The sequence below is a fragment of the Cornus florida genome, unplaced genomic scaffold, assembly GCF_030987335.1.
Source record: "Cornus florida cultivar Cherokee Brave unplaced genomic scaffold, ASM3098733v1 CherokeeBrave_3.0.0_Hap2_Chr01, whole genome shotgun sequence".
NCBI classification, from domain to species: domain Eukaryota; kingdom Viridiplantae; phylum Streptophyta; class Magnoliopsida; order Cornales; family Cornaceae; genus Cornus; species Cornus florida.
The window spans coordinates 97688653-97822588 of NW_026775571.1; the positions used below are offsets into that span (position 1 = coordinate 97688653).

At 35.2% G+C, this 133936-nt stretch overlaps 7 protein-coding genes and 1 pseudogene across 12 annotated transcripts in view; 5 read left to right on the plus strand and 3 right to left on the minus strand.

The window, feature by feature from the left end:
* The window catches only part of LOC132308508 (calcium permeable stress-gated cation channel 1-like), a 21339-nt gene extending 18964 nt beyond the window's left edge, over nt 1–2375 (minus strand). Inside the window, exons 1-2 of the mRNA XM_059806606.1 lie at nt 1877–2375; nt 828–1173 (exon numbers count right to left, since the gene is read on the minus strand). Coding sequence (XP_059662589.1) covers nt 828–1141 — 314 coding nt within the window. The 5' untranslated portion in view covers nt 1142–1173; nt 1877–2375. The remainder of the gene's footprint in view (nt 1–827; nt 1174–1876) is intronic.
* A 24520-nt stretch (nt 2376–26895) lies between these two features.
* Nucleotides 26896–34418, plus strand: LOC132308518 (uncharacterized). Of its 2 annotated transcripts, XM_059806627.1 has the most exons (13): nt 26896–27062; nt 27633–27863; nt 27957–28286; nt 28377–28834; nt 29612–29733; nt 29824–29867; nt 30094–30225; nt 30319–30396; nt 30548–30630; nt 30715–30837; nt 30986–31046; nt 31128–31212; nt 32962–34418. In XM_059806627.1, exons 1-13 carry the CDS (start codon nt 27060–27062, stop codon nt 32973–32975), a joined length of 1764 nt encoding a protein of 587 aa, XP_059662610.1. In that variant the 5' UTR covers nt 26896–27059; the 3' UTR covers nt 32976–34418. The 2 variants fall into 2 exon arrangements, with proteins under 2 accessions (XP_059662610.1, XP_059662601.1); XM_059806618.1 differs by having other exon boundaries at nt 31128–34409.
* A 1387-nt stretch (nt 34419–35805) lies between these two features.
* LOC132308530 (putative F-box/FBD/LRR-repeat protein At5g62970) lies at nt 35806–41175 on the plus strand. 4 transcript variants are annotated; one of them, XM_059806653.1, is made up of 7 exons: nt 35806–36028; nt 36116–36214; nt 36317–36442; nt 36866–37804; nt 37900–38046; nt 40630–40656; nt 40748–41175. In XM_059806653.1, exons 3-7 carry the CDS (start codon nt 36377–36379, stop codon nt 41033–41035), a joined length of 1467 nt encoding a protein of 488 aa, XP_059662636.1. In that variant the 5' UTR covers nt 35806–36028; nt 36116–36214; nt 36317–36376; the 3' UTR covers nt 41036–41175. The 4 variants fall into 4 exon arrangements, with proteins under 4 accessions (XP_059662636.1, XP_059662643.1, XP_059662620.1 ...); XM_059806660.1 differs by having other exon boundaries at nt 35806–36022; XM_059806637.1 differs by having other exon boundaries at nt 35807–36028; nt 36116–36217.
* A 6533-nt stretch (nt 41176–47708) lies between these two features.
* LOC132308556 (chitin elicitor receptor kinase 1-like) lies at nt 47709–56681 on the minus strand. The gene is made up of 12 exons (XM_059806673.1): nt 55997–56681; nt 52856–52889; nt 52759–52763; nt 52476–52631; nt 51628–51830; nt 51030–51119; nt 50338–50431; nt 50108–50259; nt 49930–50021; nt 48487–48625; nt 48292–48390; nt 47709–48210 (listed from the first exon to the last, which is right to left on the minus strand). The coding sequence occupies exons 1-12, from the start codon at nt 56631–56633 to the stop codon at nt 48046–48048; spliced, it is 1866 nt and encodes a 621-aa protein (XP_059662656.1). The 5' UTR covers nt 56634–56681; the 3' UTR covers nt 47709–48045.
* Nucleotides 56682–60607: 3926 nt separating this feature from the next.
* On the minus strand, nt 60608–75171 carry LOC132308565 (derlin-2.2-like). 2 transcript variants are annotated; one of them, XM_059806684.1, is made up of 4 exons: nt 74442–75171; nt 69164–69262; nt 61594–61647; nt 60608–61017 (listed from the first exon to the last, which is right to left on the minus strand). In XM_059806684.1, exons 2-4 carry the CDS (start codon nt 69236–69238, stop codon nt 60844–60846), a joined length of 303 nt encoding a protein of 100 aa, XP_059662667.1. In that variant the 5' UTR covers nt 69239–69262; nt 74442–75171; the 3' UTR covers nt 60608–60843. The 2 variants fall into 2 exon arrangements, with proteins under 2 accessions (XP_059662667.1, XP_059662675.1); XM_059806692.1 differs by lacking the exons at nt 69164–69262; nt 74442–75171 and adding an exon at nt 62562–66077.
* LOC132284573 (small nucleolar RNA snoR100) lies at nt 72832–72938 on the plus strand (annotated as a pseudogene).
* Nucleotides 74950–88434, plus strand: LOC132278431 (uncharacterized). Its single transcript, XM_059780221.1, has 10 exons — nt 74950–75048; nt 81357–81956; nt 82403–82549; nt 82660–82698; nt 85660–85794; nt 86191–86391; nt 87158–87181; nt 87273–87563; nt 88062–88085; nt 88177–88434. The coding sequence occupies exons 1-10, from the start codon at nt 74950–74952 to the stop codon at nt 88432–88434; spliced, it is 1818 nt and encodes a 605-aa protein (XP_059636204.1).
* A 12143-nt stretch (nt 88435–100577) lies between these two features.
* Nucleotides 100578–108079, plus strand: LOC132308956 (uncharacterized). The gene is made up of 4 exons (XM_059807300.1): nt 100578–101166; nt 101267–101413; nt 107487–107513; nt 107605–108079. Exons 1-4 carry the CDS (start codon nt 100615–100617, stop codon nt 107914–107916), a joined length of 1038 nt encoding a protein of 345 aa, XP_059663283.1. The 5' UTR covers nt 100578–100614; the 3' UTR covers nt 107917–108079.
* Nucleotides 108080–133936: the final 25857 nt, after the last annotated feature.

Below are 133936 nucleotides of genomic sequence, written 5' to 3' on the forward strand. Positions count from 1 at the left end.
CGTTTGTGAAGACAGAACATCAGCTTGCAGATTTTTTGACAAAGGGAGTGTCAAGTATGACTTTCAATTTGGCACTTGACAAGCTGGGCATTCAAGACATCTATACTCCAGCTTGAGGGGGAGTGTTGGAAGATCTATATTATTTCCCTTAATTTTAGGGATTTGATTCAGATTAATTGTAGTAAATTAGGATAGATTGATTGTTTTAAATTAGGAAAGATTTGTAGGAATATTTTTTATTCTTTTCCTTGTATAGCTTTCCCTCTTTCCCATATATACTTGTACAAGATGTTAATGTTAATATATGAGGCCGAATATTTTACACAGAGAATTTCTACATCTTTAGTTAATGCAGCCACATTCCTCTTGTACAATTATATTCACTTAGAGTAGTAAAAATTTGGACAGAAACGGATAGCTTGTGACATAAGGTTAATTCAAAAGGCTGTCTGCAACTGATTCAAGGAATAATTTGTAAGCACAAAAGTTGAATTGCTTTTCAGGAAATATTTAACTTTGCTTCTTCATATATTACTACTCATATCTCAAACTTTCATTAACCAGTACCTTATTTGTTATGCTTCAATTAATTATTGAGTAAACAAAAGAAAGGAAAAGGAAGTTTCAGACCATACAATTGATTGTAGCAAGCATCTCAAATGGATTTCTCTCTTTTCTTTTCTTTCTTTTTTTCCTCCCTATTTGTTTGCAACAATGGAGAATTCAGAAAATCATTTACTCATTGCAGGTAGCAAATGGCATTTTGGCATATAAGCTACTAAGCAAATAATTTAAATAAAGAAATGTTAAGAATTATGATAGCATACCCTAGCAAGTAAATTCGCAAATAAACAGCAGAGTCCAGTCCTGCGTGATCAATAAGCTCAAGTTCTGGCATCTTCAGTGCAGCTGGCATCCAATTCAGAAACTTCGCATACGACTTGAAGTCCAAATTGATAAACTTGCTTACAAAGGTTCCAGAGCGTGACGGACTGCTTCGTAAACCCTTAAGATACCATTTTGGGAAATATACCCTGTCGTTGAAAGGTTGAAGCCGCAGTATGGCAAATGCCACTAAGAAAATTATTGCAGTGAGAATATTAATAACAGCTGAAAGCCCTATATCTCCCAGTGTGGCCATTTAGCCACTTTAAATAAAAACCGTCAAATTCCCTGTCAAAAGAGCAAAGTTTCATGCAGAGGTGAGATGGTATGCACACAAGGACATTTATATAAAGAAGCTAAAGATGCTCAGTCCATCCAACCAAAGAAAAACACAGACTGCTCAACATCTTCTCAAAAACGAAACTTCAAATTCATATATGATATGAACCACGTGAATCAGATCACTATCCCAAAATGAAAGCTCAAACTTAACTTTACATTTGTGTCTTTTTTTCACAAACACCCACATATCATCACGAAATCCTCAGAAGCGTATGGAAAATTTTTCTAATTTTGAACAATAATCAATATATCAAAACCCTTGACAAATATTCAAAATTAATCAATATATCAAAACCTTTAACAAATCAATCAAAATTCTTTAACAAACAACCAAAAGAAACAATTAGATAAAATACTATTACACAAAAACTAAACAATACCATAATTTACTAATTTTGTCCATTCCCCAACAAAGTTTGCCTCTTCCTCTAAGATATGCGTTCAACAACTCTCAAAAATAATAATAATAATAATAATAATAATAATAAAAGTAAATAAAAAAATAATAATAAAAAAAAAATTAATGTTATGGTACGAAACTCAGAGAAAATTTAACAGGCCTCTTCAGTTACATTCATAAAAGTAGAAATTTTCCTAAACTGAAGAACATGGAAGGACATCAAAAACGAGAAATTGAAGAACTTCATACTCTCTATGTTATTTCGCTGATGAGCTCTGATCAACTGTGGACGTCCGAAACCCCAAAAGAAGTGAAAACGCGAAATTGAAGAGAGAGAAGAAACAGAGTTGCAGATCTGAGAGTGTTTGGATTGCTTCAAGGTTTAATCAAAGCCAAGAACATTCCCGAACGGTATTGCGAGGTAAAGCGAAACACACACTGTCACGTGCCTTATGTTATAAGAATCAAAGATCTTTTGCGTAGCCAGAAAAACGAACAGTGGGTCTCTTTTGGAAAGAGAATAAGAAATTTTCGGAAGTCTGGATTTGGTATAATGTTTAAGATCTTTCGCGTAACCAGAAAACGAACCGTAATCACTTTTGGAGAGAGAGAATAATTAAAGTTGTTTGGATGAAAAGAAAACTTAAAAAGAAAATTTGGAGAGTCTCGATTTGGTATGATGTTTACGTTCCGGCTTTGTATCAAATACTCTCTCTATAAGAGTGTGCGTGTGTGTGGGGGAGAGAGATCAGTGTGATTAATTAGACTGGTAAGACATGAGGTGTCGGCAAAAGGGCACGAGGAGGTTACACAACGGCTACTTTTTTTGTTTTTCACGCTCTATGTGAGGCGCGTGTTGTAACGTGCGATATAATTGGGTATCTTTGATGTGTGGGGTGTTTGATGATGTCTAGGGTTTAGATGACGATAGTGTGGAGCGAGTGGTGGTGTTGTGCCGCAAAAAAAGACGTCGCGAGCCGCGTGGGTGTAGCGTTGGATGCGTGGCCTTGCCTGTGTGAAACTGTTGACAGCGTTTATTCGGGGCACACTAATTTTATAACCAATTGAGACAGTCCAATTTTATATGTGGACCGACCTCCTCCGCCTACCACTATTATTATTTTGTTTGGGGTAAAACTCACTTTATTAAAAATACGCATTTTATTTTTTGACACTAAAAATATGCATATACCCTCCACAAACAATCAAATAACTCTCTCTTAACCCAATATGTTACCCTATATATTTATATTGTTTATATATGTGTTAACTCGAATATAAAATGATAAAATTAATTTTATTATTTAATATTAAATTAAAAATATTTATAATTATTATTTTAAAATTACAAATTTAATTTTCTTGGAGTTGATTCCAATTGAAAACAAGCATAAATTAAGAAACACACTAAATTTCAATTAGAATGCACCCCATAAAAGTAAATTTGTAATTTTAAAATAATACTTAGTAACACTTTAATTTAACATTAAATAATAAAATCAACTTTAACATTTTATAACCACTGGGCACGAACATATACGAGATAACATGATGAGTTTTGTTAATTCGAAATTATTTGATTCTATCAATGTTATATATCCATTTTTAATGGTATAATGGCTTTTTATAATTGGTGGCTATCACGAACCCGTCTCATAATTTATTACTAGGCATACGAGTCTTTTGTTACATGAAAGTTCTTAACTTACAAAGGATAGGATATAAAAGATCTCGGCTTATAAGGGCATGTATACTGTACACATTATCTTCCAACACCTTAAGAAGATTTTAGGCCATAAATTTTTATCCAGTATACCAAATAGTCCAAGTCTTGCACTTAGAAGTGCCCACGTGGATGGCTCGAGCCATGAAATTATAAACATAAATTTTTTGATTGAATGACAAGTGCCCATTATATGTGTCTGACATCTATCAAGATAGCCAAAAGAAAATTTCATAGGTCTATTATTATTTATTTACGAAGAGATTTTCTATTTCGGCCAAGCGAGAGAAAAAAATAAAAAATATTGAGTCCAGATAAAAGATTTAATTCATTCCTAAGAGTGTGCATTAATGCAATACCTATCATGGTCAATGTGGTTCTATTTGTGAGTGCGGTTGGCCCAAGTTGTGGACCTTGTGATGTGAAACAATTGATTGGTGTTGCACTATTCAATTTTTTTTTAATATTTGTTTCAATGTCACATTTTGAATTGATTGATAACTAAGATTATAAGCAAAGTACAAAAATTGCCCTTGATTTGTAATCTTTTTCAATAATTTTTTCTTATTTAATTTTTTACCAAATAATCTCCCTCGACTTATAATCATTTTTAATAAATCTCCTTGTCTAATTCTTTACCGAAAAACCCACTTAACTATTTAGGGGGTAAAAAAATTGATATTTGAATCAAAATGCCCTTTTATTTAAATCTTAAGTTTTCCGAACTTAACAAAATTTCATAACCAGAGAAAAATAGACAATCTAAAAATTTACTATAACAATTTTATTTTATTTATTTATTTAATAAAATATTCGGGTTATTTACAAAAAAAAAATTCAGAATTATTCATTTTCATATGGAGCATAACATATGAAAAAAAATTAGCTCCAATAGAAACCGAATATTCACTTTTATTTTATTTTTTAAATGGTGAATCTATAAAAGAATGAAAATACTTTGACGCAATATATAATATCTCATGAAATCAATCTCTATTGGGACTAAATTTTTTTATATATTTGGCTCTATATATAAATGAATAATTCTGAAAATTTTCTTGCAAATATCTCGAGCATTTTATATTTAAATATTATTGGAGTAAATTTTTAGATTTTTCATTTCTCTCTAGTTATGAAGGTTTGTTGTAAAAATCTTATATTTCTGGAATCTTTATTTCATAAACTTTCAGTAGTTTGTGAGATATGAAATTTTGAAGTTCAAAAGAATTAAGATTTAAATAAAAGGTCATTTTAGTCCAAATATTAACTCTTTTATTAAAAGACTACAAATTAAGAGATTTTTTGTACTTTGCCGTTCATTCAATACTAGTGAGTCGGAGGTTTTTTTTCCTTCAAAAAAAAATTAATAAATAATCTATTCACATTTTTGTCCATGGCCCTTGGGATCCGCTTTCGACACACAACTCAAATCCCTAGTGGCTTAAGCAAGTGTTGTGGGTCCTACCACCTTATCTTGATAGTACAGTAGATGAGAATGAGATGGCTGGAGTGATACTGAGCAAAAATTCTACAAGGTAATGTTAAATAATTAGTTGATTTTTTTTTTTTTTTTCATGTTCACACAATTTTTTTTTTTTTTTTTTGTCTCTCGTCACAATGATTTAGATGTTCACACTTGGTGCAATGTAGTGGAGAAGTTGAAAAAAAAATTAATATACAATTAACATTAAATATAGAAAAATTATACATACTAATATAATTGGAAGTCGATTAAAAAAAGGAAGAGTTGTAATTAGAGTTTATATAATACAATTGGAAGTAATTTTGAAATACAAAAAACAAATGGGTGGAGTTAAGTTTGGATGGAAATAAATTGTGTGGCGCAGCTGTGAACGATTTTCCTTCATAGATTCAATTTTCCTGACCTTTGCCTACTTCACCTTCATTAAGGTCCTGTTTAGAAGTTTGGTTATTTAAGTTATTTTCTATAATTCTCTTGCAAATTTCTTGCTAACCAAATAGAATAATACTCACATAGTATTTTCGCAAAATGCAACTAACTCTTTTTGAAATTTTTTAACTTTCTATCTTTTTAAATTGAAATGCGAGATAATATCAGTAGTCACATACTCACGTACCTTGATATTACTATTTTTCCTCACATAGTGTTTTCGCAAAATGCAACTAACTCCTTTTGAAATTTTTTAACTTTCTATCTTTTTAAATTGAAATGCGAGATAATATCAGTAGTCACATACTCACGTACCTTGATATTACTATTTTATAATCAATTTTTTTGATAATTAATTTGAGTAAAACTTATTTGACTCATTTAACATTCATACGACATTACATATAAATGAAAGAAAAAATGTAATCTTGTGAAGTGCAATGTGTGACAAATGACAACCACATATATAAAAAGACTACAAATTAATGTGAACTAAGAAATTCAACGAAATAATGAATGGGTGTGGGCAAGCATAATAATTATGGTGGGAATTTTTTTTTTTGATGATAAACCTTGTTGACCAATGAAATGTGAGAAGGGTTGATTAGTTCAACCGCCCTTTTAATTGGTTTAGAGTCTCTCTCTCTCACTCTCTCTCTAAAGGTCAGTTAAATTGTCGGGTTTGGATATTTATAAGTTTGCCTATTCGAAAATGCCAAATGAACTTAACACTGCACACATGGCATCAATTATAGTGTTGCTACAGAGGGACAAGAGACTTTTGTATGTTCTGTTTTATAATATAATTCACTAAAATAGAACATAACAAAAGAAATAAATAGTTTTGCTTAGCAAAATGGCATAAATACGGAAAACATTCAAAACAATATGGTCCCCCGTGTCAACTTAGCTTTCTCTTTCTTATTTTTTTAGTAGCTGAACAATCAATCACTTTTTTTGTAGGGCTCACTTAGACCATAAAGAGACAGAATTGAAAAAGAAACTTTATTTGTTGATACTTGATCCGGATTTTTTGTTTTTTTTCCACCAAGCAACCATTCATAATATTAAACACAAGAAAAATAACATTTAGGAAGAATAATGTTTAACTATTACGGGGCAAACTCGCCCAACATGAGTTCCCGAAATGCTTGGAGTTTCTGTCGAAAGTCACCATTTAGGGTATTGTGTGACCTTTTAACAGTATTCTGGACCTCAACGTCCTCCGACTCCAGCTCATCCATGCGCTGGTGAGCATTCTTAAGCTGTCCCTTCACGTTGACTCCTCCATGTTTGTCAAGCGTGCCTCTAAGTCCGCAACGATGTCCTTCGACTTAGCCCTCATCCTCGATCCAATTGGAGAGCGATTTTCCTCCCTTCCATGCAGCTCTTCCTCCTGGACGTTAGTCATGTTCGAGTGTTCCGCCATAGCTTGCTTTACACAAGGTGTGACGACTCATGACCTTAACTCTGATACCAACTGTCACGGACCACATTAGATGAGAGATTGCCCAAAAAGGAAGACCATCAATGTCATGACGAGCCATTATGAAGAGCAACAATACGAGAAGGCACACCGGGTAAGGGGCTAATGTTCGTGGATTCAAGCATCAATGGGACACCCACACATGCTCTGGTCCCGTAACTTTGTGAGCATTGATGAGACCAAGAGGTTGAGCCTTAAGTATAGCAAAGAAGGGAGCTCCACAAAGGCAATTAACTCGACAGCAAAGGGTATACATGGCATGGCACACAACGTAAAGGCATGCATCGGCATGAACAGATACGAGGTAAAATAATAATTAGTAGCACTTGAATTTAACATTAAATAATAAAATCAATTTTATCATTTTATAATCACTGGGCACCACAGATACGAGGTAATATGATAAGTTTTGTTAATTTATGATTATTTAATTCTATCAAGGTTATATATCCATTTTTAATGGTAGAATGAGTTTTTATAATTGGTGGCTATCCCAAGCACATCTCATAATTTATTACCAGGCGTATGGAGTCCTTTGTTACATGGAAGTTCTTATCTTACATAGGATGGGATATAAAAGATCTTGGCTTAAAAGGGACATGCATACTGTATACATTATCATCCAACAACTTAAGAAGATTTTAGGCCATAGTTTTTTATCCGGTATACCAAATAGTCCAAGTCTTGCACTGTAAGTGCCCACGTGAATGGCTCGAGCCTTGAAATTATAAACATAAATTTTTTGATTGAATGACTAGTACCCATTATATGTGTCTGACATCTATTAAGATAGCCAAAAGAAAAATTCATAGGTTTATTATTATTATTTATTTACGAAGAGTTTTTCTATTTCGGCCAAGCGAGAAAAAATAAAAAAATAAAAAAAAATAATGAGTCCAGATAAAAGATTTAATTTATTCCTAAGAGTGTGCATCAATGCAATATCTATGATGATCAATGTGGTTCTATTTGTGAGTGCGGTTGGCCCAAGTTGTGGACCTTATGATGTGAAACAATTGATTGGTGTTGCACTATTCAATCTTTTTTAATATTTGTTTCGATGTCACATTTTGAATTGATTGATAACAAAGATTATAATTCATTTAAGGGTAAAGTACAGAAAATCTCTTTGTAATTTTTTTCAATAAATTTTTTTATTTAATTTTTTATCAAAAAATTCCCCTCGACTTGTAACCTTTTCCAATAAATCTCCTTATCTAATTCTTTACCAAAGAGCCCCCTCAACTATATAGGGGCTAAAAGAGTTGATATTTGAACCAAAATGTCCTTTTATTCAAATCTTAAGTTTTTGATATTCAAAAATTCATATCTCACAAATCGTACATTCAAATATTACTAATAATATATGAACGGAAAGCTTATAAAATAAGGATTATAAAAATATAAAATTTATTTAACAAAACTTCATAACCAAAGAGAAATAGACAACTTAGAGAGAAATAGACAACTTAAAAATTTATCGTAACAATTTTATTTTATTTTATTTTTTATAAAATATTCCAGTTATTTACAAAAAAAAAAAAAAAAGAGAGGGTTCAATCAAAGCCAAGAACATTCCCGAACCGTATTGCGAGGTAAAGTGAAACACACACTGTCACGTGCCTTCAAATTATAAGAATCAAAGATCTTCTGCGTAGCCAGAAAACGAACAGTGGGTATCTTTTGGAAAGAGAATAAGAATTTTTCGGAAGTCTGGATTTGGTTTAATGTTTAAGATCTTTCGCGTAACCAGAAAACGAACCGTGATCACTTTTCGAGAGAGAGAATAATTAAACTTGTTTGGATGAAATGAAAACTTAAAAAGAAAATTTGGAGAGTCTCGATTTGGTATGATGTTTACGTTCCGGCTTTGTATTAAATACTCTCTATGAGTGTGTGTGTGTGTGTGTGTGTGTGTGTGTGTGTGTCTGTGAGAGATCAGTTTGATAAATTAGACTGGTAAGACATGAGGTGTCGCAAAAGGCCAGGAGGAGGTCACACAACGGCTACTTTTTTTGTTTTTCACTCTCTATGTACGGCGCGTGTTTGTAACGTGCGATATAATTGGCCATCTTTGATGAGTGGGGTGTTTGATGAATGATGATGGCTAGGGTATAAGATGACGATAGTGTGGAGCGAGTGGTGGTGTTGTGCCGCAAAAAAAGAGTCGCGAGCCGCGTGGGTGCAGTAGCGTTGGATGCGTGGCCTTGCCTGCGTGACTTGAACTGTGACAGCGTTTATTCTGGGTGTTCGTGTAGGGACCACACCAATTTTATAGCCGATTAGGACTGTCCAAATTTATTGGTGGACCGACCGACTCCATCTACTACTATTATTATTTTGTTTTGGGGTAAAATTCCCTGTATTAAAAATATGCAAATTTTTTTTTTTAATACTAAAAATATGCATATATCCTCCACAAACAGTCAAATAACTCTCTTAACACATCATGTTACCCTATGTGTTGACTCGAATATAAAATAATAAAATTAATCTTATTATTTAATATTTAATTAAAATATTTATAATTATTATTTTAAAATTATAATTCTAATTTTCATGAAATTCATTCCAATGAAAAATAAAGCACTTAAGGCTCTTTAGTAATAGAAATTAATTCCTATTTTTTTGTCAATTTTTAAAATAAAGAATCAAAAATAGAAATTATGTTTCAATTTCAATTTTCAACTTTAAAAAAAGTACTTCTTCTTACGAAAAAAAGAAATAGTAACAATTTGATACTTTCTTTAATTTCTATACTTTAGACAGAAATTAGCGCTACTTATCCCACCAAAACCCTCTTTCTTCCTCTAACCCATCATCCCTGGTGAGACTCGTATCACCAAGACCCAGAAGACCGACGCCACAACCACTACAATTTTGGTTTCTGGCGATCGGTGACGGAGGGGACACCAACTCCTCTATCTTCTTCTCTCTACCACCACAAACTGCTACCAAACGCCGTCGATCATCCATTGAAGACTGAAACCCCTTCCTCCTCCTGCTGTTGACCCATCATCTCAACACGCCGTCTCACACCACTATAAGTTTGGAATCGGCCAACGACAAGCGGTGACCGGGGACAGAGAGGACGTCGGAGTCATAACGCAAGAGAGAGTTCACAATAACCCCGTCAAAGTAGTAGCATAGAATCATACTACTTGATTTCAACGTCATCATTACCGGCGAAGAAGAGAGCTTACAACAACCCCAAGAAGTCTTCACGGCGGCGGGATCACAGTTTTTTTTTTTTTTTTTTTTTTTTTTTTTGACACTGTGATTAGAGAAATTGCAATTATAGTGAGTTCTAGAAGACATTTAATTTTGTGTTGACCGAAATTGGTTTGTGGTGACATTGTTGATGTTTGAAAGCTATGATGGGAGGTGGTGGTGGATGCGAACCTGAATATGAACCTGGGATGGTGGGATTGGAAGATGATAGAACTGGGTAGGCAGGTGATGATAAAAAACAAAAGTAAAATCATAATTATTAAACTTGATTTTGTTATTTTGCTTTCAAAATTTTAATGAATATGAGGTATTAACGCCCGGTTTTGTTTTTTTGCTAAAACATAAATAAAAAATTGCGTTTTGTTTTTGGCCCGTGTTGCGCTACTGTTATGATTTTGGGCTATGAACTCTTGTCAAAATAAGAAAAAATAACTTTTTCGTATTTTGGTTTTGAGCCATTATTCACAAAGTGTTTTAGTACTGTGTAAAATAAAATAAAGTCGCACCAAATCAGATTTATTTGTTTAATTAAATCAAATTTATTTGTTTGTTTAAATAAATAGTTTGTTTATTTCTGATTTATTTATTTAAGGGCCAACTACTTAATAAGTATTTGAATACTAAAGCTCTTTAGATTTACCAACTTACACTTGAATTAATATATGACTAATATATTATCTTACGCCTTCAAAAGATAAAACAAGTTTGTGTGAATTAATAAGTAAAGTCAAAACTTAAGCGAAAAGTAGGAATCGACCTATTCACCCTTTTTAGGTCCTATCTCAAGATCCTAATTGTTGCGTTCTTGTTTGTGACTGGTTACACTTTCAGTTAAGATCTCTTCAGTTAGACTCACTCCTTAGCTAATCTGATATAACCTAAATCACAAAGTTTTCTTGCCAAAAATTAAAGTAAATGAGGGTTTTGTGCAATTTGCCCTATATCTAACATGAAAACCAAAGAACTTGGCTTCAAGAAATTCTCAAATACGTCACCGGCACCCAAGCTCCATCGATAAGGAACCAGCGGCACACCGATGTCGATGGCGAAGCATTAGGTGATCATTTTGTTTTTTGGTTTTTTTTTTTTTTTTTTTTTTTTTTTTTTTTTTTTGTTTACAGAGGAGGTATCCCCACACCTTACAGGTGAGCTAATCCACCTCAGGGCATTCGCAACATCTCATAAGCCAAGTGCATTAGGCAACACCGGACAAGTCGATGGCTCAATCTGACTACAACTCATGCCGTGTAACCCTACGAAAATTGTTTACCTAGAGACTCGAACCTGAGGCACCAAGGCCAGTTGTCACATGTTAGGCCAATACCGTGGGACAACACATGGAGCAATACGATCAAACGTATAAAAGCCGAATCAATCTTAACCAGGTGGTTGCAGATTTCCACATGCTTGGATATTCATAGAACCTCAATATTTGTTAGTTGATTGAATCAAAACCTACAAAATTAGAGGGAATTAGGGTTTAGAAGGAGCAAAATAGATTAAATTTATCAATTGGGTTTGAGTGGCACATAAGAACTCCAAAATTCAGGATTATTTTGAAATAAAAACCAACGAATTATTGTATCGGATAGAAGAAAATTAGGATCATCAGCATAAAATTTTGACTAATGATACTCTGTCCGATCAAATTGGCCTACTCATAATCCGAACCCTACGTGTAACTGTCACGTAATTATTTAAATCGTTGATATTTTATTTGTGCGCTAAAGATACCAAAAATAAATATGGAAAGAAGCTAAAGAGGTTTTGACGACTCCTCTCTATCTCTCTCCATTCCTCTTCTTCTTTGTTCTACTGCTTCCTTGATTATTTCTCTCTCTGACTCACGGTTCTCTCTTTTTCACTTTGCAAAACTACAATCAATATGCCTATTATTTAATCATTATGTCTATTATTTAATCAATGGCAAAAAGGCATAATGTTTAAAAGTTCAAGACTTTTGAAAATTAAAAATTAAGAAATCTTCTTAAAAACAAAGAACGAAATACTTTTGAAAATTAAAAGTTAAGAAATGTTCTTAAAAACGAAGAACGATATACTTTTAAACAAAACTACAATCAATATGCCTATTATAACTTCAATCTTATTAGGATTTGTTTTTTTCTTTTCAAGCAAACATATACGTTTATAAGTATTTTCCCCTTTGATTTTATGAATCAACTTAGACTTCTCAATGCTTTGTTTTTCCTTCAATTTTGCAAGTGAAAAAGAGAGAACTGTGAGTTAGAGACAGAAAAAGAGGAGTGGAGAAATTAATTAGAGAGATAAAGAGAAGTCGTCAAAACCTTTTCAACTCTTTCCATATTTATTTTTGGTATTTTTAGCGCGCAAATAAAATATCAACAATTTAAGTAAGTATGTGGCAATTACACGTAAGATTCGGACTAGGAGTAGGACAATTTAATTAGACTGAGTATCGTTACTCTAAAATTTTATACGGGATTCAATTATTGGGTTCCCTTACGGGTTTGGTATCGCTAGACCACTGCCCGTTGGTGTAGGGAATAGAGTTTTGCAAGTGATTTTAGGAAATTTGCCGATAGATTCAGCAAAGTGAAAGATGGATAATATGGAAGGGAAGATGAGGGAGACTGAAAAGAGAGAATTGTGTAAAAGAGTGAGAGAGGGTCATGCGATGTCGATAGGTACACGTGGTGAGTTGGTTTTTTCTCTGTTAACAATTGTTGTTCAATATATATATTTTCCCAAATCCTAAAGTGTTTTTTTTATTATTTTATTTTATTTTATTTTATTTATTTATCTTTTTTCCCAAATCCTAAAGTATTTTTATTTTTATTTTTCTAAAATCATTTCTTTTCTTTTTTGTTATTCTATATTGTAGCTCCTAAATTTTATGGGGTGTCTACATAAATATGTATGTTGTTTTAATTTTCCTTATTTTCAAATATTTTTACTATTATTAAATTATAATTTGATATTTAAAGAGAATATTTATTAAAAAAGGTTAAAGATGATATATCTATCTATATCTATAATATGTGAATTGAGTATTTCACATTTTATTAAATATATTTATTTAAATTATAGTATATTATTATTTATTATTTTTAATCGTAAAAGATATTATTTATATAATTTTTGAATTGCATGCATAATTTTTTGCTGGTATAATAAAACGAGCATACAAGAAATTATATACAGTATATATATATATATATATATATATATATATATATATATTACAGTATAATCCAGTTACATGGTCTTGCAAAAAAAAAAAAAGAAGAAGAAGCAAAGCATTCTCTCACAAACCCTCTCTTTGGGCTTTGTTTGGATGCATAGAAGAGAAAAAAAACGAAATGGTAGTATAAGTTATGAGATAAAATAAAATAAAATAAAATAAAGGATAATAATAATCTCTATTTATGAAATGATAGTATTTTTGTTTAGATGTAATATATGGAAAAAAATAAGAGAAATGATAACATACAAATTACTATCACGTCCTTTAAAATAGATGGGATATGAGTGGAATAATAATTTTTTTCTTTTAATTGTTGAGGGCAGTTTCGAAATTATTAAAATATTACTTAAACAGTATTCTTTCTCTCCATATCTTCTCATTTTTTGAGAGATAGAAAATGAGGGACAAGGAGGGATCCTATCTCTCTCCGTTCTTTCTTTTCTCTCATTTTAACCAACCCAAATACAATTTTTATTCGTTTACTTAACCGTGTCGGGTTAGGGTTGAGGGGTCAACTCGTATAACCCGTTTATGACCCATTTAACTCAACATGTTATAATCGTTAATATCACCTATGTAATATGTTACTTGTTTAAACCTAATTATTATGGATAGGTAAGTCATTTCTACATAAACCTTGTCTATGTCTTATGATTTTTTCTTTTTATTTTGAATATTTGGGTTAACTATGACAACATTTTTCTATTATTTAAAATTTGATTAAATATTAAATGTTTCGTTTTAATAAATAGGTCATTAAATGGGCTAACACGTTTACCTATTTAATAAATGGGTTGGATTAGTGTTGAGAATTCTCGACACGATTATTAAATGGGTTAGATTTACATATTTAGTATAATGCACTTACATCGACACTACGACACAAACATAACTCACGAACATGAATTACCACCCCGAGTATCTCTCCCAATCCTCTCTTTTCTTTGCACTTAACTTACTCAAACAGAATGGATCCGAATCTGCTCCGGTGCACCTCTCACTGGAGCAAGTCCATCGAGAATCCAAGAGCTGAAATCAAACCACCTCAGCCTTTTTTGCCACATCAGCGTATGACACATGATAACTCAGCACCCAGTCAACAACACAGTCAACAAAGTTACAGATGTATTCTTTTTTTACCACATGTACTAATACAGTAGCCAAATAAAAAGTACGATCTTTTTTTCCTGAATGATAAAAAGTACGATCTCCAACATATACTTATATATTGTATATATATACAAAAATATATATACAAATATTATACAGATCTTATATACAAAAATATTTTATTCCATTCCTTTTCAGTAACATTACTGAGGAGGCTCGATAGGACATGGGCCGGATATGACTTGCAAACGCGGCATTTAGTCCGTACAGGTGGGTCAGGCCCATAAAAAGGCACTACCATATGGGCCGAACGCTCATAAGCCCATCAAAGAGGACCGGGACTCATAGAGGAACGGGCCTAGATCCAGCAGTCCATCGACATTTGTAAATCTCTATAAATAGGAGGAGTAAGGTAAAGAAAAGGGGATCTTTTTGGTTGAGATATAGGAATTCTAGAGAGAGAGTGGGGGAAGGAATTTCTTGTATCTTCAATTGGCGCCGTCTGTGGGAATTGATCAATGAGGAATATCGCGTGGATTCAGACCAATTCGGTTGATCGAGACTCGATCTTTAGGAGTTGGATCCAGATCTGAGCGATTGTGACCTACTCTGGAGGAATTTCAGTTCCTGAAGCTTTGGCAGAAGTGGCTTCAGATCTACGCAACAACGAGTTGTTCGATTGTGGCAGGATCTGACGGATTTAGAATTCGGACAATTCAGATCTCGTCAACGGTGAGCATAATTCGGAGAATTCGAAACTAGATCTGAAAAATTCCCACTCACGAAGCTCGGATCTACTCGCGAACTTGAGATTAATGCCTTTACTCCGTTCAGGAATAATGATAGGTGAAAGCTCTAATCCGATGGAGGCTGTCCAGCAAACAAAGCTTGAGGAGTTGATGAACTTGATCGAAGCTCTCAAAAAAGAGAATGCAGAATTAAAAGCTGGAATGCAACATCAGCAAATACCTACGGTTTCGCATCCACTTCTGGTCGGTGAAGGAGGTGTTCAATCTAATATCGCGCGTCAAGGCGAGCAGGACGAGAACAATCAGTCAGCTCACCACCGTGATGAAAGGATGATAGACAATTTGCCGCCAAATGTTCGTCGAGTTGAGGATCACGAAGGATCGACTCACGTTGATCCGCGACATGAGCAGATTAGACAGAATGAAGCCATAACCTTCGATCCGCATCGGGAAAGGTTCGACCGAGAGGAAGTGATAGAGGTTGATCGCCGCCGAGTAGCGTCGCCTTGGCAAAGAGAGTTCATAGAGGAACGGTCGTTCGATCCGTCTTACCGGCCCTCCATGGCTACAATCACTCATCGCGGTTCGGAGGGCAGAACCGTAACTCACAGAGCTACCGCTGGACTCTAGAGAGAGAATGAAGCTCTCCGATCCGCAGCTTGGACGGTTGATTCACCATTCACCGACGAGATCCTGAATGCCCCGCATCCAAGGAAGTTTGCTATGCCAGTCTTTATTCTGTTTGACGGAACAACCGATCCGATCGATCATGTGTACCATATCCAGTTGAAAATGGCCCTGAATACGGAAAACGACTCTTTAATGTGCAAATGTTTCCCTACAAGCCTAGCTGGACCGGCGCTCAGCTGGTTCAAAAACTTGCCTAGGAGCTCCATTGGTAGCTTCAGAAACCTGTGCGATCGGTTCATAAGCCAGTACTATGGGAACAAGCGTCTGCCGAAGGACATATCGAGCCTATTCACAATGAGACAGCACAAAGATGAACGTCTCCAGGCTTTTCTCACCAGGTTTAATCTCACTAAGAGTATGGTGATCGAATGCCACCCTTCTACAGCAGTTCAAGCCTTCAAGTTAGCCATGACACGTGGAACTCCGTTTCACACCAGTCTGGCAGTGAATACGCCGACGACTATGGATGAACTCAATGAAAGAGCCGATGGCTTTGTGCGCCTAGAAGAAGAGGAGGCAGCCAATACTCGGACAGCGTCGCTCGTGTCGACCGAGGAAAAGTCCAAGGCAAAGATCAGGCAGAAGCAGGCTCAGCCGCAACGTCAGACCTCCTGGAAGGCAGAAAAAAGGTCCAGGGAGGAAGAGCTGATTACTCCGCTGAAGGTCACTCTGGCGAGGCTATATCAGGAGAACAAAGATAAGTTTCATCTACCACTGCCAATTAGGCAACCCCTCGAACAGAGGGATCAGACTAAACATTGTGCTTTCCATTCCGATTTCGGTCATCAGACTAACGAATGCAGGAATTTGAGGAGGCAAGTGGAGATGTTGATAGCTAGAAGGGAGTTCGCGAGTTATGTTCAAGGCTCGGCGATAGAGCAGAATCGACCGGTGGAACAAATAAAAATCAGTCATAAACAAAGCTCCCACAATTCACAACCAGTTCGTATAATCAATGCTATCCACGGTCGACCCGAGCCTAGCGAAGAGTCAGATGAGCTACTCCGAGCGCGCCTACGGCAGGCGCAGATGAAGAAAAGGGTCAGCAGTGTGAATACTCTACACCAGCAGATCCCGTCGATGCAGATAAAGTTCGACAGGACAGACCTGCAGCGTGTTCAACTCCCCCATGAAGACCCGTTGGTAGTCAGTTTGACAGTGGCGGACTGCTTGGTGCGCAGAGTTCTGATCGATCCCGGGAGCAGTGCGAATGTCATGCCGAGGGACACATTTGATCGGCTCGAGATTAAACCAGAGAGGCTCAAGCCCACTGGAAATCCCCTGTTAGGTGGCAAGAGGGTGGAGCCCGTCGGAATGGTGGAAGTAGAAGTTCAAGCTGCAGAATGGGCTCTTATGGAAACTTTTGTGGTTGTAGAAATTCACCCCTCGTATAATCTCCTGATGGGAAGAGGATGGATTCACAGAGTCCAAGGTGTACCCTCAACTCTGCATCAGGTCATGAGGTGCCTCGGACCCGATGGAGATAAAGTGATAGACATTCGGGGGGATCAGGTTGCAGCCAAAGAGTGTTATTCCGTCACACTAAAGTATGCTGGGAAAGGGAAGGCGTCCGTCCGACCGGCAAGCCCCAGATAGCAATTACAGGAACCTCCGCCCAAGCAGAACAGGGTGGAGGAGTCAGTTGACTTGACCGAAGAGCCCCTTCTGGATGTGCAGATCGATCAGTCCAGGCCAGAACGAACTACCAGAGTAGGAATAAGACTGACCAGAGAAGAGCAGCAAGAGCTAGTGGACTTCTTGTCCCACAATGCCGACGTATTTGCATGGAGTCACCTAGACATGCCTGGAATTAATCCCTCTGTATCCTGTCATTCCCTGAATGTCAATCCCAATTTCAAACCAGTGAAACAGAAGCAACGAAGATTTGCTCCAGAACGCAATCAAATCATAGCGGAAGAAGTTGATAGGCTGCTTGATGCGGGATTTATCAGAGAAGTACACTACCCTGATTGGTTGTCCAACGTCGTTGTCGTGCAGAAGAAGAATGGGAAATGGCGAGTATGCATTGATTTCACCAATTTGAACAAAGCCTGTCCGAAGGACAGCTTCCCGCTGCCTAAGATTGATCAAATGGTGGATGCCACCACCGGGTATGAGCGTTTAACCTTTCTGAACGCTTATTCAGGTTATAATCAGATCCCTATGGACCCCGCAGATGAAGAAAAAACTTCTTTTGTAACCAAGCGAGGAACATACTGCTACAAAGTTATGCCTTTCGGACTAAAGAATGCGGGAGCAACTTATCAAAGACTTGTTAGCAAAATTTTCAAGAATCAAATAGGAAAGATTGTGGAAGCCTATATTGATGATATGGTGGTAAAGAGTAGGAAGAAGGATGATCATCTGAAACATCTGCAAGATGTATTTGATGTACTGAAGCGATATGGGATGAGGCTCAATCCAACCAAGTGCTCGTTTGGTGTGAGTTCCGGTCAGTTTTTGGGACACGTGGTCAACCGCAGAGGCATCGAAGTTAGCCCCGCTCAAACAGAGGCTTTGATTAAGAATGCCGAGCCAAAGACGATTAGAGAGGTGCAAGCCCTCACAGGACGAATAGCTGCATTAAGTCGATTCATTTCAAAATTGTCAGATCGCTGCAAGCCGTTCTTTGACACGATTCGAAATCATGGAAGACAGGTCTGGGGGGATGAGCAATGACAAGCATTGACCCATTTGAAGGAATATATGCAGAATCCACCAGTCCTGTCAGCCCCGGATCCAGAAGAAAAGTTATTTCTATATCTTGGAGTATCTGGTGTCGCGACAAGTGCCGTTCTGATTCGTTGCAAGGAAGGGGTGCAACACCCGGTATTTTATGTAAGCAAAATAATGACAGAGGCAGAACAAAGATACTCAAAGGCCGAACGGGTGATACTTGCACTTGTAAATGCAAAAAGAAAGTTGAGGCATTATTTCGAATCCCACCCTATAGCTGTTCTAACAACTTTTCCAATTAGAACGCTTATGCACAAGCCAGAGCTCTCGGGCAGAATGACAAAGTGGGCCATAAAGTTAAGTTCATTTGACATAACGTATGAGCCAAGAACAGCTGTCAAAGGGCAAGCAGTAGCCGATCTCCTGCTAGAATGTGATTTCGAGGATACGGAAGAAGACCTTAGATGCGGCTCTTGGAAACTTTTTGTGGATGGCTCCTCTAACCAGATGGGGGCTGGAATTGGGGTCAAACTGTAAACCCCAGAGGGTACTTTTTTGAGTCAAGCACTCAGACTTGAGTTCTAAGCCACCAATAATGAAGCGGAATACGAGGCGTTGCTGAATGGGTTAAAGTTGGCCAGAGAGCTACAGGTCAAAAGTTTGACTGTTTATAGTGACTCGCAGTTGATTGTTCGGCAGGTAAATGGTGAGTACGCGATCAAGGATGACACGATGAGGGCATATCGTTCTGCCGTTCTGCATAAAGCCAAGGACTTTGCAAAGATTGAATTCATACAGTTACCGAGGGAACAGAATGCAGATGCGGACCGGTTAGCATGTAGTGCTTCGAGTTCCGGTGAAACATTGGCGAGGGTGATTCCAGTAGGAATATTGACCCAGCCATCTATTTTCGAAGAACCCTTGGACTCTGACCCTTGGCAAGTCAACGTCATACCGTATGAACCGAGTTGGATTGACCCCATCATTACTTATATTCGAGATGGCGTTTTGCCTATGCAAAGGGATGAAGCTAGGAAACTCAAAAAGAATGCTGCAAAGTACGCCATCGTGCATAACCAGCTGTACAGAAGATCCTACTCTGGCCCATACTTGAAGTGTGTCACCCCCGCGGAGTCGCAGCAGGTATTGCGAGCTATTTATGAGGGTGTGTGTGGCAATCATTCTGGGGGAAGATCGTTAGCGCATAAAGCAATGACACAAGGGTATTTCTGGCCAAACATGTCAAGAGATGCGGAGGAGTTCTCTCGAAGGTGCGATAAATGCCAACGATATGGACCATTGATCCACCAACCACCTGAGGAATTGCACGTAATGGCCTCGCCATGGCCTTTCGCGCAATGGGGGATGGATGTGGTCGGTCCTCTGCCAACTGCAAGAGCTCAGAGCAAGTATGTGTTACTGGCCACGGATTACTTCACTAAGTGGGTGAAAGCAGAACCATATCCTAGCGTGACTCAGACTCATGTGAGACGATTTATTTGGAACAATATTATCTGCCGTTTCGGCGTTCCAAGATCAATAGTCATGGATAATGGCACGAACCTCGACAGCAGACAAGTAAAAGAGCTGCTGGAGGAGTATGGAATCAACCAGAAGTTGGCTGCAGTAAGTCATCCTCAGGCCAACGGACAAGCAGAAATCACAAACAGAACCATTTTCGCCTGCATTAAGAAGAAGCTGGAAGACCATAAAGGGAAGTGGTTGGATGAGCTCCCGAACGTCCTATGGGCTTACAGAACCACCCCAAGGCGGCTGACTGGGGAGAGCCCGTTTGCAATGGCATATGGTACCGAGGCAGTTATACCGGTTGAGCACTTGGTCCCCACTATCAGAAGCTTAGCATGGAGTCGAGATCAGAACGACAAGATGTTAAGATTGAACCTCGATATGATAGACGAAAGGAGGGACGTTGCAGCTATAAGGTTAGCATCATATCAGCAAGTATTGGCTAATAGTCACAACAAAAGAGTGAAACACAGGGATTTTGCCCCTGGCGATCTGGTTCTGAAAAGAAAGGTGGGGATAGTCAAAAAAATGATGCCACACTGGGAAGGTCCATACAGAATTGCAGAAGTCATAGGCAAGGGAGCATATACGTTGGAAACCATGGCGGGAAGGTTGGTCAGCAAGCCCTGGAATGCCACGTCTCTGAAGAGGTACTACCAATAAAAGCTAAGTTTCGGCTTTAATTGGATGTTGTTTGTTGTCAATCAAGTACGTATGAATGTGCAAATTACTGAAGTTTACAAAAATAACTTTCCTCTTCAATGGGTTGCTAAAAATAAAAAATAATAAAATAATAAAAGAATTTTTTTTAAAAGCCAAGTGGCAAGTGGCATTCTAGCCGAGCGCCAGACACTTAAGTAAGATAAGTGGCAGCTGGCACCATAAGCCGAACGCCAGACACTTGCTAAAAATTTAAAGCCAAGTGGCAAGTGGCATTCTAGCCGAGCGCCAGGCACTTAAGCAAGATAAGTGGCAGCTGGCACCATAAGCCGAACGCCAGACACTTGCTAAAAATTTAAAGCCAAGTGGCAAGTGGCATTCTAGCCGAGCGCCAGGCACTTAAGCAAGACAAGTGGCAGCTGGCACCAAAAGCCGAATGCCAGACACTTGCTAAAAATTTTAAGCCAAATGGCAAGTGGCATTCTAGCCGAGCGCTAGGCACTTAAGAAAGATAAGTGGCAGCTGGCACCATAAGCCGAACGCCAGACACTTGCTAAAAATTTAAAGCCAAGTGGCAAGTGGCATTCTAGCCGAGCGCCAGGCACTTAAGCAAGATAAGTGGCAGCTGGCACCACAAGCCGAACGCCAGACACTTGCTAAAAATTTAAAGCCAAGTGGCAAGTGGCATTCTAACCGAGCGCCAGGCACTTAAGCAAGACAAGTGGCAGCTGGCACCATAAGCCGAACGCCAGACACTTGATATAAAATGAAAAGCCAAGTGGCAAGTGGCATTCTAGCCGAGCGCCAGGCACTTGAGCAAGAAGAGTGACAGCTGGCACCGTAAGCCGAACGCCAAGCACTTGCCATAAACAAGCACACGACAAAGTTAATATAAAAGAAAAAAGAGAAAAGGTATATATGTATTGAGAATAGGTTGAACAGAGCACAACACAAAGGAAAAAGGGAAAAAGAGTTCTGTCATTTCATTCATAATAAGCATTGAGTTTACAAAAAATGAGATATTCAAGTCACATTGTTACAAAAAAGTATGGAATCGAAGAGTCCGGAGGAGTCCTAGCTAGCTGCCTCAGTACCGACAGCATCCTGGTTGTGCCGACCCGCCTCCTCGGTCCCATCAGCTGTCTCACCCTCACGAGGTGGGGAATCAAGATGAATAACAGAATCATTCTGCTGGGGGTCAACGTCAGCAGTGGCTATGGGAGGTACCACAGTTGACGATTGAGGAGCGGTTAGAGGCAGAGCGGTAGGAGGAGCTGTAATGATCCTTGAGGAAGCAATGTCCTGGCACTCATCAAATATGCGCTCCGCTTCGGTGGGTTCTGGGTCAACATAGACCCCCAGAGGGTCGATCCCTAAATCCTTGTTGACCTCATCTGGAGTGGAGCTGGTCTGTCCCTCATCCGGAACTCGGTCGGAGAAACCTTCTCGGAATCCTTGAGCATATCTAAGAGCGCTGGCCCTTGAGAACCGAGCATGAAGAGCCAGCATCCCACCGTTCACTCTGCTGATTGTATCAATCAGAGCAGTACGCTCGTCCAGAGCTCTTTTCTCAAAAGCCATCCGAGCAGACTGTTCATCAGCCAGAAGGCGCTGGAGCTCTGCCTTTTCATCTCTGATTGAATCACGCTCAGTCTGCCAGACGCTCTTTTTAAGCTGGAGGGCATCCTTCTCATCCTGAAGAGAGTCGTTCTCCTTCTTCAACACATCTCTTTCTTGTTCAGTTTTTTCAAGCCGAGCCAGTACCTTGGTATTCTTGCTGGCGAGAAGGTCGTTTTCTTTATTGGCTACCTCCAGGCTATCAGAAAACTTACGAGCCCTGGCGTTCCCCATCTCTACCTGCTTCTGCATAGCCATCATTCCGAACAAAGTCTGCATAGATGTACATTAATAACGGTTAAACCAATAGTCTAGTTGGGCGAAGGCAAGACCAAATAATATGAGAGAATTCATGAGTTGGAAAATAAAAGTCACCTCCATGGCAGATTGGGGAAAGCGGCTGAACACATCCTTCTGGGATAGGCCTTTCGCCGCCTCAAGGTCTTTCGGAGTCCACATGCTCCTATAGTACGCCATGGCGGTCTGGCTATCCTTCAGCATGGTCTCATTCGGTTTCACGAACGTCCCATCCGTTCGGGTGTACCGAGGGGCCCATGGTGGTAAAGTGGGAAGAGAAGGGGAGCCTGAAGCAGAAGCAGAGGCACCAGCTGCAATAGGCCCGGAGGGGGCAGGAGCTCTGACCGGGCGATGCAAGAAAGCACCCGGCCCGGAGACCCGGGTCCTTCTTATGAGAGGTTCCTCCTCAGGATCGACTCCACTATTAGGATGAGGCCTTTTGCCTCGTTCTTTGTCCCGAGCGCCCCCCGCGGCAGCAGGGGCTGTGGTAATTTGGGGAGACGCGCTCGAGTTGGCAGCAGGGGTGCTGACAACAGAGTCAATAGCCACCGTGCTAGGGATAGTGTCAGAGATGGTGGCTGAGGAAGAGGCTGATGCAGGAGAGGAGGTTGCCCCAGCAGCAGAAGTGGCTGGGGGAGTATTTTTCTTCCTGCCAAAAGAAGGAATCTGAAGCCTGCTCATGTTGTAGCTGAGGGATGAGAGCGCTAGGAGGTTGTCTGAAGTGAGGAGGTCTGAGCAGGAAGGAATATCGTTCAGAACGTATTTCTTCAAGTAATTACTCCTATCCCTGCAAACACTATAGCTCAAGTCATCACAAGGTATTCCTAAGGAGCGGCATAAGAAAGTACAAAAGCGGGGAACGCATGTTTCGCAGGGGCAATCATGTTTATGAGATTTGAATTTCTTATATGAGGAAACAGAACAGACGCCAAAGGCGCTCGGGATTGGGTAACCCTCTGCAGCCGGCGAAGACCAAGCCCCACTAATGCCCACGATGTTATCCCTCCAACCCTTTTCAGATTTGATTGTGTCCGTACATATGGACATCTTCTCGAACGGGTAGAGGTGGTAGAAGGGCTCGTTAGTTCGGATCTTACTGACCTTATAACACAGAAGAAGATCTATGAGGTCAAGGTCCAGACTTCTGTCACGAATCAACAAGAGCATAACGGATATGATTCTAAAGAAATTGGGGTTTACCTGCAGGGGGGATATCCCCAGTCTATTGAAGACATAACTAAAGAAGGGGTGCAGAGGGAACCTAACGACATTCAGTTGAAGGTTTGTAAATAAAACTTCGTCGGGCAGGAGGCCGGCACCGGTCATAATATTAACATCCTTAGGGCAAACCCTAACTTCGATGTTGTCAGGAAGTCTAAGTCTCATACGAAGAACATCTAGATCTACAACCATGGTGGAAGTGTTTGAAGGATCTAAAAGGGGTAAAAAAAAGCCTGCCGAAAGTAAAAAGGAACAAAACTAACCTCTGAGGTAGAAAGCAACAAAGAGCACTGCAAGACCGCTGGAAGAACGACTCTTGAAGGATTTCACCGGAAAAAGCTTAGCGCTGTTCTAAAAAGAGAGAGATTTGACTGATGATGAAGACGGTAAAAAGGCATGGAGTGGTATTCTAGAGCCTTATAAAGGCGAGGGGGACCCGAGGGCCGAAGCGTCGGGAAGGTGAGAAATTCATCGAGCCCCGGAACATTGATTCTGGATCTGACCGTTCGTTCCCCCATGTGGGTTTCTCGAGCCGTCAACGTCATGATGAGACGCCTTCAATAATTACCCCCTTATTAAACAAGGGGTAATTATGGGGGCAGTTGAGGAGGCCCGATAGGACATGGGCCGGATATGACTTGCAAACGCGGCATTTAGTCCGTACAGGTGGGTCAGGCCCATAAAAAGGCACTACCATATGGGCCGAACGCGCATAAGCCCATCAAAGAGGACCGGGACTCATGGAGGAACGGGCCTAGATCCAGCAGTCCATCGACATTTGTAAATCTCTATAAATAGGAGGAGTAAGGTAAAGAAAAGGGGATCTTTTTGGTTGAGATATAGGAATTCTAGAGAGAGAGTGGGGGAAGGAATTTCTTGTATCTTCAATTACAAATCTCAAAACAACATACACTTATACAAAAATATATATACAAATCTTAAATACAAAATTATATCATAGTTTAGTATTCAAATATATGTATAACAATATATTATATACAAAAAAAATTTATTCCATTCCTTTTCAGAAAAATTGCAAATCTCCATACAACATACAATTATACATTATATATATATATACAAATTACAGTTCAGTATCCAAATATATGTATAACAATATATTATATACAAAAATATTTTATTCCATTCCTTTTCAGTAAAATTACAAATCTTAAATATCGATTATGTATCAGTACAATTCAATATCCAAATATAAATTTATTTGAGATTTTAGGGTTTTGAAATAATTGACTAATTATATAGATTTTAGAGTTGTGAAAGTTAATTTTTTTTAACATGTTAGGAAAATATGTTGATGCTATATACAATTCATACGTGATACATGTTTTAAAAAGTTGTGAGAATAATAATTTGATCTCTCCAACTTTTGTATTGTATGCTGTTACAAAAAGTAAGTGATGGAATATGCAAATCTTCCTACATATATGTTGAAAGTATTTGTGATTCTTATTATTAATTTAGGAATTGTGAAATTGAATTGTGGAAGTTAATTTTTTTTAACGTGTTAGGAAAATATGTTGATGCTAGATGCAATTTATACATGATACATGTTTTAAAAAGTTGTAAGCATAATAATTTGACGCGCAAGTTAATTTTTTTTTTAACATGTTAGGAAAATATGTTGATCCTATATACAATTCATACATGATACACGTTAAAAAAAAGTTGTGATAATAATAATTTGATCTCTCCAACTTTTGTATTGTATGTTGTTACAAAAAATAGGTGATGTAATATGCAAATCTTCTTACATATATATTGAAAGTATTTGTGATTCTTATTATTAATTTAGTAATTGTGAAATTGAGTCGTGGAAGTTAATTTTTTTTAACGTGTTAGGAAAATATGTTGATGCAATATTCAATTCATACATGATACATGTTTTGATAAGTTGTGAGCATAATAAATTGATCTGTATGTTGTTACAAAAAGTAGGTGATGAACCCTGCCTTCAAATTTTTTGATTGCCAATAATCACTATTGGATTGCCGCCATATACGATAAACTTTGATATATCATTATGAATAAAGTTACAAGAAATTCAAAATAATAACTTAATACCTATAATGATCGGAGCTTCAGCTTCGGACTGTCAGAAATATTTTGGGGGATCCTTTTCGAAAATTTTAGCTTATCGCTGGAATATATGGTGATTTTTCTGACTAGATGTCATTTTGTTTGTTATGCCTCTTCGACCTTCACCAAGTGAGTTTTTTACACATAAACATAAATAACAGAGTTTTGGGTAAAGTTTTTTCATTGGATTTCAAATTTCAGAGAGAGATTTCCTATTTGATATTTCAGACATAGTATATATAGCAAACTTTTGGGGCATGTCAACTTTCCTTTTGGGGAGAAATTTAAAATTTAAAATTGAAATTCAAATACGATTTTGGAAAAATGCAATAATACGGTGCATAAAGAAGATGTATAAATTACGCCGGACTGGATGATCGGAGCTTCAGCTTTTCACCGGAATGGATGATCGGAGCTTCAACTTCTCACCGGAATGGATTATCGCAGCTTCAACTTCTCATCGGAAGGGGTGATAAGAACTTTAGCTTCTCGCCGAAATGTTTAGTGATTTTTCCGAACGGAGTTTCTGTACAAGAACCTTTTGTTCAAAAATCTTTATCTTTATGTGTCTAATATCTTGATTGCCTTCTTTCTAGTTTTCCTTTTCCCTTGGAATTCAGTTTGGATGTTTGAGAAGAGAGTTCTCGTTTGAACTTTACAGAGCCATTTTTCAGAATCTGTATATATATATCAGTATCAGTTTTAGGGGCAACTTTAATTTTGATTTTGGGGGAATTTGAAATTGAAAATTAAATACCGTATTATGTATAGAAAAGGTAGGAATGGTATATGAAAAACTACACTAACTACCCTTTTTATCCGCCCCATTTGCCACATCAGTCGAGTGGCCCACCACTGCACACTTTTGAGTGAGAAGCGAATGGAGTGAATTTCTTTCCAAACGGAATTGACCCGCCCCCATTTGCCACATCAGTCGAGTGGCCCACCACTGCACACTTTTGAGTGAGAAGCGAAAGGAGTGGATTTCTTTCCAAACAGAATTGACCCGAACCTTTTCTTTTCATTTCTTTTCATTTCAACCCACACGTCGAAACGGACACCCTTATAGCGACTAAACTTCGGGAGCAAGCCATTTTGTTGCCGCACCCAACTCTGGTGCGTATAGATTTCCAAGTGCCTCTCTCCAACCATCCATATCGATCTCTTCGTCGCAGACTTTTCTCTCAAGGCGTATCGATTGCAATCGCAAATGGTAAGTTAAACGTTAATTCCATTTTAGTAGACTGTGTAATTGCAAGTTAATAAATGTTCCATAAATTTGATGATTTTAAACTTGATTGGTGTATTTACTGTTGCACGAATTTTAGGGTTAGTTTAGTTAAGAAACCTTTATCGATAGATTTCTTGCAAATAAATCGCAAATGGTAAGTTAAATGTTAACTCCAGATTTCAGTACTTCTACTGTTTAATTGGACGTTAATAAATATTCGTTTAATTGGACGTTAATAAATATTCTATGAATTTGATGCTTTTAAAACTTCATTCGTGTATTATAAATTGTTTATCGATAGATTTCTTGCAAATAAATCGCAAATGGTAAGTTAAATGTTAACTCCAGATTTCAGTACTTCTACTGCTTAATTGCACGTTAATAAATATTAGTTTAATTGGACGTTATAAATATTCTATGAATTTGATGCTTTTAAAACTTCATTCGTGTATTATAAATTGTTTGAATCAATTTTAGGGTTTGTAGAGTTAAGAAACACTTATAATTGGTATGTTGTTTTTTTTTTTTTTATAATTGATTATTTGATTGCAGAATCTGGTATTTCAACTGCCAAATAGGGCCAAAGTGGTTCTTCCTGTTGGTTCTGAGAGCATTGATAGTATTAAGAGGGTGTTAACAAAAAAACAGGCAATACCTTTTGAGTCACAAGTACTCATCTACAATGGATTTCGTCTCGAAGGCCAACGAGATTTTGCGTCCTATGGACTTGTGGAGGAAGGATTTTGCGTCCTGGTTGATGTTGTTGATATGCGATTCAACGAGGTAGTTTTACTGGACTAGTTTTTGTTTGTTTGTTTGTTTGTTTGTTTCTATACATAATGTATGTGTGTTTATATATTTTATATGTTTTTATAGTGCATTGCCGTTGTAGTAGAAATTTCTAGACAGGGTCCTGTGTATATCCCAATACGCGATGAGTCTGTGTTGGATCTAAAGAAGAGGATTGAAGAACTATCTGTCGCACCTCTGTCGAGTTCCTCTCAGGTCCTATTTTTGAATGATATTCAGCTGAAAGATGATCAAAAGCTTTCGTCTTATAGAATTACCCATGGGTCCGTCATTGAAGTGTATGACTTAGAATTACTGGCAGATCCTTTTGAACCATTGTCTACAGGCAGTGATGGGCTTTCAACACAATTAGGTATAGTACCCGCAGCTGAATCAGCCCCTTCGACGGATCATGAGGTAAGTGGACTACAATAAACTGAATAAAGTATATTTATTTGTAGGTTTTTTTTTTCCCTATATATAATGTATGTATCTATATTTTTACAGAGAGTGAGAGTGACAATATTAATCCGGGGGGAGGTTTCTCCACTTAGACTCGTAATAGGCTGCAATGAGAGCGTTTTTGAATTGAAGAAGAAGATCGAACGGTCCTGTAGTTCACATATGCCCAGTTGTTCGCAAGTTTTATTATTCGAAGGTGTTGTGTTGAATGATGGAAGTACTATTTCTTCTTATAGAATAAGCGAAGATTCGTACATTCGCGCCTCTAATTCGGCAGTCCCTCCGAGCAGTGCTGGACAAATATCAGCAGCACAACATTCAGTATTCGGCTCTGCTGAATCAACTCAATCTGCAAACAGATTAGACGCGTTCCTCCAAAGCAACGAGCAATCAATAAAGCATATTGAGACCATGGGGGTTAGAATATATCGGTTCAGAGAACGTGATGGAGCTCGAACTGAGTTTTCATGGGACAATATGGGCGGATATGCTGACCTAAAACGGTGTTCCTTTTATCTTTATCTTTATGATTTCCTAGTTTTTTTTTTTTTTTTTTTTCTTTGATTAAACTGTCTCTTTGCTTTTATCTTTTATCTTTATAGAATAGTATATACATGATTTTACATAGACATTCACACTCATCTTTGCATATATATACACGCACACGATTAAGAACATTTATATACTTTTGCACAACATAGCATGTTTATTTATTCACATGCACAATTTACACACGCGCACACACACATACATATACCTACACGAGTAATATAATAATGATTTTGGGGCACATAGATTGAGTTGGCACAAGCCTTGAAAAGTATTTTTGGCTAAAAATGCCGTAGCTTGAAAAGAGAGGGAGAGAGAGAGAGTTGACTTACAAGAGATTTGACTTGAGATGTATCAGGACTAACTAAGGTAAACCTAACTGAAATTGCAAGTGTTGCAAACCTATGGCTACTTGGATGCTTTGAATATGGCCTAAAGGATACATGAGATGATGTGAATAGGTCTAGCTAAGGTAGACTTAGTTGTCATGCTAAGGATGTGTATGTCTAAACACTAAGGGCTTAAAGCTAAGTTTGAGAAATGTACCCGGGTTCCTAGAGGAACTAGGGTTTCAACTTGAATGACTTAACTTATCTGAAAATATGGTTTTCTAATTTGATTGGCATAGCTTATATAGAAACCAGCCTACTTTGGAATATATTCTTCTGTTATTATTATCGTTCTTGTAGTTATGCACTACTTATGCCTATTTTTGATTCTTTATCGTGTAGAGAAATAGAATTTATAATGTTGACTCTGCAAAGTCACGAGGTGTATGATGCTATTTCTCGTGAGACCAGGAATAAATTTGAAAGAAACCGACCACTAGCAGTCCTTTTTGAAGGGCCACCGGGTATGCTTCTCTCCACAATAACTTGAACAACCACTATTTTTTGTCATTCATGTCCTGAATACTAATTTCAACTCACATATTTAATTTCAGGTACTGGGAAGAGTTTGTGTTCTTCCATGATAGCCAATCAAGCGGTTAGTTGTTGCCATAAATTTCCACCTACGTAGTGATATTTTAACCTTTCTACCTCCCACCATGTCATCGTCTCATGGATGCAGAATGGTCATGTATTGGTGCTTAATGATTAAATTGTTTACTTGAAATTTGTGTTCTATTTTCCTGATATAGATCAAATGCATAATTCTGAAATGTAACATTTCAGTGGATATATAAATTGAATGTTCTAATATGCCATGGCAGGTTGTGCCAGTGCTCGAAGTACCGAGAGGCATTCTCATGCCAAGCTTTAATGATCACAGTACTCACTTGTTACGGGAAGTGTTTTCACTTGCCAATGAGCATCCCAATGGTGCCATCATTCTCCTAGATGGGGTAATTGATTAAACTAAGGCCTATGGTTTCCTTATAATTTATGCTGGTTATGTTTCTTAAAATGTAATTTTCCATGTTCTTTTGTTATTACAGTTTGATGCCTATACTGTCGCTCGTGATAGTGAAACACGTGAAGCTACAATAATAATTGCATCAGAGTTATCAAGACTGGTTATTGAGACATCTTAATATTTTTTTTTTTTGTTTTTTTGTTTTTTTTTTCTGATATGCAGATAATTTTTGTACTATCATTTTTGGAGTTTTCTGGATACCTAATAGATATATTTTCTTTTAACTTGAGTTGTTTTGTTTTCTGCTGTAGATTAAAAGTATCGAGCAGGATAAAAAAGTGGTGGTTATTGCGGCCACCAATAGAAAACAAGATATCGTTCCTGATATTTTAATGTATTTAAGTGTCGTTTCTTCTTCATACAGTGATTATTCCCTGAAGTAAAGATTGTTTTTAACTTTTTTTATATGATTCTGCAGTCTGTTTGATAGGTGCATTTCATTTAAGCTACCTGATAATCAAAGCCGCCAGGAAATAGTAGCTTTATTTGCGAAGCACTTAAAAGAAGCTGATTTAGTAAATTTTGCTGCAAATACTGAAGGGTAAGTTTGACCCAACATCACTGATTCAAAATTTTTGCCTCTTTTCTTTGTTTTTCTTTTCCCTTTTGCCTCTTTTCTTTGTTTTTCTTTTCCCTTTGAAATATGTCTTGTCTGTTTTTACTCTAACGTTGGAATTTACCGAAATCAGCATGTCTGGACGCGAAATTAAAGATCTGTGTCGGGAAATAGACATGGATTGGGCAACAAAGGTACTAAACCCCTATTTAGCTCTTACTATACTTTTAAAAGAACTAACTCTTGTTATTTTGTTTGTGAATGAATGCTTATAGATCATTCAACACCAAGGACCAGTGGTTGGGTCTCTTCCGCCTCTCCGAGAGTACCTTCAGGCGATCAGACAAAGAAACCCCAATGGTATGATATTTTGGTATGGTCTTTTGACTACACTATTTAAAGTAGGAAGTTATATTGTATGTAGAAGACAGTAAAATGAAGGACGTGTCATGGTTGATAATGAAGGCGACTTTGTCTATAGGGAATATTAGACATTCTGAGAAAGAGGGAGGAAAGGGGGTTTACACGGTCAAGTTGGCACTAATAGGAACATGTGTGAGGTCACTTGGTTCTTCTGTATATGGATCCATCATAGCTGCAGAGGACAGGTGCCATATGTCTTTAGTTAGTGTTTATGTAGGCCACCAATGCAAGATCCTTAGTTCATCTGAATTGTCTTGTCTATGCTGAGATCCACAATTGAAAAGGCGCACATTGACAATCACCGAGCTTCATGAAGCTCCCTTTGTTCTGCTGTCAACTATGGTTATGATTTAAGTGCCACTATTGCATATTGTCATATAGTATGCTTGTGACCAAGAATTTTAAAGCCAATCTGAGTTGCCTCTTATCAACCTAAATTATAATCCTGTATCTTTTGCACTGTTCTTGTCAGGGTCAGCACTGAAATGGTCCATGTAACAGAGGGTCCCACTGAGTGATGTTCCCAGATTGCTAAAACAGTGTTTCCCACATTGTAAATGCTGACTATATATATATATATATATATATATATATATATTTATTGATAAGTAAAATTTTGCAAAAGATGACTGCACAACTGTAGCAGAGTTGTTGCTTCCCAAGTAGACAGGATGAAGGCATGTTGAGTTGAGCTGAGATATGACCATTTGGCTTACATGGTTGCTAAGAATTGTCATCAAGGAATCTGAATAACTCTGGGTGATTGGGGAAGAAACGCTTCAGGTAGGGTGGCAATATGTTACAATCTGCTAATAGGTGTCCCAGGTTTGCCATTCAGGTATGTGGGCTGATTTCAGCATTGGTTCTGGTCTTTGAATTATTGGGGCTTATAGATTGAAATGCTATCACTTAAAAGAAATAGTTTCTCATTCATAATACAATCAAATATTCACTGCATGCATTATCACTTTTAATTTACACAAGTAACACAACTACTGTACCCAGGGACATTAATTACCAAATACTATTTGGAAATGGGCCTAAATGATTTTCCTCTCCCCTCAATTGCACTATACAGTGTGTAATATTTTCCCTTCATGTGCCAAATACCCCTCCCTCATCCTCATATAAATACAAAGGAACTTGTAGGGCTGCAAATTAAGTGAACTAAGCCAAGCTTTGCATTGTTTGGAGTCTGCTCACCAAACTTGCAGGCTTTCTGAAGATTGGATTGTGTTTGGATCGTGGTTGTTAAAACTGCGACCCAACTCGTAGGATCGTACTAACTAGCAAGTTAGATGGTCAAGTTTGTACAACTGTCTTTACTTGGAAATGAGAGTTTGGAAGTGGTTCAAGTTTACTTGGAACTGAGAGTTTGGAAGTGGTTAAAGACTTCAAGTGGCTGTTGAGCTTAGACACTTGTTCTGATGATAAACAGAGAGGGGGATGATAGCTTTTTTAAACAACAAGATAATACTGATTTGATTCATTTTAAATAATTATCAATATCAAATTAGATTTCATTTTCTTTGTAAGGAATATTATGATGTTATTTATTCAATTTATCGTGGAGACATAAGTATATTTCAATCGTTGTCTAATGCTGCAATATAGTTTCTCTCGGAGAACTTCATTCTGCATCATGAATGAATTATAATTCTGTATCTTTTGCACTGTCCTTGTCAGGGTCTGAGTGCTGAGAGAAGACAGGTCAGCATGAATGGGCTTTTCCTAAATTTGAGTAATGAGCTGAAGCTGCACCAAGGAAAATTTTCAACTAGTTTCTAATATGGTAGCATTTTACTCCCTACTCCGAGATTATGCACTGCGGTTGTTTGGTAATGTTTACCTTCCTGGTAAAACTCTTTTGTCAGGCATGACAGTAATTCAGTGCTAGCATCAGAAATAATGATAATAACTTTTGTGGACCTCAGCTCAGTCGCATTTTTTTTCGAGTGATCCACAAATTTTATATGCTGATAATTAGCAGCTTTGAAACAGAAGGATTTGGTAGTAGAATTTGGTGTCAAGAGTTTGTATGAAAACATATAAAGGTAATGGAGGAATGTTGTCAAATTCTTTTACTTAGTTGTTAAACTTAGAAATAATAAGCATCAAATTATTTTACTTTTGGACCTTGAAATAACTTCCTTAGTTGCAGGGACTTAGAACCTTTGGAACCTTGCTTCGACATTTGCCATAAAAAAAACCCATACAATAGACAGCCCTTAATGGATCAGGTAAGTTGTCAAAGTTAGAACAGGAAAGGAAAAAGTATTTTTTCCTTAGGACAGGTCTTGATTCAGGGTAAAAGGAAAAAGCATGTTCCTATCGAGCTGGACCAGTCTTGATTGATGACTTGTTATTGTATGGACTTGGTGATATAGGATGCTTCAGGTGGTGCTAACAAAACATCAAGCACCACAGATAACCCCATGGCTTAAAGCACACAGATAGCATCATTGTTGTCAACTCCATTTACATGGAGAAATTGTTAGATGGTCCCAATCTGTGACACAACCAAATGTGTCAGCTTTATTAGCTTTTTGGTTGCGTGGCAACTTGTGATTGGCCGGGAATATTTCTCATTTACAAGAGAGATAACAAAAAAATTACGTAAATTATTATTATTATAAATTTTTAGGAGAATATGCTTGTGATTCGCATCTCTTATTTACTTTGTTAGTAATTGCTACTCTATTGTGCCTCTGGAATCGCTGGTGGTATTCTCCAAGTTCTTCCTAAATTGACATTCTGCTCAATTAAGCCTTTAGCAAATTACTATTGCTTGTGCCAACTTTGTCATGGCAAATGATTTGTATTGTATCCTAATTCATGCGGAAATATTGGCTTATACTCACTCAGTCACGAAGAACTGATTAATCGACCAGGGAAAAAAACAATTTTATTTTTGGGTAAGGAACCAGGAAATGCAATATTGTTCGTGCCTAGCCCACTTGTTTTGTCTTGTTATAGAACTAGAACATTGGATTATGTTTGTTTGTAATTCAGCAGAATGTTTCACGACCACATGGCCCTAATTTTTTGTATGGAGGTAGAGAAATGCTTTAAAACATACATATTTTTTTTGTGGCCTTGCTTGTATCATTATAGGATTCTGACAATATAATATATGATGCAAAGTTTGTTTCTGGAGCCTTTTTGGATGGAGTAATAAACTGTAATATTTTTTATACAAAGCTCTTTTTGCTTTAGAACTATATTGAAATTGTATTAAGGATAGTAGTATTATTAACAATGTCTGCTGCTTTCGTGGTTACTTCAACTGCCAATTTTCCATCTCTATTCTGTCACAAGTGTAGCCGTCTACTACATTTGCAGAAGTGACTAGCAGTTGAAGTAACCACGAATACTGCTATTGACAATGCCCTTAAGGGAATTTAAGTATTATTAACAACGTGTCCGTGTCACTTCTGCAAATGTAGTAGACGCGGGACACCACTTGTCAGTAGCAATTGTATCTCTGGCCGAGTTATCGAGCACCACTTCCACGTTCCGCTTGTAGTCCAAGTTGTACGTGTCCATAGTGGTCTTCCAAATAGTAAACAATATTTTACCTTACCAAAAACTTGAAGCCATCGTCGCTGGGATCCTTTCTTGTTTTAACCGTCGTCGTCGAAACATCCCTCGCCATGTTCGAAATTTTTGGTTATCACCTCTGCTTTGCGACAATCTTGAACACAAATGGTTCGTCGTCTTCCTGATTTTCAAAATCTCCAATCGCTTTGCTGACCTCTCGATTCCCGTATGGACACCGACGGCGAGTTCATCCTCATCGAGACCGCCTTTCACATGCTCTGTTGGTTCACCGAAATTTGCGAACCGGTTCAACGAGTCTCTGCATTACCATCCACCGTGACTCGCTGGAAGGAACTGGGTTGACTCAGAGTGTGAGAGGAATAAAACCCACTTAATAATGGTATTTTTGTAATTTAAAAATTATAATTATCTATTTTAATTTAATACTAAATCATAAAATTAATTTTGTTATTTCTCAACCTAATAAATGGATCCTTTTACACAAAAATGGCAGTAGAGGAAGTTACGTGATTTTACCCAAAATTATATTACTTTGAAAAATTGTGTGCCCTATAAGATTTGACCAAAACTAGCTGTCCTTGAATAATATAATAATATAAAAATACTTCCTATGTTTCGGGAAAAAAAAAAAGAAAAAAAATCATTTGAAGAGTATAAAATTTTAAGCAGATATTAGTCCGTTGAAAATTTATTAGTAATTTTAATTTTTTTTTTTGAATATTTAAGTTTAAAATTTTATAAACAGAAAGACGTGAAATAATTTTTTTTTGAGATAACTCAAAAAATAAAATAATAATCACTTTTTTTTTTAATGGAGGGAGTCATATAATTTATTATATATCAAAAATACTTTTTTCCTACCAATTTGAATTTTGGAAAATAATAAAAAAAAAACTCATTTAAAAAAGGTCCACTAGAGTGACTAGATGTTCTATTTTATTTTTTATTTTTTCCGAAAAACATTTTATAGGCCTAAATTCTACAAATACAAAAGAAAAATAAGTATCTTTGTATCCAAGTGACAGAAATCCTGACCTAACAAGGACTATCGAGGAGATAGGATTGCAATTTATTAAACCCCTTCACTCTCTCTCCAGTCTCGTGCCGGAAATTTCAGATTGGCGAAGGAGAAGGCGATATTGTGTCGATTCGTACTTCATAGCAGGATATATCTCTGAGTATCTGTGTGCGTGTATGTATATGTATATAGTGATATATAATAACGATATATATATGTCCGTGTTACAATTTTTTATTTTTTATTTTATTCTTTTTGTAGGCGAAAGCAAATAGGGGAGATCTCTGAATGATCGTAGCAAGCAAGCAAGCAAGCATATTGTTATCTAAATTGTGAAGGCCCCGAATTGGGACTGGATAAGTTGTAATCTTCGTTTGTTCTTCGCTTATTTTCATGGTTTTATATTTTCTTATTTTCATGGTTTTATATTTCTGTCCTTTTAATTTTGTGATTGTGTTGTAGGTTTTGCAGTATTTGTAGTAACATATATCATCTTCAGTTGAATATCGAATAAGGAACGGTATGGACAACTGGATCATTAAAAAGAGGAAGATGGTACGATGTACCTCTTCTAACAAGCAACAAAAGGTGAGTTCTACTCCAAACGCTCGATGAAATTAACCGTTGTCAGGAAAAATTAAATCTTTGTTCTTTTTCTTTTTCTTTCTGTCACGAAAAATTAAATCTTGTCATTCGCAACTATAACTTTTTAACTCCACTGGAATCGACTCCTCCTCCCATATGGGAAATTGAGGTTTGAGTCCTAACAATGGGCGTTTGTCTTACATACCACCAAAAAAAAAAAAAAAAATCATTGCTTACACGAACAACCAGAAACTCTTATGATGTTCTTTTGGATATTATTAGTGTGGTGTTTATTAAATTTTTAACAAAGTAGTAATCAATGTATGTGTGCTGGTCCTCAATTTTTTTAGTAGAATAGTGGTTTCCATTAATTTTGTTGATGATGGTTTATTTTTCTTATTGTGTTACTATTATTTGGATGTTCAGAGAGAAGAGCATATGAAGGATGGAATCAGTGGATTGCCGGACGAAATCCTCATTGCTATCCTGTCTCTTTTGACGCTTAAAGAAGCTGCATGTACTAGTATTCTCTCACGCAGATGGAGATATTTATGGAGATATATAACTGCTAGTTTGAACTTTGATTCAAAGACATTACTTGCTCCTGCATATTATGATAGTTATTTGTATCAAGCGGGACCTATAGATTATGATGCTTTAGCATCTAAAGATGAAGAAAATCGTACTAAGTATGTAAGTTGTGTGAATGAAGTCTTGAAATTTCATCTTGGCTCCTATATAGACGAAATGAGGATTTCTTTTGAATTCCGTGGGCACTACCCTTGTGATATCGATGATTGGATCAAGTTTGCAATGGAAAAGGGTGTTCAAAGGTTTGAATTGGATTTGTTGGCTGGCATTCAACCGGGACCGTGGATGCAATTATACGATTTTCCAAACATGGAGAACTTCAAATTCTCATCTATCACTTCACATAGGCATCATGTGCCACGGACTATTGGTTCTGCAGCTGGCTTTTATTCCCTAGCGGTCCTTCGTCTGCTTGGTGTTAATATCATGGATGGGGTGATTGAGAATTTCGTATCCAACTGTCCGTTTCTTGAGCAATTATGCATTGTGGGTACAACATATCTAGTGAATATAAAAATTGCTGGTCCATCACTCAAATTGAAGAGCTTAGAGATATCTCACTGCCACAGTTTGGAAAATCTGGAAATTTCTGCAATGAATCTTGTTTCATTCAGCTACTCTGGTCGAGATATAAGTGTGGCTTTTAAAAACGTTCCTCTTCTCTCTGAGGTATCTATCCGTGGAGAATTCTGTTCATCCTTTGTTTTTGGATCTTGCAAGCATTCCAGCTACATTCCTCAAATAGAAAAGCTCAAGTTACAAGCGTTTGATGAGGTTAGAATACACAATCATTGTCTTTTTTTTTTTTTTTGTTGTTGTTGTTGTTGTTGTTGTAAACATCATTATTAACTTGTGCTTCCTTTTGGTAGGACTTTCTTCAGTTCCCCAAGTATTTCCGTGAGCTAGGGAATCTCAAGCAAGTGGAATTATATATTCTAGGATTTATTGGTTGCAGCCTTCTAAGTCTCACTTCTGTGATTAAGGCATCTCCTAAGCTGTCTAAGTTTTCTCTTCGGGTAAGTGTGCTTTCTTTGTAATCTAAGGTATGTATGCTGATGGAATCATGGAAATATTATTATTGATTTATTTATTTATTCTAAATTACGTGTATGATTTTAAATAGACTTTTAATGTAGAAAGATAAGTAGAGGAGAGTGAGAGGTGAAAGCAGAGAGAGATATAAGATCTTTGGTGAAGAGGCTGAGGTGGTGAAACGGACCATCACCCTACCATTATCGCCTCTGCAAGTAAATACCCATCTACAACTTAAAAGAGCAAACATATTGAACTTGATTTCTTACTAAAAAAAAATTGACCCAAATATAATTTAAAGAACAAGTTGAAGATGAAGAAGATAACAATTGAAAGTAATGCATTCCTAAAAAATGTCTTTCCATGCGCACACTTAATTTTGTGAAGTTTGTGGGTTTGTGCTTGTGGAGGGAAAAATCTCCTCCAATTAAGGCCGGACACCCATACAACGGCATCCCCAATCACGGTATGACACTTGGCAAATTCATGGACCCAATCCAAATACGGATCAAAATCAAAGAGACAGGTTGAACGACCCGTCAGACAATCAGTCCAATGAAATGTGACCAACTTGTCAGCCCAACCTGGAAATTCGTAATGACCCAATATGAGCCGACATGAGAGCCAAATAAGAAACAACTTGTACCCCAAGAAAAGGGAATCCCATTGGGGTTATGGATGCATAAAAAGAATACACAGCCCAAAAGAGGCAGCTGTGAATGGAAAGAAGATCTTTTCTCTTTCTGGAATTTTCTGTGTTTTTCCTTCTGGGTTGAATCTTTCCATTTGGAGTACTGAAGTGAGGTTTTGTAGAATTTTTCTGCACCTACAGTGCTTATGCAATAGATCTTTTATCTTTCTGGAATTTAAGTGTAGAGTTATGTAAATAAACATTGTTTTATCTTCTTGCTTGCAACGTCGCAATGGTTGTAGAATGAAAAAGTCTATTGTTTAGCCATCAATGTAAGGTGTTGGAAAGTCAGATTTGATAAGAGTCGGACTTTTGGCATAGCATTGTAAGGATTTTTATTATTTTTTATTTTTAAAAATTAATTTTATAAATAATCTCAACTGCAAATCTACAATTACTTTGGCAAGGATCTTGACAATTGAAAAGAAAGAAGCATCAAATCTTGGTAAATTGGTGCTGCATGTGCAAGAGGGATGAGGTGTTGATTGATCATTTTCTCATACATTTTGCAGTGGCTAGGGATACGTGGACATGTTTGTTTCACTTTTTGGTTAGCTGGGTCTTGCTAGGTTCCACATTGAGCTTGCTCGAAGCTTGGAATAGGTTTATAGTCGTGTCGCTTGCTTTGGATGCATGGAGAATGATTCCACTTTGTATTTGGTGGGGCTTGTGGTGTGGAGGAAAAAGGGATGGAATCTTCTATTTGGTAGTAAAATTGTCCTTTTTTTGTTCTCTTTTGTTGGGACAATGGGAGGGATTGTAGAGGATTTTATAGCCTCTGTGGATAGTTTGAGGGTATATGCAGTTTTTATTGGCTTGAAGGTTATTGTTTTGTACATGTTTCTCTTGGGTGCTCTCCCCTTTCGAGTGCTTTTACTTGACCGGGAAAAAAGGTGTTAACCTGAGGACATCAAGATATTCTCTTTGTGCTATCATAAAAACCTCATGCATGATGCACTTCGTGGTTTTTCCCTGAGGAATTAACGCAGGTCGTTTGAATTTTTTGATTGTCCTAAGCATGTTCGATCTCCTTGTACTGCTGGAAGTAAATTTGTATGGAGAATTGTTCACTTGAATCCTCCCCTTAGCATGAAGAGAATTCTGTTTCCATAATTGACATTGAATAGAGATTGAATTAGAATGTGAGATTGGACAAGAGTCAGGCTTTTGGCATAGTTTAGTAAGTTTTTTTTTTAAAAAAACAACCTCAGCTACTATTATTAGTGTTTGTAGCTTCCAATGCCAGTTAAAGCAATAGGGGTCAATTGCTGCAGGCATACTGAAAATAACCAAATTGTGGTGGTGTTTCTTGATGGATTTCTTATATGGATGATTCCTGATGTTATATCCAATATTGATGACAAATATGTAACTGAGTTGCTCTGATTGTGACATTGCTTTCGGTGACAATAGTTTCTTGAAACATCATTGGAAAATAATAATAATAATAATAATCGTACCATGTACACAAGGCTCCTACATTTAGCAGGGTCTGAAAGAGGTGGATGGTAGGCAGCCTTGCTCCTACTTCTAGATAGGTTGATTTAGGGACTCGAACACGCGTTATTGCGGGGGAATGGATGAGCAGTTGAATCACCATGGGAATGTTAAGACAATGCCATTTGTTGATTTTCTTTTAAACCTTTTGGAAAATTATCGGGATAAAAAAGAAAATATCTTATTCATTGTGTAGGTTGTTCTTATTCATTTTCTCAGATACAACTGTTTTCTTTCACATTCAGTGCAGAACCAATCTTCTCGTGTTAAGCAACCGTAGTTTATTAGCTTCTAATTCATTGTGTAGGTTCTTCTTATTTATTTTATCTAAACTTCTTGTGTAAACAAGTTTTTGTCTGACTATCTTCCTCTATGGCAGATGATTCTGGCAGAGAATGGTGAACAGGTACTGAAATTACAAATCTATAGTGGTCTATGAGTTTGTTATATTCTTAACCTTGTCAGCAAAATAATGCCTTCTCTTGTGTTGCTGGTAGGTAATAAGGGATGGTCAAATAGCTGCTGAAAAAGAGGCGACAAAATGTCATCATCAATGCCTTAAGGTGGTGGAATTAATTGGGTTTGTTGGAACTAGCAGGGAAATTGATCTTGTTATGCACATACTTGAGGTTGCTCCATCATTGGAGAAATTAATAATTGATCCCCGTCCAGTGTTATACATCGTCGGACATCCAGGGGATGTTAGGAGAATGGAAACTGGTAAAGAGCGTGCGCTTCAGTTAAAAACGAGATTACCTGCGACAGTTAAATTAGTGATTCTTTAGTTGAATTTATGGTGACTATTTACTTATTCGTCTCATGTTATTTGCGGGATTACGATTGAAAGTAAAGCTAAGCTTCTATGACTGGCTTTGGAAAGTGTAAAATAGTATTGGATTATAAAACCCTCAAGGTATGTTTGGCAGCACTTTGGTATTGGGTTGTAGTCTCAATTCCAATTTGGGATTGCATTACAATCCCAAACATTCCAAATCAGCAATTTGAATTCTACTATTCAACCAAGGATTTTCAATACTAAAACAAATCCAACATGGCACCAGAATATCATAATTGGACAAAAGAAAAATTCAACTATAATATATATATTGACATTAAAAAAAACCTATATACATACTTCTAAAATGCTGGACATATTAAAAAAAATGATGTTGGACGTGTATTCTCAAATGCAATTGTATTAGTAACTCATACATATGCATATGTATGTGTGGTCTCGCTGGCAGCTTTTTTCTTTTTCTTTTTATTTCTTTTTTAAGCTGAGGTTTTTTTTTTTTTTTGATTTTTTTTTTTTTTTTCGCGCTGAATAATAGAAAATGTTTTCTGGAGGGTTTGATTTTTTTTTTTTTTTTTTTTTCACACTGAATAATAGAAAATGTTAATTTAAAAATACATTTAATAGGGTAGCATTTTTTTCAAACACTCCAGAAAATGTAATTTTAATTTAAAAAATATTTAATAGCGTAACATTTTTTTCCCTTTGAATAATAGAAAAAAGAAGAAGAAAAAAAAAAAAAAAGCTCCAATCATTCATACAACAATTAAGTTATTTAATTAGTTAATTTAAAAAAAATGAACAAAAAAAGTAAATTAAAATTTGGGAGTCAATATTAAAAAAAAAAAATTTCAAATCGGCAATTTGAATACATTTTTTGGGAAAAAAAAAGGGAATCAGATACTGAAACTATTGTTATTGTTCTTGATGTGCAATTACAAGTTGAAGGATGAGACATTTAATTGTGAGATAAGTATATATGCATATATATATGTGTGTGTACATGTCAGTCAGCTTTTGCAACGTGGCAAACAATGTTTTAGCAATCTGGGATCATCACTCAGTGGGGCCCTCTGTTACGCGGACTCTTTTTGGTGAGCAAAATACTAGAGGACTCTTTATTATTTTTATATTGGACACAAGGTATGGAGTGGGGGGTATGGGGTACACACATATAAAAATAGTAAAAGTTCTGTTGTGATAACTAGAGTGAAATGCTGAACATCTTGTGTTATAGAATCAAATAAAATAAAAGAGTGAAAGGAGAGTGTTTAATTTTAGTAGGAGTATTTTGCATGAAAAAGATGGTAGATGTTTTAACCCCAAATTATAATAGTATTTTTAAAAATTATGTCTTCTATAAGATTTGACCAAAATTAGCTTACATTGAGGTTAGTTTCGTGCAATGAAAAATGGAGGATAGGGAAGGAAAGGGGATGGAGGGTGATTAAAAATTTATGTTTGGCTCAAATGGCTGGAAGGAAAGGAAAGGAAAATGAAGATTTTGGAGGGTTAACATAAGACTTAAACAATAAATTTCTTAACCTCCCAAAAATGGGAGGAAATGGAAGGAGAGGCTTGGTGTGTGATTTCTGATGCCAAATTTGTCCTTGATTACACGTAAATTTAGTTTGCAAAACAAGACCTTGATTAGTTGATTTAGAAAAAATAAAACAAAACCCATACGTACAAGTTAGCAGTTGCAGAGCGAGAGGGGGGCAAGCTTAAGAGTTGAGAGAAAGAGGGCCAGCGGCTGAAGCTTGCGAACGGCGAACCCGAATTGGAACAGCGGGCGATGGAAACTGATAGATCAATATGGGTTTTGATTTTTTGAACAATCTGAAATGATGCCGATATGGGTTTTGAACTTTTGATTCTTGCAGACAAATATATAAACTGAAATATATGGGTTCTAAACTTCTAATTCTTCTAGTAGTTTGCAGTTGCAGAGAGGGAGGGGGGGGTGGTAAGTTCAAAGTTGAGAATGAGAATAGAGATGGTGGCTGAAATGATTTGCCCTAAATTTTTTTTTCCTTTTCTGGTGGCCGATCCACGGGCCTTTATATAGGAGACAAATATATATATATATATATATATATATATATATATATATATATATATATATATAAATTTATCTATTAAATTTATTAAAATAATTCTCCTTCCTTTTCTTTTCTTTCTTTTTCCAAACACGATTATTATCATTCCCTTTATTTTTTATTAATTAATCAACTAAACACGATAGGAGATTAAAATTATCCTTCCCTTCACTTTCCCTTATAACTAATGTTATCTTCTCCCTTCAAACCCACCGTACCAAACATAGCCTGAATATAATAATAATATAAAAATACTTCCTGTGTTTTAAAAAAAAAAAAAAAAAAATTCATTTGAAGAGTATAAAATTTTAGGGTTAATTTCACTGACACTCCCTCAGGTTTGGCCAAATATTACTCTGAAACAACTTTCGAAAATTACTATCACTTACGTCCAATTTTACTTTTTTTTGTCAATAACACCGTTAAAAACGTGCGAAAAGACAAATCTACCCTTATTTTTAAAATTCATTTTAAACTAAAATATCCACAAATTAAAAAAGACAACATTGCCCCCCAATAGTTTCTCTCTCTAAAATATACGTGTGCATACAATATATATATATATATATATATACAAATAGGTTCGGTGACCTTCCAACAACAACGATGGCGACGGCGACGGCGACGACGACGACGGCAACGATGGTGACAACGGATCCCCGACGACGACGACGACGGCAACGATGGTGACAACGGATCCCCGACGGTGACGCCTTCACCTTCTTCTCTCTTCGCGACGTGTCTCGCTGTCTGATCTCCACAAACTCTCCTTTATCTATATATACATATACACATCACCCTACCATTATCGCCTCTGCAAGTAAATACCCATCTACAACTTAAAAGAGCAAACATATTGAACTTGATTTCTTACTAAAAAAAATTGACCCAAATTAAATTTAAAGAACAAGTTGAAGATGAAGAAGATAATAATTGAAAGTAATGCATTCCTAAAAAAATGTCTTTCCATGCGCACACTTAATTTTGAGAAGTTTGTGGGTTTGTGCTTGTGAAGGGAAAAAAACTCCTCCAATTAAGGCCGGACACCCATACAACAGAATCCCCAATCATGGTATGACACTTGGCAAATTCATGGACCCAATCCAAATACAGATCAAAATCAAAGAGACGGGTTGAACGACCCGTCAGACAATCAGTCCAATGAAATGTGACCAACTTGTCAGCCCAACCTGGAAATTCGTAATGACAGCCAAATAAGAAACAACTTTTACCCCAAGAAAAGGGAATCCCATTGGGGTTATGGATGTATAAAAAGAATACACAGCCCAAAAGAGGCAGCTCTGAATGGAAAGAAATCTTTTCTCTTTCTGGAATTTTCTGTGTTTTTCCTTCTGGGTTGAATCTTTCCATTTGGAGTACTGAAGTGAGGTTTTGTAGAATTTTTCTGCACCTACAGTGCTTATGCAATAGATCTTTTCTCTTTTTGTAATTTAAGTGTAGAATTATGTAAATAAACATTGTTTTATCTTCTTGCTTGCAACGTTGCAATGGTTGTAGAATGAAAAAGTCTATTGTTTAGCCATCAATTTAAGGTGTTGGAAAGTCAGATTTGAAAAGAGTCGGACTTGTGGCATAGCATAGTAAGGATTATTATTATTTTTTTAAATTTAATTTTATAAACAATCTCAACTGCAAATCTACAATTACTTTGGCAAGGATCTTGACAATTGAAAAGAAAGAAGCATCAAATCTTGGTAAATTGGTGCTGCATGTGCAAGAGGGATGAGGTGTTGATTGATCATTTTCTCATACATTTTGCAGTGGCTGACATGTTTGTTTCACTTTTTGGTTCGCTGGGTCTTGCTAGGTTCCACATTGAGCTTGCTAGAAGCTTGGAATATATAGTCGTGTCGCTTGCCTGGGATGCATGGAGAATGATTCCACTTTGTATTTGGTGGGGCTTGTGGTGTGGAGGAAAAAGGGATGGAATCTTCTATTTGGTAGTAAAATTGTCCTTTTTTTGTTCTCTTTTGTTGGGACAATGGGAGGGATTGTAGAGGATTTTATAGCCTCTGTGGATAGTTTGAGGGTATATGCGATTTTTATTGGCTTGAAGGTTATTGTTTTGTACATGTTTCTCTTGGGTGCTCTCCCCTTTTGATTGCTTTTACTTGACCGGGAAAAAAGGTGTTAACCTGAGGACATCAAGATATTCTCTTTGTGCTATCCTAAAAACCTTCATGCATGATGCACTTTGCGGTTTTTCCCTGAGAATTTAACGCAGGTCGTTTGAATTTTTTGATAGTGCTAAGCATGTTCGATCTCCTTGTAGTGCTGGAAGTAATTTTGTACGGAGAATCGTTCACTTGGATCCTCCCCTTAGCATGAAGAGAATTCTGTTTCCATAATTGACATTGAATAGAGATTGAATTAGAATGTGAGATTGGACAAGAATCAGGCTTTTGGCATAGTTTAGTAAGTTTGTAGCTTCCAATGCCAGTTAAAGCAATAGGGGAGGCATACTGAAAATAACCAAATTGTGGTGGTGTTTCTTGATGGATTTCTTATATGGATGATTCCTGATGTTATATCCAATATTGATGACAAATATGTAACTGAGTTACATTGTGACATTGCTTTTGGTGACGATAGTTTCTTGAAACATCATTGGAAAATAATAATAATAATAATAATCGTACCATGTACACAAGGCTCCTACATTTAGCAGGGTCTGAAAGAGGTGGATGGTAGGCAGCTTGCTCCTACTTCTAGATAGGCTGATTTAGGGACTCGAACTCGCGTCATTGCGGGGAAACAGATGAGCAGTTGAATTACCATGGGAATGTTAAGACAATGCCATTTGTTGATTTTCTTTTAAATCTTTTGGAAAATTATCTGGATAAAAAAGAAAATATCTTATTCATTGTGTAGGTTGTTTTTATTCATTTTCTCGGATACAACTGTTTTCTTTCACATTCAGTGCAGAACCAATCTTCTCGTGTTAAGCAACCGTAGTTCTTAACTTCTAATTCATTGTGTAGGTTCTTATTTATTTTATCTAAACTTCTTGTGTAAACAAGTTTTTGTCTGACTATCTTTTTCTATGGCAGATGATTCTGGCAGAGAACGGTGAAAAAGTACTTAAATTACAAATCTGTAGTAGTCTATGAGTTTGTTATATTCTTAACCTTGTCTGCAAATAATGCCTTATCTTGTGGTGCTGGTAGGTAATAAGGGATGGTCAAATAGCTGCTGAAAAAGAGGCGACTAAATGTCATCATCAATGCCTTAATGTGGTGGAATTAATTGGGTTTGTTGGAAGTAGCAGGGAAATTGATCTTGTTTGTTATGCACATACTCGAGGTTGCTCCATCATTGGAGAAGATAATAATTGATCCCCGTCCTGTGTTATACATTGTCAAACATCAAGGGATGTCAAGAGAATGGAAACTGGTAAAGAGCTTTAGTTAAAAATGAGATTACCTACGATAGTTAAATTAGTGATTCTTTAGTTCAATTTCTAGTGATTTTTTACTTATTCGTGTCATGTTATTTGCGGGATTACGATTGAAAGTAAAGCTAAGCTTCTATGACTGGCTTTGGAAAGTGTAAAATAGTATTGGATTATAAAACCCTCGAGGCATGTTTGGCAGCACTTTGGCATTGGTATTGGGAGTCTCGTTTCCAATTCGGGATTGTATTATAATCCCAAACATTCCAAATCAGCAATTTGAACTCTACTATTCAACCAAGGATTTTCAATACTAGAACAAATCCAACATGGCACCAGAATATTATAATTGGACAAAAGAAAAATTCAACTATAATATATATATTGACGTTAAAAAAAACCTATATACTTACTTCTAAAATGCTGGACATATTAAAAAAATGTTCGACATATATTCTCAAATGCAATTGTATTAGTAACTCATGCATATGCATATGTATGTGTGGTCTAGCTGGCAGCTTTTTTCTTTTTCTTTTTAATTCTTTTTTAAGCTGAGGGTAGGGTTTTTTTTTTTTTTTTTTTTTTTTTTTTTTTTTTTTTTTTTTTTCACACTGAACAATAGAAAATGTTAATTTAAAAATACATTTAATAGGGTAGCAATTTTTTCAAACACTCCACGAAATGTAATTTTAATTAAAAAAAATTTAATAGCGTAACATTTTTTTCCCTCTGAATAATAGAAAAAAGAAGAAGAAAAAAAAAAAAAGCTCCAATCATTCATACAACAATTAAGTTATTTAATTAGTCAATTTAAAAAAAAAAAAATGAAAAAAAAAATTTACTCAAAATTTGGGCCAGGTACCCAGTTGGACAACTTCATTTGGATGCAAGTATTGTCCGTGAGGAAAATACCAATATTGGACACAAGGTATGGAGTGGGGGTATAGGGTACACATAAAAATGTAACAGAAGTTCTCTTGTTGTAACTAGAGTGCTGAACATCTTGTGTTATAGAATCAAATAAAATAAAAGAATATTAAGGGTGCATATTTAGCCATATGTCTCCGTGCCCTTAGATGTGAGAATTTGACAAATTTTGATACATGCACGCATTATGGTTGTTAAAATCCCGATTTGATTTACAAAGAAACTGATTAAGAACAAATTGTTGGCCTCTTATTATGAACAACAGCACAAGTACACACCTTCAAATGACGCACAAACTAATCAGCATCTTCTGCTATTTTCTTCTTCTATCCTCACCACCCGTAATTTTTTATTTTATTTTTTTACTTTTAAGAATATTACTTTACAAAAAATTGAAATAAAACAAATAAAAAAGAATCCATAAAACCCTTCTGCAAGTTGCCGCTGAAAAGATCAATTGCAGACATTTACAAATGACATTTGAAGGAGGTCAGTGAAGCCTTTTTACACAAGTATCGTTTGTCAAGGCATCACTAAACCCTGGTTTTCACGACGAACCACACTCTACCTTCCCGACATTAGGTTGACTAAACCCTGGTTTTCATAGAAAGAGCCAACATCCCAATCCTCGGTGGTGGATGAAAGCGTCATTAGTGCAACCACAATTGATCTCATACTTGGCCTCAGTTGAGGATTTTCGTGTGTGCAAGCTTTGGCTAGCTGAGCCATCTGCAGCCAAAACACGCTGTTTAGTTTATTAGAATTAAGATCACTTGTATAAAACTTACATTCACTGGGATCTGTTTTCACCTTTTGGACTGAGTCAATGGGATAACTATCACCAAGCCTGGGGTCAACTAATTTGCTTAGATCTTCTCTAGGATCAGGCTGACTAAGAACTTCGTCAAACTGCATAACATCAATAATGTGCAGTTAAATTTAGTGTCTTTAAGTATTAGGAGTCACCAATTAATTGGTGAGTTGAGGGAAGGCATAAGAGCAAACCAAAGCAACGAGTCCCTTTGATTCGGTAATGGTTTCATTCGTCTTGACAATGGCTTCCTTAGCAGATATTAGTTCATAAAGGACAACTCCAAACGCATAAACGTCAACCTTGGGAGAAACATCACCATACTGAGCATACCTGCACCCAGGACCACCCTAAATTGAATCATGTTCATTTGGCCTTGGAGTCATTTATCTTGTTTGTAACTAAAATCTTACAAATGCCAGAAATGAGAGAGAACAAATAATGGAACTATACATAGAAAAAAAAATTTAGGACAACCTGTAAAAATTCTTTTTTATTTTTTTTTATTTTTTTTTTTTAAAAAAAGAAAAAAACTATCAGAGAATTTTTTGCCTTTGTAAAAGAATATTTCACATTTGAATGAACAACACACAATATAGAAAGGCAATCACATATATATAAAACTTCTCTCCCCCTCCCCTCTTTTCCGAATTCACACCCACACCCACACCCACACCCACACCCACACCCACTTTGCCTGAAGTCTCAACCTTCTACTTCGGAAAGGTAAGGAAATACCACTCAGCTATTTATAGCTGAATTTTCCCCCAACACTACAAACTGAAACGGATTGCTTTCACGAGCTCTGATTATCATTTATGCTTCTTCTTATATTGAAAAGAAAATGGCATTTTATTGTTAGCTTAACTTTCTTTCTTTTCTATAATCATACAAATGTTATATTGCAAAACAAAATTTAACACGATAACAAGTGTAGGGTAAAAAAATGTCCTACCACAATGTTCTGAAACACTGTTATATAACCACTAAGCATTATCATTGCCTTCAGTCCTAAGTATTTGCTGAATCTTTTACTGGCAAATCACTCAAACTCACCCTGCTTAGTTCATTAGCACTTTCATCTGATTCTCTAGTTTCTTCTTACCTCAATTAAATTTTATTATAGCTGCTACACAATATAATATCTGCAATCACTGAGACTATGATAGCTAATCTGATTTATAACCACCCCGGAAGATTGACTGCGAACTATAGGCCCTAAAAAAAGAGGAGCATATATCGGGTTCCATTCACAATTATCAAAAGGAACTCAAGATGTGTTTATCCTAAATTCCAGTCATTAATAGGTGATCTTTAACACGTAATTTTGATGAACCAAGGATTGAACATCTATGAAAAATTTTAGTTTTATTCTTTTGTTTTTCATTTCCTTCTTACACTTTCCTTGAATGGTGAGGTTTTCCTCAAATCACAAACACTTAACTAGCCAAAATCAATTTTAAAAACAATGAGAGCTACAGCAAATAAAGCTCCATGCAAACGTGAAAGGTACTATAGTTCTTTCTCCTAACAGAGTTAAATATGAATCGTAGGTATTAGGCATTGCAATCACAATTCAAATAACAATTTAACGGATTAAATGAGGTAGAAAAAAAACGAAGGCAAACATGTCTTACTCTGGAGGCATGTATCCAAAAGTACCCACAAGGCGTGTGTGCAATGAAGCACTCCCGACTTCAGTCAGTTTCGTCAGTCCAAAGTCTGCAACCTGTACAATAAATATATGAATTCAAATCAATATAAAAATGAAAAGGGACTCATAATCTACCACACTAGCACAGGCAGTTTCACAACCTTTGCGCGGAAGTTTGTGTCTATCAAAATATTTGCGGACTTAATATCACGGTGGATATAAACAGGAACGGTATGCTCATGGATATATTCAAGTCCTCGAGCAGAATCAAGGGCAATTTGCACCCTAGTAGGCCATAGCATCGGTTCCCTCCCTGAAAGCAACATGGATAATACAAACTTAAGACATAATACCAAGAGAAATTTTTTTGCTTTGCCAATGATATGCTCACCTGAACCACGAAGATGTTGACCTAAGTTGCCGTTCTCAATGAATTCATAGACTAAAAATAAGGAACCCTCAACACAGTAACCTATTAAACGTACCTGTATTTGGATTTAATAATAAAGCATTAGAACCACATAAATTAGCGGAAACTTTATAAGGATCTTCCAGGGAAAAACAACTCAATGATTGAACTACAATTATACAACTACAAAGATATTAAATGATGCATCCTAAACATTAAATTATAACACTAGCAACGTCCAAAAGTCCAAAGAACATTGTTATATTGAAAAGGAAGATGCCTATGATTCAATAGAAAAAGGAATATGCCCCTTCTCAACCACAGATATTCAAGTCACCCAGCAAAGTCAGGCACCTAGCCTCACCTATCACATAATTCAAGATATTAATCAATCAAGCTAATTGATCCACCTTTTCCATGTTCAAACTATTAGCAGCCAGTAAATCAAAAAGCTTAAGCTGATAGAGAGCAATGTAACTTTGAATATATATTATCGACACAAAAAACAGGTCAAACAGAAATTTAGGCTTGTCAGAAAGCTGCAGAAATTTGTGATGCAATTAACATTAAAAGTTGAAGACTTGAAGCGATGCAAATGTTATTTGCAGCATAAAAATCAGTAAAAGCAATTAATACTCTAGCATTCTCAAAAGCATCAGGGAAAAGAACAATACCAGGTTCAGGTGATGAACATGTGTTAAAACCTTCAGTTCAGCAAGGAATTCTTTTGATGCTTGCATATCCATCTTCTTAATTGCAGCTTTCTGAAACAATAGCGAGAGGAAGGAGTCAGCTGTTCAATCGTGGAGAGAAAAACTAAAACACTTCAAAGGTTTAAATCATTTATAATTAATTCGAGAATGTTGCAAGATATAGATCAAAGGGAGAGAATGAAACATCAAAAAAATAATCTAAGAGTGAAGGATTCATCGACATCCAATGCCAAATAGATTGAGTTGCCAGGAAGATCAACATGCAATGAAGTATTCACAATTCAGGGGGAAAAAGAACAACCTGAAATTATATATTTCATGTTTGCCACAGATGCATCAACCCATGACATATGCCAGGTTTGCGTCCTTTTCTAGTTTGTAGTGGGACAATTTACAATTAATTATATTTATTTTCTATAAGCTAGATGGATAATTTGAAATATTGGATATCCATCTAATAAATGGCCATAAGTTTTAAAGTGAATGAGTTGCATCATACTGCCAGTTTTTCTTTCTTTTATCCAGTATAACTGCTAGCATGAATAGCACAGATACGAACCTCGCCTCTTAACTCTGCATAGTAAACAGCCCCAAAACCACCTTGACCAATCTTATTAGCCAAGCTAAAGTCATCAGTAGCCTTGGCAAGCTCTTCATATGAGAACTCCACAGATTTATCCACAGTGATACCTGTAAGCACTGGCGAAGCACCAGCAACAAGAGGACCTGATTCTGAAGTTTTCTCCAAGGTAATTCCAGGACCTGAACCGATAAGAAAGAAACAATTATTTACTATATACATACAAATCTCATGCAGAAAGATTTCTGCTAAACATCCACATTACTTGGCAAACAACTCAGCAGGCCACATATTTTAGCCAAAAAGAATGTCTCACTCAACCAATATCTCAGAACACTACGAGGTTTACTAATAGAAATTTGTGAAATAACACGACTTCACCCATCTAAATTTTTTCAATCAATTACAGCACAAGAATCTAAGAAGCCAGAGATTAATCATTTAATATACCATTATTTCAGTTGAATACTTGACAAAAGTCAAAAGAAAAAAGAAATTTCAGAACAAAAGGGGAAAATGAAAAAAGAAAATTAGTGCATTAGAATCTGAAAATCTGCAAAGAAAATTGATAAATGGGGAAGTAGTGTTAGATTATCAATTGCCCCAAAAGGTTAAACTGTCAAGGAATATTCCCAACAATGTATATCAAGCTGTCTGACACCCTCCTCACATCCAACCCTGTCTTGCAGGTTGCGAGGCAAACAAACCAAATCAAGACTAGAACAAAGTGCAAACTTGCATAGAAAACCAACAAACAAATGCATATATGGGGACTTGAACTGAAGAAATCCCAGAACAAAAATGTTGATATTTGCCGTAAGGATTACCATTCCTAAGCTCAACAGCATGTTCACTGAGGAGAAATGATTCTTTCTTCACCTTCTTCCTTCTGTAAAATCCAAAATAGAAACAGCCTGCCAAGAGCAGAGCCCCAGCAATTGCTGCAACAGATATGCCAGCGATGACTCCACCCGAGATTGCTGCTTAAGAATGTCACCACACTAAGCTTTAGACAACATCAAGAACAATCTTAACATCTCATACCTGACCTCAAAAATGAATTATTGAAATAAACAGCAATGAACCAATGGGCAAAGAAGGTCCCACCACTTGAACTGCAAAAATGAAAGCAGAAAATTAAATATGGCAGACAAATTTGATTAAAGAGTTCAAGAAGTTAATAGTACATCATGGTGGTATGAGTTACCTGGACTTGAATGGTGGAAATGTTTGACTTTGATCTGCATCAAGAAAAAAAAAAATATTAAGACAATACTTAAAAAGGCAATTTTCAAGTAGTTCCTACAATTATTTTTCTACATGCAATGCATTATATCTTCCATGCCAGTTTTTCTCTAAAGATTTCTAATTGTCAAAATCGGAATTGTTTCTAATTTTCAAGAAATCTCTTGTTTACAGTTCAGTCAAGTGAATTTCAACTACCCTTTCCAATGCACATCAAATCAACACAAAAAGATATATATTATGCCTCCATCACAATTTTTTTATAAAAAAAAATATCTTTGTACCAACATAAATCTGTTTTCTTGAAATATACTCCTATTAAAAAGTTATTCTCTAGACCCTATTTTTCTACTCAAATTACCTTATTTTGTACCTAAAATTTGTTTATCAAATCACTTCAATGAAAAAACAAAAGGAAAAATATAACAAATTTCTCAAATTTCTGCATTTAAACATGATTATATAGGAATAAGGCTCCGAAACAAATCACCTCTTCCAGGAATAAAAACTACTCCACTCCCACTGCTGAAACTCGAATTGGGGTTGTATTCCTGCAACAAATTCTCAGCAACTCCAGATTGACTAGCAATTGTAGACAAATTCTCACCAGGACGAAGAGGATATGTTATGAACAACCCGTAATCCTTCGAGACAGAACTATTCCCACACGAGCAATTCACAGTTACATTCACTTGCGAAGTATCCGGTATCAGAGTAGCCGGGTAAGTATTGAATCTCTCCAACCATTCAACATTTGTAAGGTTCGAATAGTACTCCTCAGCTATCTTTTGGTAGGTATCCTGGGACCTCACATTGTAGACAAACATATGACCCATAAATTCCCCATCAATACAACCGCAAGAGAATGGAACATTCACTCTAGAACCACTTAGAATACTGTCTGTATTGGTTATATCAGGATTGTAACTAGGGATTTGAGCGAAAGGATACGAAAGGACTTCTGCTATGAATGAGAGGTTCGTTCCATCCCACACGTAATACGAAGCTAACGCATCACAATCATCACTGCATCTGGATTCTGCTCCGACCCAGAAGATGATTAACACCAAAAAACCTAAACCCAATTTGAATGTGCTCTTTCTTTCCACCGCCATGTGAAGATTCTACAAACCCTAGAAATGTTTGAAGCTTCAAACCAGAAGAGCACCGAAACCCTAGAAAAGAAACCCAGATGATGATTTTGCTGTGGAACGAAGAAAATCGCGTATTTGGGGGTTTGATTGATTCAGTTGACTGGTAAGCATTCAACTTTTTGTGTCAATGTCTGATGCAGCCTTTGGAATTTTTAAATTTTTTTACTTTTGTTTGACTATTCAATTAACGGCCATTTGTCTTCTACTCCGTAATTTTTTTTTTTTTTTTTACCCGCCAAATTGGATGGACCCTAGAGTTACTGGGCCGGACCCATGTAACCTAGCTCAGATGGCCGATGTCAAAGCCCGTGTCAAATCAGATGGTAACCAAAGAAACATTTCTTTGTAAAGCATGATTAAGACTTTATTTATTTAATACTCCGTGCTACGTATATTATTATTACGGATTTGGTAGTGTGGGACATGTTTAAGTATCTCATAATTTATTATTAGATAAATTCAATTCCCCTTGCATTCATATGCAATTTACATTAGGTTATTCAGTTATGTTTGATTTGGACTCTAAGTTGGGGTGCACATGATTAAGATTGAATCGATTTGAAAATATTTTGGAACTAAATCATTTTTAACGGTTTCATAAAAATTGAAACCAAACCAAATCGAATTGTAAAACTAATGGAACAGTTTTAAGTTTTTTTATAATTCAATCCAATATATATAAAATAAAAAATATATTATATATAATATATATTTTTTATCATATACTATGTTATATAGTTGAGTGGTTAATTTTATTATTCTATTAACTATATAATACTAAATATATATAATTTATAAAATGATTCGATTCGGTTCAATTTGGTCTTGTAGAACCTTAAATCTTTATTGACCCGTTTATAAATGATTTCATATTTTTGAAACCGAAATCAAACTGAACCTTAAAAAAATTGATCCAAACTTACCAGTCCAATTTGATCATTTTTCGATTCATTAGTTGAATCGGTTTGTTTGGACATCCCTAACTCTTAGCACACATGATTACAAGTCTATAATTGGCAAGTATCTATAAATTTATTGTTTAAGTTCAATTAAAGTTATGATTAAGTCTTTGGAGTTTAGAGCACTGCTAAGACGGATTTGTCTTTTCTTTTATTTTCTTCTTACAGAAGTTATATGTGTTATTCACATGATGCCCCTACTAAATCTAGAATTCTCAACCTTTTCACTAAAAGGTCAAAATCATACAGTCAGAATTATAAGTTCAATGATCAGTAAAATTAATTATTAAAATTATACTCGTATTTTACTGTGTTTGCATGAATTAAAGTCTTGAATTAGAATTACTAAAATTGAAGAAAATTTTAATTCAGTTTTTTGATTTATAATTATAATTTTAAAACTTTAATTTCACACGGAACATAACCTTAAGGTACTTCTATGCCCTTCTTAATTTTCAATGCCTGCCCAATATTACCAAAAGGGTAGCTGGCTGCTACATACTATTTCTTAAGGTTTATGATGGAAACAACTGACACTAAAAATAAATTGTGACAAAGAGACCCTATTGCTAGATTTATTCTAGCCAACAATAATAATATGTTGAGTGTTGACTGGGCCATCTATAACTTTAACGCGTAAATCTGAATGAGACCAAAAATATTGATGTAACCTCAAGAACTACGTACATGTCCCATACTATGGACCATTGCTAGAAAGGGACTACTGTGGGCCACCTTCAAACATTGCTGTCCTAATATTTTTTTGTTATCATACCATCAATGTAAATTTGTTAGATTTCAAATTCAGCTTTAAAAATTCAAGAGAATGCTTAATAACTTTTTATTAAGTAGGTAAAATTTCAGCTAAACTACATGTAAACAAGGTGAAAAATAAACTAAAGTTTTAGACGTTTTTAAACAAAAGTCTCTATCTACCTTTTCTACTGACTTTAGAAAAATGAGGGTCAAGCAGAGTGAAAAGTTACCAACCTTTTGCTGGCACAAACACCAACCCGGTCCCTGCACTAAAATCCGACCCTGGATTATACCTCTGCAACAACTCCACCGGAACATCCGAATCCGCTGCCACCGACGACAGATTCTCCCCAGGGTAAAGCGGGTACGTCGCGAACAACCCATAATCCTTGGACACGTGTTTGTCACCGCACGAACAATTCACTGTCACGTTGATCTCGACGTTATCGGGTATCCGGGTCGGATCATACACGTTGACCCGATGCACCCAATCCTCAGTAGTCAGATTGGCAAAAGCCACCATAGCAACCTTCTCATATGTATCACCAACCTGAGTTATGTACTTGAAAGTATGGCCCATGAAATCGCTATTCAAGCACTCACATGAGAATGGAACGTTGACCCGAGTACCGGCCCGAATGCTATCTTGATTTGGGACGTTCGGGTTGAACCGGAGGATCTCGGAGATTTGCTGGTCGAAGATGTTGCCGATGTAGGTGAGGTTTGATCCTTGCCACACGTAGTATGAAGCCATGGCAAGGTCACAACCAGTTGAACACTTGGCCTTTGATTTGATGACACATAGGAAGAAGAAAACATAGTAGCCCAATAGAACAATGGGTTCTCTCTCTGTCTTTGATGCTACGATCATTTCAGGAATGAAGAGAGTAATTGGAAATAATGATCAATGATCATGCCATATGACACTAATGAGACTTTAAGAAAAATTGAACATGTCTTTTGAATTTTATATATAACGGTGGTGTTATATATATATATATATACTATTGTTCTTTAAGAGTCTTGTCTAGACTGTAGACGGTGTAGTGTTATGAGGTTATGATTGGTATCTTTTGTCCTTATTCTTTGTCAATGATTCCTTGAATTGTAAGTTCAAGTAAAATGGATGACCTGGTCCAAGGGAAAGGCCTGCAATGGATCAAAAACTGTCACCCTGAAATATCTACCATCAAAGACAACTTTTTCTTTTTTCTTTTCTTTTTTGTCATGCTTTCAAGCTATACACATCTTTAACCTATGGAATCACAAGGCTAATTGGCTATAGAGTTTAAAGAGAAGATAGGAAGGAAGAAACTTTTCTCATTTGATGAAGAGAAGGCAAGGAGGGAAGGAAAAAATAGAGAACATAGATAGGCTAAAACAAAGATAAATAAATATATACTCTCTTTGTCCCAAATTAAGTGTTATTATCGGAAACTGTGACTCACATTTCCTGATGTCGAGACTTAATTTGGGACGGAGGGGATAGTACTAACTAACTCATCTTTTTCTTTCTTCCCTCTCTGGTCTATATACTTCTTACTTTACCCATTCTAGCAAAGGTTTTGCTGAACATACCCAATCTAGAAAGCTTCATCATAGCTTTCCTAAACATTTAAGCAAGCATATATACAAACAGGCTAGTAAAAAGAAAAACTGCGCACAAGAAAGGGTATTCCCATTCCCATGCTGGCATCAATCAAGACCAGGTCACTGCCTTATCAGCATTTTGACAAGAAAGAAATAGAGGAGTTCATTGACTTGCTTCCATGTACTACAAAAGTAAATTGCCTCATCATAAGAAGAATAGACTCAAAGTGATTTTCTTCTCCCCATCACCATTCACAGTCTCAATCACCATGAATACCATACATTTTCCTTCTAAGTCACAGAAATACTATCTCCAGTGTCCCTAGACATGCATTCTACCAAAAGACAGAAACAAAGAAATGACATATACACCCAATCAAATCTATTCTAAGCTAATTATTAAAAAATTGTTTCACTTTCAGGTTCATGCTGAAACACATGTGGGAACACCTGCAAGAAAATTTAAGAAAAATACAATAAAAAACTCCATGCATCTTCAGTTCTAGTATCTATCTGCCTTTCCCCAATAGGATTGTAATTTAATGCATTCAAAAACTTACACTGAATTCTTCATCTCAATAAAGGCAGGAGAAGGATGGGGTTGCATTAATGATTCCAAATCCGATTCCGTTAGGGACTCAATAGCCAAAGAGTCATCATATGCAGGGCGTTGTCTTTTTTGGGGCAGTAGTGATCCTCTTGTGGGCTCAATAACATATGAGGAAGATGCAAGTTCTCCCTGCGGCTGAGACAATTGATGTTGTGGCAGAGGTTCAAGTATGTGTCTGTATGAGAGCTCAATTTTACTACCTTCCCCGATGCCACATGACCTTACATCCCGGTTGTCTTCAAGTGGTACATCCTGGAAAAATAGATTCTCAACTTGAATTTCTGCCACGATCAGTTGGATTTTTCTCTTCATATCCAACACAGTGTCTGCAGGGCCTATGGTAAGCGAAAGCGTTCCCTGATTTGGGATTCTAATTGACACAGTGATAGTCTCCATATTGCAACAAAAAAAAATCTGCACAAAAAAAAAAAGATAACCATGAAAAAGTGGTAGATCTCTTTGTTTTGTGCAAACAAGCTTCTTTGCTGCTCCTTTCTCAGTTTTGCAATGCAATGTGTGAAGTTAATAAGCTTGTTCGAAGGGAGGTCTAAATGAATTAAATCTGGATTAAGTCAACAGTCAACAAAGCACGTTTGAAAATAAGGCATTGGATTAAAAGTGGATGTTCATGGAAAAATAAAAATGTCAAATCCAGGTATCTTGTTCAGAGCTGAATGTAGATTACTTATTGTATCAACTACCCATTTCAACTCAATTGCAGATTTTCATCACTTAAGGCACTCAATATACATAAGACCTCAGGTCTGCTAAAAATGTTTAGTCTAACAAGTACAAGAACAAGTTAGAGCTCACAGTAGAGTAGAGAGACCATGCATTACAATCAAAATATGTTTCCTATATAAGGTGAAATTTTCATTCTACAAAAAATATATATTTATATTTATATACATATACGTATTCAACATCAAACTTGGGACTGTTTACTAAGACACGCCCAGTATTGTGGAATTAGCTGATGCAAATTCTCAATCAGAACATTAGTTGAAATTCATACATTGTTAAAGAGTTAAGTAGGAATCTGACCATCTTTCAAATGTTAGAATCTTTGAATCGAAAAAATAAAAAATGGAGAGAGAAACTTGTCAAACATAGTGAGAAGAAAATTCAAAAAATCGTGAATAATACCACCACCAACAACGATAAATTTCAAGAAACACAATAGTACATTCTATGAAATCACAAACCCAAAAATAAAAACGTAAATGGAGATGATTACTGATTCGAAGAGAGAGTGACCAACAAGAACAAGAGTGAGAAAGCTTGAACTCAAATTTCAATAACACAATAATACATTCATAGATGAAATCAAAAACCCAAAATGAAAAATTAAAAGGATACCGATTCGAATGAGTAATTTCAAGAAACACAACAACAAATGCTAAAAATGAAATACGGGGATGATTACCGATTCGAATGTAATTCTGTAAACAACTACAGACGTTACAGAGACAACGAATTTGAGTAAAATAAATGTTCAAGAAATCACGCAATAATACATCCCACAATAATTTCAAGCGTCTCTGTAATAACGTTGTTAGAGAGAGAGAGAGAGAAATAGTGAGTAAAATTCTATATAAAGCCTTGGATGCTCTACATAAACGGGTCCGTTACCCGACCCTGTAGGTAGTAAGTCAAGTAAAATTATTTAAACTTGTTCAAAATTCAAATTAATATTAAATACCTCTTTTTTTTTTTCAACAATATTTTTGTTCAAATATTGTGAAAATTTCAACCGTAACCTCCTTATCACAATTCCAATCGAGTTGATTCATTGTTTAAGAGAAAAAAGGAAAAAAAAAAATTGAGCTGGAACGAGAGCTATTGCAATACTTAATCTTAAATTTATATTAATTATAATTTAATTTTTTTAAAAAAATTATTCACAATGTTTTTGTTAGCTCAAATGATATAGTTAATACGTTTTTTTTTTTTTTTTTTTTGAATATTTAATCATACACTAGTAAAAAGATATGTGAGTAAAATTTAATTTGAAAAATTATAAATTAATCTTTTAAACCTCAAAGTTTAATTTGTTGATAAATAATAATACTTTAAATTTAATTATTTAAACATTTTTATAATAATAATTTATGATAATAATTTTTATTGTAATTAAACAACAATAAAAATGAGTAACAAAGTAATTTTTTTTAATTTTTTTTAATTTTTTTTTATTATTTTTTTTTATGTTAATATTTTTGGGAAGCAATTTTTATGAATTGTTAAACAAATAAACATTACACATAAGTGGATACATGATAATTTAAATAAGTATATTTTAATTGAATTGGCAATTCAATGACAAAATGATTAGGAAATAATTAACTTCTCCTCAAATATAAAAGAGAATATCTAGTATGTGATTGGTGAAGTTTATTTATTATTATTATTATTGAGCGGGAATAAGAACGAATTCGAGGGAATAAGAACGAATTCGAGAGCGTAAATGCAACAAAATTAAATCACAACCAAGTAATAAAATCGAAAGTGAGAGTATGCTCAAAACAAAAGTCAGCTAAAACTAGATGTGACCGTCAGCCATTAATAACTTAACCCTACTAGCCTAACTTAAAAAGAAACCTAACACATTCAAAAATTCAAATTTCAGATGCTAAATGATAATATAACAAAATAGAAACAAAAGGCAAGATAAATTTATTGGATAGGCTTGGCTGTAATTTTAAGAAGAAAAAAAAAATCCAGTTTTTACAAAAAGCTATCTTCAAACCCAAAGGACGAAAATGCATCATGCAAAATTAACATCATGAGCTTTGACAACGGATTCCAACTAGTTCTACAAACGTATCAACACAAAGCAGGGGCCTGCTCCCATGAGTCTCAAGTCTTCCTGTGAATCTGATTAATTTTGTTGAACTTCCTCTACAGGTGGGGGAGCAAATCTAACATTTGCAGCTGTTATAGGCTCATCTGCAAACAATGATCTAATATATGATGGAGTTTTCAGGGGTCGACGACCTGTCATTCGTGGATACACATCTTCAAGAAAATAGTATGCATGACCAGCTATCATTCCCTGAACCACAAAAAACGTAATTTAGTTTCAACACGCGTGAGCAATGAAATTCAACCTACAAAAAGACGAGTGTGGTGTGGTGTGTTAACTGACGGTGATCTAAAGTGTCGTATTATGACAGTTTCAGCCCCCAAGGTTCATCCCAATATTAGGATGAGGCGTGAAGAATTCAAAATGGATTTGATTGCAGTCTTCCAATGCAGGGATTGAGAGGAGGACCGAAAGCTATTAAAGAAGGTGTTTAGCAGCCAAGTACCAGGCTCATTGAAATGCAACTAGAAATTAATGGCTTTTGGGGGGGTGGGAGCCAAGTAATATATGTCCAGTTGGAAATGCCTTTCAAGGAATATGAGAAGTCCGTATTCATCGCATCACATAAGCGGCAGAATGATTTCAATTCTGTTTAAAATGATAGAATCTATGAGGTATAAAAAAAAATGGCTCTCCTTTCTGCTACCCTCTGGTGATTTCATAACATTTCTATCAACACAATCTTAGGTTAACTAAAGGATATGAACCATATTTGCAACGCAAGAAATGATATTATCAGACAACATAACCTGATATTTAACATACCAGTACATCCACCCACGCGCTAGCGCCAACAAGGACACAGAATCCTAAAAGAACCTGCAGGAACAGGAATAGAATCAGGTACTACACAAGTCAAAATAGTGAGTGATAAAGAGCCAACAATTGTTAAAACTATACAAGGTTGGATACCGTGGCTGATTGCAATTCCATTTGAAATAAACATAAAAACTTCCAATGTGAACATTTCCGTTTTAGTGTCGGGAATAAAAGGTCCTTCAATAAGAAAAATCAACCAAACAATTTGAAATAAAAACACTAATTACGTGTTTTGTAACCATATTTCCACACTAATTCACTATCATATATTTTAAAAATTATCATTTTTATGGAGGATTAAAGGTAATACTGCTCATCCCTGTTCCCACAAGTTCACATAATTTGGTCCAGCAAAGAAACATTTATATCACAAAGTCATTGGCTGCCTTCAAGAAGGACTCGTTTCTTAACAATTGTAAAATTGAGGTTTTCCTAACAAGAAAGATTTTTTAATGATTTACCATTAAAAGAAAGAAAAAAATCATTAATGAAGGCACCAAAGCAGACAATCCGTGTAAAAACAAGGGGAGTATATGAAAAGCAAATCACAAACAAAAGAAAGAATGGGAAAAAAAATTAATAATAAACTGAGATTATTTTGCTTAATGCATTGAGGGAAACCAAAGATACAAAGCATCCATGCTTTTAAGAAATAATTATGTAGCTCCCAAAAATTTCTAGCCAATCGGACTGCACGGTCCAAGGTATTAAGTATTGGTCTCACTATTGGAGGCCTCTGATACTATTAGGCATTGATGTGATTTGACTGACAATATGCAGAGTCGTGCAACTAGCATTCATAATTGTTCAACTGAATAAAACGTTTGTGCAACTAACATTTGCATAGGTCCAAATTAATAAAATGAACAAACATATAAATAAACAATGTAATGTTGGACAGAGGAAAAAAAAACCTTCTTGTAGCAGCAAAACCATTTAATTGATGTAATGAAGAACAAAGGCCATTGCAGTCCCATCGCTTTCGCTGTATGCTAGTGCTACATAAATGCATAACATGTGGGATATTATATACAATAACAGAACAATTCAGGAACACACACAACAGTGCTGAAGGCAAATGAAAAAGGGACTATTCAAATGGCTCAGGCCATAGGTTCTTGATTTCTGGGGAGTGGGAAGAGAAATTTTCGGACATCATTCAGGCAGCGTTAGTCAAGGTTACTTCAGATCATACTCCATTGGTTTTGGACTGTGGGGGTATGAGCTCTAGGCGTTCTCCGTTTCGATTTAAGAATATGTGGCTGCGGGTGGAGAACTTCCAAGGGTCTGTCCAGTCATGGTGGGAGGAGGCCACGGCTATCGGGTCTACTAGTTTTGTGTTAGCCCAGAAACTACGGGTCCTCAAAACTGAACTGAAAAGGTGGAATATGGAGGTGTTTCGAATGGAGGAAAAATAGGGTCCTTGCTGAAATTTCTGGGATTGATCGCCTTGATGAGGAGGGTGGAGAGGGGGATTCCGTGCGCTCTAGGAGAGCAGCTTGCTAGGCAGATTTCGCCGAGATTGCTTCAATGGGAGAGATTTCATGGCGTCAGAAGTCTAGGGCCTTATGGCTCAAAGAAGGGGATCGCAATACAAAATTTTTCCATAGACTTGCAAATGCCCATAGAAGGAGTAATCACATCGGGCAAATCCAGGTTGATTGTCAGGAGTTGTGTATGGAGGAGGAGGTTCGTAGGGGGATTGTTTCTTTCTATCAGAGGCTCTACACTGAGTCGTTGGGCTGGAGACGTAAGCTTGACGGTCTCAATTTTGATGTTATTTCTGAGGTTGAGAGAGATGGCCTAGAGGTTCCATTTACCGAAGAGGAAGTGTTGAAGGCTTTGTCGAGCTGTAATGACGACAAAGCACCGAGGCCGGACGGGTTCCCCATGCGCTTTTTGTTGGAAAGTTGGGAGGTGGTTAGAAGGGAGGTTATGGGTACTTTCCAGGAGTTTCATTCTCACGGGGTTTTTGAGAAGTCGTTAAATGCTTCCTTTATTGCTCTTATACCTAAGAAGGGCGGCGCTACTGATATTAAGGACTTTAGGCCAATTAGCTTGGTGGGCTATATTTATAAGCTCATTGCTAATGTTCTTGCTCTCAGGTCGAGGGATGTTATGGATGGGGTTATATCGGAGTCACAAAATGCCTTTGTTAAGGGAAGGCGGATCCTCGATTCCATACTCATCGCCGGTGAATGTGTGGATTCTAGACTGAGGAGTGGTGTCCCGGGAGTCTTATGTAAGCTCGACATCGAAAAAGCCTACGATCACGTTAATTGGAGTTTTGTATTGTATTTGCTTGAGAGAATGGGCTTTGGAAGTAGATGGAGGACTTGGATAGAGAAATGTATCTCGTCCGTTAAGTTCTCGGTTCTTGTGAATGAGTCTCCTGAGGGTTTCTTTGGAAGTTCTCGGGGGTTGAGACAAGGTGATTCATTGTCGTCCTTTCTCTTTCTCATTGTTATGGAGGGGTTGAGTAGACTGATGAAGAGGGCAGAGGATTTGGGTTTTATCAAAGGATTCAGAGTGGGTAGAGATTCAACTCATCAGGTGGAGATATCCCATCTGTTGTACGCAGATGACACTTTTGGTTTTTTGTGATGTTGAAGCAGCCCAATTGAGACACTTGAGGTGTATCCTAGTCTGTTTTCAGGCAATTTCTAGGTTGAAAGTTAATGTTGGCAAGAGCGTGCTTGTCCCGGTTAGGGAAGTTCAGGGCATTTCCTCATTAGCTGAAGTTCTTGGGTGTGGGGTGAGCTCCTTCCTTATTAATTATTTGGGTTTGCCCTTGGGGGTGTCTTCTAGAAGGGTGGGGACTTAGGACCCTGTGATTGTTAGGTTTGAGAAGAGATTGGCGGAGTGGAAGAAGCAATATTTGTCAAAAGGGTAGAAGGTCACTCTTGTTAAGAGCACTCTTTCAAACCTATCCACTTATTTCCTATCCATGTTCCAGATTCCATGTTCTATTGCTGAAAGGATCAAAAAAATTCAACGGGATTTCCTATGGGGTGGAAGGGGCGAAGAGTTCAAGTTCCATCTAGTCAAGTGGGAGCATATTTGCAAGCCTGTTAAGATGGGGGGCCTGGGCATTCGGAGGCTGATCCCCTTTAATAGAGCTCTCTTAGGCAAGTGGTTGTGGAGATTTGGGAGAGAACGACATCGCCCGTGGAGGAGGATTGTCTCATGTCGGTATGGGGAAAAGAGAGGTGGGTGGTCTTCATGCCCAATCCCTAGCACAGGAGGAGTTGGAGTGTGAAAATTTATTCGGAAAGGCTGGGATGTTTTTTCCTCTCAAATTAGATTCAAAGTTCGGGATGGTAGATGTGTGCGGTTTTGGGAGGATTTATGGTGGGGAGACCAGCCGTTGTCTTGCTCTTTTCCCAGACTTTTTAGAATAGCTACTAATAGACATGCCTTTATAGTTGATTGCTATCGGCTTCATAGCAGTGGGATTACGTGGGATGTGCGCTTTAGGCACTCTTTTCAGGATTGGGAGTTGGATGAGGCTTGCGCTCTTCTGGATATGTTGTATCGACAGGAGGTAGGTGGCATTGGTGATGATGTTCTCTTGTGGGTTCCTTCTTCCCATGGAGGATTCGAGGTCCGATCCATGTTTTTGTGTCTTTCCAACTTTGTTGGTTGCGCTTTCCCTTGGAAGACTATTTGGCGCTCTAAGGCTCCTCTCAGTGTGGCATTTTTTGTGTGGACTGTAGTTTGGGGTAAGATCTTGACGTTGGATAACCTGAGGAAGAGAGGCATTATTATTGTTAATCGGTGCTGCCTATGCAAAAGTGGTGGTGAGTCTACAGATTATCTACTCTTACATTGCCCTATGGCGTACGATTGTTGGAATCTTATTTTCGGATTGTTTGGTATGTCTTAGGTGATGCCCCGATCCACGAGGGGTATGATTGATGCGTGAAGGGGATGTCACGTGGGGGGTCAGACTCGTGAGTGCTGGCGGACCATTCCGCATTGTGTATGGTGGTGCAAATGAAAAGAGAGGAATAACAGATGCTTTGAGGGAGTAGAGGTGTCTACGGCAACCTTGAAACTTCATATCATTCGCTCCATTTTCAGTTGGGCAAAGGGGAGAAATTGTTCTTCTTCTGACGATGTTGTTGATCTCTTAGACTCCTTAGGTCCATAGATTCCTGGTTTGTTTTTGTACATGGGACGTGTTCCCCTTCTGAACGCTTTTTATGAATTTTTACTTATCAAAAAAAAAAATTGGCTCAGGCCAATATTCTTTAGCTAAAGTAATTAAGCAGACAACAGACAACTCCAAAGTCTTCAGCTGATTGCTCAACTTAAATTATTTTAACAAGCATAAATTAAAATAGCACAAAGAGAAGAATAGATTAGGAACAGCTAATCAAATGCTAGTTCAACAAGAACACATGAATGAGACTTTTGAAATTCACCAACCCATGGAAGGTAAAGAGGCCCAAGAAATTCATATGGATAGAAGGATTTTGATTGCTCCACACATAAACACGAAAAGTTGGGTTGTGTGTGTGTGTGTGTGTGTGGGGGGGGGGGGGGGGGGGGGGGGGGGGTTGGTGTTTTGCGAAGATCAACTTTAACCAAATAAGCACATTTTCTATGCTAATGAAGGGGAACCAACTAACCATCATGAATGTGAGGGAATGGCTAAGGAATATAATCTTTGTAAATGACTTTTGAGACATGAGGTATCATTCCCCCAATAAGAACAATGCCCATTTTAACGGTGGCACCAAATAAAAGCATGTAATAGAAATCTGTAGTCCTTCCTCTGAAGGAATTCTCTTCAAGAAGCTTGCAGTACCGAGCAAGAAAGAACATATGGAACAGGAAGTCCAAGTCTCGCATTATCAAGAAACAATCCCATTAGGAAAAACATCGATGAACAAGAATAAACAGATACAATCCCGTTAGGAAAAACATCGATGACCAAGAATAAACGGAGATTAAATTTCAATAAATCAATTAGATCAACATTTGGATACCTACATCTGGAAAAAGCTACAAATGTTCAAGAATAAATGAGCACATTTACCAAAGCAGAAAATTAAAGAATTTTGAACATTAGAAGGCAGGTTATTTATTTAACTGTGGTATCAGAGATTATTTGGCCCAACAGTGGTATTAGAGCCTTTTTGGGACCCATCATGTTAGCCGGTGTAAAACTTCATCAACCTATATCCAGCCCAAGTAGCAGTGAAGCTATTGACTTGACTTTAATATGCTTGTTAATCTATTTCCAATTTGCCCTATATTTTCAACTTTTGGTGGTGATTATATGATCGCTTTTAGCATAAAGAGGGAACAAGACTTGCGTGTCAACAAAATAGGAAATCTATCGTAGTGTGTGTAGGCATGCATTTAAGTAAATCAAGTAGATGAGGAATCAAATCAAGTCATAATAAACACAAACCATGATATCAAAAAACATTATAACTCTCATCCAAACTGGGGACAATAATCTCTTAAAATGGCAAATTCAGGAAGGCAAGAAAATGAGATAGCAGCACAAAACTCTATATCAGCTGGTGATTGGATCCGATGATAAAAACATTTAGAGTTACCCATTAGAATGATATATCACTAAAGGGCACAACTTCCAGTTTCAAATTTATTATATAAACACATGTAAATAAGTGGTGCAAACTAAAGACCTGCATGTACATGCATTCTGATGTATACTGCAATGATTTGGATCAAATATATTTTCCAGGGGATAAGATGATGATTATCCAAATGCATTCACAAACATAAGACTTTTAATAATAAGGGAGAAGAAAGGCAAGGAATGTGGATGGCATAAAGAAGTCTAGGTAAGTTAAAAAAACATATTGGGAAAGCACAACAGGATGTGAATGTCGAGGTGGAAGAGCTGTTAGTGGTAACATGTGAAAAGATGGTATAAAAGAAACGTTGAGGTGGAAGAGCTGCTCGTGGTAACATGTGAAAAGATAGTATAAGAAAACAAAGGCATTCATTAGAAGGAAAAAGGTAGCATTAATTAAGGATAGGATGTAAGCAGTTTGTTATAAGTAAGAGTAATTGATTCACACAGATGTAACTCAAAGACACGAGGATGGTCAAAAAAAGTACAACAATCAACAATCAGAAGACATAATAGTATGTGTAGTTAACAGAAACCATGGATCCATACATAGTTGGATGTTGAGAAAGGATCTGCATAGTCCTCATCAAGAAGCTAGGATATAATGCTTAATTTAGCTGAATTGAGTTTGATAGTTTGATTGAAGGCAAGGCAAAAATTTGACTAACTTGGGACAATTATATCAAATGTATTAAGAGTTCCTTAACGGAAACAAAAAAGTTATTGAGCAAATCCAACAATAGTTGCCATAGGAACCATTCCTTTTATTAACTCTAATGATTTAATGTATACAATTTTCATGATTATTCAATCCAAGAGAGGCTACAAAATTTGATGACCTGATAAAATAAATGCCAAATTAAGTGAAACCTATAAAAACTATTGAATCTTTATGACAAACTTCACAGGAAAAAAGAGTTAATAGATTAAAGAAGCAATCACATCTTATTCACCTACTGTTAAAACTTAAAAGATTGAAAATCTTTTAAGCTCGGAAATTGTTGTTATAAGTTGCATGAAAAATGAAGTGGTAAAGAAAATGAGATTCCAGATTCTGAAGATGAATCTACAAAAAAAAAAAAATTTAGAGATGTAAAACAGAATAATTATCTTGGCAAGAGAACTTTAATAATTGCAAAACAGAATTACACAAAGACACAAAACAATCATTTTGCAATTTCATTTCAGATGAACGTGCACGTGCCACCCTGTTTTCTTTTACGAGGACATTCAATATACAAGAAGAAGGTATGCCCAAACAAGCTTCTCTATCATCAGCTAATATTTGCATTTGACCTTCATTAAATATCCATTCTTTTTTTATGTTTATATTTCTCTGGTTGGAGTTGCAAATCCACAAAGGTCCGGAACACCCAGTTAAAGATTATAACTTAAATCGAGATTCTGAAGATAAACAAGAGCAATTCTTTTAGGACCACAAAAGAGCCACGCACACAAATCCAAAGCAACCACATTCCATCCTATTTGATCAAAGGTACTATCTACAATCCATGAAAATCTTCAGAAAAGATGAGGAGTAACTGACAGATTCATTTTGGGCCTCAGGCTTCATCTAAAAGTAGCAACCAATCAGATTGGCAATACAGACTATTGTTGATATCAAAGTATATGTGCGTGTGGTGTTCATGTGCGCGTCAATAGAATAAAGGGTGGTGTAGATGAAGTCAATCCTAGAATAAGCTTTGTAAACAGAAGCGACATGACAATGAAGGAATACTACTGCAGATTATAATATGTCCCAATTCCCGACTTAGCATTTCTCCCTTATGAATTCCTTAGAACAAATCATCTTAAAACACATAATATAATATGCTAATGTGAAACTGTGATTGCACCCTTCTAATGTATAATCACTTAAAAGATCAAAACTAAACAAATTACCCGTTTCAGGAAGTAGAGAAAATTGGTGATGAGGCGCCAGAATTGATAATGCTTGACCACAAGCTTAGGGTTCATGTACAAATTATATGGAGATATTATCTGCAAGAGTTAATAAGAAAATCACCAACATTGATATAAAAAGAACAAACACATAAATTTATACTCATTACGTACAAGAATCCATAACTTCAAAACCTCAAAACAACTTCAAGAAAAAAACACTTCTTTTTCAAGTAAAGGGAATTGAAAACCCAATATTTTTACAAAATAATAACAAAACCCTAATTGATATATAACCAAACAGGGGTGACGATTGCAGCAGTGAGATAGAGGAACGGGTGATAATTGGGATCTGCTTGTACCATTCTTCAACAGCTTGAGCCATCACTCTCCGGTTTCTATTTCTACTTCGAAACCAAAACCCTAATATAATTTTATACGAAGACACATATAAAACAATATCGTATGAAATATGAACTTCGAATTGATAGTTAGTATAAAAGAAGCCGTTTTTTTATCACTAGAGCGGTCAAAAAATTGCGTTGATGAAAAACATGTTAGGTGTTTGGTAACACATTATAATGTAACAATATTTTTTTAAAACACTTTGTAAAGCTAATTTTACAATCACATCCTTTAATATTTTTGATAAGTAATAATAAAATAAAAAGGCGTTCAAAAGAGGAACACGTCCCTTATACAGAAGTGGAACCAGGGCTAAGGCCCAAAGAATCCAAGAAAATAATTAAATCATCAGAAGAGGAGCAAGAACTCCTCTTCACATAATTGAAAAAAGAACGAAGAATGTAAAGTTTCAACATTGCTGTAGACAACTCTTTCCCTTCGAACATTCTACTATTTCTCTCCTTCCAAATGCACCACCATACACAATGTGGGACAATTCTCCAGAAATCGCGAACATCCCTTCTCACGCGACATCCTCTCCAAACATGAATCAATTCCTTAGTAGATTGTGGCATTACCCAACGCATGCCGAACAACCCAAAAATAAGATTCCAACAGGTGTTTGCCACAGGGCAATGCATAAGGAGGTGATTAACTGACTCCCCATCTTTCTTGCATAGACAACACCAATTAACAATACAATTTTCCATTTTCCTCAAGTTATCAATTGTCAGAATCTTATCCCAAACAGTGGTCCAGACAAAGAAAACCACCCTAGTTAGAGCCATGGATCGCCAAATAGTCTTCCACGGGAAGTCACGGTTATCAAAATTAGACAGACATAAGAACAAGGATCTTACTTCGAAACGACCGTGGGAAGATGGAACCCATATCAAATCAACATGACCTCTGTCAACACCCTCCTGCCGATACAAAAGATCCAGAAAAAAACACATACCTCGTCCAACTCCCTATCCTAAAAAGAACGCCGAAAGTGCACATCCCACGTAATCTCACTGCTATCAAACCGATAACAGTCAGCTATGTAGGCATGTTTATCAATTGCAATACTGAATAATCTAGGAAATGTACGAGATAATTGCTGATCACCACACCAAAGATCTTCCCAAAAACGAACGCGACGTCCGTCACGAACTTTGAATCTGATATGAGCAGAAAAGGCATCCCATCACTTCTGAATGGACTTCCACATCCCTACTCCTCCCACAAGAGAAACCGGACGTGTAGACGAGCCGCCAACCTCTTCCCCAAACCGACAAAAGACTAACATGCGCCAAGGACGATGTCTTTCTCTCCCATATATCCATAACCATTTACCAAAGAGAGCTTGATTGAAAGGAACTAATCGTCTTACGCCCAGACCACCCAATTTCATAGACTTGCAAACTTGCTACCATCTAACAAGGTGATACTTGAACTCGTCACCCCTTCCTCCCCGTAGGAAGTCCCTTTGAATTTTTTCAATTCTATCCGCAACAGAGCAAGGGATTTGGAACATAGATAGAAAATAAGTGGGGAGGCTCGATAATATACTCTTAATAAGAGTAACTTTACCCCCCTTGGACAAGTATTGCTTATTCCATCCTTCTAATCACTTCGCATACCTAGACATCCTACCAGACATTGTCGTTCTTTAATATAATGTCGCCATATTTGAAAATAGCAACTTTATAAAAGAAGGACTGGAATTATCTTTATAAAAAGGGCTAATTACACTCACACCCCTTGAGGTTTACTGTCACAAGGGGAACTTATCCCACAACAGATCCGGATCGAGAAGGGAATGGTATATATGGGTTGGGTGTTAGCCCTACTTAATAGCTTGAGCTTTTAGGTCAGATCGCGAAGCACCCGGCCCGTTTCAATTGGTATTAGAGCTAAACCCATTCTTTAATCCGGTGTCATGCCAAGCGCCCTACCCGAAGGGATCCGTGTGAGCCTTCTAGGTAGGCAAAGTGGCCCGACCGCAACGAGAGCGTTGCGAGTTCATGTGGGGGAGAATATTACAAGGGGAACTTGTCCCACATCGAATCCGGATGGGGAAGTGAATGAGTATATATGGGTTGGGTGTTAGCCCCACCTAATAGCTTATACTTTTGAGTGCGAAGCATCCGGCTCGTTACATTTTAGGGGTGGCAATTCGTGTTCGCGGGTCGTAATCGTGTCGTGTTAACTTTAGGGTATTATACTAAACAGCTCAACCCGAACACGACCCGTTTAATAATCGTGTCAAGAATTCTCAACACTAACACAATCTATTTATTAAATGGGTTACACGTGTAACCCGTTTAATGACCTATTTACAAAAAATATATATATATATTACTTAAATTATTAATAATACTCAATAAAATAATAAATATTAAAAAAAAAAAATACAAGTTTTAATCAACCAAATTACTAAATAGTTTATAGTTTACAAAAGATTAAATTATAAGACACAAGTTTATATAGTAATTTTAGAACTTAAACAGAAATTTATTTACGACATATATAGTTAAACGTGTATAAACGAGTTACACGAGTTGAACCCCTTAACCTAAACACGACACAATTAACTAAACGGATTAATCGTGTCAACCCGTTTATGACCCGAACCCGTTTAAGGTCAACCCAAACCCATTTAACTCGTGTCGTGTTCAAGTCGTGTTGGCGGGTCGTGTTAACTTTTGCCACCCCTATTACATTTACCCAATTGAAAGTTAGCCCCTTTTTTGAACAATGACATCCCCTCAAGCTTGTTGTGTTTGACAATGACACTAGGGGTGAGCAAATAATCCGTCAATCCGGTCCGAACCAATCCGATCCGTGTGGTTCGGTTCGGTTTTCAGATCTCATGGTTCGGTGATGGTTTGGAAAATTTGCAATCCGGTACTCGTGATTCGGTTAACGGTCTGGACCCTAAAAAAACCGATCCGAACCGTTGCCTATATATATATATATATATATATATGCATACAATTTTAAATGTACTTATTACTTACCACCGTATTTTGTTTTTTCTTTTATTCATTATTCTTTTAAGTTAACCCTATCTTACTCTCATCTCATTTCATTACACTTCAGCCGCGCCTCCGTCCCTCAGCCTCTTCTCTTCAGTCTTCTCTCTTCACCCTCTTCTCTTCGCCTCTGTGACTCTCTCTTCAATCTTCACTCTTCGCCTCTGTCTTCCTCCTCTTGTATATATTTATCATCGTTGAAATCTATATCTGTGTACAATAAGCCGATGCTCTGACATATAAGAACGAAGGAAGCATGGTAAAGTGCACAAAGAATGAAGGGTCATCATGTCTACCCCCTCTAATGCTTCTAGCCTTTTGATTTGGGGGCCTAGATCAGACCTACATCTATATTTACTTTTTTGTTTTGCTATAAATCTCTTTTACTTTCCAGAAAAAAATATATATATGCTAGTAAAGTCTTATTATATCATTCTTTGTATTTTCTTGTATCATGCTCCTTGGTTAATTAATTTTGTTTTGTTCGTTTGATATAGATTTTCTGTTAACAAGCACTGTTGGGTGTTCTAAATCTTTATCATCTTGGTGACTCTTGTTATTCCTTGTTTCGATTTTTTCAGATTTGAATTCCTTTCTTTGGTATGTTTAGTTCCTTGTTTTGATTTTTCCAGATCTGACTTGTTTTAATTTTTCCAGATCTGACTTGTTTTGATTTTTCCAGATCTGAATTCCTTTCTTCGGTATATTTAGTTTTTACTTTGGGTTCAGATATAATATTATTTTGGAGATTTAATATCGTAGTAAGTTAAATGATAAGATTTAAGTTTGTTTTATGCCCAATTTGTGGAAACCGATCCGGTCCGATCCGTGAGTAACGGATCGGTTTCGTTCGGATTGAAAGCCCCCACAAATCGGTTTGGTTTCAATTTTCACCAATCCGTGGGAACCGGTTCGGTTTGAACTTTATCCCCAATCCGAACCATGATCAGGCCTAAATGACACCTTTAAGCACTCTGACGCATAATAAAATGACTAGAGTGCCCTTTGACCTGTTAATTGGTTCATTGGAATGCTGAAATTACCAATTTAACCTTCTAACTAATTTTAATATACCTAAGTAACCTCTTCGACTGTACAGAGAATATATATATCATCTCATCCACTTATACATACACGTATATATAGTTATGTATATAGAGCGAGAACGGGGTAAGAGGAGGGGGAGAAGAAAAGGGTGGTTGCCACCTCCACTGGCAGCACACCACCACAACCACCATCACCATGCCGGTGGCCATGTGCAACACCAACCTCTCCATGAGCCCAGAAGTCAATTAATGTAAGTAACCTAAAGCTATTGAGTTATAACCACTGGAGGTATCAGACCACACAAGTAGTGAGCATCCCTCTCTTTCTCAGTAAATGCAAGCCCCGTGTTATGGGTTGGGTTCCTTATGTACCCACTGCACCATCAAATCAAGAGGTAAAAATCCATAGTTAGCAATTTGAACATACATTTATATACCACACACACACACACACACACACACATATATATATATATTGTATACATATAATAAATTTATTTTGAGCTTCAACTGAGCAGAGCATTAACTAAGGTAGATCAGTGAGCATCATGATTTTCGAAGAGAAATTAAAAATAAAAATAAAAATAAAAAAATCTAACAATAGATTCAGAACAACCAAAAAAAAAAAAAAAAAAAAATTAGATGGAATTGATCATATGACATGGTAAATTAATTAATAAGAGGCTTTTGAATGTGATGAAAAAGTTGAGATCAACACAATTGAAAGCATCAGACTGGAAATTGAATAATTCTCTTCTAAGTAAATGATATTGATCATTTGAGAAATTGAATCACGTAGGTACGTACTTGCAATGAGACAATCCAATTGGTGACAACCTGGTCCTCAGTGACACAATCCTCACCGTAAACGTTCTCACCGCCACCGGCGAACCACCTCCACTGGCGGCACACAAACACAACCACCACTTCATTTTACACGATTCATTCATCTCCAATTCCAAACCAAGACTTTCTAACCACTTTACCCTCTTCAATTGAACCGTCTGCCTCGCCCAATACCTCCACCCATCCCAACCACGCCTTGCTTAGGGTTTCCAATACTCACTCCGCTACCGTCAATCCTGGCCATTCAATTTATGCCCATCCGACCTTCAATCTTTCAAATTCTCCACCGTCGGGATTCTCTCAGGCACTGCTATGATGTTTCTAAGTTCTTCAACGTTCCCTGGCCGGAATCAAGCGTGAGTTCAAGCAATTGCGGGCTCTGCTGTTTTGGATGTTCGGAATTACCCGTCGCCTCAGTCGGGCAGCTCTTCTCGATCTGTACCTTCTTCTCTGAGATTCCAACACGGTGATGGTTGCGGTGGCGATGGTGGGGGTGGTGGTGATGGTCAAGGTTGCGATGGATAAAGAAGGAAGGGTGGACATTGGTGACAAGATGGAGGTGGCAACGGTGAGAAGATGGAGGTAGCAATGGTGGACGTTGTGGTGGTCGGTTTATCATGAACCTGAGAGGGTTGATAGAGTTGCAGAAGTTATGGGTTTTACACAGAGAGAGAGAGAGAGAAGTGATCTCTGCTCCATTCTTTAGATTAATGGTCGCATTCTAAACTTTTTCTTTTAATACAAAATCACTATCATTAATTTTAATTTTTAAATTTAATATTTTTTAATATAATTAAAGGTAAGTGCTATAAAAATAAAAATAAAAATCACTTCACCTAAGAAAATAGGTCTCACCAATATTAAAGTTAACGTTGTCTATTTGAGAGTAAAAAATAAATTAAAAATTACACTATTTACATGAAACATCGACTAAAAAATAATAAAAAATTAAAAATAAAATCTCTTTTTTTTTTATCCACTTAATCAACTTAGTGTAACTTGTGATTTGCATAAACTTCACCCATAAAAAATTTAATAGATTATAATTAAAATTATTGTATACCTCCCCAAATACATGCTATTTAAAAACTAAAAATTCAATCTATTTTTCTCCGACCCGTCACAAATTATAACCACTTGTAAACATATTCCAATTACTCATCATAATAAGTTGCATAAAACAAAACGGGCTTTAAGAGGAATCCATATTAATTTTTAATCAACGGTTGCTACCAGTGTTGTTTGGCTACAAGCCTACAACATGTTCTGAAAGAGTATCAATTGGCTCGTGTGATTGGGAAATCACCTCTTTCTCCCGTAAGATTAAGGCTTCGTTTGGATAATACACGTAACAAAACATAAAAGAAAGATAATATTAATTATGAGAGAAAGATAATAAAATAAAATAAAAACAAAAAAAATAGTAACTTATATTCTTGTTTACAAAGGAAATAATAATATTCTTGTTTGATAACAATTAAATTATTATTATTATACTTGTTGATTCAAAAATCCTCGCCACCGGAAACGATGGCGTTTTACCTATATAATAATGGAGATTAGGATCCTCCGACGATCAAGTCTCATATAACAAAAAAGTCTATGTATTAAATTTTCGTGAGTGTTTTCTCATGCCTTGTTTAATGAGTCTTTATTATATTTAAAGTTGTCTCGAGATCCAGTTGGTCGCGTAGATTTCAATTGGGGAGATTTGGTTTATCTTTCTTATGCAGTAATTTTGAACAGAGAGATGGAGAAAGAAGAGGATAAGTGAATTAGGTGCACTTGTCATTAGGGCATATTTAGTTATTAATTGGTATTTCAAGGGCATTATAGTCTTTTACATTTGATAAGGGTTTTATGGTCATTTAAATAAATATGGATTGTCACGTGCTTGGCGTTTGTTACAAAATGATCGGCCGGTTACCGGATTGGATAAACTACAACCAGACGGGATAATTTTGGAGGGGTTTTCTGCTTATTTAGAAATTTCCTAAGATTTTTTGCTCATTAAAACATAATTGAAGGGGTTTAATGCACTTTACCCCAAAAAAAAAAAAAAATGAAAGAAGCTTATAAATAGAATCCATGTTATACAAATAGTTGGCGGTAATGAACATTTGAGAAAAGTCTCAATTTTACAAAGTTTATTTGGTCGCAACATTTGATTCATGAATATAATAGTTATAAAGTAATGTTTGGTTGAAATTTTATTTTATTTTAAAAAATGAAGTATTTCCTAAATTGTGTTTTAATGAATAAAATTAAAAGAGAGCGTTTATGGGATCAGGTGTGGGTTACTGGGCTGGATTAGGTTCAATATGGGTTGGGTTGAAATTTAAAAGAATTGGGTAACTGGGTATTTTGTTTAGGATGATTTATGGGTGGTTAAAATTTGAATCGGGTTGGATTATTCTCCTTTGTCCAATATACTTATATGGGCGATTTGTAAAAAAAAACCCCTCAACTTTTACCCGTTTATAAAAAATTCTTCTTATGAATATTTTTAACAAAAAATTTCCCTCAACTATTTCGAGAGGGTGACTTTAACTAACGTTCATTTAGTAAACATATGCTATTACCAAATTACCCACACTTTCTAAATTTTTTTTGATGACTGCTTAAAACGAATTTTATTTCCATTCGTTCACGTTTGGATTCAATCTTTACAAAAGATTTACACCAAGCGAATCAACAGAAATTGGCATTGAATATGTTCGTTTACACCAAGTGAATCATCCATCGACTCTCAGTATCATTCATCTTTCTCATGCAGTTCACTCACTCGCACTAATAGCTATCCGAAGATCACGCACGTTTGGATTGAAATTGGAAGATTTAATATTTGGGGTTTTAAACCCTATTTTATTTATTTATTTGTGGTGGTTGTCCTTTTTGACAAGAAGACAACATAATCATTACTTACTTTTAGTGGGATTACTATAATTATTTAACTTTTATGCGCTCGTATAGGTAAACCACCGCCTCTCAGGTCCCTCGACTGATTCTACCACAAACGAGTTTATATAAAAAAAAAGCTATAAAAATTTCAAAATAAGCTATACCTTGTTTGGAGAGATCATCATAAATGATTGAAGTGTGTCGTTCACGATACATAAAATATTCAGCCAGAGCCCTCCTGTATAAGGAGCGAGATATTGTAATGCAGCAAGGGAATCCACTGTTTCGGCTACCACAATAGTGTGTTCCATCACCCCCCTCTCCTGGAAGTTAGTCACTACTTGAGCCCTTCTATACATAAACATATAATATGGTTTCATACTAATTTAAGATGATAGTAGGAAAAAATTATCATATGGATATGATAGGATAAAAAATAAAATAAAATAAAATAAACGTGACTTATAATATGGTTTCAGACTGAAAGGAGAAAAGTAAATAAAATAAATTTGATTTAATTTTCACACACGTATATACTATTATAGTATATATGATTCAATTATAATATTGAAACACTATTTACATTCAATAGCACACCTGCATCAAAATATATGATTCAATTATAATATTAAAACACTATTGTATGAATAAAATAGTACGAAGAATTTGCTGTCATGGCAAGAGTAAATAATAATTAAAAAAAGCCCTTTAATATTAAGGGACAATTTCATCAAAAAAAAAAAAAAAAAAAAAAAAATGGCTCAATAAATTATTTAAACGAACAGTTAAAGTCCCCTCAAGTTAGGTGAGGGGAATTTTTTATTTTTTATTGCTAAAAATAGTGTTTTTTTGCAAACGGGTGAAAGTTAGGTTTTTATTTATTTATTTGCTGTTTAAACCCAAATCGGCTGAAAGAGCGCGCGAGACTTCAGGCAAATCTAGGACTTGAGGCGGCAAGGAAGTGAGTCGGTGGCGTATGCCGACGTGGTCTGACGGCCACGGATGAGCAGAAGGCGGCTAGCGACGACGTCGAGAGGTTCCGGGAAAGATTGGGGGTACCTCTTCTGTTCGCGTCTCTCCTGTTCTTCTCCTCCTCCTTTCTCTTATTTATTTATTTTTTGTGTGGCTTTGAGACCGACGACTGAAGGTTTTGAATGTTAGGGCTTTAGGGAATGTGGGGCTAATTGGTTGCAGGGTTTCATGATGGGGCTGTGGTTGGCTTGAAACAGTAGGTTTTGTGGTGTTGATGGGTTTCCAGCGAGGGTGAGTGAGCTGTTAAGTTAGGGTTCATGGTGTGGGTTGTGATGAGCGGCAGCGGTTAGGGGTTGTTTGAGTGGTGTTTTGCTGCAATTTGGGGGTTTCAGTGGGTTTGATGGATAGTGGATGTGTCTTTTTTTGAATATACGTGCCCTCCAGTATACTGGAGGATATTCGCCATATTTTTTTTGTACATAAATCTTTATACAATCCCGTATTTTTTGATCTTCTTGGAGACCCTCAGATAATTTTTTGGTTGTGACTTTGTGGGCGGATGTGCTGTGGACAAGCAAGCTACACACTTGGTGCACAATCCCTATACAAAGTGCTATATATGTGATTGGTGTACTGTAATTGGTATGATTTTTTTGGGGTAAAACAGACAAAAACTGACAATATCATACATGTGGTGGAGTGAGTCATTAAGTAATTTTTTTTGAGATTTTCTTGAGGGTGACACACGGGTTAGGGCACTGCTGGTTGTCAATTAGGGTTGGTAATTGTGGGTGTTGAGTTTCAGGACTGATAGGTTAAGGCTATAGATTTAGGCCGTGAACAGTAGCAGATGAATTTGGGTGGTAAATAGTGACAAAATAGCAAAGGCTTTGAATACAATTTTAAAAGTAGGATTCAGATTATCCGACTATGGATTGAGTAGAAAATCTAATATTGTGATAATGATTCAATAACCATTTTGTTCATATAACAAATAGGATATGGATTTGTGTTTTTGTACTGATGAAATAAAATAAAATAAAAACTAAATGGTTGTGAATTGTACATCATGTTGGACTTGGATTGGAACCAAGATAGTAATTACTCTCCTAAGATACTAGTATAACAATCACTTAATTTAAGGACGCAAGAAGAGAACTTCAGAAGCAGACTTGAGAGAAACGAATGTGAAGGGAGAGTAATCGATCGACGGCACGAAGGGGAAGGGGGAGCCAGCCTTGTGGAATAGTTCCATGTTAGTTACTCTCTCCTCTTTTTCTTCAAATTTTCCTTTTCTTTTCATTATTACAAGCCCTAATTTTCAATTTTTCAAATCAAAAGTTATTTCAGACCACCTTATTTTCTTATTCCCTCTCTCTTTTTTTCCCTGTTCATGGTGATTTGAGTTCTTTGTTACAGAACCCATTTCAATCTCTCTTTTCTTACCCTAGTTTTGATCCCCTTTGTTTTACCTTTATATGGAAGATATTAAACATTTTTTCAATAGCAGAATGAACGTTAGTTACATAGATAAAAACCTTATCATGTTTAGATTTGGCGTTTCTGTAAATTGTAAAAGGGTATAGCTAATCCGATCGGACATTTGACAAAGTGATTATTTTTATTGTGCTTATCCGATTCGGATCTGATTGATATCCATTTACAAACAGAGTGAATATCGATTGAGGGTTAAGAACAACAAGAACATGAGAGAAGAAAGGGAAGACCTCCGTCTCTAGTCTCAATATATCCTCAATATTTAATGTGAATCCAAAACTGATTATATGAATTACATATATGCTTATTTATAGGCATTCAAAATTTCTTAACAACTAAGGAACTTGACAACTAATTAACACACAAAAATATCTCTGTTAAACTACAAAAAAATATGTGTGAAAACATTAATGCAGCAACCATGGCATCCTTATCTAATTGCAGCTCTTACGGTAGCTGCCTAGTCTAGTGTAGGTTCATAGACCAGTCAATACTCTGCATCATACTTGACACGCATGGTGGACTAGGCTGATTTACCCACCTAACCTAGACACATCATACCAACTATAAATTTCCCAATCCGGGGTACTCCTTTTTTTCCAGTTGCCGATGTTCTCAATCTTCTTCGGCTTTAAGTTAGTAGCGAGCCACCTTCTCTCTCTCTCTTCCCGTATAAATCGCTGCCCATGTATTTATATAGACATATATATAATGATATATATGTCCGTGTAACAATTTGCTGATTTTATAACTTCTGAATTATTTTTATCTTTGTTTGTTGTAAAATCTCTTCACTTATTTTCATGGTTTTATAATTTCTGTCATTTTTGTGATTGTGTGTTGTTGGTTTTGCAGTATTTGTAGTATCATAAATTATCTTCAGTGGAATATCGAATAAGGAATGCCATCAACAACTATATCATTAAAATGAGGAAGATAGCACGGTGTACCTCTTCTTTCAAGCAACCGAAGGTGAGTTCTATTCCAATGACCACAGAAATTAACTGTTGTCAGGAAAAAGTTAAATACATACATATATATATATATATATATTTCATTTTTCTTTTTGTAGTTCAGATCTTATTCATAACTGTCAAGTTTTTAACTCCACTGGTTTCAACTCCTCCTCCCATATGGGAAATTGAGGTTTGAGTTCTAACAACTGGCGCTTGTCTTACGCACCAAAAGAAAATTCACTGCCTATGTGAACAACTTGAAACTGTTATGACGTTCTTTTGGTTATTGTTAATGTGGTGGTTACGAAATTTTTGACAAAGTAGTACTAATTTATTTATTTTTACTTTAAAAAATGTTCATTTTTTTTTTTCCCCATGAATACTCATTCTTCTACAAATGTATGAGAAATTTTGTATATTTGTTTGTTTTTTGCCAATCGTGATGTTTTTATGGTGATTCTTAATTTTTTTTTTAGTAAAGTAATGGTTTCAATTATTTTTGTTGATGATGGTTTCTTTTTCTTGTGTTTACAATTATTTGGATGTTCAGAGAAAAGAGCATACGACGAATGGAATTAGTGGATTGCCAGACGACATCGTCACTGCCATCCTGTCTCTTTTGACACTTAAGGAAGCTGCAAGTACTAGTGTTCTCTCTCGCAGATGGAGATATTTATGGAGATATATAACTGGTAGTTTCAATTTCGATTCAAAGACATTGCTAGCTCCTTCAGCAGATGGTACTTCACTTGAAGAGCCTACTAAGTATAGAAGTTGGGTGCACAATACTTCTCCCTTTGAAGAGCCTACTAAGTATGTAAGATGGGTGAATAAAGTCTTGGAATTGCATCTTGGCACCTTCATAGATGAAATGAGGATTTCTTTTTATTTCCGTGGGCAATTCCCTTGCGATATTGATGATTGGATTAAGTTTGTAATGGAAAAGGGTGTTCAAAGGTTTGAATTGGATGTGTTAGCTGGCACGTTACCGGGTCAGTGGCTTAAATTTTACGATTTCCCAAGCCTGGAAAGCTTCAAATTCTCATTTAGGACTTCAAACAGTCATCATGTGTCACGGACTATTGGTTTCACAGATGGTTTTTGCTCCCTAACCACCCTTCGTTTGGTTGGTGTTAATATCATGGAGGAGGTGCTTGAGCATTTCTTATCCATCTGTCCCTTTCTTGAACAATTATGCATTGTCGGTACAACAAGTCTAGCAAATCTAAAAATTGCTGGCCCGTCTCTCAAATTGAAGCACTTAAGAGATATCTCACTGTCACTGTTTGGAAAATCTTGAAATTTCTGCAATAAATCTTGTTTCATTCACCTACTTTGGACGAGATATAAGTGTGCCTCTTAAAAACGTCCCTCTTCTCTCTGAGCTATCTATTGGGGGATATTTCTGTTCGTCCTTTGTTTTTGAATCTTGCAAGCATTCCTGCTATGCTGCTCAAATAGAAAAGCTCAAGTTACAAGTGTTTTTTGAGGTTAGAATACACATTTATTGCTTGATTGTGTATTCTTTTCTTTTCTTTCTTTATTGGTTGTGGTTGTCGTAAGCATCATGATCACCTTGTGCCTGCATTTTGTTAGGAATTCCATCCGTTTCCCAAGTATTTTCGTGAACTAAAAAATCTCAAGGAAGTGGAATTGTTTGTCATGAGAGATTCTGGTGACAGCCTTCTCAGTTTAGTTTCTGTGATTAAGGCGTCTCCTAAATTGGCTAAGTTTACTGTTGAGGTAAGTATCCTTTCTGTAATTTAAGGTTTGTTTTCTGATGGAAGTATTATTATTGATTTATTTTTAATTTTTTTAGTTACTTGTATGATTTTAAATTGACTTAAATGTAGAGTGATAAGAACAAGAGAGGGAGAGGTGAAAGCAGACAGGTACATATGTGATAGACTATAGGATCTTTATTGAAGAGGTTGAGGAGGTGAAAACGGTGTCATTGAGTCCTCGCCGCATCAAATAGTGAGTGTATAACGAAGGACTACTGTTAGTAAGATGGCACACAACCGTATCAGTGAGTAAGATGATTACGCAAACTAAGTTTTCCATGACCAATCACCATTATGAGTAGGCAAATCTTCCAACTTCAGAAAGATGATAATGTCAATAAATTCCATCACCCTGTCTCTCTCGCCTCTGCAAGTAAAATCCAATCTATAATATAAAAGAGGAAACATATCGAACTTGATTTCTTACTGAAAAAAATATTTAAAATTGACCCAAAAATTTAATGAACAAGTTGAAGATGAAGAAGATAACAATTGAATGTAATGCATTCCTAAAAATTGCCATTCAATTATGAAAAAAAAAATGCCATTCCAAATACACCCTTAATTTTGAGAACTTTGTAGGTTTGTGCTTTATATGATTTGAGCAACCTAAGTAAAATCTTTCATGGAGGCCTTCTGAATTTACCACAGCTATGCATCAAGTGTTAGGGAAAAGTAGACAGATAGAATGGAATGAGATAAGAGGCTGAAAAATATAAGAATTTGAAAGAGGCAAGTATCTTATATTGTCCTCAATTATGAAAAAGGAAATTAAGGAAAAGAAAAGAGAGAAGAAATATTTATCATCGGGCACAAACATAAATTTATAAAAAGATCTATTGATCCTAGCCACTCTTTTCTTGTTTAACCTTAGCTACTATGTTTTTTCATGTGATTAATATGTGATTATAGATGAAAAAAGTCGAAGTCTTACAATATGTTACTAGAATGTAAATCATGTCAATACGTTATTACCAGCCTAAATAAAAAGGAATTTGTACCTAATGCTTAAAAGTATAAAGTGCTTAAATTGATAAATTGTAGTGAGCTAACTTACAATTAGAATTTTATGATAAATATGAACATGGGACTCCCGTCTTACTCTTGCTTTATCATTTATGCGCTAATGTAACATTTGGATGGTCATTTGTTTGACAAATTGGGCCTTTCAAGAAGCAAAATTTCTGTCTGCATGTGCTATTTGTACTTAAATAAAATGGAACTTGTATAAGTTTATGGATTATGTAAATAAATATTGTTTTATCTTCTTGCTTGTAAAGTTGCAATGGTTTTACCATTTTATAATGAAAAAGGCTAATTGCGTAGCCACCAATGTAAGGTGTTAGAAAGGCATATTGGATGCAAATCTAACCTTTCATATTAATAAATAGAGTGATTATTCTTAGCCTTAAAATAGCGGTCATGTGCTAACAGCTTGGCCTTCCATTCCACAAAGGATAATGGCTCCGAGCTACCATATTTCTGTTCTATTACTTTTAGCGTGGGGTCTGAACAATTCTATGACCTTTTGTTATTTTATTTTTTAGGTAAGTAGTTCTGTAACGTTTTTAATATGATAAAACATGTAAATGGGACTCATTATTAGTTCGGATATCATTGTATGTTATTGGAAGAGAGTGAAATATTGCTATGAAGTTGAAGTTTGGCCACTAATTGCATTGGTAAGACGGCAAACATTATCCCCTTGTGTTTGTAACCATTTTCCTGGATTTGGGGGGGGGGGGGGGAGGGGTGGAATTGAATTTTCCAATCATACCTGGTTCAGGGAAAGGTCTAGAGGCAGATTAGGTTTTGGTTTGATTGGTGCGGGGGGATAGGCCAATAGCAAGGGTTTTCCAGAGGTTATTTAGGATATCTCTAGATGGTCATGTCTTCATAGCTGTTTGTTATTGCCTTGATAGCGGAAGGATGACTTGGGATTTGTCGCCTGTGAGATCTCTCCAGGATTGGGAGATGGAAGACATTGTTGAGTTCTTGGCGTCGTTGTACCAATAGAGGGTGGTAGGTAAGGGGGCCGATGTATGGGTTTGGGAGGAATCCATGGAAGTCAGTGCAAGGTGTCCTCTTTTACTAGAGGCTTCCAAATACTCGAGGGTCCATTATTCCAAGGAGGGCAGTTTGGCGTACCAAAAGTTCCCTCAAGGTTGCTTTTTTTGGATGGACGGTTGTTTTTGGTAGGAGTTTTTACAACCGACAAGAAAGAGGGTGTCAAATCGTGGTAAATTGGTGCTGTCTGTGCAAGAGGGATGGATAGTTGATTGATGATCTTCTCTTACATTATGCGGTGACTAGGGATATGTGGACATGTTTGTTTCCCTTTTTAATTAGTTGGGTCTTGCCAGGTTCCACGTTGAGCATGCTCGAGGTTTTGACCGGTTGTATAGTCGGGTCAGTAGCCTGGGATGCACGGAGAGTGATTCCGCTTGTGTTTTGTGGGGCTTGTGGTGTAGAAAGAAATAGGGAAGGAATCTTCTATTCGGGTATTAAAACTGTCCATTCTTTGTTCTTTTTTAGTTGGGTTAATGGGAGGGATTATATAGGATTTTGTAGCCTCGTGTATGGTTTGAGGGTATAGGGGATTCTTTTGGCGTAGTGTTTATTGTTTTGTATATGTTTTCTTTGGCGCGCTCCCCTTTTAAATGCTTTTAATGAAATATTACTTAACAAAAATAATAAATAAAAAATTGTTAACCTAAGGACATCAGGATATTCTCTTTGTGCTATTCTAAAAAAATTCATGCACGATTCACTTTGTGGTCATTCCTTGAGGAATTAACTTGATTGTTTAAATTTTGTGATGTTCTTAAGCATGTTCAATCTCCTGGTACTGCTAGAAGTAAATTTGTATGGAGAATTGTTCACTTGAATCCTCTCCTTTGCATGAAGTGAATTTTATTTTCATGGTTGACATTGAATAGTGATTGAATTAGAATGAGTGATTTGATAAGAGTCAGGCTTCTGTCATGGTAAGGAATCTTTATTTTTTTATAAACACCCTCAGCTTCTAATCTATGATTATTCTCTGGGGCTATTGTTAGTGTTTTTTAGCTTCCAATGCCAGTTAAAGCAACTGGGGACAGTTTCTGTAGGGATACTGAAAATAACCAAATTGTGGTAGTGTTTCTTTGTGGATTTCTTATATGGATGATTCCTGACGTTATATCCAGTATTGATGACCATTGTGTAACTGAAAAAAATTGTTTGTGACATTGTTTTTTATGACAATAGTTTGTTGCATTACCCTATGGTATTACTTGAATCACCACTGAAAAATATATATCTATATTCGTTCCCCATACACAAGGCTCCTACATCTAGCAGGGCCTAAAAGAGGTGGGTGGTAAGCAGCCTTACTCCTATTTCTAGGTAGGCTGATTTCGGGACTTGATCCCGTAATGGATGAGCACTTGAATCACAATGGGTCGGTTTGGTTTGAAAGAAGCAGCAGGAAATGAAAGAAATGGAAAAGATTTAATTTTTTGGAGTTTGGATAGGATAAAAGGAAAATTTATAAGAAATTAGGATTCCCGCAAGTGGTTGAAAATTTGTCTCCCGCAAAATTTGTGTTCTATGTTTTAGTTTCCTATTATGCCCTTACTAGTTGTTTCTCCATCTCTCAGTCTTAACAATTCCGAACAAGCCTCAAAATATTTGTTCAATTGTGCTAATAATGTAGTTTATGTGGCTCACGAGTTGGGTGCTTTGGCTATGAATGCTAGATTAAAGGAGGTTTATGAGAACAAGTTTCCTGACAAGATTAGAACTGTAGCACAAGAAGATGTATTGATGACAAGATTAGAAATGTAGAACAGGAAGATGTATTGGTGACAAGATTAGAAGTGTAAACAGGAAGATGTATTGAGACACTGATGTGTATTTTGATGTTTTCTGATCAATGGTCTAAAGGCAAACATTTGACATTGGGTGAAATTCATAGGCAGTGTCGTACTTCTACCCACCACTTAAATTTGTGATCCATGCCCATGCTCTAAAAAACTTCATTTACAACAAATTATTTTTTCGCATTATTTTACCCACAAAAAAGAAAAGAAAAAAGTACACCGGTTCATTGTAAATGGCAATGAAATAGTGGATCATCATATTTTATTGTAACAGATTCAAAAGATGCGCACTTTAAATTTTGGTATGCAATATCATCTTCTTCATCGCCACTTGTAAGTTGTAATGTGAGTCATATTAAGAATAAGGTTAAAACCTTTAATGATTTTCGCATATGAAAAATATTAGAAAACCTTTTTTCAAATACGAACAATTTAAAAATGGATATGAACAGTTATATTATTGTTTGGGCATAAGGAAAGATTTATCTAACACAAATTCATTTATTTTTCTAGTATTTGAAATTACAAGGATTCGTTTGGTAAGTATGATCATTTTCTTTTCACTTTCATGCTATTCAAACTAACAAAACAATATTTTCCCACAATTTTCTTGAAAAAATTTCATATTATCCAAATGCATGTATTTATTTTATCTAATCTTCGTGTATAAACAAGTATTTATCTGACTATCTTCCTCTATGCAGATGATTCTGAGTTCGAATAGACAGGTACTAAAAATTACAAATCTGTATTGGTTTAAAAGTTCGTTATACTCTTAACCTTGTCTGCAAATAATGCCGTCTCCTGTGGTGCTGGCAGGTAAGAGGGGGTGATCAAATTGCAGAAATAAATTCTGAAAAAGAGGCGACTAAATGTCATCATCAATGCCTTAAGGTGGTGGAATTGGTTGGTTTTGATGGGAGTAGCAGCAGTGAAGTTGATCTTGTTTTGCACATACTTGAGGTTGCCGCATCACTGGAGAAGATAATTATTGATCCTCGTCCTGTGTTAGATTGTAAAGATCCACCGAAAAGAGCCAGGAAGATAGAAGAGGCTAGAGAGCGTGCTAGGCAGCTAAAAACAATATTACCTGAGACCGTTGAATTAGTGGTTCTTTAGTTAATTAAATAAATAAATAATCGCAGAATAATATTTTTAGTGATTATTTACCTATTCTGGTCATGCTTAACTTGTATGTGTGCCCACTTAAAGGTAAGTTGTATAACTGGGTTGGAAAGTTTAACATAATTTATTAAATTTCTTATCTCACAATTCTTTGCTGAATTTCTATTTTTGAGTGCTCCTTTCACATCCAATTCAGTTCAACCATATCTTGTTTAATTTCTATTATTGAGTGCTACTTTTACATCCAATGCAGTTCAACCAAATCTTCTTGGTGGTAGCTTCTAATTTATTGGGTAGTTTTTTATTATTTATTTTATCTAATTTTGTGTGTTTATTTTATAGTATTTGAAATCACAAGGAGAGGTTTGGTAAGTATGATCATTTGTTTTCACTTTCATGCTATTCAAACTAACAAAGCAATATTTTCCCAAAATAATCTTCGTGTGTAAACAAGTATTTATCTGACTATTTTCCTCTATGCAGATGATTCTGAGTTCGAATAGACAGGTACTAAAAATTTCAAATCTGTATTGGTTTAAAAGTTTGCTATACTCTTAACCTTGTCTGCAAATAATGCCGTCTCCTGTGGTGCTAGCAGGTAAGAGGGGGTGATCAAATTGCAAATATAAATGCTGAAAAAGAGGCAACTAAATGTCATCATCAATGCCTTAAGGTGGTGGAATTGGTTGGTTTTGATGGGAGTAGCAGTAGCGAAGTGGATCTTGTTTTGCACATACTTGAGGTTGCCGTATCATTGGAGAAGATAATTATTGATCCTCGTCCTGTGTTAAATTCTATAAATCCACTGAAAAGAGCTAAGAAATTGAAGATGCTAGAGAGTGTGCTAGACAGCTAAAAACAATATTACTTGATTCTGTTGAATTAGTGATTCTTTAGTTAAATAAATAAATATTTAATCCCCTGTTGATGTTCATGTTTATATGTGCTAAGTTAAAGCTAAGTTGTATAACTGGGTTTGCAAAGTTTAACATAAATTATTAAATTTCTTCTCTCACAAATCTAATTCTTTGTTGAATTTCTATTATCGACTGTACGTTCTTTTCACACACCCAATGCAGTTCAAGCAAATTTTATTATTTATTTCATCGAATCTTTGTTTTATTTGACTATCCCTCTCTATGGCTTCATGGACAGAGAAAGCACCATGTCTTCTATTAGGGAGAGTAACAATTTCTAGTGATTATTTACTTAAATAGCAGGGATTACAACTGAAAAGTGAAGCTAAGCCTCTATGATTGACTTTGGAATGTTGAATTTGCAGTTCGTTTGTATAAAATGATCATCCCGATTTTAATTTTTATATTTTAATCAAACCAAGAACGACTTCGTATTTGGACAATTGAGTTCCTATGTTTTTTAGGCTGCACTAACATCCTTCTAATAGCAACCAAAATCCATTCTTCAAATAATTATTGAAAAAAGAAATTTGTTCTTGTGCTTTATATTGCAACTTTGAGGACAAATGCCCTCAAAAACCTATTGTTTTCAGCAATACATGAATGCTTTGGTAGGCGGCTCAATTTAATTTGAGGTTTTAAGGGGAAAATAAAAAGGTGGCCTTTAAGGATATTGGAATATGTGAATGAAATTTGCCCGTGTTTATATATATCACGTTAGACTAGAACGTAAATATGAACTATTGCAATGTGAATATCTCGGTGTAAATGTTATTGATAACAACCAAGAGGTGTGATGTCACAGGCTAACCAATACAACTCAATGAACCATTGTAACCTACTTCAAGTGTCATCACTGGTTATGAGACGAAGAGTTACAACTTAAAAACTAGGCACATAACGTGTTTAATGTGATTGGTGCCAACCCTTTGAAGTAGACGTGTTTGGTGACAAACAGACACAAGTTTATAAATACCCCTGGATTCAATTGCAACATGCACCATTCAGAATCTTCTTATTTATGAATTCTCTTTCTTTCTCTCTGCCTTTCTTCTTTGCATACATATAGTTTTAGGTGTGAGTTTGAGTCTGGTTTATAGAGAAGGTACTACACCGAGTGGTTCGCCCATTTCTTCAGTTTGAAGTGCTATTACCGAAGAAAAAAATGTTGTTGTATCCTAGGAGACAAACGCTATAAAGTCCGTCAGCACCATAGCAGAGCGAATCTGTCTGAAGGACATAGAATCAAGCATCGGCCTACTAATAGGTTCTTTATATATATAGTTTATTAAACTATTATTCTCATTTATAGTTATATTTTAAATTTTGTATAATTTTTAAATAGCTATAATTCAGTATTTTATACATATATATTGAGTACTTAATTTTTTTCAACAATCTCAAGACAAATTCCTATTGTTATTTAAATATTATTTTGTAATATTATATTTCTGTAAATTAAGTTGTGGTCTGTGTATGGCAAGTATGAGTACAACTGTGCCTAATGTTTGGGGAAAAGCCCGAAAAGTTTAATGGGGCAAATTTCAAAAGGTAGCAACAGAAAATGATGTTCTACCTTACAACTCTGAACTTGAGCAAGTTTTTAAATGAGACTGCTCCAGTGGTGCAAGAGGGTGAGACAAGCATAACAAAAGTAGTAGTTGTTGATGTATGGAATTAAGGAGATTTTCTATATAAGAATTACAGCCTCAATTGATTGGACAACACATTAGATAATGTGTATAGTCTAATTAGTATTGCTAAAGAACAATGGGAGTCAATATAAAACAGAGGATGCTGGTTTGAAGATATTTGTGGTCGGACGATTTCTTGACTTCAAAATGGTGGACTCCAAAACTGTTATAAGCCAAGTGTAAGAGCTCCAACTAATCCTACATGAGATACATGCTGAGAAGGTGACATTGAGTGAATATTTTCAAGTAGCTTCAATCATTGAAAAATTGCCACCTATTGGAAAGATTTAAAAAATTACTTTAAGCATTAGCGTAAGGAAATGAGGCTCGAAGACCTGATTGTCAGGTTGAGGATAGAAGAAAATAACCGCATATTTGAAAAGAAATCCAAAAATTCTTCAATGGTGTTAAAGGCAAATGTGGTGGAACTTGGGCAAAAAAATAAAAAGAGGAAGCACTCTGGACAATGTCCCAACCAAGGAAACTATAAGAGGTTCAACGAGAAGTGCTACGTGTGCGACAAGCAAGGACACCGAGCTAAAGACTATCGTAGCCGTAAAGCACAAGATAACTCCAAGAAGAAGACCACTGAGTTGCACATTACTGAAGAAGATAAATTGACAGCTGATGTGTTAGTGCTAAACTTTTCAGTTGTGGTTTCAAAAATCAATCTTGTGGGCAATGCTAGATAATGGTGGGTGGACACAGGAGCTACTCGCCATGTTTGCTCAAAAAAGAGGATGTTCACTACCTATGAAGCCATAAATAATGGGGAATAACTCTACATGGGGAACTCTTCTACTGCCAAGGTTAAAGGACAAGGAAAGATTAAGCTGTTAATGACCTTTGGCTCATGCTCCAGTAAGAAGTCTATTACTGCTTGTCCTTTAATGGTTTTCCTATGCTCATATGTTATGTTAAAAGAGCTTAGTTCGATCGCCCACTTTGTGATTCTTCTGGATAGATCTGGCTTCCGTAAGATGGGTCATATTGGATAGTCTGTTGGCACGATGATCAAATGAGATTCAAAATAATGTCTTAGTTTCCTTTTTGCATTCACCAAGACCAAGATGAATTTTTCTGTCTTCGAGTACCTCTTCTCAGTATCTGTCTTGCTTGCATAGAATACTGGACTTTGCCTTTGGTCGTCTTCTCTTCGAGGGTAACACTTGTAGCTATTTTTGACAATGCTAAATATAAGTATAATGTCTCTGCTTGCCTTGGTGCAAATAGGTTTGGTGGGTGCTGCACGTACACTTTCAACTTAGCCAGTGCTTCGTGTTGCTCTTCCTCCCATGTCTGTTTTCCTTTGCTCCTAATTGTATCAAAAAAGGATTTGCACAAATTTGACAGTCGTGAGATAAATTTATTAAGGGCAGCTATCCTCCCAGTGAGAGTTTGAATGTCTTTGAGGGTCATTAGTTTTTCATTTTATATCAAGGCTTGGGCTTACGTGCGACTTACTTAAATCCTTTTCAATTCATAATGTGGTTGATAGGCGCTGAATATTGCATATTCGAGCCCTTAAACTTGCATATGTTGTAACCTTAAGTGATACTTCTATCCATTTTATACTTATTTTAGTATGTTTGCCTTTTATAGGTGATTTCCCAAAGAATAGGACAAAATCGTGATTCTGGAGCTTAAAGATTGTTTATGAAGCTTATGGAGTTGTACCAGACCATCTGAGGCAAGTTTGGAGTCAATCAGTGGAGTTTGGAGAAGTTTAAGTGCCATAGCTTGAGCACAGGAAGCTGTGCTTGAGCACAAAATGGACTGAAATAAGAAAATTGCCTAAAGCAAAAATGCTTGAGCACAATATTTTTTGCTCGAGCACAAATTCCAAAAGCTCGAGCATTTCTCAAATTGCTCGAGCACAAATGCCCTGGGGAGATCAAAAGACGCTTCGAAAATCTAAGATGCACAAGCTTGAGCATTTCTCAAAAAGCTTGAGCACAAGTTCAAAAAGCTCAAGCATAAGATTTTCTGCTCGATCATAACTTCAAAGAAGATCAAAAATATTTTAAGTGTTGAAGAAAAAGATGTTTCGGAAATTGTTTGAAGAAATTTGGCTAAGTATGTAATTAATGCTCGAGCCTTTTCCAAAAAGCTCGAGCACAATGTCACGGACTTGAACCTTTCCAAGCTCCCGTGCAGCTTTAGACACTTTCAAGCCCACTTGAAGTGCTAAGTCAGCCTACCCGAGTGTGCTAGCTTAGTGAAGACTAAGGCTAGACAAGTGCTTTGCTTACTTGGGTGTGTAGGAAGAGATTAAGCAAGTGAGTAAGAGAGTTTGGGAATGTATAGAACTTGTATTGCTTGAGAGGAGAGATTACAACTTGGTTGCTTGGTGAGGAGCAAATGAATTCACACCTCCTATTTATAGGCCTTTGGCCTTACAAGAACATTCTAGATGTATACAAATGTGTGGCCTAGATTAAGTGTCTAGAACCCTCCAAAGAAATATTTACACTATTCTAGAATTATGTACAATGCTCAAGACAAGTCTAGAGAATTCTATACAACTCTAGACAAGTCTAGAAAAGGCTAGACAATTCCACACTAATCTAGAGAATTCCGGAAAGTTCCATACTTGTGTAGAGAAGTCTAGAAAGCTCTGGTCCATACAGGCTCCATGTCATTGTCTACTGGGCGTCTGCGTGGTGCCTGCGTGGCGTAGCCTCTTGATTGCGGGGCGTGACAACAAGCTAAAAAGCTCGAGCACAAAATTTTGTGCTCGAGCATTTTCATGCCAGGCAAATTTCTTAAGTGCGGGAATAATTCTAATTATATCCTATTAAGTCCCAAACGGTCCCAGATGACCCCATAAGACCTAAAGCCCATCCAAGAAGGGATAGAAGTCAGTTACTTCTATAAAAGAAGGTGAAAGGCCATAGAAAAACTCTGTTGCAATATTTTAGATCTAGCGGCGGCTTTTAGGGTTTTTGGAGTTCTTTTTGAAGAATTGAAGAAGAAGATCCACAGAAGAGGAGTTGCAGTCCATAGAGATGCTTTTCGCACCAACAAAGATGATATTCCCCATCTTTTAGGGTATGGATGTAACCCAAATCTAATTACTATGGTTTGATTGTTCTAAACTTTGGGATTTTTTAGTATTTATATATAATTAATTGCATGATTCTTGAGCAATTGACTTAAATCTTCTAAGCAATTGGGTTTTTAATGGAATAAAATTGGTTTTTGATAAATTAATCTCTTGTCTTATAATTAAATTTTCATTAATCAGAATCGAACTATTCTTATTGTTTGAGATTGGCAGCTATCTCATGACAATAAGAATAATGATCATGCAATGGTGCTTAAATCATTTTTGTGAATGAGTGTTTTTATAATTTATGCTTAGGGAAGACGAATTATTCTGTAAAATTAGTTTAGAGTAGGTAAGTATATGTTATTCTTAACAAACATTCATGATTTATCTTGTTAAAATTTGAATTGAATTGAATGCTAATTCTTTTAATTTCGGGTTATACATAAATATTGGAATCCTAACGTTGAGTCAATTTACCATAGTATGAGGTTCGTGGTGAAATCAAGCCCTAAGTATTTCTCCATCTGATCTCAATCTCTTTACTTTGTTTATTTTTTGTTCATGTTATTGAATTTCATCAAAACAAACATAACTTTTCTCTAAATTAAATTAGAAATTAATTTTAGACTTGATAAACCACCATAGTCCTGAGGTTCGACACCCTCAAAGTAGCCCTATCCTGCAAAGGATTCGTACTATTGTGAGTGGTATTGTATGATTGAAAAAGTATACATCAGTGGCCTAGAAAGGCTTGATGAAACTCCAAAACAACACTTTGATGGTTCAACCTCATTCCATTCTTTCGTAGCGTGTCAAACACTTTTTGCAAATTAGATATATGATATTTATCCTTTTGTTTTTCACGACCATGTCATCAATGTATTCCTCAACTATCCGTCCCATCTAATCTTTGAACACTTTGTTGATCAGTCATAGATATACTGCCTCTGCATTCTTCAAACTGAACACATGACCTTGTAGCAATAGGTCCCTTGTTCGGTAATGAACGAAGTTTTTTCCTGATCCTTTGGATCATTGGAATCTAATTATATCCTTAGTAGCCTTCCAAAAAGGTTAAATGTTCATAACAGGTGGTGGCATCAACCATCTGAAGCGGGTAATTGTCTTTGGGACATGCCTTGTTGAGGTTAGTGAAGTCAATACATATCCTCTTTTTGCCGTTTGTGATACCCTCCAATTTCTGAACACAGGTTAATCAAGTCATCGCCCAAAAATTGGAGGATATCAAAACAATTAATACTTTAAAACAAGCACAAAATACAAGAGGAAATAAAAATAAATAATATAGTCTCTGAAAGGAAAACTAAATAATAATTAATAAACATGTGATACCAAAATCTCTAATTAAATCATTTAGGGAAAAAAAAATCTCTAATTAAATCCAATAAATGATAAATCCATAATTATCTTAAAACTCCAAAGTACAACTCGAGAATCCAAACAAGGACCCCTAAATAAAACCATAATTGAAAATGATAAATAACTGTTTAAGTCTAAGAAATAAATAGAATTAGGATAATGTCTAATATCAAAGATACCGGAAGAATGGTCTCTGATCTGTACAAACAACTCTAAGTCTGGAATTTACGTGAACTTGAAAAATAAAAGTGTGGGTCAGACCCACAAACAAGTTCTTTCCACTACAATCCAACCAGAGAACCGATAAACGATACATCCCTAGACGACTCATGCAATATCTATATAGTCGATATATATATACATACACACTAAGACTCTAACTGAAAAATCACACACGAGGTGGTCAAGAGTCCCCTTCTACCAAGATACACATATCTCCTATATCCAATTACCGATCTAAACCGGCAATATACGCTTCAGTCCTAACCATTGATCCCGAGACCTCAATCTCGTATCATGGCTCACACACACACACGCATATATAATACATCATCAATAAAGCCATATCTAACAATGGTACAATGTAGTGTGTCTAGACCTATTAGTCAGCCCACATATTCATCAATTAACAAAGTCATACCTACTAATGGCATACAATATCAAAGAGCCTATCTTAATAGTTATCTTAATGATTCATTCATCTATGAATCACAATCTCAACAATAACCATATTTAACAATGGCACCACAAACATAAATCCAATATGTAAGATCACAAACACAGAATTGAGCTTGAATAAAATCACATTATCATCTATTGCAATTGCTATAAGAAATAAGGCAATAATAAACCATGTAATTAATTTATAAGTCATTAAAGTCCATTACATCTAGCAAAGGTAAACCACAAAGTACAACCATGGACCATTCATATAGATCATAATTACAACAGATAAATTGATTAAAATCATGCATCGCGCTAAAACATTTAGTTACGAAGTTTAAATGTTTCAAATATTCAACTTACAATTTAATAGTTAATCAAATCCCAAATCATAAAAGCATAAATAGGTTATATGTAATTTAAATCATATAACACTATTCTCGAGGCTTTAGTACAAGTTCGGGACCCTAATAAATTAATTCGGGGCTATTTGGAACACTTTTGGGGCAAATTGGGTGTACAGTGCTTAAGCACACCTTTACTGTGCTCGAGCACTATCCAACAGTGCTCGAGCACTGTTTTTAGAATTCGACAGCGCTCGAGCACTGGTTCGCAGAACCAGCTCGAGAAGTCCATTTTAAGGCTAAAATTCCATCGATACGGGTCCTAAAGTATGCATCTATGTCCTAATTGATTACCAATATTATTATGGAGTAATTATACAAGATCCAAACACTTAAATTCAAGTTTTCATGCACCAATTAACAAGACCCAGTTCCATAACCATATACACATATGAACACATAAACAGATTGATTTTGATTCGATTTCAGCATAGAAACTTATTTAATTCATTTGTTTAAATCCCTTAAAGTCAATTTAATGATGTAAAGAATAAAGATTCAAAGGGGAAGAGTAGAATATAGAACTTGTCTTGTGATTTTTGGATTGAAAACCAAACCCCAAGTTCTCTATAATAGATCCGGTCTTCTTCTCCAACTTGTCACCTTCATTGTCCTTCTCCGGCCACCTTCTTCCTCCTCTTCTCTCTCTATGATCTAGATCTCTGTCTCTCTTTGTAATTCACGTATATACAAAAACTCTCTTCTTCTATCTAACACACACACACACACACACACAATAACCCACAAATCCTAATCTAAGTCTAACTAAAATAAAAATCTTAATAATAATAGCAATAATAATAATGATAATAATAATAAATCCCTAAACGTTTTATTTTACCAAATCAATATCCACTTAATATATACATATATATATTTATATATACCTTCCCATGGGCCATAACTATATATAACCTATCTAGGCCTTCTCCGCCTAGTCCAAACTTATTCCTTTCGGTCAAACAACTTCAAGCCCAAACCATGATTAATTAAAATAAAATAAACCAATTAATTAAACGAGTAAATTGCACATAAAAAATAGTGACAAGTAATGCACATTAAATAATTTAGAATAACCTAATTAACAAAATTAATCTAATAGCTACTTAATCATTTAATAAGAATAATTAGGCAAATAAAATAATTAAAATGCTATTAAAATAATAAATTAAATGCTCTAAAAATTAGTGGTATTACACCGTTCTTCTTCTATACCACCACGACGTTTGATAACCATTGAGGGTAATGCACTTCTCCGATGAACCTTGCCTTGAGCAGGAGATTAACCTCTTCAGCTATTATTTGGTTCCGTTCTAAGGCGATTCTTCTTTGTTTCTGCCGAACGGGTCGAAAGTTTGGGTCGACATTTAACTTATTACAAGCAACCTCTGGGCTCAACCCTGGCATATCTAGGTGACTCTGGGCGAAAATGTACAAGTTCTCATTCAGCAGGTGGTTCAACTCCTCCTTCTCTTTCTCGGACTGTAATGACCTGATCTTTGTCGTTTTCTCCTGGTTGTGTAATACCCCTATAATTTAAAGGTTTATTTTATTTAAGTTAATTGTTTGTTTATTTGATGTAATTGGTTATTTATTTAAATTATGCATTAATTAGTTAATTAGCTTGCTTTAAATTATATAATGTGCATTCATTGTATTTTAATTATGTGATGTGGTTTATTTGCCATTATTTGTTTAAATGTGTACTTAATAGAGTTAATTGTATTTTAATTGTGTGATATGGTTTATTTGCCATTATTTGTTTAATTGTGTACTTAATAGAGTCTACCCATATGTTCATGCTAGTAATATGCTCATTATTTATTTTGTGATTTTTAAGCGTAGTACTAAAAAAAAAAATTTCAATCTCTAGTTCTATCGTTAATTAATTGACTATGTACTTTTTAGAAAACATATTCAACAATATAAATCAAAATGATGACAACTCACAAACAAAATAAATAATTTTATGATAACAAAATTTAATAAAACTATAAACTAATTGAAGTTATAGAATAATAGAAACGAAGAATTTGGTCCAATACTCCAAAAAATTCTTTAATAGAATAAAAGTTCATTCAAAGTCTTGTGACAGAGTGATGTTGAAAATTGTAGGAGTGGAGAAAATGAAAATAAATAAATAAATAAATTATAATGAGAGGAGAAAAAATGCGTGAGGAATAAGAAGAAGAAAAAAGAGAAAAAAAAAAGTTAATAGGTGTCTTGAAAAAATATAGAAAGTTTCACAAGTCTCACCACAATGGATAATATTTATGGTTGGTGTAATGATAATGAGGAGTAATATAAATATAGAAATATTTTGGGCCTAATAAGGTTGAGAGAGAGAGGGAGAGAAAAAAAGTTATACGGAAATATTTTGGGCCTAATATTAAAATTTTCTATTGATTGAAGTTTAATAATAGAAGAAAATAAAATTTTTAGGTAACTTATAATATATTATAAGGAAAAAATTTTTGGGGCCCTGAAAAAAGAAAGAAGAAAGTGATAAACAATAGAAATCTTTTATGTCAAATCCCTCTATTTTTCGATATTTAATAATTAACATAATTATTTTAAGAGTTATAATATATACAGAAATGAAAAATTATGAGGCCTTTTTATTGGTTGGGGCCTTATCCCTATTGATCATATATTCTCAATATTAATCTGAATAAAAGTGATTATATCAATCACATATATGCTTATTGATAGGCATTCAAAATTTCTTAACAACTAAGGAACTTAGCAACTATTTACCCCACAATATATCTCTGTCAAACTACAAAAATATGTCTCTGAAAACATTATGCTGCAACCATTGCATCCTTAACTAATTGTAGTTACCGCCTAGTCTAGTGTAGGTTAATAAACCAGTCTATACTCTGCATTATACGTGACACACATGGTGGACTAGGCTGATTTACCCACCTAACCTAGGCACATCATACCAACTATAAGTTTCCCAGTCCGGGTATCCCCTTGTTTTCCAGTTGCCGATGTTATCAATCTCCTTTGGTTTTAAGTTAAGTAGCAAGAACGTTCACTCTCTCTTCCCATATAAATCGCTGCCCATGTATTTGTATATATATATATATATAATAACAATATGTATGTCCGTGTTACAATTTTCTGATTTTTTGAACTTCTGAATTACTTTTATTTTATTCTTTTTGTAGGCAAAAGCAAATAAGGGGAGATCTCTGAATAATCCTAGCAAGCTAAATTGTGAAGTTGTGGCCCGAATTTTGATGGGGCTTGATAATTTGTAATCTTCCTTTGATGTAAAATCTCTTCACTTATTTTCATGGTTTTATAATTTCTGTCATGTTCGTGATTGTGTTGTTGGTTTTGCAGTATTTGTAGTAACATAAGTTATCTTCAGTGGAATAAGGAACAGCATCAACAACTAAATCATTAAAATGACGAACATAGGACAGTGTACCTCTTCTCTCAAGCAACAGAACGTGAGTATTCCATTGACTGCAAAAAAGGAAAAGTTAATTTTTTTCATTTTTTTTTTTTTTTTTTTTCGGTGGTTCAGATTTTATTCATAACTATCAATTTTGTTATTCCGCTGGTATCAACTCTTCTTCCCATATGGGAAATTGAAGTTTGAGTCCTGACACTGGGTGTTTGTCTTCACTGCTTACACGAACAACCTGAAACTGTTTTGGTTATTGTTAATGTGGTCGTTATTAAATTTTTGACAAAGTAGTACCTATTAATTTATTTTTACTTAAAAAAAATGTTCTTTTTTTCATGAATAAATACGCATTCTTCTCCAAATGTATGAGAAATTTTGCTTGTTTGTTTTTTGCCAATCGTGATGATTCTATGGGGATCCTTAAATTTTTAGTAAAGTAGTGGTTTCAATAATTTTTGTGTAATGTGCAAAAATACCCCTGAACTATTTCCGAATTTGCAAATAACTCTCTTGAACTATCACATTTTGTTGCAAAATGTTCCAATGCCTAGACTATTATTCATTAAATGACCACAATGCATTTTCTTATTAAATTGCATTTAATCTATTTTTCTTATTGAAATAAATTATGAAAAAAATTCATACTAATTCTATGCATATTCTCCATTAAATTTGCATAAATTTACTTTTAATTTTTTAAATTAACAAATAAATAAAAATCTTAAGTAGAAAATTTTAAAACAATTTAAGTAATTTTTAAATTTTTCATGAATATATTGCATTGCATTTTTTTTTTTTTAAGTAATTAATTGATTTTTCATGAATATATTGTCTGACAAATAATATATTGTATAAAATTAAGGTAAATTGTATAACTAATATTTATAGAAGAGAAAAGATAATAAAAATAAATTAATAAGAAATGATGAATTTGATGAGAAAAGGTAAAATAGTCTTTTGTGATGGATTTGTCCTTAATTGAAGCAAATTAGGGAGATAATTTGCAAAAGGGCAGTAGTTCAGGGCTTTTTTTTATTTTTTATTTTTATTTATTTATTTTTTTTGCACTTTACCCTTGACGATGATTTCTTTTTCTTGTGTTTACAATTATTTGGATGTTCAGAGAAAAGGGCTTGTGAAGAATGGAATTAGTGGATTGCCAGACGACATCATCATTGCCATCCTATCTCTTTTGACACTTAAGGAAGCTGCACGTACTAGTGTTCTCTCACACAGATGGAGATATTTATGGAGATATTTAACTGGTAGTTTCAACTTTGATTTAAAGACATTGCGAACTCCTTCAGCAGATGGTACTTCACTTGAAGAGCCTACTAAGTATGTGTGTTGGGTGAACCATACTCCTCCCTTTGAAGAGCCTACTAAGTATGTAAGTTGGGTGAATAAGATCTTGGAATTGCACCTTTATAGATGAAATGAGGATTTCTTTTTGTTTCTGTAAGAGCTTCCCCAGCGATATCGATGACTGGATTAAGTTTGCAATGGAAAAGGGTGTTCAAAGGTTTGAATTGGATGTGATGGCCGGCGGGTTACCCTTTCCTTGGCTTAAATTTTACAACTTTCCAAGCCTGGAAAGCTTCAAATTCTTATTTAGGACTTCAAACAGTCATCATGTGTCACGGACTATTGGTTTCACAGATGGTTTTTGCTCCCTAACCACCCTTCGTTTGGTTGGTGTTAATATCATGGATGAGGTGCTTGAGCATTTCCTATCCATCTGTGTGTTTCTTGAACAATTATGCATCGTGGGATCAACGTCTCTAGTGAATCTAAAAATTGCTGGCCCATCTCTCAAATTGAAGCACTTAGAGTTATCTCAATGTCACTCTTTGGAAAAACCTAAAATTTCTGCAATTAATCTTGTTTCATTCACCTACTTTGGACGGGATATAAGTGTGCCTTTTAAAAACGTCCCTCTTCTATCTGAGCTATCTATTGGGGGACGTTTCTGTTCATCCTTTGTTTTTGAATCTTACAAGCATTCCAGCTATATTGCTCAAATAGAAAAGCTCAAGTTACAAGTGTTTGTTGAGGTTAGAATACACAATCAATGCGTGATTTTATGCTTTTATTTTCGTTTTTGGTTGTGGTTGTCGTAAACATCATGATCAGTTTGTGGTTGCTTTTGGTTAGGACTTCAATCGGTTTCCCAAGTATTTTCGTGCGCGAGGTAATCTCAAGGAAGTGGAATTGTTTGTCATGGGAAATGAAAATGATAGCCTTCTCAGTTTAACTTCTGTGATTAAGGCGGCTCCTAAATTGTCTAAGTTTACTGTTGAGGTAAGTATCTTTCTTTGTAATTTAAGGTTTGGTTTCTGATGAAATTATTATAGTTGATTTATTTTAAATACTTGTATGATTTTAAATTGACTTAAATGTAGAGAGATAAGAACAAGAGAGGGAGAGGTGAAAGCAGATAGGTACACATATGATAGAATATAAGATCTTTGTTGAAGAGGCTGAGGAGGTGAAAACGGTGTCATTGGCTCTGTGCCTCATCAAATAGTGAATGTATAACGAAGGACTACTGTTAGTAAGTATCAGTGAGTAAGACGATTACACAAACTGAGTTGTCCATGACCAATCACCATTACGAGTAGGCAAATCTTTGTACTTCAGAAAGATGATAATGTCACCTTGCCACTCTCGCCTCTGCAAGTAAATTCCAATTTACAAGCTAAAAGAGGAAACATATCGAACTTGATTTCTTACTGATTTTTTTTTTCTTACCCCAATTAAATTTAAAGAACAAGTTGAAGATGAAGAAGATAACAATTAAACCCTTAAATTTGGGAACTTGGTGGGTTTGTGCTTTATACGATTTGAGTAACCTTAAGTAAAATCTTTCATGGAGGCCTTCTGAATTTACCACAGCTTTGCGTCAAGTGTTTGGGAAAAGTAGACAGATAGAATGGAATGGGATAAGAGGCTGAGAAATATAAGAATTTGAAAGAGAGGCAAATATCTTATATTGTCTTCAATAATGAAAAGGAAATTAGGGGGGAAAAAAGAGAGGGAGAAGAAATGTATATTATTAGGTCACAAACATAAATTGATAAAAAGATTTATTGATCCTAGCAACTCTTATCTTGTTTAACCTTAGCTGCTATGTTTTTTCGTGTGATTAGTCTTACAATATGTTACTAGAATGTAAATAATGTCAATATGTTATTACGAGCCTAAATAAAAAGGAATTTGTACCCAATGCTTAAAAGTATAAAGTGCTTAAATTGATAAATTATAGTGAGCTAACTTACAATTAGAATTTTATCATAAATATGAACATGGGATTCCCGCATTACTTTTACTTCATCATTTATACGCTAATGTAACATTTGTGCATGGTCATTTGTTTGACAAATTGGACCTTGGTGGAAGCAAAATTTCTGTATGCATGTGCTATTTGTACTTAAATAAAATGGAACTCATATAAGGTCATGGATTATGTAAATAAATATTGTTTTATCTCTTGCTTGTAAAGTTGAAATGGTTTACCGTTTTATAATGAAAAAGGCTAATTGCTTAGCCATCAATTAAGGTGATGGAAAGGCATATTGGATGCAAATCTAACCTTTCACATTAATAAATAAAGTGGTTATTCTTAGCCTTAAAACAACGGTTACGTGCTAACAGCTTGGCCTTCCATTCCACAAAGGATAATGGCTTTGAGCTACTGTATTTCCATTCTATTAGTTTTAACGTGTGTTTGTAACGTTTTTACTATTATAAAACCTGTAGAAGAGAGTGAAATTTGCTTTGAAGTTGAAGTTTGGCCACTAATTGCATTGGTAAGGCGGCAAACATTAGCCCCTTGTGGTTTTAACCTTTTTCTTGGATTGGGGGAGGGTGGAATTGAATTTTCCAATCATACTTGGTTCAGGGAGAGATCTCTAGGAGATAGATTAGGTTTTGGTTTGATCCACAGCAGTGTTATTAAAGGCCCAAGGCGTTAGAGGTCTTTTGAAGCCTAGGCGCGAGGCGCACGCCTGAGTGAAGTGAGGTGCACAATTACAAATTTAAACTATCATAATAATATTCATATCTCATAAGTCATATCAATATTCTAAAAATTAATATCAAATATAAAAAAGTAAATCTATCAACTATACAACTATCCAATAACCATAAAACATAGCACAAATTTGTTTTCTTAGAAAGCAATGCAAAATGTGTTTTTTTGAATGGTAAAACAAAGCACAAAAAGAAATAAATCTGTTAACAAAAAAAAATGTTAAACAAGAAAAAAAAAGGAAAAACAGAGCCAAAAAAAAAAAGAAGATAAAGAGATAAGAGAAGTAGACGAAGAGAGAGATGTAAACAAAGATAAGAAGAGAGGAGAGAGAAGTAGAGGAGGAGAGAAAAAAAGAAAGAAAGAAAGAACTGACGTGACTTCCTCGTTCATCTCTTCAACTAGGGCTTCGTTTTCATCTCACAATCTCATTTTATCGCTGTTCGGTTAACATTTTGACTCTTGGGCTTTCTTATTTGTTTATTCTTTTGAACAAATTAAAGATCCTTCTATCATATGCTTGGGCTTTCTTTTTTGTTTATTAAGTTCCAAAAGTATCCTTTTTGGCTTAAGAAAGGCGCACCTCACATACAGGACGAGGCGCAACCGAGGCACGTGCCTAGTAAACATCAATGAGCCTGTGATGACAACAGGCGCTAAACCTGAGCCTCGAGCCTAGGCGCGCCTTTAACAACATTGATCCATGGTGTGGGGATAGGCCAATTACAAGTGTTTTCCAGAGGTTTTTTTAGGATATCTTAGATGGTCAGGTCTTCATAGCTGTTTGTTATCGCCTTGATAGAAGAAGGATGATTTGTGATGTGTCGTCTGTGAGATATCTTCAGGATTGGGAAATGGAAGACATGGTTGAGTTCTTGGCGTCGTCGTACCATCGGAGGGTGGTAGTTAAGGGGGCTGATGTATGGGTTTGGGAGGAATCCAGGGAAGGTTAGTACGAAGTGTCCTCTTTTAACCGGAGGCTTCCAAATGCTCGAGGGTCCACCATTCCTAGGAGGGCAGTTTGGCATACCAAAAGTTGCCTCAAGGTTGCTTTTTTTGGATTGACGGTTGTTTTTGGGAGGATTTTTACAATCAGCAAGAAAGAGGTTTTAAATCTTGGTAAATTGGTGTTGCATATGCAAGAGGGATTAATAGTTTGATTGATATTCTTTTCCTTACATTATGCATTGGCTAGGGATGTGTGGACATGATTGTTTCCCTTTTTAGTTTGTTGGGTCTTGCCAGGTTTCACGTTGAGGATGCTCCAGGCTTTGAGCGGTTGTATAGTCGGGTTGCTAGCCTGGGATGCATGTAGAGTGATTCCACTTCGTATTTGGTGGGGCTTGTGTGTAGAACGAAATAGGGAAGGAATCTTCTATTTGGGTATTAGAACTGTCCATTCTTTGTTCTTTTTTAGTTTGGGTTAATGGGAGGGATTGTATTGGATTTTCTAGCCTTTGTAGATAGAGTGAGTGTATAGAGGATTATTTTGGCATAGAGTTTATTGTTTTGTACATGTTCTCTTGGGCGTGCTCTCCTTTTGAATGCTTTTAATTAAATTTTACTTAACAAATAAAAAATAAAAAAAATTGTTAACCCAAGGACATCAAGATATATTCTCTTTGTGCTATTCCAAAAACTTTATGGACGATTCACTTCGTGGTCATTCCTTGAGGAATTAACTCGATTGTTTAAATTTTGTGATGTTCTGAAGCACGCTCAATCTCCTTGTACTGCTAGAAGTAAATTTGTATGGAGAATTGTTCACTTTAATCCTCCCCTTGGCATGAAGTGAATTTTGTTTTCATAATTGACATTGAATAGACATTGAAGTAGAATGAGTGATTTGAGGGCTTCTAACATGGTAAGGAATTTTAATATTTTTATAAACCACCTCACCTTCTAATCTACACTTGTGTTATGGGAGTGATTATTATTAGAGTATTTTGTAGCTTCTAATGCCAGTTAAAGCAACCGGGGACAGTTTCTGCAGGTATATCAAAAATAACCAAATTGTGGTAATGTTTCTTTGTGGTTTTCTTATATGGATGGTTCCTGATGTTATATCCAGTATGAATGACCATTATGTAACTGAGTTGCTTTGTTTGTGACATTGCCTTTGATGATAAGAGTTTGTTGCATAACCTGGTGGCATTACTTGAATCTAGGGCTGCAAATGAACTGAGCCGAGCCGAGCTTTGTCATGCTCAGGCTCGGCTCACTACAATCTGAGAGGTGCTCGAGCTCAGGCTCAGGCTCAGGCTCAGGCTCACTACAATCTGAGAGGTGCTCGAGCTTGGCTTAGGCTCAGGCTCAGGCTCGGCTCACTACAATCTGAGAGGTGCTCGAGCTTGGCTTAGGCTCAGGCTCGGGCAAGCTTGACCTAGCCAAGCTCAAGCTCGGCTCGTCAGAATATGAGTGAGCTCGGGCTCAGTTCAGTTCGGGCTTGTTTGTGCATAGATATACACATATATAATACACAATAGATGAGTGTATATACATAACATAATCAAATTGTGTGTTGAGTTATAGATGTATAGTTAGATGTATATGCATACGGCATACCTTGAGGTTGAGATTGTCTGATATCATCAACAGTTGTGCATCGTTCATTTTTTGCAGTTAATTTCATGATTCGCCCTTTGTTGTCCCACAAGAATACAAAATACTGAAGAAGAATTAAAGATCGGGAGGCAAAATGGGGATGCGCTGCGCATCGTTGCAGATAATGATACCGGGTTTGTTATGTGTCAATATTAATGGGTACGTCAGTTGGGCCTTTAAAATGAAATATGGGCCATTTTGTCTTTGGGTTTTTCATTTAGATAATAGGATATTCGGAATGTATTATACCTCTGGGCTTATGTTGTTTAATGGATCAAATTTATTGGGTTGGATCAAAACCTTATAAATTATTGATAAACGAGCCTGTTCATGAGCCTAACAAGCCGAGTCTAACATTGTTCAAGCTCGGCTCGTTTATTAAACGAGCTCAGAATTTGTGCTCAAGCTCGGCTCGTTAGCTAAACGAATGAGCCCGAGCCGAGCCCTCGGTTCATTTGCAGCCCTATATTTTATGTATATATATTTGTTCCCCATACACAAGGCTCCTACATCTAGCATGGCCTGAAAGAAGTAGATGGTAAGCAGCCTTACTCCTATTTCTAGGTAGGCTGATTTCGGGACTCAAGCCTGCGTCATTGTGGGTAACAGATGAGCACTTGAATCACAGTAGGTCTGTTTGGTTTGAAAGAAGTAGCAAAGGGAAAAAAAAAATGGAAAAGATTTAATTTTTTTGAGTTTGGATAGGATAAAAGGAAAATTTATAAGAAATTAGGATTCCTACAAGTGGTAGATTTTTTCCAAAACATTTCCAGAAAATTTTAGTTTCTCGCAAAATTTGTGTTCTATATTTTAGTTTCCTATTATGCCATTACCACTTGTTTCTCCATCTCTCTGCCTTAACAATGCTGAACACGCCGCAAAATATTTGTTCAATTGTGCTAATAAAGTAGTTTATGTGGCTCACAAGTTGGGTGCCTTGGCTATGAATGCTAGATTAGAGGTGTTTATGAGAACGAGTTTCCTGGCAAGATTAGAAGTCTAGCACAGGAAAATGTATTGATGACAAGATTAGAAGTGTAGAACAGGGAGATGTATTAAGACACTGGTGTGTATTTTGGTGTTTTCTGATCAATGGTCTAAAGGCAAACATTTGACATGAGGTGAAACTCATACGCGGTGTCGTAATTCTACCCACCACTCTTAAATTTGTGATCCATGCCCGTGCTCTAAAAAACTTTATTTACAACAAATTTGTATTTATTTTTATTTTTTAATATATATTGCAGATGTATATAGTGTTATTTTACCTCCAAAAAAAAAACAAAATACGCTGGTTCATTCAATGAAACAGTTGAAAATTATATGTTATTGTAAAAATTGAAAAGACGCACTTTAATTTTTGGAACTTACATTTTTGGAACTTGTAAGTTGTAATGTTAGTTGTATTAAGAATAAAGTTAAACCATTAATGAGTTCCGCATGAGAAAAATATTAGGAAACCTTTATTGTTGTTTGGATATGGGGAAGATTGATGTTACACAAATTCATTTATTTTTCTAGTATTTGAAATCACAAGGATAGGTTTGGTAAGTATGATCATTTTCTTTTCACTTTCATGTTATTCAAACTGTCAAAACAATACTTTCCCACAATTTTCTTGAAAATTTTTCATCTTAATGAAATGCATGTTGGAAACAAGTTATGGTTAGTGTGTTCTTATTTATTTTATCCAATCTTGTGTAAACAAGTTTTTATCTGACTTATCTTCCTCCATGGCAGTTGATGCTGAGTGCGAATGATAAACGGGTACCAAAAATTACAAATCTTTATTGGTTTAAAAGTTTTTTATACTGTTAACCTTGTCTGCTAATAATGTCATCTCCTGTGGTGTTGGCAGGTAAGACGGGCTGATCAAATTGCAGCTATAAATGCTGAAAAAGAGGCGACTAAATGTCATTATCAATGCCTTAAGGTGGTGGAATTGGTTGATTTTGGTGGGCGTAGCTGCAGCGAAGTTGAGCTTGTTCTCCACATACTAGTGGTTGCGGCATCACTAAAGAAAATAATTATTCATCCTTTTCCTTTTTTAGAATATAAAGAAGTTCCACCAATAAGAGCCAAGTTGATAGAAGATGTCAGAGAGCGTGCCTGGCAGATAAAAACAATATTACCCAAAACCATTGAATTAGTGGTTCCTTTAGTTAAATAAGTACTCCCAGTGTAACAATTGTAGTGATTATTTACCTATTCTGTTCATGTTAACTTTATATATATGTGCTAATGACAAGTTTTATAATTGGGTTGGTAAAGTTTACCATAAATTGGGAATGATGTTCAACGAACCAAATCGTATTGGTGGTATTATTTATTTTATCTAATCTTTTGTCTAAAGTTCTTTAGTTAAATAAATTAATAATTCCATTGTAACAAATAGTGATTATTTATCTATTCTGTTCGTGTTAACTTTATATATGTGCTAACTGCTAAGTGAAAGCTAATTTGTATAATTGGGTTTGGAAAGTTTTTCATAAATAGGGAATGAAGTTCAACCAGCCAAATGTTATTGGTGGTAGCTTTTAATATAAAATGTTATTTGTTACTAGTATTATTTATTTCTAATCTTATACGTAAACAGATTTTTATTTGGCCCTGATAATAGATGGGTAGTGAAAATTACAACCTTATTTATATTGTTGTAAGGGTCTGTTACATTCTTAAGCTTGTCGTGTTAGTCTCTCCCCTATAATTTGTTGGTATTAGTCTCTCCCCTATAATTTGTTGGTTACAAATGATACTTTTCATCTATATTATTTATAAATTTTACTAGTTAGTAAAATCGCGTATGATATACATAAAATACATGTACGTATAATGTACGTACAATTTTCATCCATTTAGGTTTTAATATCACCATTCTGTATGAAATGATTACACTTTTACGTTTCCGAATTTTTTTTTTTTTATTTTTTTCTCTCTCTCTCTTTGTGTACCGAATTTTACTAACTATGCTCTACCTCACTTTGAAAGACTTGAAAAATCACTCCACCTGGTTGGGTTTGTTGAGAGTAAGCATAGTAAAATTGTTGGGTGAAACTTCTAAAATTTACTAATTACAACACTCTACATCAACCCACCCAGGTGGTGAAATTGGTTTGAGTAGCGAAATTGATCTTGTTTTGCATTACTTGATATTGTTGTACTATTCTTTTATTAAAAAATTTAAAGAATAATGAAATTGATTGGATTTGTTGGAAGTAGTGGCAGCAAAATTGATCTTATTTTGTTGTAGCATCATCCATTACCATGTCTTCTAGGGGGTAGAGTAAAAATTTTTGGTGATTATATTTACTTATTAATTATAGCAGGATTACAATTGAAAGTAAAGTTAAGCTTCTATGGCTTTGAATTTTTATGGAAATTATTTTAATATGCCCGATATTTGTATGTAATGATCATCTCTACATTCTACGATTAGCTCATTTAATCGTGTTAATATGTTTGATTAGAAAGTTTACCAATTGATTTGTAGAAAAGAACGTGAAGGAAGGGCTCTAAAATAATTGAACATGACTTTTGAATGAGATATATATATATATAGGACAAGTGCAGTGTAGCACTTTTATTATCTATTTGAAAAAGTGTGTAAAAAACACCTTTAATATTTTCACATTGTGCAAAAATACCCCTCAATCAGAAATCTAACATAAATTAGTGTTATAATATTCGTTTTGCCTTTTTACTTTTCTGAAAATGCCCAATTGGATATATATACTACTAATATCACAGTACAAGGGTATTATATGCACATTACCTTCTTCTTTTTTTTTGAAACTTTTTTCTCTATATGTATCTCTAATTTTTTTTTTTTTTTTTTTTTTAAAAAAAAACTTTGAGAATTTATAGAACAAGGATTTGAATTTTTTGAAACTTTAATTTACAGTTTTCTACTAAATTATTTTATTCTATTTTATTTTTCGTACCTACACTGTTAAAAAAAAAAAAAAAAAGGAAGAAGAAAAAAGAGAAAAAAACCCTCAATATTAGTGTGCATTGGTTTTCAGAATTTGGAGCAGATTTGTACCTTATTTTCCCTTTTTTATTTTCTATTTTTATCTTTACTTTTCTTTTATGCTTATATTTTTATTTTCTATTTTTATCTTTACTAGTCTATTGCCGGTATCTCCAATAGTGTCATTTTCGGTCATTTTATAAAATTATTTATGTTTATACATTTTTTAAAATGGTTCAATAAGGGTAATTTAGTCAACTTAAGGTTTAAATTTATCAGAGGGACCTATTTATATAAAATTGAAACTTCAGAAGTCTTTTATGCATGTAAGGGGCGTCCTCCAATAGTGTCATTTTCTGTTATTTTACAAAATTATTTATTTTTATATATTTTATAAAATAGTTCAATAAGGATAATTTAGTTAACTTAGTATTTAAATTTTTCTGATGAACCTATTTGTACAAAATTGAAACTTTAAATGTGTTTTTTTGCATGTAAGGAATGTGATAATGCACTGTAAATTTGTTTTTTGTGCTTTACCCATATATATATATATATATATATATATATATATATAAACAATAATATACATTATATATATATATATATATATGATATATATTAACACTACCATTATATTAGAGTAGAAACAAAACCATTATATAATGGTGTTGTTATATATATATAATGGTGTTGTTTTATATATATATTGACAAAGAATAAAAGATACCATTCATAACCTCCACCATTATATAACATTACACTCTCTATCTACACAAGCCTCTTTAGAAAACAATAATATACATTATATATATATATATATATAAAACATCGTGCCCTCGTACGCCGCATCTGGCATCTCTGCACTGCTATCCTATTATGTGATCCCTATTTAGGATAAAAGAGTAATTTACTACCACATTATCATTAGTATTATAATATGGAGGGTATATTAGTATATTCACATCAATTTCTAACACAACTAGCCGGCGGTCCCATTAGAGTAAGATTAGTGTAATTTTTGAAACTTAAAGAGTACCATCTATAATTACGCCTAACCTCAAGGGCGATAAGTAAAATTATTTATTACCGTCTGTAATAAATAAATGGAATACATTTAATGAAATCAACGCCATGTAGTCTCGTAATAATAAATTTGACAAAAATATTGATGTGATCTACGTCACTATTATTGTAGGCACAAAAATTGGGTTTAGCGTATTTTTTTTTAGTGAGTATCACACCCCTTAACACTCTTAATGTTTTAATTTGATACAAATAGGTCTTTCTTGATACATAAAAATTATAATTTGATTAAATTGCCCTTATATACATATTTTACATAATATTTAAAATGTATGATTTTTTGAAATGGCAAAAATGGTTATTTAGTACATAAGGGGGTGTGAATGTGATACGCACTGTAAACATATTATAGGAGTATTTTAGCACTTAATAAACTATTGTTGTGAATCTCTTTTCATTTTAGATTTAATTGAGAAAGTAGTTTTATCGCGATTTGAATAGTACGATGACGGTAAGTGATTGAACACCCATTTGTACATTTGTTACTACGTAAAGAATTATTTATATATAATGAATAAATATCTTTAATTTAAATTTTTAATATTAAAGTTTAAATGGGAATAAGTTTTTCTTTTTTATAATTATAAAAGGACTTAAAGTTTTCATTCTATATGATATACTGTACATTAATTTGACAATTGTGACAACATATGTGACAACATATTTTTTTATTTTTTATTTTTTTAAGAGAGATAATATACGTTAGCATAAATATAGAGAGCTAAAAAAAACATTTAAGATACTATTAGCATAAATATATAGAGCTAAAAAAAACATTCCAAAAGGTGAGAAAAAATTCTTAAATTTGGATTAAATCTAGTTAATTACACATAACAACTCTATATTATGAGATTATTATAATACACGTTTCTTGAACATTTCTAAAAATTTGAAAGGCAAAACGTATATTATAACATAAAGATAAAGGAGGTTTTATGTGATTCTTAGAACCGGATCCACTTCGGTGTTCTTTACCATCGGTAAACTTAAATCAGCCTTAGACCTTTGAAAGCTAGAACCTAAGGTGTAGAGTGTGGTTCACAATTCAACGAATCTTTAAGAATAAAAGATACCATTCATAGCCTCCACCATTATATAACACTACACTCTATCTACACAAGCCTCTTTAGAAAACAATAATATACATTATATATATATATATATATATATATATATATATATATGGTGTATATAAAACAACACCATTATATATACCATATACTCTATCTACACAAGCCTCTTTAGAAAACAATAATATACATTATACATATATATATATATATGGTATATATATATACCATATACTCTATCTACACAAGCCTCTTTAGAAAACAATAATATACATTATATATATATATATATATGGTATATATAAAACAACACCATTATATATACCATATATGGTATATATAATGGTGTTGTTTTATATATACCATATATATATATATATATAATGTATATTATTGTTTTCTAAAGAGGCTTGTGTAGATAGAGAGTGTAGTGTTATATAATGGTGGAGGTTATGAATGGTATCTTTTATTCTTTGTCAATGATTCGTTGAATTGGGAACCACACTCTACACCTTAGGTTCTAGCCTTCAAAGGTCTAAGGCTGAATTAAGTTTACCGATGGTAAAGAACATATATATAAAACAACACCATTATATAATGGTTTTGTTTCTACTCTAATATAATGGTAGTGTTAATATATACCATATATATATATATATATATATAATGTATATTATTGTTTTCTAAAGAGGCTTGTGTAGATAGAGAGTGTAGTGTTATATAATGGTGGAGGTTATGAATGGTATCTTTTATTCTTTGTCAATGATTCGTTGAATTGGGAACCACACTCTACACCTTAGGTTCTAGCCTTCAAAGGTCTAAGGCTGAATTAAGTTTACCGATGGTAAAGAACACCGAAGTGGATCCGGTTCTAAGAATCACATAAAAGCTCCTTTATCTTAGAGTAAGTTATAACATACGTTTTTCCTTTTTATTCTTTAGAAAATGTTCAAGAAGTGTGTATGATAATAATCTCATAGAGCTGTTATGTGTTATATTCAATCCACATTTAAGAATTTTCTCTCACCTTTTTGAGTATTATTTTTTAGCTCTATACATTTATTATGCTATTAGTATATTAAACGTTTTTTTAGGCTCCATATATTTATGCTAACATATATTATCCCTCTTAAAAAAATAAAAAATAAAAAAATTTATTGTCACAATTGTCAAATTAATGTACAGTATATCATATGGAATGAAAACTTTAATTCTTTTTATAATTATAAAAAAGAAAAACTTATTCCCATTTAAACTTTAATATTAAAAATTTAAATTAAAGATATTTATTCATTATATATAAATAATTCTTTACATAGCAACAACTGGATATTCAATTTTTATTGCTGGAAAAACATACAAATGGGTGTTCAATCACTTACCGTCATCGTACTATTCAAATCGTGATAAAACTACTTTCTCAATTAAATCTAAAAGCAAAAGATTCATAACAACAATAGTTTATTAAGTGCAGAAAATATCCATATAATATGTTTACGGTGCGTATCACATTTATACTCCTTATGTACTAAATGACCATTTTTGCCATTTCAAAAAATCATGTATTTTAAATAATATGTAAAATGTGTATATAACTATATAAGGGTAATTTAATCAAATTATAATTTATATGTGTCAAGAAAGACGTATTTGTATCAAATTGAAATGGTGTTAAGGGATGTGATACTCATTATAAAATATATATATATTTTTTACCCTTGACCCAATTTTTGTGCCTACAATAATAGTGAGGTAGATCACATCAATATTTTTGTCAAATTTATTATTACGAGACTACATGACTTTGATTTCATTAAATGTATTCCATTTATTTATTACTAATATAAATATATGTTGAATTTGATTATGAGATATTACTCTGGGATACTATTACTTTCTGTGCTTGCATTCTGGTGGAACTATGTGGGAGTTTATTTGTTGGACCATCTGGAAATGCTGAAATGACTATATAAAACCATCTTTCTGTGGTTGATCCGTGGCAAAGTAGGTTAAAATCATACATAATTTTCTTCGAATTTAAACTTCATTTTCTTTATATAAAATTGGAACTCTAGGATTTGAATGGTAAATTCTGATGCTGCAACTCTTTTTAAGATTATGAAAAAGCTGAATCTAATACTAATTTTCATTCCTCACTTAGCCTCTTTTCCCTTTCTTTGTTTGGTTCATTTCTTCTTTCTCTGCACCACATTTAATTGTTGGATTAAAAGTGGGAAATATACCATAATTACACAAGCTCTGAAATGTTATTTATAACCAAACTAATTAAGAACAAAAACAAATTTCCATTATGTAACAAAAGGCCTCGTATGAACAACAACATAATAAGTACACCTTCAAATGACATACAAGGATCCTTTGTCAAGGCATCACTAATTCATGACGAACCTCGCTCTACCTTCCCGGCATTAGGATGACTTAACCCTGGGTTTCATAGAAGAAGCCAACAACCCAATCAGGCCGGTCAACGGATCAAATTCGAATCAATCAAATTCATATTCGATTTGTTAAGCTAACGGAATATCGAATTCCGATCACTTATCTGAGTTATCGAATTGAATGTTTCAATTCATATTCAATTTAACTCGGATTCGAATATGATTGGATTTAGATACATGTTAGATGGATTATAGAATTGCTAATATATATGATGGTGAATAATATAACTATGCAATCAAATGAATATAATAATTAATATATGTTAATTTAATAATAGATAACTAATATATATAACATTCATATATAGTAAATTGTAACGCAACAATATATATATATATATAATTTGAATCAGATTGAATTAGAATTAGATCGAATTACCTATAGTCAATATCAGATTTGTTAAAGTAACAGATTATCAGATTATGATCATTACCGAATTAATTTATTTTCCAATCTATATTCAGATAATCATACTCGGGTCAATTTTAAATCAGAATCCGATTTATCGACAAGTCTAATCCCAATCCTCAATAGTGGATGAAAGCATCATTAGTGTAACCACAATTGATCTCATACTCGGCCTCAGTTGAGGATTTTCGTGTGTGCAAGCTTTGGCTAGCTGAGCCATCTGTAATCAAAATACAGTTTGATTTATTAGAATTAAGATCACTTTTATAAAACTTAAATTCACTGGGATCTGTTTCCACCTTTTGGACTGAGTCAATGGGATAGTTATCACCAAGCCTGGGGTCAACCAATTTGCTTAGATCTTCTCTAGGATCAGGCTGACTATGAACTTCGTCAAACTGCGAAACACCAACAATGTACAGTTAAATTTAGTAATGCTTTTCATCACACTTTTGACCTTTTTTTTTTTTTTTTTTTTTGTTTATTTGAAAAACTTTAAGAGTATTTTTTGCATGTATTTTTTATCATCACATTTTTATTTTATTTATTTTTTAATTCTTTTCATTCACTTTTGACCTTTTTTTTTTTTTTTTTTTTTTTTTTTTTTTTTTTTTTTTGTGTCTTGCTCCCTACTTGAATTTGTTTGCCCTTTTTCTACTAAGATAAAGAGAGTATTGAACGACAAGTTTCACACACGAAGAAATATTATATTCATATTCTTACAATCTCTTATTTCAATGTAACTTTCGAAAAAAAAAAAAAAAAAAATCCCTTATTTCATTGCACACATGCATGATTTGACCTAAGGAATCACTTCTTTCTCGTAGATGTAGATAATTTTTATGCATATTGCAATACAGGTTAATCTCAAAGTTTTGTTTTTTTGTTTCTCTCTATATAAATTTTGTATGTATATATGTATTTTTGTGTAGCTTTCTTAAATTTAGATTGGATTAGACTAATTAGTTAAGATTTTCTTAATCTCTAGAATAGTTGAATTTCTCAAAATTTTACTTGGTATATTGTTGTATTGATTTTTAGTTCATAAGAATACATAGCATTCTTTCCGGATTCAATATCTGCATTTTTCAATATTAATACTGTAATATAGTTTTGTTTTGAAAAAGTACTAGTAACAATGTTTATTTATCACTTTTTTTTTTCTTTTACTTTCCAATGGTCAAAATTGATTTATTGTTGTTTGTTTTTTTACTCATATATTGTATAATGATTATTAATTTGTGCAACTATTACACGAATTTCTTATTTTTTTATAAATTAAAATCTAATGGTTTAATTGAAAGTTTATATAATTTTGGCATAAATCTTATTTGTATTTAAAGTTTAATAAAAAGTTTTTTTAAATAACTACTTTTTTATTACTTAAATAAATTGGCAAAAGTTTAAACAAATTTTTTTTATTTATGAATATAATAAATAGTAAAATATTTTTGTAAACATAATATATATATATATATATATATATATATATATATTAAAATTTCTAGTCGGGTAATGTTGTTTATAATTTTGACCCCAATCACAAAATCTTGACTCCACTCTTGATGTCTTACTTTTTAAAAATTTGAAATATCAATATAGTCGTGTTGTATGGTATCTGTTGTCCCGTGTGTCGGTAAGCATTCAAAATTTTTTTTTTTGTCAAAGTCTCTGAAATTTTCTGACATATTTTTTTACTTTTGTTTGACTTTTCAATTAACGGTATTAGTAAGCCCCTTTCTTTTTTGTTTATTTGTTTTATGTTTTTTTTTTAACGGCAAATTGGATGGACCCTAGAGTTACTGGGCTGGACCTCATGTAACGTAACTCAATGGCCCAATCTATAGCATTAAAATGAGGAAGAGAGCACGGTGTACCTCTTCTTTTAAGCAACAGAAGGTGAGTTCTATTCCAATGACAGCAGAAATTAACTGTTGTCGGGAAAAAAAAGTTAAAATCTTTTTTTATTTTTTATTTTTCTTTTTGTAGTTCAGATTTTATTCATAACTATCAAGTTCTTAACTCCACTGTATCAACTCCTCCTCCAGTATGGGAAATTGAGGTTTGAGTCCTAACAATGGGTGTTTGTCTTACATACCAAAAGAAAATTCACCGCTTACATGAACAACCTGAAACTGTTAGGTTATTGTTAATGAGGATTATGTGGTGGTTATTAAATTTTTGACAAAGTAGTACTTATTTAGGCTAGTAAAATATCTTCCTTAGAAAATAAATTTTATTTCATTTTTTATTTTCTTGTGTTTGGCAAAGGTTGAGTGAGGCATGTAAAATAATTTCCCAATAAGTTATATTTGTTAGGTTTTAATATTTTTTTCTTCCTAAATATTTTACAACAACCAAACACCAAAAATTAAAAAAATATTTTACATCCAAACAAACGGAGCCTTATTTATTTATTTATTTATTTATTTTTTCTTCATGAATAAATACTCATTCTTCTCCAATTGTGATGTTTTCTATATATGGTGATCATTAAATTTTTTAGTAAAGTAGTGGTTTCAATTATTATTGTTAATGATGGTTTATTTTTCTTGTCTTTACAATTATTTGGATGTTCAGAGAAAAGAGCATATGGAGAATGGAATTAGGGGATTGCCAGACGACATCCTCATTGCCATCCTGTCTCTTTTGACACTTAAGGAAGCTGCATGTACTAGTGTTCTCTCACGCAGATGGAGATATTTATGGAGATATATCACTGCTAGTTTCAAGTTCGATTCAAAGACATTGCGAGCTCCTTCAGCAGATGGTACTTCACATGAAGAACCTACTAAGTATAGGAGTTGGTTGAGTAGTACTTCTCATTTTGAAGACCCTACTAAGTATTTTAGTTGGGTGAATAAAGTCTTGGAATTGCATCTTGGCACCTTTATAGATGAAATGAGGATTTCTTTTTGTTTCCATGGGCACTACCCTCGCGATATCAATGATTGGATTAATTTTGCAATGGAAAAGGGCGTTCAAAGGTTTGAATTGGATGTGTTGGCTGGCATGTTACCTAGTCCGTGGCTTAAATTTTACGATTTTCCAAGCTTGGAAAGCTTCAAATTCATAAATAGGACTTCAAACAGTCATCATGTTCACGGACTATTGGTTTCACAGATGGTTTTGTTCCCTAAACATCCTTTGTTTGGTTGGTGTTAATATCATGGAGGAGGTGCTTGAGAATTTGCTATCCATCTGTCTGTTTCTTGAACAATTATGCATTGTGGGATCAACATCTCTAGTGAATCTAAAAATTGCTGGCCCATCTCTCAAATTGAAGTGCTTAGAGATCTCTCGGTGTCACTCTTTGGAAAATCTTGTAATTTCTGCAATAAGTCTTTTCATTCACCTACTTTGGACGAGATATAAGTGTGCCTTTTAAAAACGTCCCTCTTCTCTCTGAGCTATCTGTTGGGGGAGATTTCTGTTCGTCCTTTGTTTTTGGATCTTGCAAGCATTCCAGCTATATTGCTCAAATAGAAAAGCTCAAGTTACAAGTGTTTCCTGAGGTTACAATACACCATCATTGCGCGATCGTAAGCTTTTCTTTTCTTTCTTTTTTTCTTTTTTGGTTGTGGTTGTCGTAAACATCGTGATCAACTTGTGGTTGCTTTTGGTTTACGTTTTCTATCGGTTTCCCAAGTATTTTCGTGAGCTGGGTAATCTCAAGGAAGTGGAATTGTTTGTCCTGGGAGATGCAGGTGACAGCCTTCTCAGTTTAGTTTCTGTGATTAAGGCGTCTCCTAAATTGGCTAAGTATACTGTTGAGGTAAGTATCCTTTCTTTGTAATTTAAGGTTTGTTTTCTGATGGAAGTATTATTATTGATTTATTTTTAATTTTTTTAGTTACTTCTATGATTTTAAATTGACTTAAATGTAGAGTGATAAGAACAAGAGAGGGCGAGGTGAAAGCAGACAGGTACATATATGATAGAATATAGGGTCTTTGTTGAAGAGGCTGAGGAGGTGAAAATGGTGTCATTGAGTCCGCGCCGCATCAAATAGTGAGGGTATAACGAAGGACTACTGTTAGTAAGATGGCACACAACTGTATCAGTGAGTAAGACAATTAGGCAAACTAAGTTGTCCATGACCAATCACCATTATGAGTAGGGAAATCTTCCAACTTCAGAAAGATGATAATGTCATTAAATTCCATCACCCTATCTCTCTCGCCGCTGCAAGTAAATTCCAATCTACAAGATAAAAGAGGAAACACATCGCACTTGACTTGTTACTAAAAAAAATATTTAAAATTGACCCAAATTAAATTTAAAGAACAAGTTGAAGATGAAGAAGGAAACAATTGAATGTAATGCATTCCTAAAAATTGCCATTCAATTATGAAAAAAAAATGCCATTCCAAATACACCCTTAATTTTGAGAACTTTGTAGGTTTGTGCTTTATATGATTTAAGCAACCTAAGTAAAATCTTTCATGGAGGCCTTCTGAATTTACTATAGCTATTCGTCAAGTGTTGGGGAAAAGTAGACAGATAGAATGGAATGGGATAAGAGGCTGAGAAATATAAGAATTTGAAAGAGGCATATCTTATATTGTCCTCAATTATGAAAAAGGAAATTAAGGAAAAGAAAGAGAGAAGAAATATATAACATCAGGGCACAAACATAAATTTATAAAAAGATCTATTGATCCTAGCCACTCTTATCTTGTTTAACCTTACCTGCTATGTTTTTTCATGTGATTAATATGTGATCACAGATGAAAAAAGTCGAAGTCTTACAATATGTTACTAGAATGTAAATCATGTCAATACGTTATTACCAGCCTAAATAAAAGGGAATTTGTACCTAATGCTTAAAAGTATAAAGTGCTTAAATTGATAAATTGTAGTGAGCTAACTTACAATTAGAATTTTATGATAAATATGAACATGGGATTCCCGTCTTACTCTTGCTTTATCAAATTTTATAATGTAACATTTGGATGGTCATTTGTTTGACAATTGGGCTTTTCAAGAAGCAAAATTTCTGTATGCATGTGCTATTTGTACTTAAATAAAATGGAACTTGTATAAGTTTATGGATTATGTAAGTAAATATTGTTTTATCTTCTTGCTTGTAAAGTTGCAATGGTTTTACAATTTTATAATGAAAAAGGCTAATTGCGTAGCCACCAATGTAAGGTGTTAGAAAGGCATAGTGGATGCAAATCTAACCTTTCATATTAATAAACAGAGTGGTTATTCTTAGCCTTAAAACAGCGATCAGGTGCTAACAGCTTGGCCTTCCATTGCACAAAGGATAATGGCTCCGAGCTACCGTATTTCTGTTCTGTTACTTTTAGCGTGGGGTTTGAACAATTGTATGACCTTTTGTTATTTTTATTTTTTAGGTAAGTAGTTCTGTAACGTTTTTACTATGATAAAACCTTTAAATGGGGACTCATTATTAGTTCGGATATCATTGTATATTATTGGAAAAGAGTGAAATATTGCTATGAAGTTGAAGTTTGGCCACTAATTGCATTGGTAAGGCGGCAAACATTATCCCCTTGTGTTTGTAACCTTTTTCTTGGATTGGGGGAGGGTGGAATTGAATTTTTCAATCATACCTGGTTCAGGGAAAGGTCTAGAGGCAGATCAGGTTTTGGTTTGATTGGTGCGGGGGCCGGGATAGGCCAATAGCAACGGTTTTCTAGAGGTTATTTAGGATATCTCTAGATGGTCATGTCTTCATAGCTGTTTGTTATCGCCTTGATAGCGGAAGGATGACTTGGGATATGTCATTTGTGAGATCTCTTCAGGATTGGGAGATGGAAGACATTGTTGAGTTCTTGGCATTGTGGTACCATTAGAGGGTAATATATATAAGGGGGGCTGATGTATGGGTTTGGGAGGAATCCATGGAAGGTCAGTACGAGGTGTCCTTTTTTACTGGAGGCTTCCAAATACTTGAGGGTCCATTATTCCAAGGAGGGCAGTTTGGCGTACCAAAAGTTCCCTCAAGGTTGCTTTTTTTGGATGGACGGTTGTTTTTGGTAGGATTTTTACAACTGACAAGAAAGAGGGTGTGAAATCTTGGTAAATTGGTGCTGCATGTGCAAGAGGGATGGATAGTTAATTGATGATCTTCTCTTACATTATGCGGTGGCTAGGGATGTGTGGACATATTTGATTCCCTTTTTAGTTAGTTGGGTCTTGCCATGTTCCACATTGAGCATGCTCGAGGTTTTGACCGGTGGTATAGTCGGGTCTCTAGCCTGGGATGCACGGAGAGTGATTCCGCTTTGTGTTTTGTGGGCTTGTGGTGTAGAAAGAAATATGGAAGGAATCTTCTATTTTGGTATTAAAACTGTCCATTCTTTGTTCTTTTTTAGTTGGGTTAATGGGAGGGATTGTATTGGATTTTGTAGCCTCTGTGGATGGTTTGAGGGTATAGGGGACTCTTTTGGCATAGTGTTTATTGTTTTGTACATGTTCTCTTGGGCGTGCTCCCTTTTTGAATGCTTTTAATGAAATATTACTTAACGAAAAAAAAAAAAAATTTGTTAACCTAAGGACATCAGGATAATTCATGCACGATTCACTTCGTGGTCATTCCTTGAGGAATTAACTTGATTGTTTAAATTTTGTGATGTTCTTAAGCATGTTCAATCTCCTTGTACTGCTAGAAGTAAATTTGTATGGAGAATTGTTCACTTGAATCCTCCCCTTTGCATGAAGTGAATTTTATTTTCATGGTTGACATTGAATAGTGATTGAATTAGAATGAGTGATTTGATAAGAATCAGGCTTCTGTCATGGTAAGGAATCTTTATTTTTTTATAAACACCCTCAGCTTCTAATCTATGATTACTCTCTGGGAGTGGCTATTGTTAGTGTTTTGTAGCTTCCAATACCAGTTCAAGCAACTGGGGATAGTTTCTGTAGGGATACTGAAAATAACCAAATTGTGGTAGTGTTTCTTTGTGGATTTCTTATATGGATGATTCCTGACGTTATATCCAGAATTGATGATCATTGTGTAACTGAAAAAATTTGTTTGTGACATTGCTTTTAATGACAATAGTTTGTTGCATTACCCGATGGCATTACTTGAATCACCACTGAAAAAATATAAATCTATATTCGTTCCCCATACACAAGGCTCCTACATCTAGCAAGGCCTGAAAGAGGTGGATGGTAAGCAGCCTTACTCCTATTTCTAGGTAGGCTGATTTCGGGACTCGATCCCGCGTCATTGCGGGTAATGGATGAGCACTTGAATCACAATGGGTCCGTTTGGTTTGAAAGAAGAAGCAGGAAAGGAAAGAAATGGAAAAGATTTAATTTTTTGGAGTTTGGATAGGATAAAAGGAAAATTTATAAGAAATTAGGATTCCTGCAAGTGGTTGAAAATTTTAGTTTCCCGCAAAATTTGTGTTTTATATTTTAGTTTCCTATTATGTCCTTACTAGTTGCTTCTCCATCTTTCAGTCTTAACAATTTTGAACAAGCCTCAAAATATTTGTTCAATTGTGCTATAATGTAGTTTATGTAGATCACGAGTTGGGTGCTTTGGCTATGAATACTAGATTAAAGGAGGTTTATGAGAACCAGTTTCCTGACAATATTAGAACTCTAGCACAGGAAGATGTATTGATGACAAGATTAGAAGTGTAGAACAGAAAGATGTATTGATGACAAGATTAGAAGTGTAGAACAGGAAGATGTATTGAGACACTGATGTGTATTTTGATGTTTTCTGATCAATGGTCTAAAGGCGAACATTTGACATTAGGTGAAAGTCATAGGCAGTGTCGTAAGTCTAACCACCACTTAAATTTGTGATCCATGCCCATGCTCAAAAAAACTTCATTTACAACATATTGTTTTTTCGCAGATGTATACCAAAAAAAAAAAAAAATGTACATCGGTTCATTGTAAATGGCAATCAAATAGTGAATCTTCATATTTTATTGTAAAAAATTCAAAAGACGCGCACTTTAAATTTTGGTATGCTATATCATCTTCTTCATTGCCACTTGTAAGTTGTAATGTGAGTCATATTAAGAATAAAGTTAAACCATTAATGATTTCCGCATAAGAAAAATATTAGGAAACCTTTTTTCAAATACGAACAATTTAAAAATGGATATGAACAGTTATATTATTGTTTGGGTATAAGGAAAGATTTATCCAACATAAATTCATTTATTTTTCTAGTATTTGAAATTACAAGGATAGGTTTGGTAAGTATGATCATTTTCTTTTCACTTTCATACTATTCAAACTAACAAAACTATATTTTTCCACAATTTTCTTGAAATTTTTTCATGTTAACCAAATGCATGTATTTATTTTATCTAATCTTCGTGTGTAAACAAGTATTTATCTGACTGTCTTCCTTTATGTAGATGATTCTAAGTTCAAATAGACAGGTACTAAAAATTACAAATCTGTATTGGTTTAAAAGTTCGCTATACTCTTAACCTTGTCTACAAATAATGCCGTCTCCTGTGGTGCTGGCAGGTAAAAGGGGGTGATCAAATTGCAGAAGTAAATGTCGAAAAAGAGGCGACTAAATGCCATCATCAATGCCTTAAGGTGGTGGAATTGGTTGGTTATGATGGGAGTAGCAGCGGCGAAGTTGATCTTGTTTTGCACATACTTGAGGTTGCCGCATCACTAGAAAAGATAATTATTGATCCTCGTCCTGTGTTAGATTATAAAGATCCACCGAAAAGAGCCAGGAAGATAGAAGAGGCTAGAGAGTGTGCCACGCAGCTAAAAACAATATTACCTGAAACCGTTGAATTAGTGGTTCTTTAGTTAATTAAATAAATAAATAATCCCAGAGTAATAATTTTAGTGATTATTTACCTATTCTGTTCATGCTTAACTTGTATGTGTGCCTACTTAAAGATAAGTTGTATAACTGGGTTTGAAAGTTTAACATAATTTATAAAATTTCGTATCTCACAATTCTTTGCCGAATTTCTATTTTTGAGTGCTCCTTTCACATCCAATGCAGTTCAACCAAATCTTGTTTAATTTCTATTATTGAGTGCTACTTTTACATCCAATGCGGTTCAACCAAATCTTCTTGGTGGTAGCTTCTAATTTATTGGGTAGTTTGTTGTTATTTATTTTATCTAATGTTCTGTGTAAACAAGTTTTTATTTCACTATCTGATTGGTAGTGACAATTACAACTTTTTTATATTGTTGTAAGAGATTATTCATAACCTTGTCTGGTTAGTTTGTAAGGCTCTCATTCCTATACTTTGTTGGTTACAAATAATATATTATTTGTCTCTACAAATAACTGCAATCTTTTCACCATTCTAAAATCGTCGGATCACAACAATCCACATCACTTTGGAAGATTCAAACAATTCTTCACTACTAAAATGTCATCATCTATGAAGTACCGACATGGCTCTAAGGGTCTATGTACCAGTGTCGGACACGTGTGTCCTAGGCTTGGGCACGTGTTTGACATGCTCTAACCGTATCCTGCATTTTTTTCATATATTCGATGCTACCAGACACTAATTGGACACGGCCGAACACTAATCGAACACGCACTGATTTGATTCCCATATATCGAGGTATGACATTCTCATCTTGAGACTGAGCTGTTTCACTGTGCCTTTTTTGCCTAAAGTAGTGAAGGAAGAAGATGAAGAGAGCCAAACAGGAAGAAGTTGAGAAGGAAGCAAAACCAGTGTAACATGGTATCATATATATTTGTTTTTTTTTTTTTTTTTTTAATGGAATATGTGCTATTGACTTTATGTTTTTGAAAAAAAAAAAAAAATGATTGGCCTAATTTAAATGAATTATATTTATTAATATATATAAGAAATTAAGTAAAAGTGAATATTTTTTATATATAATAAAAATTATATTATTATTTTATTGTCGTATCTTTGCCGTGTCTATGTTTTATTTTTTTTACCGTACCCGTGTACCGTGTCTGTGTCCATGCATTGCCCCTAGGTGGCGTAATTGGTTGGGATGGCCCCTTTTGGAATTTGATTAGACGGATATTTTTGGAATTGATTGGGAGGATTAGTAGTAATATTGATTTTATTTTGCATTTACTTGATATTGTCGCACCACATTGTGTCATGCAGTTAGAAACAAGATTATTATACTTTATTTAGTTTAAACATTAAATAAATAATGGAATTGATTGAGTTTGTTTGGGAGTAAGAGCAGCAAAATTGATCTTATTTTATTGCCGCATCACAAACGTCTGCTAATATATATATATATATATATATATATATATATATATATATATATATATTTCGAAATATGTATGAAATGATCATCTCTATTTCATATTTTCGGTTGCAGTATGACATTTATATTGAAGTTCATTTACTTAATATGCTTGATTAGAAAGTTTACCAATTGAGTTGTAGAAAAGAACATGAAGGAAGCAAAGCAGCAAATCCCACCAAGAACGACTTCTTATTGAATTTCGATAATTGATTTCTATGTTTCTGCACTAACATCCTTCTAATAGCAACCAAAGTTCATTATTCAAATACTTCTTAAATGAACTCGCTAGTTTACAAGAAATTTGTTCTGGTGCTTATATTGCAACTCTTAACAGAAATGCACTAAAAAAAGTTATTGTTTTCAGAAACACAAGAATGCTGATATTGGGTCCCCTCTACTTCATTGATGAATGAGTGTGGACTCAAGTCCTACATCTAGAAATAAAGGGGTTCATTGATTTATGGCAAATTTGGTGACACAGGATCCATCTCCACATGCCCTACACTGATTTTTAGATCCGCCTCAATCCGTGTAAATATTCAGCATTTACAATTTTGCCCAAAACGTCCACGCATATAAATCTCAACAAACCTCTCCCTGAGATGTCACAAAGATGCTCTCACTCAAAATAGTCCATTATTCTTGGAAGTACCTCCATTAGGTTGGGATTATATATAGCATAGACAATTCCTAGTCAAGATCATAATGTTAAGAGTTAGATCACACCTACTGTTGCAATACTCTCAAGGCTCCATGAAGCGACCTATGTGGGTGGGTGCGAGAGAGACATTTTGCGAGCTACCACATTGAGCGACCTATAAGTTGTACAATCTCATATCGCTTGGGTAAAGTATAGGTGAAATGCTTATATGTGCTAGTGCTATTTCTAAATGGTATGAGGCTTTTTATAGTAAAATCCAATAACAAAACCATGCGAGCTCACGCCAAAGCAAAAAGTCTTAACAATAAATGACTAAGATCTTTACACACGTCACCCATCAAAGGGTAACAAGAATATTTAAGATATGTATACTCTACACAAGTGTAGCATGTAATCCCCTTTGACTTGTAACATTTTGCAATAAATCATTTCTTAAAATTTTTTTTGGTTAGAAATTCTCCTCAACTAATCAAAGGGGTTACTTTTACTAAAATACTCCCGACAAGGGTAACAGAGAGTTGAAGTGCTACTTGTGCGACGGGTAGCGGATGTGGGACTGTGTGACACTTTGGTCAGGCTTATACACAAAAAATATGAGACATCCACACCTTATAATAAGCAAGCACATAATACAATATGCAATAAAGAAAGAAATATTAATGGCGGAAGTAATAACTATCAATAAAAGTCTGACCAAAGTGAAATACTATCCATAAAACAATGACTCATAAATCCAAAACCATAAAATACTATCCATAAATCATAAAAGTCTAGAAAGGGTACTAAAAAAACCCTACACTGAAATAACTGAAAAGAATGGATGACCACAACAAGCTATGGAGTGTTGAGTCCTCAACTAGTCAACCCGAACTGTCTGGGACCTGAAATATCAACAAAAAAAGGGTTAATTCCACGAGCAAATCTTCTTTACTATAGCCCAACAGAGTACTGATAAACCTATCATATGAAATAAAACGAATACAATAACAAATACAATCCCTGACCCAATACCCAAAAATATGTGCTCAGCAATTATATGCATACGAAAATAGGTAACTCAACCACGCCTTAGTTAATCAACCATGCCAATAATTACTTGTGAGACTGCATTAATAGTCAGCCCACAGTGTTTCCATAACACATTCCACATTCACAATATAATAATTATCATTTAGCACATATAATATGGAATTAATGACCCTTTCCCATTATCAATTTTGGTGTAGAATTATGCACGTCGAGCCTGGGGTCCTGGGGGGCGGCCCCCCAAAGACCAGAAAACACCCTAAAATCGCTATGCCAAAACTCAACGTTTCGGGAAAATAGTCGGATTTAGAGTACCAAAATTTATCTCTAATTACAGTGATCGTTTAATGCAACGAGGTTTAAACCATCCACGTATATAATACGAAATTCTAGAAACTGAAAAAGAAACTATTTAATCATTACGAATAAGAAACTGGAAATTTCATCTCAAATTTGCATAACAAATTAACGCATGCGAACCAACAATACAAGCACATAAACCAGTTTCAAGCAGAATATTAAAACCAGAAGCATGGTAACTAATTAATATTGGTTCAAGCAATTCAGATTAACAAGGATTTCAAGGTTTAATATATAATTTTCAGAATCAAATCCTAGTTTGAACAGTGCATAATCGTGTGAGTGTGAGTGTGTGTGTATACATATATATCGTTTCAGAGGTGAAACACTTATAAATCCAAATTGGAAGGGAAGATAAGGTACTTGCCTAACGAGATTAGGCAGCACCACAAATCCTCAAGCCTCTAGCTGGTTTCTCCTCCACGAACCACCTCCACAAACCAGAACGTATAAAACCTAGGGTTTCTGTCACTGTTCTGTCTCGTTCTCTATCTCTCTATATACGTATAGTCTGATTATAATTTAATCGTAGTACTAAGGCTAACAAAATATAACGTAATACTAAGGCTTACTAAAATAAGCTCATCAAAGCCCAATTCGAAATCTCAGCTTACCCATGAAACCCCATGGACCGACAGCATGCAATCCAACCCAAATATTAAAAACCCAAAAAATAAATAATACACAATTAACACAAAATTCACACAAGTCAACACATAACTAATTAACCTTAACCAAATTTAAAAACATAGTAATCCCATTTAACTAATCCATAAAATTACGGTGTATTACAGACTACCCCAATAAGAAAACTATGAGTGTCCTTCTAATGAAGGCAAAGGTAAGGGCAAGGAGGACGACTCGTCATCAAACAGCGACAAGGATAGGTGCATGGGGGCATGCAAATGTTGAGTAACATGGCACATGACACCAAAAAGAAAGGCAAGGAAAAAAAGGTAGCTAGGGTGCACTACGTGGATGCATAGGTTGGTGGCAAGACCGTGCAAGCGCTGGTGGACATGAACGCCACACACAACTTCATTACCCAGCAGGAGGCGCAGAGACCTGGATTGGAGGTGAGTAAGACGGAGTGTTGGATCAAAGCCGTCAACTCCGAAGAGGCATGCGTGAGTAGAGTGTGCAAGGGGGTAATGATATGCATACAAGGTTAGAAGGCCGACTTCTAGGTTGTAGAGATGGATGACCATTACATGGTGCTGGGATTGGAGTTTATAAACAGGAAAAACGCCGCGCCAATACCATGCCATAGCGCATTGATGATATTTGGAAGTAAGGAAGGCAAAACCACATGTATGGTGTCGCTCGTGGGTAAGAATGAGAGTCTCGAGGTAGCAGTTAACATGTTTGGGTCAAGGACATACGTGTAGGTGCTGATGACTTGCAAGAGGCTACTGAAGAAACTGTGAATGGGGTATCACAGAAATTGGGGGGGGGGGGGGGGGGGGGGGGGGGGGATGTCACACCCCACCAATAAAGGTTACTAGGACATTGCATATGGACTGCATGACAAAAGGAGTTTCTAGAGTCTTCTAGAATAGTGTAGAGTTTTGTGGAGGATTCTAGACTTGTGTAGAATAGTGTAGATATTTGTAGAATTATATGGAAGTGTAGTGAAGGTGGGAGAAAATTCTAGAGAATCGATCTCCACCGTCGGTTAGATTGTATCTTAGTCATCCATTAGGGATGGGGGTACTTATAAATAGGAGGTAAGACTTCATTTGTAGCATCAAGTCCTAAAGTGAATTGAGAGAGCTTTGTAGAGAGTTGAGTAACTAGCCTTGTACAAAACATTCTTTGTATTGAAGCAATATAAATGTTCTTTCCTTACTAACCAATTGTGCCTAAATAAGTGTGAGTGTGCATGCCAAGTGAGGAGAGGGCGAGGTCCACCACAACATTAGTAGCGCATGAGAGGGAGTGTGTTTGCTAAAGTGTGCATGAGAGTTCGGTTAACTAAGTACTTGCACAAGCAGAAACAACATCTCAGTGTCACAAGGGTTGGCTAGAATAGTGCTAAAACTCTAAGTCCTTGACAATGAATTTTGTGTGTGTGTGTGTGTGTGTGTGTATATATATATATATGTATACCTGGCATTTGAGGTATGCAGTTGATTTCTTAATTATAATTTGTTTAAGGAGGACAGAACTATCTTTACAAACATTTCAGAGGTAAAATAGTTATTTTGAGGGTGAGATAGTGATGATATCATCCTTGACTGTTATTGACTATGCTGGAAGTTGACTGGAGGGCTGTACTTGTTTCAAAGTTTTTAACAAGTACAGCCCTTGACTGGAGGATGGTAAACAAAATTATCCAGAGTAGAAGAGATGCGGGCATAATTTGACCTATTTGCGGGAAGGTAAACGTAAATTATTCATATATATATATATATATATATATATATATTACCGAAATCTGTGGCATAGTATGTAACTGTACTTCGATCAAATTACCATTGCATTAAAACAAAGCCAACCCACCATATAATAGCACATAGACAGGGATGGAGCTAGTATAGGACCGGGGGGCCTCCTGGATTTTTTTCCTTCCCTTATTTTATATATATTTTTTTCCTATAATATGTATATATTTTTTGAAAATGTGTAAAAATATCCCTTGAAAATTGCTCCTTTCCTTGTATATATTTATATATATATATATATATATATATATATATATATATTTCCTATTTTTTTTTTTAATTGTTTCATTATATTATATATATGTAATTTATTAATTTAGCTGATTCCAAAAGTATCGATCTCTATATATATATACACTCTATAAACACTAATTTATATGTATTTAGCGTACAATGTGCCCCTTGAAACGTCCCTACATAAAAGCAGAGAAATAATTCCTATTTTCAAGCTGCTTCCAAGTGAACTTGGGACAACAGTTTAGGTTGAAATTTACTTGATTCAAACCCATTTTACCTGTACAATCTCATGAAAAACCATTATACAGCATTATTCTCCTTTTACCTCCTGATCTGATGTCACTTCATCTTCCTTAATTTAATGGCTGCAAACCAGGGCAAACTCGATCAGGGGCAGTGGATACGATAAGAAAAGGTGTTAATAGAGAGATTAAAGATTGAAGTCATATTAGGATACCAACCATTCGCTATTTTATAAGCAGCAGATTACCTCGACATAGCATCGGACATCATGAGAAGCATTGATATGTCCCGTGCTGAAACATGGACTTGGCATTATTATTTGTTCAAAATGTTTTGAGATAAGGTTTGGAATTTTCAGTTGAAAAAAATTTATATAAAGATCCCATTATTTAAGTGCCTTAAATATATCCATAGATGTAGGGTTCGTGCGACAACCATAACAAATATTATCAAATACGCTTTCACCATAACAACCTTCTCATATGTGTCACCGACTTGGGTTATGTACTTGAAGGTATGGCCTAGGGAATCGCCATTCAAGCACTCACATGAAAATGGAACATTGACCCGAGTATCGGCCCGCCAATAGAACAATGGGTTCTCTCTTTGTCTTTGATGCTATGATCATTTCTTGAATAAAGAGAGTAATTGGAAGTAATGATCTATGATCATGCCATATGACACTACTGAGACTTTAAGAAAAATTGAACGTGACTTTTGAATCACATATATATATAACACCACCATTATGGTTCTCTAGGAGTCTTGTACGTATATACGTGTAGACAATGTAAATTTATTTTCTGTACTTGACCCATATATATGTAGTGTTATATAATGGCGAAGGTTATGAATGGTATCTTTTGTCGTTATTCTTTGTCAATGATTCGTTGAATTGTGAACCACTCTAAACTCTAGGTTCTAACAGGCCTGCAATGGAATTGGGTGTGAAAGTGTGAACCAATAAAAACTTTGTTATGGACTTGGATGTAGTTGTGGTTGATGATGTGATGCTATCAGGTATGGAATTAGTATGTTAAAATTTGAATCCAATATCGAGTATGGAATTAGTATCTTAAAATTGGATTCCAAACAATTTGAAAAAACTTTTTTCAATCCTAATTTTAAGACATCTAATTAAATGTGTGTAAAGAATTTAATTTGACTTATTTTTATACTTCAAGAGAATATCATTTCCCTTATTTTTAGTGTCCGTTTAACATCACTTTCATATCGGATCGTAAATCTTTGTCACCCTAAAATCTCTACTATCAAATAAAACTTTTTTTTTTTTTTCGTTTTTGCATCTTCTTCAAGTGTTAAAACAAAATACAAAATAGCGTATAAGATTATGATTATTGTGAAAAATATCAAAAATAAAACTCACTCAACACATGATATAGCTTGCTTTGAAATCTGAGTTTTTTTATTTTATCTCAAAAAAAACCTAGTACCTTTTGAAATCGAACTGAACAAATATATATAGGGTAAACTGCCAATAAAAAAAAAAAAAAAAAAAAATTCCTTCTACTATGAATATAGTACAAAATAATTGTAAAACATCCATATACTATTTTGATTTGGTGCAAATAATCTTCTGGAGATTTAAAATGACGATAATAACCCCATTTCAGTAAAATAAATTAATAAGTATAAATAGAAGTTATGTAAAATGATCATTTTATTCAATTTATTTATTTCCTTCCCATAAAATAATAATAATAATAATAATCATAACTTTCCAAGAAAAATTAACTTTCATTCCAATTTTTTCCTATTAGTTCTAGCATTTAAAGGGAGAATAAATGAAAAGAGGAAAGACAAAGAAAACATTGTGAAAAAAAAAAAAAAAAAAGAAAAAGAAAAGAAGAGGAAGGTGAAAATTTGGTTGATTTCTCTTTCCAGCTTAATCTAGCTCTTTCTATTGTTACAATTTGATAGTTTGAATCCTTTGGGCATGAATAATAATACAGGGAAAATGATAAAATGGTCGAATAGTTTTATCCGAAAAAAATCCGACGTACTTGTTCTGCACTACTCTCTCTCTCTTTTCCTCTCCTCTGTGCATAACTTTCTCTCTCTTCTTCTGCCCGCAGCCTCTCTCTCACTCCTCTTCAAATTAAACCCTTCCCTCTCTCTTCCTTCACTTTCTTTCCCTTTTGTTCTCAATCGAGTCCGAATCATGCTTAAAGCATGACATAACATATGAATCAAGGATTGTAATACCACGAAATGAATCACACCAATCCAATTTTAAACCAAACATAGCCCTACTGTATTTCTCAACTTCATATACGTACACGAAGTTACTGTATTTTTTTAACTTCTTATCTATCTATACTTATATTGTTAAATCTATATAGTGTTTCAAATAATTTAATTGTATTAAAAAATTTCCGATAATCTATATAGTCGGCAATTGAAGTCGGAAGATCTATCACTTGTCTTTTTCAAAACGTGCTTCAAATCATTTATCATTTTAGTTGTATTGGACTCCAAACAATTTTTCAAACAATTCTATATCAACTAGGTTCTATCTATATATATCCAATTTCAGTTCCATCTTATATTTAAATAATTAAACATGCAGGTCAATCCTGAGATTTCCAAAATTTTGACAACCTTTAATCGAATTTTTAAACGCAAGACCCTTCATACATAAGGTTTCACGTGAACAGAAAATTTATATGAGTACAAAATTTACATTAAAATCACACGATTTAGGACTTTAAAAATACAAATTTATAACATAAAAGATAGTCTTGATTTTGAGACCGATTTAGGACTTTAAAAATACTACAATTATTAAATTCCTATTAAAAAGTTCATTTAAAAAAAATTTAAAATTATTTCTTTTAACTATCAATTTTATGTTCATTGATATTCTTGATAATTTTAGAGTTTGGCTAATTACGTTGTAGTAGTGTTGGCCAATTAATTAATTAAGCAGCAATTCTTGCTGAGTTTGCAATTAACCTCAACGAAAAGCATAAAACATAAGTTAGTAATCTTCAACTGAGGACCATTCATCAGCAAGATTACCAAAAATAAAGGCCCTAACCCAGCCCATCCCAAGAACACAACGGATTACCATTTATAACGGCAGTGATAGCGTAGAGGTGGTTGTCCGCCTAGAATCCACAGCGAGGGTGAAGGAGAGAGCAGACTTGTAGACATGGCCCTCCCCTCCACACCTGGATTTCAGTCCGGAGGCATCAGTGGTGGGCGACGAGCAATTGAAACTGAGGACCATTCATCAGCAAGATTCTTAACTTGAGGATTCCTTGAAGCTGTCAAACAATTGATTTCAAGACCCTCATTGGCGAGGCAGGTGAGTTCCTAAAAATCCTACTATTTCTTTCTTGCCATATCTCGTATACACAAGATGCAAGAGCCAGACGGCACATCACAATCCTAGGAGAGTCCTGGTTGCTATCAAGTGTGGCAAGCTTAGAATGGATTGCAATCCACAGGATCAGTTTGTGTCTAGGTAAGGCAATTGACTTCCATACAATCTTGAACCATGCTACAGACACACAAGTCTATAACTATAATACACTTCAATACAGAAAAAGAACTACCATGGGAATAATATCAGCCACATACAAGTAGTACCTCTTTCCCTAGATAGCAGCGGTGCTAAAAAGTGACTCTTTTTTTTTCTTCTTCTTTAACATGAAAAAATAAAAATTCACTACAAGAAGTTTTGATTAAAGAAAAATACAAAAGCATTGCCGCATATACCATATACCAAAGTAAATTTTTGGAAAATAGTAATCTAAGCTAAGAGGTTTGATTACGGAAGGTCTGAAAAAGTATAGAGTTTGCCAGACCAGCATCCTCAATGGTTTCTTCTAAATTGTCTAGCTGCCGCCTCGGAAAGCCTGTCTCTAGATGATAATGCGTGGATTCGCCAGTAGTAGCACCGTCAATGAAACTTCGGATATCAGCAATGGTGTGCAGTTGGTTGAACCGTCCAAT

Bases quoted from the DNA above. Each gene is read 5' to 3' on its own strand.
- LOC132308518 (XM_059806618.1), top strand. The intron at 29,734-29,823 runs GTATGCTTCTCT...ATTTAATTTCAG, and splicing joins CCTTTTTGAAGGGCCACCGG to GTACTGGGAAGAGTTTGTGT. The intron at 30,631-30,714 runs GTATTTAAGTGT...ATGATTCTGCAG, and splicing joins ATCGTTCCTGATATTTTAAT to TCTGTTTGATAGGTGCATTT.
- LOC132308530 (XM_059806653.1), top strand. From the start codon at position 36,377: ATGGACAACTGGATCATTAAAAAGAGGAAGATGGTACGATGTACCTCT. The intron at 37,805-37,899 runs GTTAGAATACAC...TCCTTTTGGTAG, and splicing joins AGTTACAAGCGTTTGATGAG to GACTTTCTTCAGTTCCCCAA. The intron at 40,657-40,747 runs GTACTGAAATTA...TGTTGCTGGTAG, and splicing joins TGGCAGAGAATGGTGAACAG to GTAATAAGGGATGGTCAAAT.
- LOC132308556 (XM_059806673.1), bottom strand. From the start codon at position 56,633: ATGATCGTAGCATCAAAGACAGAGAGAGAACCCATTGTTCTATTGGGC. The intron at 51,831-52,475 runs GTAATCCTTACG...TTATCGGTTCAG, and splicing joins TGCTGTTGAGCTTAGGAATG to GTCCTGGAATTACCTTGGAG. The intron at 48,626-49,929 runs GTAAGACATGTT...TCCTGGGTGCAG, and splicing joins TTTGGATACATGCCTCCAGA to GTATGCTCAGTATGGTGATG.
- LOC132308565 (XM_059806684.1), bottom strand. From the start codon at position 69,238: ATGAACCCTAAGCTTGTGGTCAAGCATTATCAATTCTGGCGCCTCATC. The intron at 61,648-69,163 runs GTAATTTGTTTA...CTGTTCCTGCAG, and splicing joins TTCTCTACTTCCTGAAACGG to GTTCTTTTAGGATTCTGTGT. The intron at 61,018-61,593 runs GTATGTTAAATA...TTTGTGGTTCAG, and splicing joins GCGCGTGGGTGGATGTACTG to GGAATGATAGCTGGTCATGC.
- LOC132278431 (XM_059780221.1), top strand. From the start codon at position 74,950: ATGGTTGCGGTGGCGATGGTGGGGGTGGTGGTGATGGTCAAGGTTGCG. The intron at 82,699-85,659 runs GTACATATGTGA...AGTGTTTTTTAG, and splicing joins GGAGAGGTGAAAGCAGACAG to CTTCCAATGCCAGTTAAAGC. The intron at 85,795-86,190 runs GTAACTGAAAAA...TCTATGTTTTAG, and splicing joins CCAGTATTGATGACCATTGT to TTTCCTATTATGCCCTTACT.
- LOC132308956 (XM_059807300.1), top strand. From the start codon at position 100,615: ATGGAAAAGGGTGTTCAAAGGTTTGAATTGGATGTGATGGCCGGCGGG. The intron at 101,167-101,266 runs GTTAGAATACAC...GCTTTTGGTTAG, and splicing joins AGTTACAAGTGTTTGTTGAG to GACTTCAATCGGTTTCCCAA. The intron at 101,414-107,486 runs GTAAGTATCTTT...CCTCCATGGCAG, and splicing joins TGTCTAAGTTTACTGTTGAG to TTGATGCTGAGTGCGAATGA.